Here is a 144,179-nt window from a genome sequence, read left to right as displayed (position 1 = left end):
TTCTGTCAACATACACTAAATCAGCAATATAACTAAGCATTTCTCTTTGTGCCCCTTAGACATTAATTTCCTTTTCAGATTTTCAGTTTAATCTTTAAATACTGTTATATCTGTGCAATTACGACGAATTCTCCTCATTTGCCATTTGGGGACATTTTTTAGCCATACTGGATGGTGATTGCTTCTAGTTGATAAATACAAATTACTATCAGTAGGTTTAAAATAAGATTTCGTTTTGAGGGTTCCATTTTCAATATACAAAGTTAAATCAAGGAAATTAACCTTTTCCTTACTAATATCATATATTAATACAATGTTAAAATTATTCTCATTTAACTTTTTACAGAATCCCTCAAATTCTAATTCATTCCCGTCCCAGATAAAAAAAATGTCTAAAAAACGGTACCAAATTTTAATATTTTTTAGAAAATCATTATTCGTCCATACTTAAAATCTTCCCATAAACCCATAAAAAGGTTGGCATATGATGGGGCAAATCATGTACCCATTGCGGTTCCTTTCTTTTGCTGGTAAAATTTTCCATTATACCAAAAAAAATTGTTATTCAGAATAAAATTAATACCTTCCACAATAAAAGAGATTTTCTTATCCTCTAAACAGCTCCTACTTAAATATTTTTTTACGGCCTCTATACCCTTTGAGTGTTCAATTACAGTGTACAAACTGCTGACATCAGCTGTGGCCAAGATATAAATTTTCTTTCCACTCAATCTTATTCACTTTCTGTAAAATATCCATAGTGTCTTTGATATAAGATTTAACCATTAACCACCTCAGGTTGGAGATGGTAATCGATATAGTGTGATAAATTAGCTGTTACACATCCGGTTCCAGCCACTATGGATCTTCCCGGGGGGTTTTGTTGATCCTTATGGATTTTCGGTAAGACGTAGAAGACCGGGAGGCTCGGGTCTTCTACAGTCATATATTTTTCTTCTTTCTCCAAAATTACCTCTTCCATTCTATATTTTAATAACAAATTTTTCAATTCTCTTTCTATACGTTCACTAGGATTGCTCCGTAGTGTAGTGTATATTTGTTTGTCTTCCAATTGTCGTAATACCTCTCATATTTTTCTATATCCATAATAATGACACTCCCCCTTATCCACTGGTTGATTATAATTTCATTATTTTCACTCAAACGTTTTATAGCTTCTCTCTCTTTTTTGCTACTATTCTGTATTAGGGGTAATTAGGGGTAATTTTGTCCATATCTGCAATAACTGCTTTACTGAAACTCCCCACAACATAGCCCCTGCTGAATGTGGGATTAAAAGTTGATTTGGGTTTGAAGGGATCCCTATTTAATGTGCTTTCCCCTTTCTGACTTAAAAAATATCTTTTTAGTAATAATTTTATAGTAAATGTCTAAAAATGTTTCAAACTTATTAAGTTTATTATCCGGGGTGAATTTGAGCCCTTTTCTGAGAACTGTTGATTTTAAAATGAACCTCTATATACCCCTGCCTGTACCTTCTAAAATCCTTCCTATAAACCTCTAAGGATGGCGCTAATTTGCGTATGCAGTCATACAATAAATAGAGACTCCAGACTCAGAACAAAGTATTATTCAAGTAAAAGTACAGTCAGTTACACGCTATGATCTATGTATAATAAGCGCAAATAAATACAATGAGAGACAGAGAGAGAGAGAGGCACACACAGAGAGAGAGAGACACACATGCAGAGAGAGAGAGGCACACACACAGAGAGAGAGAGGCACTCACACAGAGAGAGAGACACACACACAGAGAGAGAGGCACATGCACAGAGAGAGAGGCACACACACTGAGAGAGAGGCACATGCACAGAGAGAGAGGCACACACACAGAGAGAGGCACACGCACAGAGAGAGAGGCACACACACAGAGAGAGAGGCATACACAGAGAGAGAGAGGCACATGCACAGACCACAAAAGGAAATTATACAGACCCCAAGTACAGTATACATATGCTGCGCCTCCGGATACGGAGATAGGCATCAGTAAGAGACCTTCAGTTCATACAGCATTCAGCATGGACTAAAAAAACAGTATTCGGGCACACATATTTATCCCCCACAGACTAAAACAGGACAATGGGGAAGTTTCTTGCTGATGTCATTGGTTCCCAGAGGAGAAGCATATGTTACAGCACATTTAACAGGCTGGTTCAAATAGACTCTCCCTGCCTCTAACAGCAGGGGAATCTTTCTAGTAACGCTCTCTGTAACATTCTAACATTTAAACATTTTTGTTGCTTGTAAGTTCTGCAATCCATAACTTGAGTTTGCATGATGCGATCTCTCCACCAATAACACCGGGATGCTGTAAAAAGCGTACGCATCAGAACAAAACCAAACACAACTTGCTTATCATGTATAATACCTTAATTATCAAATACCTTTATTTCTCAGCATTTAAACTACCTAAACCAACTTAAATCATACATTTTGATGCATATTGAACCTTATGAGTGAATATGAAATGTGTGAGTATTCGGGGTTTGATATAAAGACATATTTAATGTGTGTATGAAGATGAGTGCATTTGTCTCTAACATTTTCTAGATAGTTCTACATGTCCTGTCAACAGGCCCTCCCACCTTTCCTGTGTTCAAAGGAAAGATACCTCTGTCGGTCTCTTGTGTGAAAATGCAAAATATCCCAACTACAAGAGACAGACCGAAATCATGTCATTGCAGAAAGCCTGCTTATTTATTCTAGCAAGACCACCCGTAGTGGGCAAACACTATGCAGGAAGCTTATCTACTCAAGCCAGTTGTCACCTGGCCACTTGCTTAATGCAATACTGTAAAGCCATTTCTGGAATATATCCTTTATAATACGTAAAGTAATGAAATAGGCTTTTAGTGAATCACCGTAACCTATGGTAATGGTCACAGATGCATTCACATGATGCTAATGGTATTATCGCCACATGTACTAAAATGTGAGTTTATCTAAAATGGCGCTTAGGCGGCCATTTCGCAAAATGGCGTCTTGCGGCCAGTCGCAAGATGATGTCGCTGTGATTCAATTTTAAACTAATCTTGTCTCAGCCAATAATCCAGCTTCGACAGAACTGAGCTTTCTTCATTAGTCAGTACATGTTTACTCAGATTGAAGATCTTCGTTTCTTCTATGTCTTCATTACTATTTGGCCCTTTATTCATTCCTTCCTTAATAAGTTTCTTCCTGGTACCTATTCCTCTTTTCCGCTTCTATTTATCTTCCTTTTAAAAACTAAAATCTTCTGGATCTCCTCCTGCTCCTTCCTAAAAAAATTCTCATTATTGAAGGTCTCATATCTGTTGCTCATAGTAATAGGATGTCTTTCTTCAATTTCTGAATTCATATGCCATTCATCTTTTATGAAGAATTTGTTTTTTCATAAGATCCTTTTTTGTTTGTCCCATCAATCTCTTTCTGCTTGCCCTCTATCACTGGAATGCATATGCTGGAGACACTGGAGTGCTGCCCATGCCGCCCAGATGACACAAGTGGCAGGATGCTGGAATGCATATGCTGGAGATGCTGGAGTGTGGCCCATGCCGCCTAGATGACATAAGAGGCAGGATGCTGGCATGTGTATGCTGGAGACGCTGGAGTGCGGCCCATGCCTAGTTGACACAAGTGGCAGGAGTATTCAACACAGGCAGAGGTACTAGATACACGACTGAACAGGAACTAACCACCAGAACTGGAAATTCATGGAAACGCTATCACTGGCATTTGAGCAGCCTTCGCACAAGAAATAAATAGCCACAGGAGCCAATCCAATCAGATCAGGAATGACAAATAGCTAGTAGGAGGAGTTCAGTGAACAATTACCCGGCATTTGCATCACCCAGCATTCGTGACAGTACCCCCCTTGAAGAAGGGTTAAGGAACCCCTAGACCCTGGTTTGTTAGGAAAGTTCTAAAAAAATCTTTTCTTCAAAATATGGGTGTGCAGAGATTTTTTGGAAACCCAGGAGCACTCTCCCAGTCCATACCCCTTCGAGTGGACCAAGAACTGAAGGCAACACTCATGAGAGTCTGGAATCTAGGATTTTCTCCACAACAAATGCATAACTACCCTGGATGAGAACTGGTAGAGGTTTGGTTGGATGACTAGGAGCAAATCTGGAGGAACACCAGCTTCAGGAGTGAACAATGAAATGTGTTGTTAATCCTGAGAGTACTGGGTAGTTTTAGTCAAAATTGGCAAAGCCTGAGGAAATCTGCCAAAGTTCTAGTCAAGGCTAAATGAATACAGGAAGCTGGAATGATGTTCTCCTCTGAAACAGCAGGAGAGCGAGTAATGAGAAAATGTAGTGAAAAGGCATCTGCCTTCAGATTCTTGGACCCAGGTCAAAAGGAGATGACATAGTTGAAATGGGTGAAGAACAGGGCCCATCGTACCTGCCTAGCATTCAGCCTCTTGGTAGTTTCAATATAGGACAGATTCTTATGACCTGTCAGGACTGTAGCCACATGATTAGCCCCCTCTAAACAGTGCCTCCAGTCCTCAAAAGCCCGGTTAATAGCAAAAAGCTCCCGATTTCCAACATCATAATTTCTTTCTGCAGAATCAAATTTTCGGGAAAAGAAGGCACATGGATGTTACTTGCCATCTTTAAGATCCTTCTGAGAAAGGATGGTGCCCATTCCAATCTCGAAAGCATCCACCTTGACATGAACTTAATAGAAACCTATACTACCACTAAGGAGAGGATCTATTAATAAGACTGCATTCCGAAAATTTAATGTTGAATTTTGGTTTTTGGAATACACCTTAATAGATAGGGGAATTATAATGCCAGAGCATATTCCACCTATCCAAGAACTTGCCCAGTTATATACATTTTTATACCATTGTATGTCTGTGTTAAGTCTATGTATACCGGTATTAGGTTGCATGGGGTAGACTTTAAAAGATTAGACCTCTTAACTAAGACTAAATTAAGGATTGAAGAAGAAGCAATAGAACAGAAAAAGAGGAAGTTTAAGAGATATAGAAGACTACAAATCAGATTATAGAAATTGGAATAAGAAATGAACTGACAAAGAGGAACTATTGGGAAAAACAATATAGGAAAGGACAGGAAAAATATACCCAAGATTCTAGAAGATATAGGCATGAAGATCTAATACAAAGAAAGACATTTTATCCAGACGATACACATTTTGAAAAAATTAACACTTAAAGAGATTTAAGAACAGGACCAAGGAGACCAGACCAGAGTCAACAACAATGTGAAAATATCTATGGAAGAGATAGGAAAAGAAAAACCTATACTAGATATCAAAATAGGAATAAAGAAGAAAATGGAACTAGTACGCAACAGACAGAAAAAGGAGGAAGAAGAATAAAAGATCTTAGAGAGAAAGATAAAAGAATGGAGAATACCAAAAGAATCAGTTACCCAAATGAACACACATTAATACAGTTTCAACCAAGGAAAAAAAAGACCATTAAGAAGAATTGGTCATTTCAGCACGCACTCTTATGGAAAGTCTGAACAACAACAAAAAAATAATCTATCAATCAAGATCATATCAGGAACAAGAAGAGGTGGAAGATGAAGCAGAACAATATATGGATGCTTTTTTAGAGTTGGTATACAACAACAATGAAACGACTCCACAAACAGGAGCCATCCCCAAATGAACACAGAACATACAGGAAAAAGGGAAAAGAAAAAGATGGATAGGAAGTTCCATTACAAGCAGGGGTACTACTAGGGGCACTGATGGGGCACTACTAGGGGCACTGATGGGGGCACTACTAGTGGCACTGATGGGGGCACTGCAGGAGTACTACTAGGGGCACTGATGGGGTACTACTAGGGGCACTGCGGGGGTACTACTAGGGGCACTGATGGGGCACTGCAAGGGTACTACTAGGGGCACTGATGGGGTACTGTGGGGGTACTACTAGGGTCGCTGATGGGGCACTTCGGGGGTACTACTAGGGGCACTGATGGGGTACTACTAGGGGCACTGATGGGGCACTGCAGGGGTACTACTAGGGGCACTGATGGGGTACTACTATGGGCACTGATGGGGGACTGCAGGTGTACTACTAGGGGTACTGATGAGGGTACTACTAGGGGCACTGATGGGGTATGACTAGGGGCACTGCAGGGGTACTACTAGGGGCACTGTGGGGGCACTGATGGGGGTACTACTAGGGGCACTGATGGGGTTACTACTAGGGGCACTGATGGGGGTACTACTAGGGGCAATGCTGGTGTGGACTTCTAGGAGCACTGCTGGTGGGACTACTAGGAGCACTGCTGTGGGTACTGCTAGGGGCACTGCTGGTGGTACTACTGGGTGCACTGCATAGAGGGGGATTACTGCTAGGGGTACTGTTGGGGGGACTGCTACTGGGGGCATTGCTGGGGCAGAATGCTACTAGGAGCACTGCTGGTAGGACTACTACTGGGGGCACTACATAGGGGGGGATTACTGCTGGGGGGGCTACTACTAGGGGCACTGCTACTGGAGGCACTGCACTGGTGGGACCACTACTGGGGGCACTGCATAGGGAGGGATTACTGCTGGGGGAGGGCTGCTACTGGGGGGATGAAAGGAGCAACAAAAAATTAAAAGAGGGGAGAAGAATAAAACATCAAAAGGCATATTCAACTTAAGCTCATATACCTTGTGAGGCAGAGATTACAGTTTTACAAAAAGGCCTCAAATTCTACCCTACAAATATGATAAAGAAATTTGACACTTATATAGACCTTTACAAGTTTATAAGGAAACTTACCTTGAAAAAGTTCTTCAAAAATATGAAAACAGAAAAAGTAAGTACAATTCAAGAAACAGAAGTGATAAAAGACCAGTATATACATACAGATCTACAAGAAAATCATCATTTTATCCTAAAAACTGGAAAGGTCCATTTTTGAAGACATTTCAAAAATTAGTGGAACACGATATAGAAAAAATGCCAGAAATCTCAATAAAAAGAAATGGAACATTACAAGAAAAGAATAACCTGCTCTAAAATCTCTAAAAGATAATAAAGAGATAGTAATTAAATTGGTGGATAAATGTGGAGGAATTGTCATTATGAATAGAACAGACTATGACAATGAAGCATACAAACAGCTACAAGACAAAGAGACCTACCTACCATTGAAAGTAGACCCAACAAAGTACTACATGAAACAATTCACTATCTTACTTAAGAAAGGATAAGAAAAGTTAATACTCACCAATAAAGAGCTCAAATAGTTAGAACAAAAAAATCCTATTGTTCCAGTCTACTACCACTTACCTAAAGTGCATAAAGATGTAAGGAATCCCCCTGGTAGATTGATCATGGTGGGAATTGGATCATTAACAGCAAACCTTTCAGGCTATGTGGACAAATTTCTGCAACTGATATTAGCTCAACAAAAAAGCTACATTAGAGACACAACATAGGTGCTCAATTTATTGAAAAACATACAGACGTGTTGTCATACACCTTTCCTTTTTTCTTCATTTGGCACAAGGTGCCATCATGGCTAAGATCCACTGCAACGGTTAGCAATTAGATAGATCCCAATTTTTTTTTCCTGAAAAAATATTCATATAAAGTATCAGATTAAAGTAGCAAATTTTAAGAAATATCATAAGGCGTGGATAATACACAGATTCAAAGGCATGGCAAATTTGGTGACATGGCTCGATTTTAGGAAAGGTGTATGTGGACACATCTGTAGAATGGGAAGATGATTACCTCCTAGTGACATGTGATAGTAAATCACTCTACATGTGTATCGACCACATTAAAGGATGTAGAAATGTAAAAATAAAACTGGAATTCATTTTATTTTAAACCATAATTACTTCTGGTTTGGTGAAAAGTTTTATCTACAAAGCAAAGGGATGGCCATGGGAACTAAATTTACACCCTAATATGCAAATTTATTTTTAGCGCAATGGGAAGAAGAAAACATTTGGAAAAATTCTGAATTTATTGAAAATCTAAAATTATGGGCCAGATACAACGATGATGTAATCATAGTTTGGAAAGGGACAAGAGAAAAACTGGAAACATTCATATGAACAATTAATATGAATATGGATAACCGTGGAGTTTACAAGTGATATTAGTGAAAGTACGATTAACTTTCTGGATTTGACAATCTTTGTAGAAAATAAAAAAATTAGAATAAAACATATATAAAACCCACTGATTGTAACAGCTATTTAGATGCGAAAAGCAGCCACCATAAAACATGGTTTAAGAACATACCGGAGGCCAATTTAGAAGAATACGGGGCAATTGGTCCAAAAACAATCAGAAACATTACTGAAAAGTTTTTTAACATAAGAACTACAAAACAGGGATTTTAAAACTAGAGAAAGAAAGAGTAAGTGACATCAACAGAGATTAGCTTTTTGTATACAAAGAGAAGAAGGATGAACAAAATAAAAGTAAAAAACACGATGAACGCCTCTTTATCTCGAATTTTTCTGCACATAGTAAACTGTTAGAGAATAGTTTGAAAAAACATTGGCATATCCTGCAAACAGATGTAGATCTCCAAGAATGGTTACCTAAATATCCACAGATTGTATATAGGAGAGCACCAACAATTAAATCATTACTGGTTAAACGCCACCTGAGAACAGAAAAAAAGATAAACCTATGAAAAATGGATTCTCTAGATGTGGTTTTCATACAACATGCAAAAACAACACAAATAGGAACAACACTACCAAAATAGTGGAAAGAGTTAAATAATTTTCTAATGACGGAGATTTTATTATCAAAGATAGAATAACATGCCAAACCACTGGATTCATATATTTATTATATTGTCCCTGTGGCCTACAATATGTGGGAAAGACTAAAAGGAAGTTGCACGTACGCATTCAAGAACATCTTTGTAATATAAAAAATAAAAAAGATACCCATGGTGTTCCAATACACTTTATGGAAAAACATGACAGCGATCTGAACAAATTATATTTTATAGGACTCAAATAAGTAAAAGTACCCTGGAGAGGAGGAAATATAGAAGATATTCTTACTAAGGAAGAAACAACAATTATTTTTGAATTAGGATCCCTTAATCCCAAAGGACTAAATATAGATCTAAAACTTGCTCCATTTTTAAGATGACTTTTAAGATGAATTCAGATACGATCTCCCCTATTTCTTCCCCCTCCCCTTAAAAAGCCACTGCTCCTCTCCCCATACCCCCTCTAGGAAACTTTGTAGTAATTTTTTGTGATCATTTTGGAATGATGAATTCCTGACAGAATTTATATATTTATATAATAAAAATTTTTTAACCAGTTTATATTATACTATTTCAATTAGTTTTTAAGGACATTGCAGTTATTATGGAAGTTTTTAATGGGTTAATCTATTATTATGACTACCTATAAAAACCTTATTGGTATAGGATATTTTATATCTGAAATAATCAGCGTGATCTATTTAATATATAAGATTAGATTACACTCATTATATGTAATTTGTATGGGTTGTTTATGTGTGTATAATTGGACAAAACTCAAGAAATATCCATTAGGACAGACTAAGGGGGGAAGCCAATATACTATTCAGCATCATAAGGGCAAGAGTGGAAAAAACAATGCTATAAGAAGGGAACCAGGTGAACCAATCAACCATCTGATTATCCTGAGGAAGCCACAGTAGGCGAAAACGCGCAGATCACAGATACAGCGATTGGATTCCCGTTAAAGATCATGAGATGGAATAGTCTGCCGGCAGACGCTACAGCCATTCGGAACCCCAAGCTGACAAGCGCGAGTCTATTGAGTCACTCACAGCTGTCACGTAGGATTTACATCATCCAGGTACGGACTAAGGCACATTGCACTTTACATGTACCTCGTTTATCTACTAATGCTGGACGGGAGAAGAAATAACCCAGGGAACTAAAAAACTGTTTCTTGTACAAATTGCATGGAGCACCTTGAACTTAATAGAAGCCTATACTACCACTAAGGAGAGGATCTTTTAATAAGACTGCATGCTGCAAATTTAATGTTGAACTTTGTTTTTTGGAAAACACGTTAATAGATAGGGGAACTATAACACCAGAGCGTATTCCACCTATCCAAGAACTTGTCCGGTTATATACATTTGTATATCATTGTATGTCTGTGTTACGTCTATGTATACTGGTATTAGGCTGCATGGTGTATATATATATATATATATATATATATTAGGGGTGAGCAGGTTCGGATTTCTGAAATCCGAACCCCCCCGAGCCCCCCCGATCCGAGGCCGATCCGAGTCAGGCTCGACTTTTCCTGCCTGACTCGGATCTGAAATCGAGGCAAAACGTCATCATCCCGCCTTCCGAGTCTCGCGGGTTTTGGATCCTATATAAGGTACCCGCATCGGCGCCATTTTCTCACTCGGCTGTGGACAGTGAAGAGGGAGGGTGGGAGTTAGGGCTGGCTGGGCTGTGTAGTGTAGTGTAGTGCTGTGCTGTGCTGCTGTTGTCCACTACTTCAAAGTCCATAGGGGCTGGCTGTGTTGTGCTGTGCTGCTGTTGTTAATAGGGGCTGTGTCCACTACTTCAAAGTCCATAGGGGCTGGCTGGACTGTGTTGTGCAGTCAGTTCTCCATAGGGGCTGTGTCCACTCCAAAGTCCAGTGCAGTGTCCCAGTCCTAAAGGGGTGCTGTAGTGTTGTCCAGGGGGTGCTCTGTCCATCAGGGGTGCTCCCCCCAAGTGTTAAAAAAATAATATTTTTTGTGTGTTTGTGAATTGTGTGCGCAGTAGCCGCACGTGCATCAACAAAGTAGTGCCAAGCGTGTGCCTGTGTCATAAGTAAAGGGCCGGCTGGCTTGACCGTTACAGGGTGCTGTAACCCCCAAAGTACACTCCAAACCAAAAAAAAAAATTTTTCTGTGTTTGTGAATTGTGTGTGCAGTAGCCGCACGTGCATCAACAAAGTAGTGCCAAGCGTGCGCCTGTGTCATAAGTAAAGGGCCGGCTGGCTTGACCGTTAAAGGGTGCTGTAACCCCCAAAGTACACTCCAGTCCAAACCAAAAAAAAAATATTTTCTGTGTTTGTGAATTGTGTGTGCAGTAGCCGCACGTGCATCAACAAAGTAGTGCCAAGCGTGCGCCTGTGTCATAAGTAAAGGGCCGGCTGGCTTGACCGTGAAAGGGTGCTGTAACCCCCAAAGTACACTCCAGTCCAAACCAAAAAAAAAATTATTTTCTGTGTTTGTGAATTGTGTGCGCAGTAGCCTCATGTGCATCAACAAAGTAGTGCCAAGCGTGCGCCTGTGTCATAAGTAAAGGGCCGGCTGGCTTGACCGTTAAAGGGTGCTGTAACCCCCAAAGTACACTCCAGTCCAAACCAAAAAAAAAATTATTTTCTGTGTTTGTGAATTGTGTGCGCAGTAGCCGCACGTGCATCAACAAAGTAGTGCCAAGCGTGCGCCTGTGTCATAAGTAAAGGGCCGGCTGGCTTGACCGTGAAAGGGTGCTGTAACCCCCAAAGTACACTCCAGTCCAAACCAAAAAAAAAATTATTTTCTGTGTTTGTGAATTGTGTGCGCAGTAGCCGCACGTGCATCAACAAAGTAGTGCCAAGCGTGCGCCTGTGTCATAAGTAAAGGGCCGGCTGGCTTGACCGTTAAAGGGTGCTGTAACCCCCAAAGTACACTCCAGTCCAAACCAAAAAAAAAATATTTTCTGTGTTTGTGAATTGTGTGCACTGTGGCTGCACGTGCATCAACAAAGGAGCAGCGCCAAGCGTGCGCCTGTGTCCCATAAGTAAAGAGCCGGCTGGCTCATTTCTTAAAGGGTGGTGTAACCCACAAAGTGCACTACTCTCCAGCAAAAATTAAAAATATTTTCTGTGTTTGTGTGCGCTTTAGCCGCACGTATATATCAATATAACATAAATGGAGGACCAAACTTTCTCCGATAAAAATAAAATAGGGAAAGATCAAGAACCACTTCCTCCTAGTGCTATTGCTGCTGCTGGGAGTTGTTCATCATCCCAGAGAGGAAGTAGGAACATCACTACTTTTACTAAACAATTGACCCTCCAACAGTCCCTAGCGATGAGGATGAAGTACGACAGCAGTCACCCTGAAGCAAAACGTATAACTGAGGCCTTGACTGCTATGTTGGTGTTAGACGTGCGTCCGGTATCCGCCATTAGTGCAGTGGGATTTAGACAATTGATGGAGGTAGTGTGTCCCCGGTTCCAAATCCCGTCTAGATTCCACCTGCATCCTCAAAGCAGCAGCGACAAGCGTGCGTCTGTCTGTTAAAGGGTGGTGACACCCTCAAAGTGTGCTACACAAACAATTAAAATATTGTTCTTTTTTTTCTGTCTTTGTGAAATGTGTGGGCTGTAGCTGCACCTGCATCCTTAAAGCAGCAGCGACAAGCGTGCGTCTGTCTGTTAAAGGGTGGTGACACCCTCAAAGTGTGCTACACAAACAATTAAAATATTGTTCTTTTTTTTCGGTCTTTGTGAATTGTGTGGGCTGTAGCCGCACTTGCATCCTCAAAGAAGCAGCGACAAGCGTGCGTCTGTCTGTTAAAGGGTGGTGTAACTCTCAAAGTGCTCCAAAAAATAAAAAACTATTTTTAATGTGTTTGTGACTTGTGTGCGATGTAGCTGCACTTGCATCCTCAAAGCAGCAGCGACAAGCGTGCGTCTGTCTGTTAAAGGGTGGTGACACCCTCAAAGTGTGCTACACAAACAATTAAAATATTGTTCTTTTTTTTTCGGTCTTTGTGAAATGTGTGGGCTGTAGCCGCACCTGCATGCTTAAAGCAGCAGCGACAAGCGTGCATCTGTCTCTTAAAGGGTGGTGTAACTCTCAAAGTGCTCCAAAAAATAAAAAACTATTTTTTTAATGTGTTTGTGACTTGTGTGCGATGTAGCCGCACTTGCATCCTCAAAGCAGCAGCGACAAGCGTGCGTCTGTCTGTTAAAGGGTGGTGACACCCTCAAAGTGTGCTACACAAACAATTAAAATATTGTTGTTTTTTTTTTCTGTCTTTGTGAAATGTGTGGGCTGTAGCCGCACCTGCATCCTTAAAGCAGTAGCGACAAGCGTGCGTCTGTCTGTTAAAGGGTGGTGACACCCTCAAAGTGTGCTACACAAACAATAAAAATATTCTTCTTCTTTTTTCTGTCTTTGTGAATTGTGTGGGCTGTAGCCGCACTTGCATCCTCAAAGCAGCAGCGACAAGCGTGCGTCTGTCTGTTAAAGGGTGGTGTAACCCTCAAAGTGCGCTCCACAAACAATAAAAATATTATTATTTTTTTTTCTGTCTTTGTGAATTGTGTGGGCTGTAGCCGCACTTGCATCCTCAAAGCAGCAGCGACAAGCGTGCGTCTGTCTGTTAAAGGATTACATCGGTGACAGCATCCAAGTAGGCATGTCAGACAGTCCGTACCTGTACTGGCAGGAAAAAGAAGCAATTTGGAGGTCCCTGTACAAACTGGCTCTATTTTACCTGAGTTGCCCCCCCTCCAGTGTGTACTCCGAAAGAGTATTTAGTGCAGCCGGGAACCTTGTCAGCGAAAGGCGTTGGAGGTTGCTTCCACAAAATGTGGAGAAGATGATGTTCATAAAATGAATTATCAACTCTTCCAGGGAGACCAGCCTCCAGAACGTACAGAGGGACCTGTGGTTCCAGCGGGGAATTAATACTCTGTGAGGATGAGGATGTACACACTGAAGAGGGTGAGGAATCGGTGGATGAGGAGGATGAGGATGACATTTTGCCTCCGTAGAGCCAGTTTGTGCAGGGACAGATTAATTGCCAGCTTGTTTTGTGGGGGCCCAAACGAACCAATCATTTCAGCCACAGTTGTGTGGCAGACCCTGGCGCTGAAATGATTGGTTTGTTAAAGTGTGCATGTCCTGTTTATACAACATAAGGGTGGGTTGGAGGCCCCAAGGACAATTCCATCTTGCACCTCTTTTTTTTCTTTGCATTATGTACAGTTTGGGGCCTAGTTTTTCAAACTGCCATCCTGTCTGCCACTGCAATTTCACGACTAGATGGGTCACGTGTTTGTGCCGCCCACTTGTGTCGCTTAGCATAGTCATCCAGCTACCTCGGTGCAACCTTTTGGACATAAAAACACTATTGTGAGGTGTGAGGTGTTCAGAATAGACTGGAAATGAGTGGAAATTAAGGTTATTGAGGTTAATAATAGCATAGGAGCAGAAAAACCTACAAATTCTGTGATTTTAGGTGTTTTTATGCTTTTTTAAAAAAAATACAGATCCAAAACACAAAACCCAGAACCCAAAACACGGAAGGGTGGTTTTGGCAAAACCAATCCAGATCCAAAACACGAAGAAAGATCCAGATCCAAAACCAAAACACAAAACACGAAAAGTGGCCGGTGCACACCCCTAATATATATATATATAATTTTTTTTTTTTTTTACTGAAACTATATAGTAGACACCTACCTTTTATTAATAAAATTCTTGACTTTTTCCAACATAGACTCATGTATCTCATTATTTATTATCTATGTTACAAGGTATATGCTAAAATTCCATCTTTTGATCTCAAGTTAATAATAAGAAGCTTAGTGGGGCCTCATTTATTTTTGCTGCAACTTGTAAAGTATTTCTTTCTGGATATAGCGCAGTCAGTATTCTTTATTTTATAAGATGTGGAATTCAACTTAGTTACACTTAATAACCCAATACATATGTCAACTAGGAAATTATGGTTTATCTTATGTAAAAGGTTTAATATGAATCCTTATATATCTAAACTTTTGTCCTTGTTACAAAATCCAGGTTTCCAAAATGGAGTGGCAGACTACCCCTTTACCCAGTGGCATGTAGAAAGATTTCGAAGTGTGGGGCAGCTGTTGGACATGTCCACTGGCAAACCACTTACTTTGCACAGGCTAGTTCAGTATATAGAACTATAACCACACACAACTTGGCATTTTTGCAAGCTCAACACTATGTTAGTTCTATAGCACGATGGCTAACGCTAGAGAACAGGTCCAACCCGCTGAACCAACGTTTGCAGAGGCCACTCCCTCCTCGAAAGGTTATATCTGCTCATTATAGTGTGTTACACTAATCATTAGATTATTCAAATGTATCAACGGGTGTTATGAGTGCTGGCTAATTTTCCGAATCGAAACATTATTAAGCTCCTTGACAAATTCTTCATGTGTAATTCTGGCAATAACATATACAGAAATGTTTTATAATTTATTTCATAGAACTTGTATATCTCCAAAAAGGCGTTTTGTTATCGGTCTATCTGAGGATCATAAGTGGCCGAAATGCAAGGCCCCTATGGCCGGTTTATATAATTGTCTTTGGCAATGCTCTTATAGTAAAAAAAAAATATATTAGGTGTGGCAATTTACTATTAGACATCTTGTCAGCTCTTTCCCTAGTCAGGTCCAAAGAAATTATTAGTAGCTATGTCTTCAGCAGCCCGAGAGAGTGTGTTACAAATGTAGTTAACTGATTCTCCTCCAACAATATTATTATTTAGTGCAAAACTGTTTTACATTTTTCGTATGTAAAGGGTGGAAGCATCACTACTAAAAGAAAAACAAGTGAAACATCTGTTCGATACGTGGGAGAGCTTTATTGGAATACTGGCCCCAAATATAAGAATACAAATTCGTAAATATTTTTTTTTAATGCGATGGTTTGAAACTCGGATGCTACTGAGGGAGGACCTGATAAAACTATTCAAATAAATCGTAATTGGGGTAGACATGGAGGATCCCACACACGCATGCAGTATGGGAGATCACCTGATCGGAGGCATGGAGGACATCACCGGAGGCCCGGATCATGCAGGTAAATGTAATTAAGGGAGAGGGGGCATCATGGGGAAGTGAGGGGGGTCCGCGGTCACGGGGGCGGGCTTAGCACCAGGTGCAGAGCTTAGCGCCGGGGGGTAGCAGCGGCGGCCGGTCAGCACATGCACGGGCACTTTGTCACGGTATTTTTTGCGAAAATACCGTGACTAGTGTGCGGAGGGGATTCGCAGGGACAGAGCTTTATCGCAAGCTCTGTCCCTGCAAGGGATTTGTAGTAAATCCCTGTGATATTGCCTGAATTCGCAATGCAAATTCAGTCGATAATATCACACTACAATCTGCATTCAATATGCGGATTGTAGTAAATAGAGCCCTATGTATTGAATTTAGCATATGCTTCAAATAAAGTATATTATAAAAAAAAGAAATGAAACAAATATCAAATTTTTCTGCAAAGAAATTAAATATGAATATTACATTCTGCATAGAATTTAAACAAAAAAATTTAATTTTTATGCCTAGAAATGAAACAAATATTTTTTCTGCATAGAAATTAAACATACATATTTTGTAATGTAAAAAATACCATAATTTACATATGTGATGAATCTGTTAAACAGATTCAGCACAAAGGCTTCAAGCCCCGTCTAGAATGTAACAAATTCAAAAGGGTGATTGGAAGTTTGCTGGTGAGTTTTACTATAGGGGCCTATCCATTAGACGACTTTTTGAACGATCTGACCGAAACGAATGTTCAGAAAATCATCTAATGGGTAACCAGCAAGGACCAGCGATGCACATGCACGCTGGGTCCTTGCCGACGCTGACTATCTGTGGAACATGCTCGTCAACCTACTCGTCAGGTTCCACATGTTCACAGATAGGATGTCGGTCTCCTGCACTGAATGACGTTCAGTGAACACTGTTCAGTGCGGGCACTGCACCTAGGCGACCTGAAGGACTGAACACTAGTCATTCAGTTTTTCAGGTCGCCTAATGGATAGGCCCCTTAACAAGAGAAATGTTCTTGTGAAAATTATAAAGTATTCAGAAAATGACATCATGCCCATCAGCTGTCACTAAGATCAGAAGCATAAGGCAACAAATACAAACGAGCAGCATGTGCATTATACTCACAACTTCATTACAGATTTCCTCTGTTAGTTCAAGGTGCAGGTCAAACTTTAAATAGCACTATATTTATTTTGCTTGAACATTTGTACAACACATCTAAATATATTGATAATGAGCTACTCACAAGTGGGGTTTTTGATATATATATTTTTTTTCAAAGTGCACGTTTTTAATTTAGTAGGTCATTCTGCATTGTTAAAAATATATTTCTGCTATTCAGTTATACATATATTGTTTCTTTGCCATTTTTATATATATTTTTTATACCACACACAAACAATAGTAATATGAAACTTAAAAAACTGTTTTTTTTCTTAGAACATAACATTAACAGGAACAGGAATAACAAGAAGATGATGATCAGGAACACATTCTCCTCAGGAGCACATTCGTCTGCAGGAGTATCCTGAATATACTCCTGCATATGAAACAGTGAATGCGTGTGTGCAACCTTCAGCATCGCACAAACTACAACTTCAAGATCCATACATGTCCAATATGTATCCCACCTTGGATGACTTACGAAAATGCAATTTGATTTTATATATGACCAAAAAAGAAAAATTTTCCCATCTAAACAGTTAACATAATTTTACTTACACGATTCTTTCACCTGGAGCAAACACTCAGGGCCTGATTCAGCAAGGAACGCAGTTGCTAATACGCATGCAATTGGTCGATTAATTAATGCGTATGCATCGCAGTGCGCGAACTAGCAATTGCGATGGGAACTGCATTTGCAGAGGCTACGCAGACCCAAGTGCCATTTGTGGGTGGTGACAGGGGAGGTGGTTGGGCAAACGGTGACAGAGCATTTCAATGTCGTCGCATAGGCGTGCATAAATTAGCCACTGCGATACCAGATGCCTCCTGAGGGCTCATAGCATGCACAGAAGTTAGTAATTCCTGAGTGAGGTCTAACCTGCCTTAACTGTGCCTATGGGTCCGATGTTACTCGATGTTACCGATTGTTTCGCTATGTTGCCCTAGTGTGATACCCCTGAAGAGTTTATTGTCCCACTTCTAAAATATGTAAATATATGTTATATATGTTCACTGTTTATTCATATATTTCCACGTATAGTAGGGAAGTGAACTGCCAGTATATATATATTTGTACTGCAGCTGCTAGGGAAAAACTGTCCCCATTGAACAAGCCCAGTATGTCAGTGGGCTAAAGCGGCGCATGAGGTGAGCGGGAAGGAGCCCACACGCAACCACTAGGATAAGAGGAACTCCTGAAGGTGCTGCTGGGAGTGTTGTTCCTGAGGCAGCAGAGCGGTAAGGGTCTCCCGTGTAGGTGGCTCTTACCTCAGAGATGCAGCAGAGGCTGGGATGCAGCAGAGGCAGATCGGTGGAGACTGGAACCAAGAGGAACCCAGGGTAGGAGGCAGGGCCATTTCCTGTGGCTGAGCCGGCCTTGGAGGTGGAACCTGGGTGGAAAAGAGAAGAGCCAAGCCAGCCCTTCATGGTGTTCCCTGCAGTGTCAGTCAGCGGAAAATGGAGGCGGGACTTTCCCTCCTTGAGAGGCAGGCTGTGGGCGGTGAGATCTGGCAGCTGCATCAGTAAAGAGATGTGGAGACTGGGTGGTGAACTTTCTGGAGAGGAGCTCCCATCGCCGGGTCACAGGAGAAGTCTGTAGAATACAGTGCTTGGCACAGCTCTTCATTATGAGGGTCTAACAGCTGAGGGATCAGACAATATCACCTATACTGGTCAGTGAAAGGGATTCTGCAGTGCATCTCCCTACACTTCAGTCTACATCGCACCCAGAGTAGCTGTACTCACAGAGAAAGCAAACCACAATTATTACAGGAATATTTCCCCTAGGGACAGGGAAACAGCTATAAACAGCTACTATACCTGGCCAGCTAGGAACTCCCTGCACCAAACAGATATACCTGTCAGCTCCCTGCAGGATTGAACTACATATGAGACACCAGGGATTGCTTCAATTACTGTTACAAAGTACTCACTAATTCATAATGGAAAAGTAGACTGTAATTTCTAGGATATTAGGATCACAATAGCATTTAACCCTCGCCATCTGCACATAGTAAGGACAGGCGATTAAGGCAGCCAGTGAAAGACTAATTTACTCACTATATATTGCTTTAGTGACCTGGATCAGTTAGAAGCAGCTAGGAACTACAATATTCATATTGCTGCACAAATTAATCTACGGTGTCATTTCTGGAATAAACTCATGCTAAATGAAGCAATGGTGACAAAATATTTCAAACACAGTGGCGACAGCGAGTAAACAGTGCAGCATCAAGCAGTGTATCATTGACAAGGGAATATAGAGTACAAGAGTTACAACCGTGCACCACTTGTAAAGAATTTATCTGTAAAGAATTTATCTGGCCAGCAACTGTAATAACGTAATCATTGACAAAGGAGTATAGAGTACAAGAGTTACAACCATGCACCACCTGTAAAGAATTTATCTGGCCAGCAACTGTAATAACATTACAAACGTGCACCACCTGTAAAGAATTTATCTGGCCAGCAACTGTAATAACGTAATGTCATAAACAGTTAAAGTTAGCCATTTTAGGTATGCAGATTAGATATAGTGCAAAATTGTAAAGTTTGTACAATATTCTGTTTTCTTGCCTTGTTTCTTCACCTCATTCAGTTTCGCAGATGTACAGACACGGAGACAAGAGAATTCCCGTTTAATAAAATTTACGGACCCCCAAAGTAATTTTCTGACTCAAATGTGTGTAACAAATTGTATTTGAACTGGTTAAAAGTGTATTGCTGAGCACTTCCGGTTCCGGCCCGGACATGGCTGGAAGCTAATATCAGGAGCTCCGTTACCAATTGCTGCATACCTCATTTCACAACTGTTCCCTGGCCTCTATTTACCAAGGTGCAACCCTTGAAGACTCTGCGGTCTTACCCCTGCAATTTATGAGGCGGTATCTAATGGCTCCAGCTCCAGGCAAAGCGCAAAAGGTCAGAACTGATGCCACACTTCCAACATGGCGCCAGACGCCACTGACACGGCGGGATCCTTAGATGAACAGCTCAACCTGAGAACTGATCGTTCGTCTGACAGTGAGTCTGCCCCTTCTGACATAGCTTTAATGCCCCCTGTGGGTGTGTCTCCCCCTCTCCCTGACACCCCTGTCACCTACAACGCCTTGGTGCAGGCTGTGAGGGATGCAAAGGGTCCACTACTACAAGCACAAACAGCAGACATAAAAGCACATCTCCAAAATCTGTCTCAGAGAGTGCTGACTACAGAACATAAACTAGGGGAATGTTTTACTGATGTTCACCAACTAAAAAAGGCCGCAGCTAAAATGGAGAAATCACATTACGCCATTTGGAACAAGTTAGACTACTTGGAGAACCGCTCCAGGTGGAATAACTTGCGTATTGTAGGTTTACCGGAGAATGTAAAGGGTGCAGACCTATATGATTTTATTTGCAATGTGCTCCCCTCGCTACTTCACATTCAGGATGCTTGTGGTGACCTCGTGATCGAGCGAGCACACAGAATGGGTCCACAGCGTACTCATCAGGGAGCCCATCCTAGAGTGGTAGTCTTTAAGTGCCTCAATTATGTGCATAAGGAAACACTTGGTCTGCTTCTCGAAAAATTCGGGACCTTACCTGGAACTCGAACAAGATTTGCCTATTTCAGGACTATTCAGCTGAGCTGACTAAAAGACTTCTCTCCACTTTGTTCATGTCTCATTAAGGAAGGCAAAAAATGTGCTTTACTTTACCCTGCTCGCCTCCGATTATATGATGGTACATCCTCTGTCGATTTTACTACTGTGGCAGACGCAGAATCTTATCTAAAGGAGCTGGAAGATGAACGACGTGGATCGGATAACTCTGTTAAGAAGTGATAGCTACCAGAAATGCTTGACTGCATTACCTTCTCATAAAAGGTTCACAATCATCTACATTGTTGATTAGCCTTTTCTCATTGCTGTTATTACCCTTCTCTCTGCCGTTCCCATTTACAAGTGAATATCATTGGTTAATTTTGAAGATTTACTCATGCATATTCTTGCCTGAAAGTTTTTTGGTTATATACAATTGTATGATGATATTTTTTGTTTGCTAAATCTCAACAGAAGCTATTATAAAGATAAATAACGTAATACCATACCTTATATTTAGAATCTGGAGAGTACTTGCTTCGGTTTGTTATATATAATAAAAAAAAAACTTTTTCTATTGCACAGACCCTATCACAATTGGGGTACGTAGGGTCTCTTTAACATTAAGTTAGATGTTAATCTATAAAATAAGCTGCATATTACTGTCTACCTAAATATTTCACTTATTGTGGTAGGTTGGTTAGGAGTGTCCCTGATTATTATTCAATTAATTGTTGATTACATTTGTTCCCCGGAAGATTTCCCCCCCAACACCATGATTTGTATAGATATGGATTGTCTTTGAGTAACTTTTTTTTATATCCTAGATCTGTGTATTCTTGTACTCTGACCAATGATGATAGCGGATAAGATTAGGTTAGGATCATGGAACATTGGTGGCTTTAACTCGCCACAGAAAAGGAAAAAGATACTACTGTATCTTAACAAAATGAAGATAGATATAATATGTCTACAGGAATCGCATTTAGTAGCATCTGAAATTGCTAAATTGAATACCTTAAAATGGTCAGTTTTAGCCTCAGCCCCTTTCACGTCTAAGGCGAGAGGAGTAGTTATATTGGTAAAGCAGAATCTACAGATCCAGTTGTTGTCCTCGGTGGCAGATTCTGAAGGTCGATATCTGATATGTGAAATGCTAGTGGCTGAACAGAAAATAACTTTATGCTCCGTTAATGCCCCCATTGTATACTCTAAACTATATATGCAAAAACTTAATGCCCTACTCAGTCCTTTCCAGAGCAGCCCCTTGTTTGTATGCAGAGATTTCAACCTGATATCTTCCTCTTACTTAGATAAGCAATGCTCAGATGTTAATCAACATCGTAAACCCCCTAGGTAAGGTGTTCCAGCTCTTGCTGAAAATCTTAATTTAGTAGATACATAGAGGTTTTTGCATCCTGTAGAAAAAGAGTTCACATGTTTGTCGGCTGCGCATGGGACTCTTTCCAGGATTGATTACATCCTTTCATCTATACCATTATTACCCAATATTTCTACAGTCAAGATAGAACCGATTTGTCTATCAGATCATACCATGCTGTGGCTTGATTTACATATTCCTTCCACCAAGGGACCATGTCATCTCTGGAGATTTCCTCAATATTTAGCACAGTCACTTCATTTCCATAGTCACCTTGATACAATATGTCAAGACTATTTTACTAATAATGAGGCCCATCTGGTGGATGACCCCACTCTGTTCTGGCAAGCTGCAAAAGCAGTGCTGAGGGGGGCCATCATCTCCTACTCATCTGCCCACAGGAAGAAACTTTTGGAAGATTATAAAGAGAAACAAAAACAGTTATCATGTCATTACAATTTATTTGCATCTTCTCCTAACTTAACCAACAAACAAAACTGCTTAAAGGCAAAGGCAGAATTTGACAATGTTTTCATTAGATTAGAAGAAAGGCATACCTTTGTAAAGATCATCGTTTCCATAGATTTGGAAACAAATTGAGCAAATTATTGACAAATTTATTAAGAGGAAGTCGACCACCGATGGTGGTTCACCCCCTTCGCCTCGCTGATAACTCCCTCACATCTTCAGGGGCTCAGGTACTAGAGGTTATGCCTGCTTTTTATGAAAGACTATATGACACCCTAGATGAGGTTTCCCAAGACAAAAATCTTAGTTTTTGGGACATGCTTCCGAATCCACAGGTCCAAACTGAGCAAAATACTCTGCTTGATTCCCCCATCACAGACATAGAGGTTGAAAATGTGATCAAAAGATTAAAACCTGGAAAAGCCCCAGGACCGGATGGTCTCTTGGGTGAATTTTATCGCCTCTTGTCAAAACGTATTTCCTCTATATTACCCAAGGTCTATAACCACATTTTAGAACAGGATCACATGCCATTACATTTCAATTCTGCAATATTACGTATTTTACCTAAGCCTGGTAGAGACCTTAGTGACCCTGGGTCCTATAGGCCAACTTCACTTTTAAACATAGATTACAAAATTCTAACAAAGATATTAGCGGAGAGATTGAAACAAGTTATGCCATCCATAATCCATATAGACCAAACAGGTTTTATAGCAGGTAGACACTTGGTGGTAAATATCAGATGGGTCCTGGCAGCCATCCATGCAGTATCTCAACATAAGGATGGTATAGATAGAGCCATCTTATCACTCGATGCTGAAAAGGCATTTGACTTAGTTTCTAGGACACATCTTTATATCACATTACAGAGATCTAATTTTTCTGCACAATTTATTAACATGATTCGTACTTTATACACTGAACCTTCTACACAAATTATATGTGATGGGCATATTTCAGAACCATTCTTAATCAGGCAGGGCACACAACAGGGATGCCCTCTCTCACCCCTGCTGTTCGACATAGCGTTAGAACCACTAGCGATTGCTCTTCGTCAGTCTCCTCACTTTCAAGGTATACAATTAGGAGAGGGAGTAGATGAGGACTGCCCTGTTTGCAGACGACATGCTGCTCTTCGTGTCATCACCTGCTGACTCACTACCATATATTATGAATATTATTGAAGACTTTGGAAAGCTTTCAGGATATAAAATAAACATGATAAAATCAGAACTACTTTGGTTACCCGATAATATTACCAAGATATCCTCGGTGCCCTACCTGCAGAATTTTAAAGTGGTTCAATCTCATATTAAATACCTAGGGATCAATATCCCATTGAAATTGTCTAGTTTGTATGATATTAATTTCACCCCTTTGATTCAATCAATTTTGGCTATGCTGGAGAGATGGATGCAGCTTCCACTGTCTGTATTAGGAAGAATAGCCCTGATCAAATCCATCGTTTTTCCAAAAATCTCTTACGCAATACAAATGTTGTCTATTCAAATTTCCAAATATCATAGTGGTGCGCCCATACTCTCCAGGGGCCTTATTGCATTCACCAAAAAAGATGATCCCTACTCAAATATTACATAACCCTTTATTTAAAAGCACTTATGAGGTTTGGTTGTCCATTAACAGAAAATTTGGCAGAAATCCCAGGTCTTCCAAATATATTCCGTTTTGTGGCAATCCTATGTTCACTCCACCCTTGGAGAACCATACTTATGTAAGATTACAATTTAAAGGTATCCGCATTATATCTGATGTCTTCGATCCTGGAGGGCAGTTACTGCCTTTCGCTGATTGCAAAGAAAAAATTGCGGTTCCTAATAATCATCTATATGTTTATCTTCAGATTTGACATTTTATTCAGTCTATAATGTCCTTGTCCCCTCCTACAGGTGAATCTGATCCCTTAATGTCCTTAGTTTCATTACTCTCAAGGGTACCATACTGGACACGTTATCTATATGCAGATTTAATGAGATCTGGAGACTCTGGGTTATGGATGCCTTGTTTCCAGGCTTGGCAGAAAGATCTCCCGTCTGTTTTAGAAGGACCCACTATTATTAAATATTTTGCTAGTACCATATCTATTTTACAGTCTGCAGATCTACAAGAAATTCACATTAAAACTATTAATAGGGCGCATTTTTCTCAGTCACAACAATCTCATATAATTGCAGGGGCATCTGGGGCATGCCCGAAATGCGGTGATCCATCTGCCTCTTTTGTCCATAATTTTTGGTTTTGTAAATTTATCAAAAGATTTTGGAATAGATTACTATCTTATTTAAATAGAATTTTTCATGTAAGCCTTACTCTAGACTCCTTGGCGTTATTATGTGCCAACTTCTCTAGTTGGAAGGATCTAGTAGATTTGGCTTTGTTGGCTACCATTCTAACCATAGTGGTAACAGTGGCAAAAAAATAATTCTAGCTAAATGGATACATAGCCAAAAACCCACGGTGCAAATGGTAGTTAATAAACTAGATCGTTTAATGTTTTATGACAGACAGTCATCCCTGCCGGACTTGGAAAGGGGAGTTATTCGATTCTATAAAAAATGGGGCCCGTACATAGAGTCCGTAGATTCCGCTGCCCAATCCCGTGTGTTGTTGTTGTTTGAAAAAAGTGACTGGATGCTGTATAGAAGAATTACATTACCATCTTTCTCACATCCATTATAAATCTAGGATTATGGGTTTTATTTCATTTGTAAAGTGCTTGAGATATATATGTTTTTCAACCCCCTCCCCCTTCTTCTTCCTTGTGTGTTTTCCCTCCCCAAGTCTGTCTTCAGGTTTGTCTTTAAAACCTCTCTTTATTTTTGGTTTTGATGCAAATGTATATCAAAGGATATTTATTAAAAGAAATTGATAGGATCTATGATTTCCACCGGTAACTAATCAGATTTGGTTTATTACTGATATCTAGATATTGACAGTAAGTTAATGTTATCCTGGAATGATAAATTTGTATGATAATTTTGTAAAAATTTTGTAATATCCTGTAACATCTTGTAAAATTTTGTAATATCTTGTGTTGATATGTAACTTCTTTTGGAAAAACAATAAAAAGATTTTACAAAAAAAAGTGTATTGCTAATTGTAGACATTATTATTTTACTGAACTGCAATTGTTTGAATAAATACACCCTTTTATTGCACACTATTGTCTGTATCAAAATTATCACCTTGCAGAAGATTCCAAGACTATCCAGAGCAGTGTTGCTTTGTAAGGAATCACCCAACACACCACCCTGTGAACAGTACACCCTTAGCGGGGTGTTACACTAGTATACAGATGTGAGTAAGGGGAAGTGGGCGTCCTTATGTCAGGCTGCGTTCGCAATGTGAATGCACACATTTAAATAGCACCTGTATAGATACGTGGCTACCGCGCTGAAAATGTTGAGCAGCTCAATAGGTTAATAAATAGTGAATACAATTGAAATGAGCACTATATATATAATTATTTGATGTTCTAATGTGGCACCTGTAAGGGAAAATACAATTTATATAGATTAATTGAAGCATATGTTTATAGCTCCTTTATGAAACTTGATTTTGGGTTCCAAAACACAGTCACTACTGCCCGTTTGTTGTTAATTGTGCCCTCACTGTCCCTACCTTTCCAGGCTCCATCCCTCTGATGGTGTGTCAGGCGGGGTCCAGGCTGACAGGGAAGCCGGTGTTAGCAGGAGTTGGTCTCGATTGTGCCTCCAAGTGTGTTTGTCCGCACACCGCCGATTGCGGCCGCGGGTGATTCACATGGGTGACGGCGGCAGAGTGAATGGCCGTATGGCTGGAGTGTCCAGAGTTTTGGATGGGTATGCCACCAACACGTTTTGTGCCTCCAGGCACTTCATGTTCCTTGCTTTGCGATAAATGATACAGGGATTTTGAGGAAGTATAGAATTTAGTTCTGTGTCTAACTTTAAAATATGCCAATGTTTTTTCATCAAATTTTCTATGGCAGTGTTATTGCTGTTAAATTGTGTTATAAGTGAAAGATCTATTTGTTCATCTTTATTTTTTATTTTATATGTAATTAAATCTTTTCTCTCCATTTGTTCTACTTTTTTCAATTTAATTTCCAGAGTACTTGGTTTATATCCCTTACTAATGAAATTTCTTTTAAAATTTTCACTTTGTAAATTATACATTGAATTTTCTGTAAAATTTAGTCTGATTCATCTGAACTGTCCTCCCGGTATATTATTAATCCAGTTTCTATGACGGTTGCTCGATACTGGCAGTACATTATTTCCATTTACTTCTTTTTAGTGTGTTTTAGACTCCAACTTGTTCTCTTTGACATAAATCTCCAAGTCTAGGAATATACCATTTTCAGTGCTTGTTGTTGTCGTAAATTCCAAATTGATTTCATTTTTGTTAATATAGTCAATTAATTCTTCTATGGCTTCTTTGGGTCCTTCCCATATGAAGAAGATGTCATCAATATATCCTTTCCAGCAGATTATATTCTTTATGTACTTGTTGTTGTTCCATATGCAATCATCTTCCCATTTTGAGACGAACAAATTTGCATAGCTAGGTGTGAAGGAGGTTCCCATAGCAGTTCCTTGTTTTTGAAGGTAAATCCTTCCCTCATACCAGAAATAATTTTGCATCAGAATGAATTCAATGATTTCTATAATAAAATTTCTTTGTTGATTTTTAATAGTGGTCATTGTGGAAAGAAAATGTCTACTGCACTCAAATCCTATATCATGTGCAATACAAGTCTATAGGGACTTGACGTCACTTGTAATCTATAATATAACTTTGATTCCAGGTCAAATTCTCCAATACTTGTAGTATACTTATAGTATCCTTAAGGTAGCTCTTTTGTTCGGAGACTACATTCTGTAAAAAGAAGTCAATACATTTTGACAACTTACTTGTGATTGAATTTAAGCCTGATATTATTGAGTGTTCGGGGGGGGGGGGGGTTTACATCCTTATGGATCTTGGGTAGAAAATAAAATGTTGGTATTTTTGGATTTTCTTCCCAGATTAAATCGTATTATTTTTTGTTAATGATTTCTAAAAGTAGACCATCGTTTATTATCTCTTCCAATTCTTTTGCAAATTTCAAAGTTGGATCGTTCTGTAACAATTGATACGTGTTTTCATCTGCCAGCAACCTTTCTGCTTCTTGTTGGTATTTAATCTTGTCCATAAGTACTATTCCCCCCATTTGTCAGCTGGTTTAATAATGATTGACATATCCTTTTTTAGTTCTTTTAGACTTCTTTTTTCCCCTTCTGAGAGATTGTCTTTGCTTCTATGTCTATCTGGAAGGGCAGAGATGTCTTTTTCTATCAATTTCTGAAATGTTTCAATGTGTGGGCCTTTACAATGCGTTGGATTGAATCTTGAAGAGGGTTTGAAATCTGTGTGTTTGAAGTTGTCATTTCTCATCTCTATTGGTTTCTTCACTATTTCTTTTGAAAAAAAAATTTTTTATACATAATTTCCTTATAAACTTCTGCACATCAATAAACAGGTCAAATTTATCAATAGAGGATTGAGGGGCAAATTTTAGCACTTTTTCTAATAATGATATTTCCATTGAAGTTAAAATTTTCTTGCTTAAATTAAAAATTTTAGTTTTTGATTCTCTTAAATTCTTCTTTTGTTTTTTATTCTTTCCTTCTCTTGTGTCTCTTTTTCTGATGTGGAGTTTCTTCTTACTTTTTTGTTCTGTGGATTCCAGATGTGTTCCGGCGGTTTCTTCAATCCATTAGTTATATCTAAAAAATCGTCCTCCTCTTCATACTCTTCATCTATTTCTTCATGAAGGTTCCCTTTCATTGAATATTTCCTTGGTCTGTGCGCGGTGTCTTTTTCCTGATTTTTCTAAGATATATTGTGTATTAGAGAATTGAAGTCAATTTGTTCTTCTCTTATGGCCGTTTCACGTCCTGCTCTGTATGAATCTTTTATTAATTTGTAAGGATTATTCTCAAAAGTAAAATTCCTTTTGTTGTATGGCTGGTAGTCCTGCCTTCTATTTTTAGGTATTGTTTTAATCAATGGTTCTTTCTTTCTCCAGTTATGGTCATTTTGACTTCTCAAATCAGATGATTGTTTTATACTGGATGTATATGTTCGTTGTCCTTGTGTTTTATGTCTGTCATTAAATTGGTGTTTCTGTTGTTGTGGAAAGATCGTGTATTGTTGTGATGTTTTTATTATCATTCTTTTTTCATTCCTTTTTTGCTGGTATATGACTAGTTCCTCCATATCCCTCCTAAATTGTCATTGTTTTTGTGTAATAATGGTATCCTTTATTCAAAAAGCATTTTTTTCTTCTAAAGGAATAAATCTTTTCACCAATTCTTGCTTCATGTTCCTTGCTTTGCGATAAATGATACAAGGATTTTGTGGAAGTATAGAATTTAGTTCTGTGTCTAACTTTAAAATATGCCAATGTTTTTTCATCAAATTTTCTATGGCAGTGTTATTGCTGTTAAATTGTGTTATAAATGAAAAGATCTATTTGTTCATCTTTATTTTTTATTTTATATGTGATTAAATCTTTTCTCTACATTTGTTCTACTTTTTTCAATTGAATTTCCAGAGTACTTGGTTATATCCCTTACTAATGAAATTTATTTTCAAATTTTTACCGGGAGGACAGTTCAGATGAATCAAACAAAATTGTACAGAAAATTCAATGTATCATTTACAAAGTAAAAATTTGAAAAGAAATTTCATTAGTAAGGGATATAAACCAAGTACTTCAATTGAAAAAAGTAGAACAAATGGAGAAAAAATATTTAATTAATTGATCACACAAAGTAAAGATATACAGTAAGTAATAGCTTTAGCAATCAAGGATATGAAGAAAAAGACCTAGAAATAACAAAAGAAGTCTCAATGATGAAAAGGGAAAACCTCTTGAAATCTAAAGGATCCCCTACAAAGAATAACAACAAAAATAATGAATTTGCATTCATTAATAAGACATATAGTAATAATTATTCCTTGCTCATCCTTAAAGCAATAGTGATGGCAGGCTCAATCACACACTATTCTTCAGTGCGTATGGAGTCATGCACGCTATGCAGAAATGGAGTAAAAAAACTTTATTGTGCCGGGTTATCCCAGTCCCTCTATGCCTGCATCCTGGTGATTAGTCCAGTGGCGCAGGCACAGAGCTTATTCGCAAGCACTGGACCAGACATCAGCTAAAAATGGGTCGGGGGAGCTCCATCCAGAGAGTACCTTAAGAGAGAGAGGATCTGGGGGTACTCGCTCCCCGTGCCCCCCCCCACACTTAATCTGGTCAGCTCAGTGTTGGAAATTATCAGAAAGTCAAGACCCCAATAAGAAAACGAGGTCCCTCCTACCCAGGATCAACCAGCCGTAGGCTGAGAGCTATTCGCTGCATCCTGGTGCTGGTTGTTGTAGAGGAAATTGTCTAAAATATAGAGATAAATATCGGCCATTACAGTGTGACTATATGTCCGAGCAAGCCAGCCCTGGCATGCTGGCACTTGTGGAACAACAAGTGCTACCGTGGCTGGACATTCTGGGCCCACTGGCACCTGTAGTCCCACTGTAAAGATAATATTTTAAAAAAATGCCAGCATGCTGGGGCAGGCTTTCGGGGACCTGTAGTCCCACTGTAAAGAACAATATTATTTTCTATATTTTACACAACTATCTACACACCCACTGCCTCTAGGGGTGCAGGGAAGAGCCCGGTGCTGGTTTTACATTATGGCAAGGGGACCCCATGCTGTTTGTCTTGCTGCTATAGTGTAAACCTCAGGGAAAAAAAAGTGTTTCCTACTCTACCCACACCTCTTATCTGCTCTTCCATACTCCCAATATATTGTGACCATTCCACTAGTCCAGTGGTTCTCAAGCTCGATCCTCAGGACCCCACACAGGTCACATCTTCCAGGTCACCCAGCAGGTGCACAGGTGTATTCATTACTTACTGACACATTTTAAAAGATCCACAGGTGGAGATAATTATTTCAATTGTGATCAGTGAGGAGACCTGGAAAACATGCACTGTTTGGGGTACATGAGGAACGTGTTTGAGAACCTGTGCACTAGTCCATCAGCCTAAGAATCATTTGCCCACAAGAAATTGGTTTCCTACAGGAAATCAGGCCGGTCCATTGAACAACGGAATTATGAATATGTAAGTATATGAAAAGAAATATATGTGTATAAGCTACTCCACAATGTGGCCAATGATATGTAGATATGGATTGAAACAGAAGCGGTATAGTGAGGCCCGAGGCAGTGAGAGCGTACAAACTTTTCCCATTCAAAGCCAGTGGTGTAAGTTTGAGTAGGACAAGAGATAAGAATTGAGGTGATAACCTGGGGGAATATTCCTAGGAATTTGATGGGATGTTCTTGGTGTTAATGATACTGAATTTGAACCTCTATATGCTCCAACATATACCTTCTAAAGCCTGCCTATAAACCTCTAAGATTGACACTTATTTGCGTACGCAGTCATACAGTAAATAAAAACCTTAGACCTGGAACATGTGTTTCCAAAGCTCAAAGTATTATTCAAGTAAAAAGTACAGTCAGCTACACGCTATGATCTAAGTACAATTTAGCGCAAAGAATTATACAGACCCAAGTACAGTATACATACGCTTGCGCTCTGGACCAGATCCCGGCATTCAGAAAGAAAACCTGCATCAATCAGCATTCAGTAAGAAGACTCCAGACTGGGGTCAAAACACACACATTTATACTCTCACAGAAACACAATAGAAAGGCTTGTTGCTGGTGCTATTGGTTCCCAAGGAGGATGCATCTGGTGCAGAGCATTTAACAGGTTGATTCAAATAGACACAGTCCAGCCTCGAACAACTGGTTGTCTCTGGTTTCCTGCCTCATGCAAACATTCACAAGAATACATTTTGCTGCTTTAAATCTCTTCGGTCCATAAGTTGAGAATGCATGTTGCGATCTTCACACCAATGATACCGGAATGCTGTTGAAAGAGTGCAGATCAGTATAATACCAAACATGGCTTACTTTTCATGTATTAAACCTTAGCTACCAAATAACCTTTATTTCACAGCAATTATAATAAATGAACAAACTTGAATCTTATACTTTAAAGCTTATGGAACCTTTTATGTGAGTATGTAATGTGTAGGTATTTGGGGTTTAATATAAAGACACTAGTTAACTTGGGGCAGATGCGTGCGCATGAAGCTAATAAACAGCGTTTTCATACAGGATCTAATGCATTCACTAATATGCGGCTAGTTAACAGCACAATTGTGCGTATTTATTTGTGAATGAGAAATGGTGAAAGATACAGTCACATGATGCTAATAGTAACATCGGCATATGTACTTAAGTGTGAGTTTATCTAAAATGGCGCTTGGGCGGCCATTCGCCAAAATGGCATCTTGCGATCTCATTTTCTAAAATGGCGTCTTGCGGCCAATCGCAAGATGGCGTCGTTATGATCTAATTTTAAGCTGATCTTGTCTCAGCCAATTATCCAGCTTCGACAGTGTTTATCGCAGTTACTGTACTGTGAGTATGACATTTGCTGTATGAATTAATAGGAGACACGAGAAGTGATAGGAAACAATTATGTGTGTTTCTCAGGGAGTCAGACACAGAAATAAGTTATTCTGTAGTTCTGGCCATGGCCCATAGTAGTGTGCCTCTAATAGCTTCTACTTCATAGCATACAGTGGTTAGTGTATTTACATAAGATGTGTGTTATTGGCAGAGCTACCAGGAAGCTGTGTATGATATTACACTGCAATATTCCATAGCATCTGGTTATTAATTAATATATCACAGACTTCCCTTTAGAAGAAGTGAAAGTGACCGGACCTGGAGAGCACAGGACAAAGGTTCTAGCTCTGAGCACAGAGGCAGAGACGGCAGCATCAGGCACAGACAGGAGCCATCGCCAATGGGTCTCTATAAGTGTTTCCTCCCGTGTATAGTGCTGCTGCTGGTGGTTACAGGTAACATTCACTTTCTGCTCTTGTTATGTATAATGTGTGTGTCAATGTTACATAGGGAACTGAGCAAAAATCATATCATATCGAAATTAATTACTAACCCAATATAATATGTAAGTTTCTGACAATGACATCAGACTGCTCAATAATTCAAGTGTTTGTCTTATTTCTGTGAGCACAATGATGATGATGATTATGTGATGTATTATCCCCTGCAGGTGCTGAGGCTGCTCAGGTGGTGAATGGAGCTCTAGGGGGATCTGTTACCTTTAATGTGTTTTTTACATTCCAACCATACACAATAATATGGAATACTGGCAATGCTATTGATGGCACTATCCCAGTAGCTAACCTTCCTCCTAGTGGAATTATACAATACTTTGGTCAGTATGTGGGAAGATGTGAGCTGTATAGGAATGGCAGCCTGAGACTGGATAATGTCACATACACTGATCAGGGGGTGTACACAGTGACTGCTCAAAGTGCTGACTTTTCACAGAGTGACACACAACAGCTTCAGCTCAACATCTACAGTGAGTACTAACCATGGACTGTAGTGTAATCATTCCTCATGTTATGTTTCATTTTTTATGAATATAGTACAGTTTCTGCACAGGAAACAGTGTCAGAGACGTACAATTGTATAGTCTGAATGCATCAGTAATCTCTTTTAGATATACTCTGATACTAAGTCATACTTGCCAACTCTCCCTCATTGTCAGGGAGACTCCCTGAAATAGCAGCAATCTCCCTGTATTCCTGAAGAGTCTACCAATCTCCCTCATTTCACCTTACCCCCATTGTGACACTGGTATATAAAAGAAAAAACAGAGATATATACATTCAAATGGGATCTTTACTATAATTTTCCTGCATTGGTATAAGGCACAATGGTCCCTATGGCTACATGTATTTTCTGAGAAGTATCAGTGTGTTTTCATCAACAAGTAGATCTTGTTAACTGCTTTGGGGTTCATTTACATGTGGATGTAAATCAATTTTATGACACGCCTCTCAGTTATATCAGTACACGCCCACTTTACCGCCGCGCTCATAGGTGCTGCTTTCACAATTTCTTTGAAATGCTTTTTCAAAAGTAGGCAAGTATGTACTAAGTAATACATCTATATTAAGTAGGGATGTGCAGGCTCGGATAGGTTCGAGTTTGCACGCCGAGTTCGGATTTTTCCCTCCAAAAAAAGGGAACTCAGAAAGAGGCAAAACGTCATCTTGCATGGACAAACATCATCATTCCTGGACAAAGTCCAGGAATGATGATGTTTGTCCATGCAAGATGACGTTTTGCCTCTTTCTGAGTTCCGTTTTTTTGGAGGGAAAAATCCGAACTCGGCGTGCAAACTCGAACCTATCTGAGCCTGCACATCCCTAATATTAAGGAATGAAGGTATGTTATGGTGTGAGCTATAGGCATAGAGCAGTATGATAAACAAAATGACTGTATAGGAGTGGAGAGGGTTAAACCTCCTAGGCTGGGGGCGGACCAGTGTTGGGAATCATGTGATAATTAGGGCCTATGGGTTCTTAGGATTGTAGGTTTCAGCAGGGATATTAGAGTTTGTTGGAGGCGGAGTCAGCCTCTTTTGTTCCTGCCTTCCCACCCTCCCTCCCAAAATTTTACGTTATGTGCTCTCTTTGATTTGGGTTTGGTGATTTCTTCGTTGGCTATTTTAGGCGGGAAAGAACGGCAGGTTACCTATTAGCAATGTGAATATCGGTTTACTTTTTGTTTTGCTCACCTTCGTTGACTGTTAAAGTCTGCTGGACCACCCCACCAGGGGGCAGCATCATCACCTTTCTAGGTGGGTAGTCAAGGTAGAAGGCTTGAGTGTATGTGTTGTGGTTAGAGTGTTTATAGTGTTAGGCTTGGGCTGTTGTTAGCCGTTCTTTCTTTGGCACCACAATTAAATTCATTTCATTAATGTTAGTAATTAATTAATTATCTGTTAATTAAATAAACTAGCTAACAATTCTGCCAAATACAAGTCTCTGTGTCTTTATTTCAATTGAGTATGTTTTATTGTCAATGATTCATGCACTGGTCAATCCTCAGACGATGGGAGGTTTAGTATTTGTATAGTGTCACAACTACATTTCCTAGTTTGTTCTCTGTTGGAAAGAACATGAGACAAAAAGGAATAAGGACCTTATTTTTCAAATAATATTTGCAGGCTAATCCCTGATAACACCCAGTTTGGGGGGAAATATTACGTATCCCCCGAATGTACCATTTCCGACAGCAGCGACATCCCCCATAGGTTTCTATAGGGGCTGCTGTACTGTCGGATTTACCAAGCTCCGGAATGCGAGAGGGAGTGTTACGCTATATCACTGCTTACAGCTCTTCGCCAGGATGGGCTCTTATTGGAGGATGTCTCCTGGAAAGAGGAATTTACTACATTTGCATGAAAATATTAATTTTCACATTGTGAATTTGGGAGAAAATATTTATCACATCTGCATTAAATATGTGGATTGTGATAAATATGCTTCTAATAGAGAGATATAGATTAAGTATTAATGAATACATAAATATAGGGAGGACAAAGAGAAAGAGTTACATCCAAATGGAAGTATAAGAAAATATCAGAAAGAAAAATGAAAGAACATTTAATAAACACAGATTGCTGTGGACGTGATATGTACGGAACAATATTGATTAAGGACGGAACGGCTGACTAAGTAAATTAAGAAAATGAAAAAACATAATTATTGTAGAAGGTAATAAATACAGGTTGCTAGGGTCAACATCTCCACTTCTAAAAACCTGTACTTTAGTAAATATTCCCCAAAGCTGTAGTAAGTGCGGTCTCAGACAGGTGTGGCGAATGCTAGAAATTACCGGCTACAGAAGAGCTGGCAGGGAAGCAGTCACTATACTGTATAGACATTAACAAAGTTGATAATCATAATGTCAACACCACAACGTCAGCAATTATATTGACATTGTTATAATGTGGACATTGACATGTCAAGCTCTGCAAAATGTCGACATGATCACAATATTAACATCTGATATGGTGACATGTAAAATAATTAAATTTTCAGAATGCCAACACTTAGGGCTAGTGACACAGCGTGTCAGCCACTGGCCATCACTTACCTGGTCTGGTGCCCCTGGAGACCATTCGCTGTTGACAACCATGAATTTGTCTCTCCCCTTCATCCTCCTGCAGCGGGTCCTTAACACGGGCCTCCATGGCTCCCATAGGGATGTGCGTGCTGTCTTGTGGAAAATTTAAAGGGACAAATGCATCAAACATGACTTCACATCTGGCGCGGATATTGAATCTATAGCTTATTCTGCCAGCAAGTGGAACTGCTACAGCTTCTTTTCCAACAAGTTTTCAGTTCCAGAGAGAACAAGGAGTTATTAGCAATTAAGTTGGTCTCAAAGGTGTGGTGCCACCTGCTGGAGGGGGCAAAATTTCCAGTTACAGTCCTTACCGATCATAAAATCCTTCTATATCTCAAGATGGCTTTCTGCCTAAACTACCATCAGGCCCGGTGGTTGTTGTTCTTTGAATGATTTAATCTGGTCATCACCTAATGATCAGGCTACAAAAATATTAAGGCAGATGTCCAGGGCATTCAGTACTTCTGGAGATAATTTATCTTGCAAGAACAAGCCCATTCTTGATCCAACCTGCTTCCTTGCCATGACCTTTTGCCAAAGGTTTCTGGACAATCATTCATAACTCCAGAATTTCATCTCAAATTACTCAACTGGGCTCATGTATCTCGTTTCACTGGAGACACGGAGTTCAACAAAAACTTTGGAATTGATTCTTAGATGGTACTGGCAGGGCCGGATTTACCGCCAGGCAACCTAGGCGCCCGCCTAGGGCCCAGTGCCGGATTTAGACATCATGGGGCCCTAGGTAAGGTACAGGTTTGGGCCCGCCTTCCCTCAAACAATTAATGTTCTGTTAGGCTCTGCAGAAACCTTGTGGTGCCATATAAATGAAGGATAATATATATATATATTGTATACCCCGCAATGGTGGGTGACAGGTGGAGGCAGAGGGTGATGGGGGAGGCAGAGGGAGATGGCCTCCCCCATTGATACTTTCCCTTCATGTCCCAGTGAATCCCTTTCAACCCTGACATATCATTTGCCTGTACTCTTTGCCTGTCACTGACTGCTTCTCTTTGTAACCCTCTTCCCATCACACTCTCTCTATCCCCATTTCCCACTGCCCATCATCCTCTGCCTCTCTCTGTCACCCTCTCCCCCAATCTCCGTCACCCTCTTTGTCTCCGTTACCCTCTCCTTGTCACCCTCTACTTCTCCCTGTTACCCTCTCCCTGTCACCCACTGCTTCTCAATATCACCTTCTGCTTGTCACCCTTTCCCTTTCACCCTCTGCCTCTCTGTTACCCTCTCCCCATCCCCCTCTCCCTCTCCCCATCACCCACTGCCTCCCCCGTCATCCTCTGCCTCCACCTGTCACCCACCGCTGTGGGGTATATTGTGAAATATACAGTATATATATATATATGTTATCCTTCATTTATATGGCACCACAAGGTTTCTGCAGAGCCTAACAAAGTAAATGAATTGTTTGAGGGAAGGTGGACGCCAAACCTGTACCTTGCCTAGGGCCCCATGATATCTAAATCCGGCACTGAGTACTGGTGGCCACTGCTAGGAGGGTTGTAAAAGATTTCATAGCAGCCTATTACATCTGTGCTCAACTTAAAATCCAGCCTCAAGTTCCTTGTGGACCTTTACACCCCCTATCCATGCCAAGCTGATCATGGAACCATATTTCTATGGACTTTTTCTACAGAATTACCCTCATGTCATGGATTCAATCCTGAGTGGTGCAGTTTACATCTAATCTTTGTCTGCATTAACTTTTCTTCAGCATATCTACCGTAGAGAAATGGACAGATGGAACATGTAAATTAGGTTCTTGGGAAATTCATCAGTGTCTACTAATCAGGACGACTGGGTCTCTATGTTACCATGGGCGGAATTCGCACATAATAATATTTTTCATGAAGTGTCTGGGTTTTCTCCCTTTTTCATACAGAATGGGTTCCATCCTATTTTGCTGGAGCTACCCTTTTGCCAGTCAGTTCCCCTTCCAGTAGTTTGTGCTACCACTAGGTGGTTTGTCAAAATTTGGAGTGAAGTAAGGAATTTATGCAAAGCCTCTTTGTGATACAATTTTTTTGCTGACAGGAAGAGGAGGGGATTTCCTTTACTGAGACCTGGTGTGGCTGTCGAAAAAACACTTGTGATTGAAGTTTCCCACTATGAAGTTCATCCCCAGATTCATTGATCCCTTTCAGATCCTCTAGGTGATCAATGCAGTGATTTTTCATCTGAAGCTTCCAGGCACACTCAAAATACCTAATGTGTTTCATGTCTCCCTTCTCAAACTCTGGTGATTAAGCAGTTTTCCGCATCCTGCAGCCATCCCTCTGCAATTCCAGTGAATTATCAGGAGGAATAGGAGATGAAGCAGATCTTGGATATATAGAGGTTCTGTTCCAATTCTGGTAAATTGGAAGGGTTATGGTCCTGAGGAGTGCTTTTGGGTTAAGGCTTTATGTTCATGCTCCCTGGCCTCTTCAGAATATCCTGACAAACAATTTCTGGGGTGTTGTGTAACCAGCCCTAGAAGGGGAGGGTAATGTTGTAGCACGCTGGACATGACTGTAACTCACAATGTCCAGCGCCGCTGGGGACATGGCCAAAGACAACTTTGGTCCTGGCTCTCCCCTTCTGCTTTGGCAGTGGGCCCAGAACATGGACGACTGCAGCTCCCATAGGGATGCGCACGCCGTCCTGTGTAAAATTTAAAGGGGCAGTGACGTCATGTTTGCTGTGGATTTTGGATATCCAGTCTATATAAAGGGGCCTCTGAAAGCAAACCAGAGCCAGAGTATAGGCTCATACCTTACTCCCATGTCTTTGATCTTTGTCTCTTGTCTGTTAACTGTTTCTGTACTCAGCTATTCTCCTTGAACTGATTTTGCCTCATCCCTGGTACTGCACAGCTCGGCTGCTTCTGACCCAGTGTGTCGACCTCTCTTGTACGTCTTCATACTGATGAGCTATTTCCACATACCAGTGTATACCAGCACCTGTAAGAGGAACTAGGATAGAGGGCCCCCGACCTGTGTGTCGGGCGCAGCTAAGTTCATATCTCCTTACAGGGGTCCCTGGTGAAAACCACCGGCATGTTAGACTCCATGGGGTAAATTTACTAACAATCGAGATAGGTCAAGATAACCATCTCAGGTGATTTATTGATTTTTTTTCCCTGCTTGCAAATTTACTAAAGGCAAAAGTCGGGTGAGTTAGAGAGAGATTTCTCTCATCTCACTCGTAAAACTCGGGTGAGATAGCAATCTCGAATCAAATCAACATCAGGCCAAATCGGAAGTACTTTTCACCTAAAACCTATATCTCTCAAATTTACCAAAAATCGGGATGACAAGCTCGGGTGAGATAGGAGCAAACTCTTTGTCAAAATCACTTTTCCAACACTCAACCCCCTGAGCTGCGAGATGGTCAGAAACATACACAAATCATTGTGATTTGTGTATGTTTCTTTCTGTAACTGTAAAAAATAGGGATAAATTGAGAAAAAACGTGACGTGAGGTCCCCCCCCAAAACACTAACCGGCCTCGGGCTTGCCAGCCTGTCCAGGTTCTTAACATTACAGGGAAAAAAATGTGTAGGGATCCCCTGTAATGGAAGAACCAGCACAAGGCTGCAGGGACAGACCTGGTTTTAAATATACGGCAAAAAAAATGACGTGGGTTCAACCGTATATTTAAAACCAGCCCTGGACCCTTTCTAATGGGGGGCTGATGCCACAGCCAGGGGTGCCCTTTCACCGTGCCCCCCAGCCGCAGCATCAGCCCTGACCATTAGTCAGCCCAGGCCAGGGATCCCTGGGGAGTTGGTGGCCCCCCAATAAAGGAGTCACCCTCTCCAGGGCTCCCCTGGCCTAGGCTGATAGCCCAGGGCTATCCCCGCCACCCCTGGATGGTGGGTGGCGGGTTGATTGTGTTAGGTGAAGTGTAAAATTAAGATTTTTCATCATTGTCTTCACAGTGGAACTACAGGTCCCAGCAAGCCTCCCCTGCATGCTGGTACTTGGAGAACCACAAGTACCAGCATGCGGGGCATTAAGCGCCCACTGGTACCTGTACTTCACCTGTAAAGAAATGGTTAAAAAAACACACCACACACCTGTAAAATAAAGCTGATGCTGCTGCTGGGGGGCCCAGTGAAAGGGCACCCCTGGCTGTGGCATCAGTCCCCCGTTAGAAAGGGTCCAGGGCTGGTTTTAAATATACGGTTGAACCCATGTCATTTTTTTTTCGGCGTATACTTAAAACCAGATTTGTCCCTGCAGCGTTGTGCTGCTTCTTACATTACAGGGGAACCCTACACATTTTTTTTCCCTGTAATGTTAAGAACCTGGACAGGCTGGCAAGCCCGGGGCTGGTTAGTGTTTTGGGAGGGGGGGGACCTCACGTAATTTTTTTTAAAAACATTTTTCACATTTTTACAAGGGTTAACACACAAGCAGCAAGCACATATCTCACTGATATGTGCTGGCTGCTAGCTCGGGAGAGATTTGCAGAGAGAAAACACTGCAATCTGGGGTGATTAATCTCCTGCAAAACGAGTTAAGCGGGAGAGATATCTCGTTCTACTTCACCATCGGCAAACTCATTTAGCTTCAAATCGTCTGTTTGTAAATTTAGTAAATCACCTGAATTTTGGCAAATTCCAGCGAGATAAATCACTTTGAAAATCGGGACCATCTCGAATTTTAGCAAATTTACCCCCATGCCTCTGTAGTGGGTCTCTGCCAATGCCAAGCATGGGCAAGCACCACTGTTCTCCCGAGAATTGTGACATCTAGGCTGTGGATGGGATGGTTATGCACTAGGGCAAGGGTTAGGGGTTACCTCTTGGATGGAGTAGGCTCCTGTGCTGGCTCTCTCCAGCACCTTGTTAGTTACACTGAGATGGCGTCACTAGGACCCAGCAGAGCTCAGTTAGAAGGAGTCCGACCTCTGACATGCACTACCGCGCTTGTGTGGTGTCTCTGCGCATCTTTACTCCATTGTTTCCATTAGGAAAGGATGGAATCTGAGATTCTCACCACAGCTGGAGCAATTTAAGCACTCAAACATAACTGCAAGTACTCTTTACCACAACCAATATACAGTAGGTTACCAGGGCTACCATCTGCCGGTGCATTTGCCCAGCTCACGCTCAGTGCACTACAATGCCCAGCATTACCCTATGCTCAAGGCTACTATATTCCACACAGATTGTCTATCGCTGTTACAGCTGTGATATCCTGTGTCATTTGTTACTACCAGATTACAATAAATCTAAGAACAGGTTAAGATGTTACACACACTGGGCCTGATTCAGAGCCGGATGCTCTTTGAGAGCGCTCGCTCTGAATCATGGCGTCCCTTTTTTTTTTTTTTAAAGACGGCCTCCTGGCCGCTCGCATAGCTGTGGGTAACCACCCACAGCTTATACGAGCAGCCAAGTGATGGTCGCGATGGTCAAGACCTTCGCGACCATCGGGCTTGCGACAAGACCCTTGTGGTAGGGTCTCGTGGCCACAAGACCCAGTGGACATTCTGCTCTAATAGAGCAGGAAATCCATCTACTGACATCACGAGTGATGTCAGTAGGGCCGCCCACAAACGGCAGGCATTCCTGCAGGAACGCCTCCGTTTGCCTAGCCACCCCCGCTGCCCGCCTCCAAAACGGGGCAAGCTGTCTTTCACCATCGACAGCTGCCCCGCTTTGGTGCGATACCCGTAGCAATGAAGCGCCTGTCGCTGGCCGGGTCTCGTGCATGCGCAGTGGGGAACCATCGACCCGCTTGCAAGCGCTGTGCATTCGCGAGCGTGTCTGAATCAGGCCCACAGTACCATCGACAGGGCCGGATTAAGGAGGGTGATAGGGGTGGTCGTCCCAGGGCCCCCACACACAGAGGGGCCCCTACCACTAGAGCACGGCACCCTGACAGTGACAGAACAATTTCCCCTTCTAGCGTGGCTGATGTGGGGGCGGAGCCAATACGTCAAGCCCCGCCCCCATATGACCCACATATTGCAGGATTTCGGCACGAGGGGGCAGAGGCTAATGAAGGGAACAGCAACTGTATAAAATTTAAGTGTATGTGCACTGTTTTATTGTTTATATATGTGTGTGTATGTATGTATATACAGTATGTGTATGTTTATATATGTGTTTGTGTATATATGTGTGTGTGTTATTGTATATACAGTATGTGTTTGTGTGTGTGTACAGTATGTGTGTTATTGTATATACAGTATGTGTTTGTGTGTGTATACTGTGTATGTATGTGTGTGTGTTATTGTATTTACAGTATGTGTTTGTGTGTGTATACTGTGTGTGTATAAATATGTGTGTGTATGTGTTATTGTATATACAGTATGTATTTGTGTGTGTATACTGTGTATGTGTGTATATATGTGTATGTAAGTGTTTGTATGTATATAATATGTGTATGTGTTATTGAATATACAGTATGTGTTAGTGTGTGTATACTGTGATTTGTTAGTGTGTATGTATGTGTTAATGTATATATGTGCTAGTGTGTGTATACTGTGTATGTATTAGGGGTGAGCGGGTTCGGATTTCAGAAATCCGAACCCCCCGAGCCCCCCCGATCTGAGGCCGATCTGAGTCAGGCTCGACTTTTTCCGCCTGACTCGGATCTGAAATCGAGGCAAAACGTCATCATCCCGCCTTCCGGGTCTCGCGGGTTTTGGATTCTATATAAGGTACCCGCGTCGGCGCCATTTTCTCACTTGGCTGTGGACAGTGAAGAGGGAGGGTGGGAGTTAGGGCTGGCTGGGCTGTGTAGTGTAGTGTAGTGTTGTGCTGTGCTGTGCTGCGCTGTGCTGCTGTTGTCCATAGGGGCTGTGTCCACTCCTCCAAAGTCCATAGGGGCTGGCTGTGTTGTGCTGTGCTGCTGAAGTCCATAGGCGCTGTGTCCACTCCTCCAAAGTCCAAAGGGGCTGGCTGGACTGTGTTGTGCAGTCAGTTGTCCATAGGGGCTGTGTCCACTCCTCCAAAGTCCATAGGGGCTGGCTGTGTTGTGCTGTGCTGCTGTTTTCCATAGGGGCTGTGTCCACTCCTCCAAAGTCCATAGGGGCTGGCTGTGTTGTGCTGTGCTGCTGTTGTCCATAGGGGCTGTGTCCACTCCTCCAAAGTCCATAGGGGCTGGCTGGACTGTGATGTGCAGTCAGTTGTCCATAGGGGCTGTGTCCACTCCAAAGTCCTGTGTAGTGTCCCAGTCCTAAAGGGGTGCTGTAGTGTTGTCCAGTGGGTGTTCTGTCCATCAGGGGTGCTCCCCCCAAGTGCAAAAAAAATAAATATTTTTTCTGTGTTTGTGAATTGTGTACGCAGTAGCCGCACGTGCATCAACAAAGTAGTGCCAAGCGTGCGCCTGTGTCATAAGTAAAGGGCTGGCTGGCTTGACCATTAAAGGGTGCTGTAACCCCCCAAAGTGCACTCCAAACAAAATTTAAAAAAAAATTCTGTGTTTGTGAATTGTGTGCACTGTGGCAGCACGTGCATCAGCAAAGGAGCAGCGCCAAGCGTGCGCCTGTGTCCCATAAGTAAAGGGCCGGCTGGCTTGTCCATTAAAGGGTGCTGTAACCCCCAAAGGTCAATCCAAACAAAATAAAAAAAATATTTTTTTTGTGTTTGTGAATTGTGTGCACAGTAGCCGCACGTGCATCAACAAAGTAGCGCCAAGCGTGCGCCTGTGTCATAGGTTATGGGCCGGCTGGCTTGATCGTTAAAGGGTGCTGTAAACCCCAAAGTGCACTTCAAACAAAATAAAAAAATATTTTCTGTCTTTGTGAAATGTGTGGGCTGTAGCCGCACCTGCATCCTCAAAGCAGCAGCGACAAGCGTGTGTCTGTCTGTTAAAGGGTGGTGTAACCCTCAAAGTGTGCTCCACAAACAATAAAAAAATTCTTTTTTTTTCTGTCTTTGTGAATTGTGTGCGATGTAGCTGCACGTGCATCAACAGAGGAGCAGCGCCAAGCATGTGCCTGTGTCCCATAAGTCTGCTAAAGGGTGGAGTAACCCCCAAAAGTGCTCCAAAAAATAAAAACTATTTTTTTTTCTGTGTTTGTGACTTGTGTGCGATGTAGCCGCACATGCATCAACACAGTAGCAGCGCCAAGCGTGCGCCTGTGTCATAAGTCAAGGGTCGGTTTGGACAACTGAAGGACGTGCCATCAATTTCTGACAAGTCTACTGTCACTGCATATGATACTGTCCTCAAAGCAGCAGCGCCAAGCGTGCGTCTGTCTGTTAAAGGGTGGTGTAACCCCCAAAGTGCGCTCCACAAAGAATAAAAATATTCTTCTTTTTTTTCTGTCTGTGTGAATTGTGTGGGCTGTAGCTGCATGTACATCAACAAAGGAGCAGCGCCAAGCGTGTGCCTGTGTCCCATAAGTAAAGAGCCGGCTGGCTCATTTCTTAAAGGGTGGTGTAACCCACAAAGTGCACTAGTCTCCAACAAAAATAAAAAATTATTTTCTGTGTTTGTGTGCGCCTTAGCCGCATGTATGTATCAATATAACATAAATGGAGGACCAAACTTTCTCCGATAAAAATAAAGTAAAGGGCCAGCTGGCTTGTCTGTTAAAGGGTGCTGTAACCCCCAAAGGGCACTCCAAACAAAATAAAAAAATATTTTCTGTGTTTGTGAATTGTGTGCACTGTGGCTGCACGTTCATCAACAAAGGAGCAGCGCCAAGCGTGCGCCTGTGTCCCATGAGTAAAGGGCGGCTGGTTTGTCTGTTAAAGGGTGCTGGAACCCCCAAAGGGCACTCCAAACAAAATTATAAAATCTATTTTTTTGTTTTTGTGAATTGTGTGCACAGCAGCCGCACGTGCATCAACAAAGTAGCGCCAAGCGTGCGCCTGTGTCATAGGTAAAGGGCCGGCTGGCTTGACCGTTAAAGGGTGCTGTAACCCCCAAAGTGCACTCCAAACAAAGTAAAAAAATATTTTCTGTGTTTGTGAATTGTGTGCAGTGTGGCAGAACGTGCATCAACAAAGGAGTAGTGCCAAGCGTGCGCCTGTGTCCCATAAGTAAAGGGCCAGCTGGCTTGTCTGTTAAAGGGTGCTGTAACCCCCAAAAGGCACTCCAAACAAAATAAAAAAATATATTTTTTTGTGTTTGTGAATTGTTTGCGCAGTAGCCGAACGTGCATCAACAAAGTAGCACCAAGCGTGCGCCTGTGTCATAGGTAAAGGGCCAGCTGGCTTGACCGTTAAAGGGTGCTGTAACCCCCACAGTGCACTCCAAACAAAATAAAAAATATTTTCAGTGTTTGTGAATTGTGTGCACTGTGGCTGCTAGTGCATCAACAAAGGAGCAGCGCCAAGCGTGCGCCTGTGTCCCATAAGTAAAGGGCCAGCTGGCTTGTCTGATAAAGGGTGCTGTAACCCCCAAAGGGCACTCCAAACAAAATAAAAAAATATTTTCTGTGTTTGTGAATTGTGTGCACTGTGGCTGCACGTTCATCAACAAAGGAGCAGCGCCAAGCATGCGCCTGTGCCCCATAAGTAAAGGGCGGCTGGTTTGTCCGTTAAAGGGTGCTGTAACCCCCAAAAGGGCAATCCAAACAAAATAAAAAAATATATTTTTTTGTGTTTGTGAATTGTGTGCGCAGTAGCCGCACGTGCATCAACAAAGTAGCGCCAAGCGTGCACCGGTGTCATAGGTAAAGGGCCAGCTGGCTTGTCTGTTAAAGGGTGCTGTAACCCCCAAAGGGCACTCCAAACAAAATAAAAAAATATATTTTTTTGTGTTTGTGAATTGTTTGCGCAGTAGCCGCACGTGCATCAACAAAGTAGCGCCAAGCGTGCGCCTGTGTCATAGGTAAAGGGCCAGCTGGCTTGACCATTAAAGGGTGCTGTAACCCCCAAAGTGCACTCCAAACAAAATAAAAAAATATTTTCAGTGTTTGTGAATTGTGTGCACTGTGGCTGCACGTGCATCAACAAAGGAGCAGCGCCAAGCGTGCGCCTGTGTCCCATAAGTAAAGGGCCAGCTGGCTTGTCTGATAAAGGGTGCTCTAACCCCCAAAGGGCACTCCAAACAAAATAAAAAAATATTTTCTGTTTTTGTGAATTGTGTGCACTGTGGCTGCACGTTCATCAACAAGGGAGCAGCGCCAAGCATGCGCCTGTGTCTCATAAGTAAAGGGCGGCTGGTTTGTCTGTTAAAGGGTGCTGGAACCCCCCAAAGGGCACTCCAAACAAAATTATAAAATCTATTTTTTTGTGTTTGTGAATTGTGTGCACAGCAGCCGCACATGCATCAACAAAGTAGCGCCAAGCGTGCGCCTGTGTCATAGGTAAAGGGCCGGCTGGCTTGACCGTTAAAGGGTGCTGTAACCCCCAAAGTGCACTCCAAACACAATAAATAAATATTTTCTGTGTTTGTGAATTGTGTGCACTGTGGCTGCACGTGCATCAACAAAGGAGCAGCGCCAAGCGTGCGCCTGTGTCCCTTAAGTAAAGGGCCAGCTGGCTTGTCTGTTAAAGGGTGCTGTAACCCCCAAAGGGCACTCCAAACAAAATAAAAAAATATATTTTTTTGTGTTTTGAACTGTTTGCGCAGTAGCCGCACGTGCATCAACAAAGTAGCGCCAAGCGTGCGCCTGTGTCATAGGTAAAGGGCCAGCTGGCTTGACCATTAAAGGGTGCTGTAACCCCCAAAGTGCACTCCAAACAAAATAAAAAAATATTTTCTGTGTTTGTGAATTGTGTGCACTGTGGCAGAACGTGCATCAACAAAGGAGTAGCGCCATGCGTGCACCTGTGCCCCATAAGTAAAGGGCCAGCTGGCTTGTCTGTTAAAGGGTGCTCTAACCCCCAAAGGGCACTCCAAACAAAATAAAAAAATATTTTCTGTGTTTGTGAATTGTGTGCACTGTGGCTGCATGTTCAACAACAATGGAGCAGAGCCAAGCGTGCGCCTGTGTCCCATAAGTAAAGGCTGGTTTGTCCGTTAAAGGGTGCTGTAACCCCCCAAAGGGCACTCCAAACAAAATTATAAAATCTATTTTTTTGTGTTTGTGAATTGTGTGCACAGTAGCCGCACGTGCATCAACAAAGTAGCGCCAAGCGTGCGCCTGTGTCATAGGTAAAGGGCCGGCTGGCTTGACCGTTAAAGGGTGCTGTAACCAACAAAGTGCACTCCAAACAAAATAAAAAAATATTTTCTGTGTTTGTGAATTGTGTGCACTGTGGCTGCACGTGCATCAACAAAGGAGCAGCGCCAAGCGTGCGCCTGTGTCCCTTAAGTAAAGGGCCAGCTGGCTTGTCTGTTAAAGGGTGCTGTAACCCCCAAAGGGCACTCCAAACAAAATAAAAAAATATATTTTTTTGTGTTTTGAACTGTTTGCGCAGTAGCCGCACGTGCATCAACAAAGTAGCGCCAAGCGTGCGCCTGTGTCATAGGTAAAGGGCCAGCTGGCTTGACCATTAAAGGGTGCTGTAACCCCCAAAGTGCACTCCAAACAAAATAAAAAAATATTTTCTGTGTTTGTGAATTGTGTGCACTGTGGCAGAACGTGCATCAACAAAGGAGTAGCGCCATGCGTGCACCTGTGCCCCATAAGTAAAGGGCCAGCTGGCTTGTCTGTTAAAGGGTGCTCTAACCCCCAAAGGGCACTCCAAACAAAATAAAAAAATATTTTCTGTGTTTGTGAATTGTGTGCACTGTGGCTGCATGTTCAACAACAATGGAGCAGAGCCAAGCGTGCGCCTGTGTCCCATAAGTAAAGGCTGGTTTGTCCGTTAAAGGGTGCTGTAACCCCCCAAAGGGCACTCCAAACAAAATTATAAAATCTATTTTTTTGTGTTTGTGAATTGTGTGCACAGTAGCCGCACGTGCATCAACAAAGTAGCGCCAAGCGTGCGCCTGTGTCATAGGTAAAGGGCCGGCTGGCTTGACCGTTAAAGGGTGCTGTAACCAACAAAGTGCACTCCAAACAAAATAAAAAAATATTTTCTGTGTTTGTGAATTGTGTGCACTGTGGCTGCACGTGCATCAACAAAGGAGCAGCAGCAAGCGTGCGCCTGTGTCCCATAAGTAAAGGGCCAGCTGGCTTGTCCATTAAAGGGTGCTGTAACCCCCAAAAGGGTAATCCAAACAAAATAAAAAAATATTTTTTTTGTGTTTGTGAATTGTGTGCGCAGTAGCCGAACGTGCATCAACAAATTAGTGCCAAGCGTGCGCCTGTGTCATTAGTAAAGGGCCAGCTGGCTTGACCATTAAAGGGTGCTGTAACCCCCAAAGTGCACTCCAAACAAAATTAAAAAAAATATATTTTTTTGTGTTTGTGAATTGTGTGCGCAGTAGCCGCACGTGCATCAACAAAGTAGTGCCAAGCGTGCGCCTGTGTCATAAGTAAAGGGCCAGCTGGCTTGACCATTAAAGGGTGCTGTAACCCCCAAAGTGCACTCCAAACAAAATAAAAAAATATTTTCTGTGTTTGTGAATTGTGTGCACTGTGGCTGAACGTGCAACAAGAAAGGAGCAGCGCCATGCATGCGCCTGTGTCCCATAAGTAAAGGTCCGGCTGGCTTGTCTGTTAAAGGGTGCTGTAACCCCCAAAGGGCACTCAAAACAAAATAAAAAAATATATTTTTTTGTGTTTTGAATTGTGTGCACAGTAGCCGCACGTGCATCAACAAAGTAGCGCCAAGCGTGCGCCTGTGTCATAGGTAAAGGGCCGGCTGGCTAGACCGTTAAAGGGTGCTGTAACCCCCAAAGTGCACTCCAAACAAAATAAAAAAATATTTTCTGTGTTTGTGAATTGTGTGCACTGTGGCTGCACGTGCATCAACAAAGGAGCAGCGCCAAGCGTGCGTCTGTCTGTTAAAGGAAGGTGTAACCCCCAAAGTGCACTCCAACAAAAATAAAATATTTTCTTCTGTGTTTGTGAATTGTCTGCACTGTACGTGCATCCTCAAAGCAGCAGAAGAGAAACGTAAACTTGCTACTATGCCATTTACGACACGGAGTGGCAAGGAACGGCTAAGGTCTTTCCCTATGTTCATGACTAGTGGTTCAGCTTCACATGACGATGGAAACCCTCCGCCCGCTAAAAAAATCAAACGCGTTAAGCTGGCAAAAGCACAGCAAAGAACTATGCGTTCTAAGAAGATATCACAAATCCCCAAGGAGAGTCCAAGTGTGGTGGCGGTTGCGATGCCTGACCTTCCCAGCACTGGACGGGAAGAGGTGGCTCTTTCCACCATTTGCATGCCCCCTGCAAGTGCTGAAAGGAGCACACACAGTCCACTTGCTGATATGCAAATTGAAGATGTCACTGTTGAAGTACAACAGGATGAGGATACTGGTGTAGCTGGCGCTGAGGAGGAAGTTGGCGAGGAGGATTCTGATGGTGATGTGGTTTGTTTAAATCAGGCTCCGGGGTAGACAGTTGTTGTCTGTGGGATGAAAAAGCCCATAACGGTCATGCCTGGGCAGAAGACCAAACATTCCACCTCTTTGGTTTGGCAATATTTCTATCCAAATCCGGACAACAACTGTCTTGCCATATGTACCATATGTAAAGGTGAAATAAGTAGGGGTAGGGACGTTAACCACCTAGGAACATCCTCCCTTATACGGCACCTGCAGCACGTTCATAAAAAGTTACTGTCAAGTTCAGAAACTTTGGCTAAGACCGTAAGCAGTCCAGGGACACCTAAATCCCATTGTCCTGTTGTATCCAAGCGCCTGCAAACCACACCGTCAACTCCCTCCTCATCAATTTCCTCCTTAGTCAGGATCGGAAGTAGTCCTGCAGGCCATGTCACTGGCATGACTGACTCTCCTATCCGGGATTCCTCCGGAGGATCCTGCATTGCTATGCCTCATCCTGCCGCTACTGCTGTTGCTGCTGCTGGGAGTCGTTCATCATCCCAGAGAGGAAGTAGGAACACCACTACTTTTACTAAACAATTGACCCTTCAACAGTCCTTAGCAAGGAGGATGAAGTACGACAGCAGTCATCCTGAAGCAAAACGTATAACTGAGGCCTTGACTGCTGTGTTGGTGTTAGACGTGCGTCCGGTATTCACCATTAGTGCAGTGGGATTTAGACAATTGATGGAGGTAGTGTGTCCCCGGTTCCAAATCCCATCTAGATTCCACTTCACTAGGCAGGCGATACCGAGACAGTACAGAAACGTCAGAAAAAGTGTCCTCAGTGTCCTGAAAAATGCGGTTGAACCCAATGTCCACTTAACCACGGACATGTGGACAAGTGGAACAGGGCAGACTAAGGACTATATGACTGTGACAGCCCACTGGGTAGATGTATCACCTTACGCAGCAACAACAGCAGCGTCACCAGTAGCAACATCTCAGAAATGCCAGCTCGTTCCAAGGCAGGCTACGCTGTGTATCACCAGTTTCAGTAAGAGGCACACCGCCGACAACCTCTTAGAGAAACTGAGGGAAATCATCGCCCAGTGGCTTACCCCACTTAGACTCTCCTGGGGATTTGTGAAATCTGACAACGCCATCAATATTGTGCGGGCATTACATCCAGGGACACCTAAATCCCTTTGTCCTGTTGTATCCAAGTGCCTGCAAACCACACTGTCAACTCCCTCCTCGTCAATTTCCTCCTCAGTCAGGATCAGAAGTAGTCCTGCAGGTCATGTCTCTGGCATAACTGACTCCTCTCGTATCCGGGATTCCTCCGGAGGATCCTGCATTGCTACGCCTACTGCCGCTGCTGCTGTTGCTGCTGGGAGTCATTCATCATCACAGAGAGGAAGTAGAAACACCCCTACTTCTTTTACTAAGAAATTGAACCTCCAAAAAGTCCTTAGCGAGGAGGATAAATTACGACTGCAGTCATCCTGTTGCAAAGCGGATAACTGAGGCCTTGACTGCAATGTTGGTGTTAGACGTGCATCCGGTATCCGCCATTAGTGCAGTGGGATTTAGACAATTGATGGAGGTAGTGTGTCCCCGTTACCAATCCAGTCTAGATTCCACTTCACTAGGCAGCCGAGAATGTACAGAGACATCAGAAAAAGTGTCCTCAGTGTCCTAAAAAATGCGGTTGTACCCAATGTCCACTTAACCACGGACATGTGGACAAGTGGAACATGTCAAACTAATGACTATATGACTGTGACAGCCCACTGGGTAGATGTATCGCCTTACACAGCAACAACAGGAGCGTCACCAGTAGCAGCAGCTCAGAAACGCCAGCTCGTTCCAAGGCAGGCTACGCTGTGTATCACCAGTTTCAGTAAGAGGCACACCGCCGACAACCTCTTAGAGAAACTGAGGGAAATCATCGCCCAGTGGCTTACCCCACTTAGACTCTCCTGGGGATTTGTGAAATCTGACAACGCCATCAATATTGTGCGGGCATTACATCTGGGCAAATTCCAGCACGTCCCATGTTTTGCTCACACAATAAACTTGGTGGTGCAGAATTTTCTGAAAAGCGACAGGGGCGTGCAGGAGACGGTTTGGGGGGCCCGAAAAATTTCTGGCCACTTTTGCCATTCAGCGACTGCGTGCCGAAGACTGGAGCGCCAGCAAACACTCTTGAACCTGCCCCGCCATCACCTGAAGCAAGAGGTTGTGACATGGTGGAACTCAACCCTCTATATGCTTCAGAGGATGGAGGAGCAGCAAAAGGCCATTCAAGCCTATACATCCACCTATGACATAGGCAAAGGAGGGGGTATGCACCTGACTCAAGCGCAGTGGAGAATGATTTCCATGTTGTGCAAGGTTCTCCAGCCCTTCGAACTTGCCACACGTGAAGTCAGTTCAGACACTGCCAGCTTGAGTCAGGTCATTCCCCTCATCAGGCTTTTGCAGAAGCAGCTGGAGAAAGTGAAGGAGGAGCTAAGACGGAGCGATTCCGCTCGGCATGTGGGACTTGTGGATGAAGCCCTTCATTTGCTTTGCCAGGATTCCACGGTGGTCAATCTGTTGAAATCAGACCACTACATTTTGGCCACCGTGCTCGATCCTAGGTTTAAAGCCTATGTGGTGTCTCTCCTTCCGGCCTACACAAGCCTGCAGAGGTGCAAAGACCTGCTGGTGAAAACAGTGTCAGCTGAAGCGGAACGTGACACGTCAACAGTTCCTTCTTCATTTTCTCCCGCAACTAGGGCTGCCAGAAAAAAACTTAGGTATCCTAAGCAACCCGTTGGCGGTGATGCAGGGCAGGCAGGACCAAGTTTGGACATCTGGTCCGGACTGAAGGACCATGCAACAATTTCTGACATGTCTACTGTCACTGCATATGATACTGTCACCATTGACAGAAAGGTGTAGGATTACATCGGTGACAGCATCCAAGTAGGCATGTCAGACAGTCCATACCTGTACTGGCAGGAAAAAGAGGCAATTTGGAGGCCCCTGTACAAACTGGCTCTATTTTACCTGAGTTGCCCCCCCCCTCCAGTGTGTACTCCGAAAGAGTGTTTAGTGCAGCTGTGAACCTTGTCAGCGAAAGGCGTAGGAGGTCGCTTCCACAGAATGTGGAGAAGTTGATGTTCATAAAATTAATTATCAACTCTTCCAGGGAGACCAGCCTCCAGAACGTACAGAGGGACCTGTGGTGGTGGATTCCAGCGGGGACGAGTTAATACTCTGTGAGGATGAGGATGTACACAACACTGAAGAGAGTGAGGAATCGGTGGATGAGGAGGATGAGGACGACATCTTGCCTCTGCAGAGCCAGTTTGTGCAGGGACAGATTAATTGCCAGCTTGTTTTGTTGGGGCCCAAACGAACCAATCATTTCAGCCGCAGTCATGCGGCAGACCCTGGCGCTGAAATGATTGGTTTGTTAAAGTGTGCATGTCCTGTTTATACAACATAAGGGTGGGTGGAAGGGCCCAAGGACAATTCCATCTTGCACCTCTTTTTCTTTGCATTATGTATTGTTGGGCCTAGTTTTTCAAACTGCCATCCTGTCTGCCACTGCAGTGTCACTCCTAGATGGGCCACGTGTTTGTGCCGCCCACTCGTATCTCTTAGCATAGTCATCCAGCTACCTCGGTGCAACCTTTTGGACATAAAAACACTATCGTGAGGTGTGAGGTGTTCAGAATAGACTGGAAATGAGTGGAAATTAAGGTTATTGAGGTTAATAATAGCAAAGGAGCAGAAAAACCCACACATTCTGTGATTTTAGCTGTTTTTATGCTTTTTTTAAAAAAAAATACAGATCCAAAACACAAAACCCAGAACCCAAAACACGGAAGGGTGGTTTTGGCAAAACCAATCCAGATCCAAAACACGAAGAAAGATCCAGATCCAAAACCAAAACACAAAACACGAAAAATGGCCGGTGCACACCCCTAGTATGTATATGTGTTAGTGTGTATGAGTTTATGTGTGTGTATACTGTATATGTGTGTGTTAGTGTGTAAGTTATATAAAATATATGTTTGCTACATATATATTATATGTGTGTGTGCGTGTTTAATGTGTGGCACGGGAGGGGGGTAGGCTCCATGTGGCTAGGTGGGGGGCCCCAAAACTTAGTTGCCCCAGGGCCCCCACAAGCCTTAATCCGGCCCTGACCATCAATATATTTCACTACACATACTGTATCTGTGACAGCCTTACTCTGCTACTGCTATCTGCTGTCACCAAACCACGTGCTAACAAAACTCACAGCCTAAACTGCCGCAGAATCACTGGGAAGTCACAATAACAGTTTTGCTTTAATCACTAAGCAAATTTAGAGGGGTATTCAATATGAAAGGTTAACTTCCCTGGAGAAGTTAACGTTTCTTATCGGAGTTTTTTTCTGCGTAAAGGTATGGTGCGCGCTCCCGCTTATCCCCGTATTCAATATCAAATTAACGAAAGCGGGAAACTCCGAAGTTGGATTTGCGTAAAGTTACAAATTTTTCCTTAAAATAATTGTAAGACCCCCCTAAACTTGTAAAAACATGGGGGAACACTATGGGTACCCCCGTTTTAGCCTTTAATTGAAAGTCGGGGCTTTAAATAGCCGCAGCAGGTGTTTTTCTCCCGACATTGAAGAAGTGATGCAGAAGAGCACTTAGGTTATTTTTTTCGTTTTTTTAAGTAGTCCCATCAAATTTGGCATACATGAAAATGGGTACTAGCATATTTTGGTGTCCCTAAAGTAATTTTTTAAAAATTCTGCATTTGTGCACCTGCCGATATAATTCTATTCTGGAAAACATCTGCCGCATACTTGCAGAATAGCCCTTAACCTATTTCCCTATTGTTTAACAATTTTTTCCCATTTTTTTTTTTTGCACCCCATTTTTTAAATTAATTTTTTGGGGTGTCCCTATTTTTTTTTTACACTTTTTTTGACACAGTTCTTTTTTAAATGTCAATCTCAGGGGTGCAGGCTATTTTTTTTAAGCCTGCACCCCTAAACCCCAATTCTGCACTTTTTTTCGACACCTATTCAATGATGAAAAGTTATCACCGTTTTTTATCAAAGACTTCTCAAAACTGCGATGTCTTTGAAATTGAATAGGGTGTAAAAGTAAAACGAGTGATATTAATGCAAAAACGTTAAAAAGTGCGATATTAACGCAAAAAACACCCATATTGAATACCCCTCTTAATGTCATGTGGGTGAACCAGGATATGTGTGTACACCAAAAGAACAGAGCAGACACATCATCAACTTCCACTAATTTTATGTTGTGTTTTGTTTCAGCTCCCCTCACTGATCCAGTTCTCAGGGTCAATGCATCAGATGGTCTTATTGCCGGCAGGAATGTGACCCTCCATTGTGACGCTGGCAATCAGACTGTAACTGACTACACTTTCTATCAGGGCCAGAAGGACATCTGCTCTGTGCCCCATGTGACCTGCAGGGGATCATTCCTGTACTTCCAGCCAATCACAGGGAGTGACACCGGTACCTACACCTGCACCATAAAGAACCCCGTCAGCACCAGAACCAGTAACCCTGTGTATATGTTTATAATAGGTAAGAGTCTGATGAATGAGGGACATATTGTTTTAAAGAGAATGGAATAAATTAGAAATCTTTAACAAAGGGAACTAAAGTAAGTAGCAGAAAGTGAAAGGATAAAACAAGACCCAACTACAGTAAATAAAATAAATGTTTTTACTGTTTTTTGCGTAGCCTTACTTAACCGGAGAGGGTTCTTTTTTGTTAAAGAGATATAAATGCAGTTCATGTTATCCTATACTGGGGGAGATGTATGAAGCCCAGAAGCGGTAACAGTGCACGTTATGTGCGCTGATACCGCTTCTCCCCAATGTATGATCGGGGGTCTGGGTGCGCCCCTGTCATTATTGGCGCTGCTATCTACAAGATGGCAGTGCCGAGCAGCAGGGCCATGTACGAATGGTCATACCGCATGACCGTTCAGCTGGCTGTAGCTGTCGTTATCGATAGCTACAGCCTGGGGCTAGCCTATCCCCACAGCAGGGACAGCGCTGTCCCTGCTGCAGCGGCTGCTGGCTCCAGGCTGCACGCGGGATCTCGCGATACTTGCGAGATTCCGCGCATGCTCAATGGAGCCGGCCAGGCCTGACACACATCGCATCAGCACTAGGCTGATGCGATGTGGTCTGTAGCGGGTAGCGCCGAAGGGGGGAGTTAACGCTCCCCCTCTCCGGCCAATGAGATGTTCACACATCTCGCCGGTAGTGCTTCCTGCTATGCCTCGGTAAAGAGGCGAAGCAGGAAGCATTATAGCGGCACTTAACGTGCCGCTATCATACATCTACCCCACTGTATGTTAATTTATGTAATATTATATCTTACTAAATTTTAACATAATGTTTATAATTTCATATACTCTATTAGACATTGGGGCTTATGTAATAGGGTGCGACTTGCAGCCACTGTGGGAACTGCTCCAAGTCTTCCCATATTTTAAAGCAGCAATAAAAGCTGGTTTTACCTTTAAAATTATTGCTGCTTTAAAAATATGGGAAGACTACCTCCAGTGCCATGGAATGAATTTGCAAAATGTTCAGGTAGACATTAAAGGGAGAATTCAATTGCACACGATAATTTTTTGCCTAGTAAAAATGGGACTTTACTGTGATTTTTTTTTCCAGGTAATTCAATATTCCCCCGCTCTCCTCTGTTTTTACCACAAGAAAAAAATTTAATTTTTCGTATGATAACATATTAGATCCGGGATAAGTTTCTGGATTCATGTATTTTCACGATCGTGGCTGCAAACAAACAGCACTTCGGGCAGGTGAAATAAAATTCTTGATAGTGCCAGCTATTGGGCTCAATTGAATAACCCCCAGGGGATCAATTAGTGATAATTGATGACAGCTTTAATTGAATTCCCCCCTAAGGGGCTCATTTACAGGTGAACATACAGGGCTGGATTGGGATGCAAAACTAGCCCGGGAAATGTATGAAGCAGCCCTAAATGGGGATTGGGAGTCTGTAGAGGGGGTGGGATCCGGTGAGTTCAGCCATTCTCCTCTGCTGACCCCCCCCCCACCGCCCACATTGTATACAGCGCTCCTCTCCGCAACTTCCTTTCATGTTGTCAGCGGCCAGCCCAGTCAAACCCCCCCCTTCCCCCGCAGCCTCCGCTGCTGTAACAGCCAGCCCCTGCAATCACAGTACAAGTTGCCTGCCATCTCCATTGTAGTCATCCCAAGTCCCTACGTCACTGTTTTCCTGGATCTCTTTGGTCCGTTCTCCATGGCTAGCGGCATCCATCTTGGTATTCCAAATGGTATCTCCACCCGCAGCCATCTTACAACTCCCAGACATTCCTTTTCCACCGCCATCTTTCTACTCCTATTCACCTAGTAACTTCTTGGGTTCTCGAAGTAGCAATTTAGTTATTGTTTCCTATGTAACACAATGGGAACATTGTTAGTATAAACATAGATTACCTGCCATGTACTAGGTATATGTGAAATTGATTGTTTAGAAATCATAATTATTCTTAGGACCAGATCCCCACTTAAAGTTAAAAATAAAAATAAAAACATCTCTGCATGTAAATATGGCATACATATTGGTGGGTAAATAGCAGTGCTGATAGGAGAATATTTCCATCTATGAAATTCTGGAGATGTGATTGGTTCTAAATGTGAATAAAAAGGCGAGCGTCCCGGCGGTCGGGTTGCTCCTATGATTAAGCTCAGTGCGAAACGAACGTCAGGGTAGCAGCACGCGCCTGACAGCGTGTCTGATTTTAACAGTTCAAATCTATATGACGATGCTTTCTTAAATATGTGATGTTACAATACGCTACAACATATGTTTAGTAGCCATACTGGGTGCTGTTAAGGTTACTTTTCAATGCCACAAGGGTTTTATATTTAGAACTACTACTGTGAATGTCCGTATTTCGGATACAGATATTGGGGAGAGACGCTAACTACTCCACGTGGTTTCTCTAATTGTGTGTGTGGACCCTACAGAGGGTTAATTAAATCCCCATAAGTGGTGCATGAATTTAAATAGGTTTAACTTGCACACTTAAAAGATAAGGAGGTTTCTTATGTGAACAGTGGTAACACTGACACACTGCTTTATTGTTGCTATATTACAACAAGAAGTGGTTACAACTAACTCTCCTCTAATATAATAAACTGATAATAGTGTAATCCTACACGATCTGTGAATAACAGCTGTCACAATTTGATTACAAACATTAGGGAGAGATGTGAACTACCTCATGCGATAATTATTTTTTTATCTATGTGCATAAACTGAATATACTGTAAAAGTTTTCTATTAATGAAATTCGAATAAAATAAATATGATCATGAACACTTAAGTATCATTTTACATCTAGAGATATTAAAGATACCTCTGTATATGAATAAGCAGTAACATTATTACATTGCTTATGATTATTATATGACAATTAGATAAGTGGCTATATTTAATCCTATTTAAACATGGGACTAACTAACAGGGGTGTAGCTAAAATCATTATAATATAACAATTTAAGTGGCTACATCTAATCCCGCTCTGAGGTATTATATAGTCTGTGAAGTTCATTATAAGTATTACTCCGATCTGTGTACAATTGGAGTCTTTTTATATCAGCATCTCATGTGTCTCTGGGGGATATGCCACACTATATGAAGAGTACAATAGTACTATTATAATGTAATAACAATTGAGATATACTTCTGGAACTGGTAATTCTATGATACACTGATTCCAGTAGAGATTGCCGTGACTCCCTAACATATTTCTTCTATTGAGATTATAGACAACTGAGTCTCTACGGAGGATATATGTGTGTCATATATATTTCTGGCCGTGATAGCCACATTGTGACCATTTGTTAAATATGGACCCATGTTACCAATGATTACATTAGGGTAGTCCAGTCACAAATATATTGAGATCTGTGATTTTCACAGGACCAATTAGATCTTAGAATTTTTTATCTTTGAAACCAATTATTACATATTTGTATCTGTGGATTTTCATAGAACCTATTCAAATTTCAGTACCCAGTATAATATATGATCTTCAACAGAGATCTTACATATTAACATATTGTAGATAAGACAATCTATCGCCAATTTTGATCTTTTCAATTTTTAATATTTTGCTTGCTTTTTTATTTTTAAAAATATGGAATAAAAGTTATATTTTATGTTACTTGGGCAGTAGTCTTTATTCTTATATCCCAGATGGTGAACGAATTACATTAATATAGAATATAATCTTATGAGTGCCTCAAATAGGAATACATTTTTCTTTGCTTTTTCTTGAGTCTATTTTATTCCTGGGTGCCCCCCTTCCTTGATAAAGATGTATATATATATATATATCTACTACAGAATAGGAAGGAAATATCATATCTAATTTTGAAAATATCAGTCTGTGCGGATACAATTTTGTTTGTTGTCTCACTACCTATTGTGTAAGTGTTTTTTTTTTATTCACTGTTCCCTCACCTTCTCCCGTCTCCCACTGTTCTTCCCCCTTTTCTTCTGTCTCACCATGTTCTTCCCATTTTTCTCCCATCTCGCCTTATTCGTCCCCCTTTCCTCCCGTATCGCCTATCACCCTGTGTGTGTATATGTACTAGGGGTGTGCACCGGCCACTTTTCGGGTTTTGTGTTTTGGTTTTGGATCTGGATATTTCTTCGTGTTTTGGATTTGGATTGGTTTTGCCAAAACCACCCTTCCGTGTTTTGGGTTCTGGGTTTTGTGTTTTGGATCTGTATTTTTTTTAAAAAAAGCATAAAAACAACTAAAATCACAGAATTTGTGTGTTTTTCTGCTCCTATGCTATTATTAACCTCAATAACCATAATTTCCACTCATTTCCAGTCTATTCTGAACACCTCACACCTCACAATAGTGTTTTTATATCCAAAAGGTTGCACCGAGGTAGCTGGATGACTATGCTAAGAGATACGAGTGGGCGGCACAAACACGTGGTCCATCTAGGAGTGACACTGCAGTGGCAGACAGGATGGCAGTTTGAAAAACTAGGCCCCAAAAAGTACATAATTCAAAGAAAAAAAAGAGGTGCAAGATGGAATTGTCCTTGGGCCCTCCCACCCAACCTTATGTTGTATAAACAGGACATGCACACTTTAACAAACCAAACATTTCAGCGCCAGGGTCTGCCACACGACTGTGGCTGAAATGATTGGTTCGTTTGGGCCCCCACAAAACAAGCTGGCAATTAACCTGTCCCTGCACAAACTGGCTCTACGGAGGCAAGATGTCGTCCTCATCCTCCTCATCCACCGATTCCTCACCCTCTTCAGTGTTGTGTACATCCACATCCTCACAGAGTATTAATTCGTCCCCGCTGGAATCCACCACCACAGGTCCCTCTGTACGTTCTGGAGGCTGGTCTCCCTGGAAGAGTTGATAATTAATTTTATGAACATCATCTTCTCCACATTTTGTGGAAGCAACCTCCTACGCCTTTCGCTGACAAGGTTCCCGGCTGCACTAAACACTCTTTCGGAGTACACACTGGAGGGGGGCAACTCCGGTAAAATAGAGCCAGTTTGTACAGGGACCTCCAAATTGCTTCTTTTTCCTGCCAGTACAGGTACGGACTGTCTGACATGCCTACTTGGATGCTGTCACCGATGTAATCCTTTAACAGACAGACGCACGCTTGTCGCTGCTGCTTTAAGGATGCAGGTGCGGCTACAGCCCACACATTTCACAAAGACAGAAAAAAAAGAATTTTTTTATTGTTTGTGGAGCGCACTTTGAGGGTTACATCACCCTTTAACAGAGAGACGCACGCTTGTCGCTGCTGCTTTAAGGATGCAGATGCGGCTACAGCCCACACATTTCACAAAGACAGAAAAAAAAAGTCGAATTTTTTTATTGTTTGTGGAGCGCTCTTTGAGGGTTACAACACCCTTTAACAGACAGACGCACGCTTGTCGCTGCTGCTTTGAGGACAGTATCATATGCAGTGACAGTAGACTTGTCAGAAATTGTTGGCACGTCCTTCAGTCCGGACCAGATGTCCAAACCGGCCCTTGACTTATGACACAGGCGCACGCTTGGCGCTGCTACTGTGTTGATGCACGTGTGGCTACATCGCACACAAGTCACAAACACATAAAAAAAAATAGTTTTTTATTTTTTAGAGCACTTTGAGGGTTACACCACCCTTTAACAGACAGACGCACGCTTGTCGCTGCTGCTTTGAGGATGCAAGTGCGGCTACAGCCCACACAATTCACAAAGACAGAAAAAAAAAGAAGAGTTTTTTTATTGTTTGTGGAGCGCACTTTGAGGGTTACACCACCCTTTAACAGACAGATGCATGCTTGTCGCTGCTGCTTTGAGGATGCAGGTGCGGCTACAGCCCACACATTTCACAAAGACAGAAAAAGAAGAAGAATTTTTTTATTGTTTGTGGAGCGCACTTTGAGGGTTACACCACCCTTTAACAGACAGACGCACGCTTGTCGCTGCAGGTTTAAGGATGCAGGTGCGGCTACAGCCCACACATTTCACAAAGACAGGAAGATTATTTTTATTGTTTGTGGAGCACACTTTGAGGGTGTCACCACAAATTAACAGACAGACGAAAGTTTGTCGCTGCTGCTTTAAGGATGCAGGTGAGGCTACAGCCCACACATTTCACAAAGACAGAAAAAAAAAGAAGAATTTTTTTATTGTTTGTGGAGCGCACTTTGAGGGTTACACCACCCTTTAACAGACAGACGCACGCTTGTCGCTGCTGCTTTAAGGATGCAGATGCGGCTACAGCCCACACATTTCACAAAGAGAAAAAAAAAGAAGAATTTTTCTATTGTTTGTGGAGCGCACTTTGAGAGTTACACCACCCTTTAACAGACAGACGCACGCTTGTCGCTGCTGCTTTGAGGATGCAGGTGGAATCTAGACAGGATTTGGAACCGGGGACACACTACCTCCATCAATTGTCTAAATCCCACTGCACTAATGGCGGATACCGGACGCACGTCTAACACCAACATAGCAGTCAAGGCCTCAGTTATACGTTTTGTTTGAGGATGACTGCTGTTGTACTTCATCCTCATCGCTAGGGACTGTTGGAGGGTCAATTGTTTAGTAAAGTAGTGGTGTTCCTACTTCCTCTCTGGGATGATGAACAACTCCCAGCAGCAGCAACAGCACTGTGAGGAAGTGATTCTTGATCTTCTCTATTTTATTTTTATCGGAGAAAGTTTGGTCCTCCATTTATGTTATATTGATATATACGTGCGGCTAAGGCGCACACAAACACAGAAAATATTTTTTTATTTTTGCTGGAGAGTAGTGCACTTTGTGGGTTACACCACCCTTTAAGAAATTAGCCAGCCGGCTCTTTACTTATGGGACACAGGCGCACGCTTGGCAGTGCTCCTTTGTTGATGCACGTGCAGCCACAGTGCACACAATTCACAAACACAGAAAATATTTTTTTATTTTGTTTGGAGTGTACTTTGGGGGTTACAGCACCCTTTAACGGTCAAGCCAGCAGGCCCTTTACTTAGGACACAGGCGCACGCTTGGCACTACTTTGTTGATGCACGTGCGGCTACTGCGCACACAATTCACAAACACAGAAAATATTTTTTTATTTTGTTTGGAGTGTACTTTGGGGGTTACAGCACCCTTTAACGGTCAAGCCAGCCGGCCCTTTACTTATGACACATGCGCATGCTTGGCACTACTTTGTTGATGCACGTGCGGCTACTGCGCACACAATTCACAAACACAGAAAATATGTTTTATTTGGTTTGGAGTGTACTTTGGGGGTTACAGCACCCTTTAACGGTCAAGCCAGCCGGCCCTTACTTATGACACAGGCGCACGCTTGGCACTACTTTGTTGATGCACGTGCGGCTACTGCGCACGCAATTCACAAACACAGAAAATATTTTTTTATTTGGTTTGGAGTGTTCTTTGGGGGTTACAGCACCCTTTAAAGGTCAAGCCAGCCGGCCCTTTACTTATGACACAGGCGCACGCTTGGCACTACTTTGTTGATGCACGTGCAGCTACTGCGCATACAATTCACAAACACAGAAAAAATATTTTTTTTTTTAGCACTTGGGGAGAGCACCCCTGATGGACAGAGCACCCCCTGGACAACACTACAGCACCCCTTTAGGACTGGGACACTGCACAGGACTTTGGAGTGGACACAGCCCCTATGGACAACTGACTGCACAACACAGTCCAGCCAGCCCCTATAGACTTTGAAGTAGTGGACACAGCCCCTATGGACAACAGCAGCACAGCACAGCCAGCCCCTATGGACTTTGAAGTTGTGGACACAGCCCCTATGGGCAACAGCAGCACAGCGCAGCACAGCACAGCACAGCACAACACTTCTCTGCACTACACTACACAGCCCAGCCAGCCCTAACTCCCACCCTCCCTCTTCACTGTCCACAGCCGAGTGAGAAAATGGCGCCGACGCGGGTACCTTATATAGGATCCAAAACCCGCGAGACCCGGAAGGCGGGATGATGACGTTTTGCCTCGATTTCAGATCCGAGTCAGGCGGGAAAAGTCGAGCCTGACTCGGATCGGCCTCGGATCGGGGGGTTCGGGGGGGTTCGGATTTCAGAAATCCGAACCCGCTCACCCCTAATATGTATATATGAATATATACAAATACACACTCCTTTCATACTTATATGTGTGTAAACACAGTTGGCTAGCTATATATATATATATATATATATATATGTATATATATAGTATTTTTTGTACAGGATGATAAATATATATATATATATACATATATACATATATATAATGTGATCTAGTAACACTGTGCATCTAGTAACTGCATATATTACAGTAGGTGTCACTAGAGCAAAATACACTATATATATATATATATATATTTATATTAGGGTTGAGCGGGTTCGGTTTTCTGAAATCCAAACCCCTCCGAGCCCCCCCGATCCGAGTTGTATCCTAGTCAAGCTTGACTTTTCCCGCCTGACTCGGATCTGAAATCGAGGCAAAACATCATCATTCCGCCTTCCGGGTCTCGCAGGTTTTGGATTCTATAAAAAGTCCCCGTGTCGGCGCCATTTCTCACTCTGGCTGTGGACAGTGAAGAGGGAGAGTGGGAGCTAGGGCTGGCTGGGCTGTGTTGTGCTGCTGTTGTCCATAGGGGCTGGCTGGGCTGTGTTGTGCTGCTGTCATAGGGTTGGCTGGGCTGTGTTGTGCAGTCAGTTGTCCATAGGGGCTGTTTCCACTCCAAAGTCTATAGGGGCTGGCTGGACTGTGTTGTGCAGTGTCCCATAAAGGCTGTAGTCCTAGAGGGGTGCTGTAGTGTTGTCCAGGGGGTGAACTGTGCATCAGGGGTGCTCCCCCAAAGTGCACTCCAATAAAAAATTATTATTTTTTTGTTCTGTGTTTGTGAATTGTGTGCGCAGTAGCCACACATGCATCAGCAAAGGAGCAGCGCCAAGCGTGCGCCTGTGTCATAAGTAAAGGGCCGGCTGGCTTGTCCTTTAAAGGGTGTTGTAACCCCCAAAGTGCACTCCAAACAAAATAAAAAAATATTTTCTGTGTTTGTGAATTGTGTACAATATGGCCGCACGTGCATCAACAAAGTAGAGCCAAGCGTGCGCCTGTGTCATAAGTAAAGGGCCGGCTTTCTTGACCGTTAAAGGGTGCTGTAACCCCCAAAGTGCACTCCAAGCAAAATAAAATATTATTTTCTGTGATTGTGAATTGTGTGCATTGTGGCTGCACGTGCATCAACAAAGTAGCACCAACCGTGCGCCTCTGTCCCATAAGTCTGTTAAAGGGTGGTGTAACCCCCAAAGTGCGCTCCACAAAAAATAAGCAATTCTTTTTTTTCTGTTTGTGTGCGAAATGTTTGCGCAGTAGCCGCACGTGCATTAACAAAGGAGCAGCGCCAAGCGTGCGCCTGTGTTCCATAGGTCTGTTAAAGGGTGGTGTGACCCCCAAAGTGCTCTCCACAAAAAATAAACAATTCTTTTTTTTCTGTGTTTGTGTGCGAAATGTATGCGCAGTAGCCGCATGTGCATCAACAAAGGAGCAGTGCCAAGTGTGCGCCTGTGTCCCATAAGTCTGTTAAAGGGTGGTGTAACCCCCAAAGTGCGTTCCAACAAAAATAAAAAATTCTTCTTTTCTTTGTTGTGAATTGTGTGCGCTGTAGCCGCACATGCATCAACTAAGTAGCAGCACCAAGCATGCGCCTGTGTCATAAATCAAGGGCCAGCTGGCTCGTCTGTTGAAGGGTGGTGTAACCCCAAAGTGCTCCAAAAAATAAAAAAAAAATGTTTTCTGTGTTCGTGACTTGTGTGCGCTGTGTCATAAGTCTAGGGCCGTTTTGGACATCTGGTCCGGACTGAAGGACGTGCCAACAATTTCTGACATGTCTACTGTCACTGCACATGATACTGTCACCACTGACAGAATGGTGGAGGATTACATTGGTGACAGCATCCAAGTAGGGATGTCAGACAGTCCGTACCTGTACTGGCAGGAAAAAGAGGCAATTTGGAGGCCCCTGTACAAACTAGCTCTATTTTACCTGAGTTGCCCCCCCTCCAGTGTGTACTCCGAAAGAGTGTTTAGTGCAGCCGGGAACCTTGTCAGCGAAAGGCGTATGAGGTTGCTGATGATGTTCATAAAAATGAATTATCAACTCTTCCAGGGAGACCAGCCTCCAGAACGTACAGAGGGACCCGTGGTGGTGGATTCCAGCGGGGACAAATTAATACTCTGTGAGGATGAGGATGTACACAACACTGAAGAGGGTGAGGAATCGGTGGATGAGGAGGATGAGGACGACATCTTGCCTCCGTAGAGCCAGTTTGTGCAGGGACAGATTAATTGCCAGCTTGTTTTGTGGGGGCCCAAACGAAGCAATCATTTCAGCCACAGTCGTGTGGCAGACCCTGGCACTGAAATTATTGGTTTGTTAAAGTGTGCATGTCCTGTTTATAAAACATAAGGGTGGGTGGGAGGGCCCAAGGACAATTCCATCTTGCGCCTCTTTTTTTTCTTTGCATTATGTACTGTTTGAGGCCTAGTTTTTTAGCTGTTTTTATGCTTTTTTTTCAAAAAAATAAAGATCCAAAACACAAAACCCAGAACCCAAAACACGGAAGGGTGGTTTTGGCAAAACCAATCCAGATCCAAAACACGAAGAAAGATCCAGATTCGAAATCAAAACACAAAACACGAAAAGTGGCCGGTGCACACCACTAATATATATATATATATTTATATATATATATATATATATATATATTGATGCATGTATACAATATGATGTGTATCTTGCTCCAGGGACAGCTACTATAATATATGCACAGGATTGTTTGAGGGAAGGGGGCCCCAAACCAGTATCTTGCCTAGGGCCCCATGAGGTCTAAATCCGGCTCTGCCAGCACCCTCCCACGAGATTAATATGATAATGAGTGCAATGTAACAGTACAAAAAGAAACGTTTTATGAAGTGTTGGAGCATTTACTGCGCTTTTACAGAAACATCTGAAACTTATGTCTACACGCACAACAGCTTCATGGATGTATCATGAATTGCCTGTCACATAAACACCACCCAGCAGACTGTCTCTTTTTTCCCATTAGAGGGAAGTCCGTACTCATTAAAGGAAGTCCTCACTCATTAAAGGGAAGTCCTCAGTTATTAAAGGAAGTCCTCAGTTATTAAAAGTTTAATTGCACAGTTTATTTATATAATTAATAAAATTATAATAAGGAGCAGATTGGATGATGTGCTTGGTTGTGTCTGGTCTATACTTTCCTTTTCTTGAACATAGTTGTGTTTAATTTACATTTACATACTGAGGATTATTGACTGGTTGCTTGCTATGGTTTTAGTGCCGTTATGCACCATTCAGCAGTGAGTTACTCTTAGGCAGGGCCGTAGCTAGGGTAGTGTGGGCGGTGCCATCGCACAGGGCACCACAGGTCAGGGGGCGCTGTTTGGGCCTGTCAAATTTCTGTTTTATTATCATTCTTGCTTGTAGCTTCCTCTTATTTTATCCCCAGCATCAACTGGCCTCTCCTATATCTTCCCTGGCCCTTCCCCATGAAGCCATGGCCCTTTTTTGGGTGAATTATGTCCCTTTGAAATATGAGGGGGGCGCCAATGCTCTTTCTGGCACAGGGCACCAAAAAATCTAGTTACGGCTCTGCTCTCAGGGAACATTTAAAGTCACTTAATTCAAAGTTTTGTATTCCAAATTTACACATTTAGATAACTTTAAATGATTGGCCCATACCTGCCCTCCTGCAGCTTTTACTAATTACAGTGCATTCTCCATCTAATTACCGAACCACCTTTTCTTTTCATATACAGAGTGTATTGCCATTAACCTGGGATACAACATAGGTCACCTGTTTTCCCTTCACCAGATATAATTTTATCCAAATAACAGCAACGCATTCTAAATAAATCCCATGTCTACAAAAATATCTCAGGAGGGCACTAGATATACCAATCAATGCACACAGTGAGGCTGAAAGGTTTCACTGGATCCCCAGCAGGTTAAATAACTGACTTATGCACATTTCACTTTAACATCTTGCCTGCAGCATTAGGCTACTTGTGAATAGGAAATCTCACCAAAGTGTGGGGTGTTTTCACCAGACGCATATCCTATAATTTACAGATCACTACACTGCTATCCTAAGTTTTTAAAATATTCATAGCAAATGTTATAATATTGTTGTGCTACCGAAAATTAAGGCTCAATTACCAGAATATATATAAATATATGAAATTTAATAATAACAATAATAAAACAAAATAATAATAATATGCACTTAATTTATTATATGGGTAATAGCAAAAACTATTTTGTATATGTACCAACTGTAGATAGTTAATGCTCAATGCTCTAACACTAATAATGTGCTTATAAATGGACACAATATAAAATGTGCAGGCATTCCAACACAATTAGTTCCTGTGTTAAAAAACAACAATATTATAACATTTACTATGAATATTTTGGAAATTAGGATACCAGCGCAGTGATTTGTATATTATAGGCAGAGCCGTAGCTAGACATTTTGGTGCCCTGTGCGAGAAAGCGCAATGGTGCCCCCCATCCCATAGATAGCCATGCACTGACTTGTGTGCCCAGTTTTTTACGGAGTGCAGCCAGTAGGACAATATATATATCACCTGGCAAGTCCTGTCATCCAGAGTCCAACTCCCCACACAGCGCCGCACTCTCCCTGCCAGCATGGCCCACCTGACCGCACAGCAGCATGCAGCTCCTCCATGAACTCTGGGAGCCTTGGGCGGGGAGACGTCACGTAATGATGTCTCTCCAGTCCCAATAGGTTCCTGGGACTCGGGAGGCGGAGACTCGGGTGAGTCACGCTTTGTCAAAAGGAGGGGGGAGGTTTCGGCTCTCTGTAATCAAACAGTGTTGGGTGCCGCGGCCGTGCAGCAGTGGCTGTCCAGCACTAACAGATAGAGGAGGTGGTGGGCGGTCGGTGTTCCGCCCTCAGCGCTGTTCCGCTCTGTGCGGTGGCACCGACCGCACCACCCTAGCTACGGCCCTGATTATAGGATATTCGTATGGTTAGGTAGTTGCAACACTGCTTTTATCACTTGCTGCGGATACCTGATGACAAATTATTGGTTAACTTTTTCAGCATTTGTATTGATTAGCGCCTGAGTGGTAATATTGGAGTTATTCGACTATTGCATATTTTACTGTAGAGGTTTTCACCAGGGCTCCCAGAACCCCTGCATAATATATAGTAACATTAGAGCATTCCCTATATAGTTGTCAGATGCCAACTAAATTTGTAGTTAATAAATCTAAAAAGTGTACACGTGATGCCTAATTAAAAATATATATATTGTAATAAGCTGGGGTAAATTAGCTTGGTAGAGGGGTCATTGGTGCAGTATCTAGGTGCATAATAAGGGTCCACATGCAGCTTTCAGGTTAAATTAATAAATGGTGCTTTACTGTCAGCATACAGGAGCAAAATAACAAAAGCCAATACATGTGTCTGCCTCAGTCCTCCATGGACTAACTTCACTCGGCAGCCATTAGGTGTGGTCACACCTCCTTTTTCTTCCATGTGTGGGCAGATCCCACCAGTCCTTCACAGAATCCATGGCTCACTATCACCACCTAGCTTGATCTTGCCACATATCCCACCCTGCCCTGGGCTGAATGATTTGGGGGGAGGCATTTTTATGGAGAAATCCCTCTTCACTCTTCTCCTGATGGCCATCCACCACATCCAAGACCATCATCCAGGTACTTCTGATATTGTGTGGTCTCATCTTCCAGGCTGTGGTTTTTCCTTTTTTTCTAATCTTATGGAAACTTAAATACTTCCGTAAATTGCCCAGCAGTTGTGCAAATATATTTTCAACTTCACAAAAATGTTCTCTATTTTAACACATTTAAAATAAAGACTTTTAAGCTTATTTCACCATTCCAATACTTTTCTTTGAGCACTTAGCCTGATATTCGCTATGGCAGCTTTTATCTCTTTTTGGCTGTATTTAATAATCTCACAAATTTTCCTTACATCAGACAGTAGGAAGCCAGGACCTTCATCCTGTACACGTCTGTTGTCAGAAGCACACTTTTCCTTAGACCCTTTTGGTTCAGATAAAGAACAGCTTTTCTTGGTTTCTTCTTAACAAAATCAAGGCTTCTCATTCTTAAACCTCTTGCTGGCACACCCATTGGCCCACTTCTGCTTGATACCTCTCTAACCTTCAACCTTGAAGAACTGTATTGACCACTGGCATGCTTCACTGCTAACTGAATTTCTTTAAAAAAGCCACCAACATCATAATCTTCAGACCTTGGCTTTATGTCATCAGTTGATGTACTGGCATTCCCACTCTCAGATTCTAGACTCTCTTGTCCATGTAACATTCTCAAATGTTTATTCCATTGACCCACAAACTTCATCTCATGGGTTTGATGGCTATTGCCTACTTCAATAATTTTCCTATCTCTTGAATCTTTGTGGGTATCTGCTTGTTTGGCATTGAAAATATGATGAACAACTACAACATTATATCAGCACAGATTCAGATTCAACCCCCACAGAGGTATTTAACTTCAGCTTCTGTTTAGCGTTTACCTGCTTCACACCTTGTTGTGTGGGACAGATTCATTTCCTTACAAACAAATTTAGCTGTATTGCAATTTCCATCCAGGTTGGATAAATGCACTGTTTCATGTAGAGTACTACCCTTCACAAGTCCACCAACATTAATTTCCTGTAAGGTTTTGCTTTTCACTGCAAAGTGTGACCTGAACAAACTTGTATCATTCCGATCACATGGCACCAGATCCTCATCCTGGGAAGCCATTAATATCTTCCCTGTAGGCTTCTGTACAGTATGTCTTGTACCTTTGCCTTATGAAACAAATGTTCACGATTTATATTTGTCAGCTCTATATTACCAACTTTAGTCATAGATTTATTATCTGAAACTGCAACCCTCTGAGAAGAATGCACACCTTCAGACATATTAGGAAGCTGAATGTCCATGTAAGGTATCTCATCCACTTTTGCAACACAGTCTTTTAGGGAGTTACCCAACTTTGATACTTCGGTTCCATCTTGCACACTTGTACATTTAATGAGGGCATCTCCATTGTCCAATTGCTGCTGACAGCTATTATCCTTCGGGAACATCTTAATTTGTTCAAGCAATTCACTGTTTTTCTGCTGTTCATTATACAAGTCACATAGCATCTCTAGTATATCACTCTTCATCACAGCCTTTTCATGATCAACCTGCATTAACTGCTGCTTGAGTTTTTGTATTTCCGTTCCTTTAGGTTCAATGAAGACATAATATGCCAAATTTAGAGTGTTATCCAACTTCTTTTCCTCCTCTGCTTTTTCTCCTTCCACATGTCACTTTTTCTGAGTTGCAGAGGACTGATCTTCTAGCTGTGTAAAATTTCCCATGGTGCTTTCCAAATTGTTCTTTGAATGTGAAGATATGGAGAGCAATCTTCTACAGTCTATCAACCTCAACATTAGTAAAGTTATGCTGCTTTCATTTTACACTGAACCTCCTGTTCTCTGGCATTTATTTTTACTTGGAGATCATACAACTGTTTCTGTGCACTTAATATACACCTCTCAAGGTTCACATTCTGTCCTTGCAACTTTTCAATCAAAGCAAGTGTATGGTAAAGTTATTTTTCCAAAACATCACTTTTTTTTTGCTGTTTCATGTAGAGTTTTCTCCAAACTTGCTTGAAGACGGACAACTTACAAGTTCTGTCCTTTTAACACCACAGTCAAATCCACCATTTTTTTTTTCAAATCTGTGTTTATTAAAGTAAAAAAAAACAATAGTTCATACAATCAATCATATGGCCAAAGATGGCCTAAACAAGAGACATTTATACGAAGAGAGAAAAATAAGAAAAACAAAGGACAAAATTTTTTACAAATAACATTTAAATTATGTGAAAACATAAATAAATAAATCGTGGAATTGTAAACAGTCCCAAAATTATAATGTGGAAAATAGTGGGTAGAGAAATTCAAATATAAACCAGAACAAGAGAAAAGAAAAAGATTAAAAGGAAACCGCAGACAAGAAAACAGAAAGAAATGAAAAATAAATAGTTAAATAAAAATATTAAAATAATGAGTAGCTTGTGTTCACTAAGAAATTATAGAGGAAGGAGGGGGTGGAGTTTTGTATTATAAGCAGCATAATCTAAAGTGTCTTTAAAGCTTAACCAAGGATGCCAGGTGGTAGTAAAGTCAGAGGAGGGCAATTTTGAAGAGGATGTTAAGTCCTCCATAAGCATATAGTGATCTATTCTCTGGAACCACAGAGAGATAGGGGGTGAACTGAGGATCTCCGAAAGCATGGTATGGTTGCTCTCGCGGCATTCATCAAGTGCCAAAGTAGGGACCTTTTAAACTGTGATATGGGTATATCCATAAAGTTTAGAAGCCAAAATTCAGGCGTGTTTTGTAACGGGAGATCAGTGATAGTTATAGATAACCTTCGTACTGTTTTCCAAAAGTCAGTCAACTCTGAACACTGCCACCAGATGTGGAGCAGGGAGCCCTGTGTTTTATTACATTACCAACATAGGTCTGATAGACTTGGAAACATCTGATGGATGTGCACTGGGCACCGATACCACCTAGAGAGGATTTTATATTGAGTCTCTAAAACTTGCAAAGAGGAAGAGCTAGCAAATGTAAAACAAAATATCTATGACCAGTGCTCATCAGTCAACTCCCATGTCAGTTCTACCTGCCAGCCATGTACATAAGAAGTTAAGCCTACAGTTGGGGTTGCAAGACACATCTGATATAGTAAAGATATAAGGTGTCTAGGCGGGGTCTCAGCCAGGCACAGAGATTCAAATTTGGTTAGAGTCCATCTGGGGCTATCAGTATTGAATGAGACTATATAATGCCGAAGCTGGAGATAAGCCCAGAACGAACGTGATGGGAGTCGGAGTGTCTGTTGGAGATCAGTAAAGGATCGTTAACCACTCTCAGTAATTAAATGAACTATACAGGAGATACCTGCCTCGGACCAACTAGATATGGATTATCTAGAAAGGGTGTAGGCAGCGACACCCCAGGGCTAAATAAAGGGGTATTCTGAAACCTCTTCCAGCAATTAAGGGTAGGATCTAGTGTGGGGTGTAAGAGGCGGGGGCATTTAGTGATCCAGGGGAGAACATGTGATGGGATATTTGTTGTGTGGCTCACAATACTTGGCCATTGTTTATTGACAGACAGTCTAGACATATCGACAATCCTGGCTAGGTGCACGAAGTAGTAATAACTAAGGAAATGAGGGAGTTGAAGTCCTCCTCTAGTACGGTTTTGAGTTAAAATGGCCTGTGAAAAAGAAAGGGTCTGCTGGATCCCCAAACATATCGTCCAACTAAACTTTGGAGTGATCTAAAAAAGGAAGTCAGAATCACAATTGGTAACACTTGTAGGAGGTAGAGGACTTTGGGTAAAATATTCATTTTCACAGTATTAATCCTCCCCAACCAGGAAAGATTTAACGTGGACCATTTATCAAAATCAGCCTTGAATTTTTGAAGAAGTGGGAGGAAGTTGAGTTGGAATAAATCATCATTGGTTGGAGATAATAGGACCCCTAGATATCTGAGCTGGGAAGGATGTCAAAGAAACTGGAAGGAATCCTTTAGGCCCGCCACTACACTAGCCAGAGTTGAAATATTAAGGGCAACTGATTTAGTATAGTTGATCTTGAAATTAGACACAAAGCTGAACCTTTGAAACTCCTGCATAAGTGCTGGAAGAGATGCCACCGGTTCAGAAATATTAGCTAGGAGATCGTCTGCAAACAATGCCAGTTTATATTCATGATCACCAACCTATATACCCTTAATATCTTTATTAGCCCAGATTGCTCTTGCCAATGCCTCCATACACAGCACAAAAATAAGGGGGGAGAGTGGGCACCCCTGACGTGTGCCAATTCGAATCATTAAGGGATCTGAAAGAGCTCCGTTAACCCTTACCCTAGCAGAAGGGGAGCAGTAAAGAGCGAGTATTCAATGAAGGCAGTAAGGGCCCAATCCCATGTGTCTTAGAAGACCTTCCATAAACTGCCAGTCAATCCTATCGAAGGCCTTCTCAGCAGCTGTGTACAAGAGGATTACCTGCCTTCCACCACCCTTAACATGTTGTATTAGATCTATGATTTTAGAGGTGTTATTCTTGGCTTCTCTTCCCCTAACAAAACCCACCTGATCTTCATGAATCAAGTCAGGGAGCAAAGAACCCAAACAACTGGCAAGCATTTTGGCAAATAGCTTTATATCATTGTTCAGTAAGGAAATAGGCCTATAGCTGGAGCATTGGGTGGTATCTATTCCCTCTTTGGGGATTATCGTGATATGAGCTTCGAGAGTCTGAGGGAGGAACACTGTAGTGTCTTAACTGCATTGCAAGCCTTCAAGAAGAGTGGCATGAGAGAAGAGTTAAATGTCTTGTAATAACTTACTGGGAATCCATCAGGGCCCGGACTCTTCCCAATCGGTGTAGCTGCAAGGGCATTAGCTAGTTCCTCCAGAGCAAGCGGTTGCTCAAGGGACGACACATACTCTCCTGCAAGCTTCAGGAAATTAACAGAAGAGAAATATTCCCTAAGTGCCTCCTGAAATACAGAAGAGGCAGTGGGAGAGTGACCCCCCCTTAAGTCATATAATTTCAAATAGTAGCTTTGGAAGGCTGCAGCAGTTTGAGAAAATGTGTGAGCATTATGCCCCTCAGAGTCCCGAATACTGTGACATATGATTGCAATCTCTGAGCTCTGGCAAACATGGAGCCAGGTTTGTTGCTCCAAAGGTGATATTTGTGTCAACACTTCCTCATTTTTAGTTTAGTCCTATCCTGCAAAATGCTTATTAAGGGCCAGCCTAGCATCTGTGAGGTAACGGAGGGCGTCCAAATCTAATGGGGATTTATGTGCCGTTTCTAGAGTTTTATTGCGGGCCAAGAGTTGCTGTCGTTGAGCCAATCTCTCTTTTTTCAGTTGGGATCCTAGTTGTATACATTTCCCCCTAAGCACACATGTATGTGCCTCCCTAATCTACCATTTTTACTTGTGTGTGCTCTGATGTTCTTTAACACATTCTTTTAACTCTTTCATATTCTGCTGAAGTAAAAAAAACACATTTGGCACTACTCAACAATTTCTTGCTCTTTCTTGCAAAAAGCACCTCATTTTTTTTAAAACATATTTTATTGTAAGACTGCAATGAAAAATACAACATATTGGTCAAAAAGTAACAAGACATCAATAGGTATACAGCAGTAAGTTATAACATGATCCATGAAGAACTTAGAATTGCAGGACCTAAAATGGGGTCTACCTGAGGACGAGGTTTCTTCATTATACTAGGCTGTAAGTTGGACTGCAGCACGAAGCATATCTTTGACCTGAGGCGTTAATGTGTGAATGTACGGGGGCCAAATGTCAAGGAATTTCTCTGCACCTTTATCTTAATTAAGGGATAGTTCTAGCCAATCCATATTAAATAGATACGATATTCTAGGCTGTAGGAGATTGAGTGTTATAGTATCAGCAGAAATCCATTGGGATAAGATGGTTTTCTTTGCAGCTGCTGCAATCTTTGCTAATAGTAGACGGGCACCTCTAGGGGGACAGGATGACCCGGATGCTGGTATAATATCCCACATGGAACACTCAGGTGTTAATTCAAAACTAATTCCCAACGTGGTGGATATATATGTGTGTACTAGGGACCAGAATCTCTGCACCTCTGCACAGTGCCACATACAAATGCATTAGATCTGCATCAGGTTATCTACAGTTAAAACAATTTGAGTCTGTAGAAGCGCCTGTAATGAATCTTAGCTTGGGGGTGAAATAGGCGCGATGCAGTAATTTATTTTGCATTTCAGCGTAGGATGCCGAGATTAATTGCTTGTTAAGTCTAACAAAAGATTTGAAAATGGTGGATAAGGGTATGTTAGGGAATGTAGAGCGCCATTTGGTGACTCCAACTGTCTCCACCTCCAAATTTATTTCCCGGCGTATATGTGTATAATATGGAAGTGGAAAATGACATAGAAGGGCAGCGAGACAACACATCTTCCAAACCGCTTTTCCCAGATACAATGGGAATTCTAGGGAGTAAAGCAGTGATACAGCTGCATACTTGAAGGTAAACGAATAATGGGACTTGAAGACAAGGGAATCTTTCCTGTAATTGGTTGTGGGAATAAATAGTCATGGTGGAAAGATCTAATAATTGATATATGTAACGGAGTCGATGTGCACTCCAAGTAATAAAAATCTGTGTTAAAAAACCAGCAGCAAACCCCGGGTTATGACCAATGGGAAGGAATAAGGAGAGGTTAGGAGGGACCTTCATTTGAGCTCTGGTACATCGCCATGCCATGCACATAGTATGAAGTAGTAGATTTTGTATTACATGAGGTGGGAAAGACGAGGGATGTGTGTGTAATAGACTAATTAATGGGACATCAACGTTAAAAGATTGCTCTACCAGTGTCAGCAAATCCATTTGTTCCTTTGATCCAATCAATTGCGTAGCGATAATTTGACGCTATGGCATAGGATCCATAGGCAAGGGAGATTTGTCCTCCTAAAGTTTGAATAATGAAATCCTGGGTTTTTGTCCGCCCAAATGAACTTGCTGATCGCTCTGTTAATCAATTGTAGGTCAGATTCCAAAGGAAGCAGAGGAAGCATCTGAAAGAAATATAAAATCCTGGGAAAGGATATAATTTTGATTAACTGACATCTACCGAGATATGAGAGTGGGAGGTGTTTCCTTTTTTTTAAATCTAAAAGTGTGCGTTGTATTATAGCAGGGAAATTGGCTGAGTACAGGGTTGAGGGATGTGCCGGAAAGTTAAGAGTAGACCCAAATATTTCAAAGTTGTCCTAGACCATTTAAAGGGAAAGGAGTAATTCCAATCTTTAGTGGCATCTGAGTGTAAGGCCAAGGCCTCCGTTTTGTTGTAATTTATCAGAAAACCGGAGATTACATGAAAATCCTTCAAGATATGTAGAAGTTTAGGTATGGCAGAATGAACATTCTTAAAATACAACAATAAGTCTTTCAAGGTGTTATTTCCGATGGTTACTCCCTGCCACTGTTGACATAACAAAAAGTTGCGAATAAGAGGGTCCAAATGAAATAATAAAGAGGATAGGGGACATCCCTAACGGGTGCCCCTATGTAGACTAAGGGATGGAGTATTCAGGCCATTTATTGTTAGGAACGCTATAGCGCCTCATTTTTTAATGCTCTTTTTCCAACAACACTTCATTCTTTGGAAGAAGCACATCATTTTCATACTGTAATCACATCTTTAATGCATCAGTCTCCTCAAGGTGTTCAGACATAACCACTAATTTGTCTAGCTCCTTTTCTCTTCCTCTTGTTTATATGACATTTTTAAAGAGGAAAATTCACTCCGTAACTTCTTTTCAGCTTGCTCATGCAAATTTCTCTCATCAGCAAACTGTTCCATTAAGTCATCTATCTGCCCAGCATAATACGTATTACTTTCATTGAAACATTATGCACATGGACATAATTTTCCATGCTGATATAGGGCCTGATTCAGCACGGATCTCAATTGTGACTGCGTACACAGATTGACTGATTCTTGTCTACTGCGCATGCACATAGGAATCCATAGCAGAGTGAGTGACAGCCCGTGAGCGTTTGGGGGTGGTGACGGGGGAGTGGTCAGAGAAACAGGCATGCCTGTCCGTTTGAACACTGTTGCATGGGCGTGCATAAATTAGCCACTGTTATTGTATATGCAGCTTGAGTACTCACTGCGTGCAATGAGACTTGCAATTTCTGGGACGGGTCAGACCTGCTGTAATTGTGCGTGATGGACCGATATGCTTCGATGTTACCGATGTATATGCAGGCCTGCGTGGTATTACGGATCTGAGAAAGCAGCATTGGGCGCCTCTATGCTGGCTTAGCTGTGGCAGGCATTAGCATATTTTTGCAGCTACATTGTGTGTGATTACGCAGCTGCGATCGCAATTGCGCTCCATGCTGAATCAGGCCCATAAACCTCTCCTTTTGGACCTTGCACCATATACTGACCACACCCACTGTTATATTTACTTTGGCATTTTAAATGTCTCTTTTGAATATCTTATTGCAATACCTACCTGTACTGTAGTTGCCACAGAGGATTTCAAACAACTTTAAAATCACCTCCTTGCAACACACTTTCTTCCAGACTGTAGACTCCACTCCCGGATTTGCAATTCTCCAGCTTGCAGTCTTCAGGCTCCTGCTGGAAGTATATTTCTTTTTATTTCCCATTTTTATCAACACACAGCATAAACACAGGACCAGCTTTGGTTTTCATTGTATCACACTTTGCTTTCAAAAGTATTTTAAGCAGAGCAAAACACTGCAGCTGCAATTGTCCCTTTACCAGCCTTTTCCAGAGGTAGGGTCTTGGCTGCAGCTATCTCCCCTGCTTGGAGCTGACTGCGGGTTGCTGTTTCCTCCAGGAGCCCGGTTGATCATAACCCAGGCATAGATGCTCCCGGTCTATCTGAGCTCTGATGCTGATTTCCCCTCACTACCTCTTTATTAACTACCAGTTAGGGGATGGAGGGATGCATTCAGGATCAGCAGACAATCGGCATATGCTGAGTCCTTTTACTAATATATATATATACTGTGTGTATATTTATATATATATATATATATATATATATACACAAATATATACTACAGTTAAACAGGATATATATATATATATATATATATATACTGAATATATATATACTACAGTTAAACAGGATATACAGTATACTGATGCAATACCATGCAACTCTATTCCATATATATACACTATAGGTAAACAGGATATATATTGATGCAATACCCTGCAGCTCGATTCCATAGCGTGTACCACCCACAACAACTTGACTGCTCATTCAAAACTCAAGCCCAAACCCTAACTGACCCAGTGGACAACAATACCGCAGGCTGAGTGTAGTGACTCCCTTAGCATACTACTCCTAGACTTCCCCAGCAATGCATTCACACAATAATGCAGAATGAAACAATGAAACATGTACAGTTCCAGATCCCAATACACAAGCAGGTACCTTACCACCAGCCTACCTCTTAATGAGGGCCTGACTGCTTAATAACTGTCCAATTAGTACCTTCCTATAGGGCCTACTGTCCTTTGTGACTCAGACTATTGCTGGCTACCATGGGGCCCACCAATACCTGTAGGGCCTAATTCCCTTCTTGCACCCTCGGTCCTACTCCCCAACTAAGAGCAAGCTGAAGGAAAGGGGGAGAGGCCCTAATGCCCCTTATGTGCCCTAGGTATAGAGCCCTTATGCTGCCTAGGCCTACTGCCTGCCTATCCAGGGAACAGAGTTCCTTTCTCTGGGCCTAATTCCCCTTGTATTCTCATGTCTACTGCCCACCTAATTAGGGCTTTCACCAATGGTATGGGGCCTAGTGCCCCCTTGTGCCCTTTTGGGTCTACTGCACATTTAACATGTTGCAGGTCTAATGTGATGGTGCCTATGGGCCTTGTGCCTGATTCCCGGAGGCACAGTTGGTTATGGAACTCCTAGACTTACCTGCCACGTAGTCTTCAGCAAACCAGGCCTGGTTCAGCCACTGGGTCATGCTCCATGTGCTTCACCAGCAGTCTTCATATGGGGAGTAGTGGCCGGTGTCAGCTCTTTTGCATTGCACACTGCCCCCTCAGGACTTCCGATATCTTCACTGACTCTACTTCTGGCAGGCATCAGCTCTTTGGTCTTTACTCGGTGGGAAGCAGCCTGTTTAAAATCTCTTGTAATGGCCACTGCCCTTCAGGGCATCTGGTGTCTTCTCCCTGCTTCTTTCTTCAGGAGCTATTCTCTGCTCCTTTGTAGCCATCAGACTGCCTTCCAAAACCATGCATTTTGCTAATATAAGACAGTTTAAGGAGGCGGGGTGATAATGTGGCTCGTCAGCAATAACTTGATGCGGCCATCTTGGATTGGTGATGTAGCAAGCTGTGATTGGCTCGAACATGGCACCATTTTGCAAATGGGCTGCTGTGATTGCCGAGGCCAGAATCCTTACAGATTAAAGCACTCTGTCATGCTCCACATCCGATGGTGTCGCCATGAGATGGACTCGCCACCACTGCTCCTTCACCCGCTGCCAATCTCTGCAGTGGGGGCAAATGGGAGCTGGATCCTCCAAAATTCAGATCCACCATCTGGCTAAAAGTTGCTACCGGGACCTGCTGCCTCAACAGTCAGGATCCATGTGGATCCTAGTTTTCTGCTGCGCTCTGTGCCTCTTCCTAACCCTGCTACACACCCATAGGTAGGCGGTGTGCACCCAGGTTATCTCAGAACTTGCTAACATACCCACAGCCCATATGCACTCTCTAATGGAAAAAGTGCACTGACATTTTTACATGCTGTGGTTTTTAAGTATACAGACATTTGTTAGCCACTGATCAAACCAATGAGATTTGCACTGATGCTCACCCTCATTACTACTGTCTCAATTAAGTGTTGGTTGGCTTGTTACTGCTATTAATCACATCTATGATTTTGTAAAATACCAAGCAGATGTAACAGCTGTTGAATATTTCTATACTAGCTGAAGTACCTGGTGTTGCCCGGATTTAATACTTCAAGTTATTAAGTTTTATTATGTGATGTCATCCAAATACATCCAGTGGAAGGCCCTTGGGTCAAAGTTCTTCCCAGCGCACTCCACAGTGAGGTCCAATCGAAATCCCAACCACTCCGTTAGGCATCCCAGAAGAATTGCCATCCCTCTGTGAAGTTTTCATCCAAATCCATCCAGTGGAAGGCCCAGAACAGGCTCCCCAGGTCAAAATTCTGCCCAGCATACACCACAGGAGGTCCGACCAGGATCTCAATCCCCTAGTATGTCTTCTGATATCCAATGTTACCACTCTGTGAAGTTTTCGTCCAAATCCATCCAGTAGAAGGCTCAGGATACACTCCCCGGGTCAAAGTTCTGCCCAGCGTCCACTAACTCGAGGTCCAATCTGGACCCTAACACGCCTAAAACCTGGCCAGGATCCAACTGAACCTCCTTGCATTGGTTTCATCCCAATCGGTGCAGGGGTGTCCAAATGCATAACTGGACAGACAAACAAACAAACAAATAGACCAATTAATATTATATAGAAGATTTGTCACTCTGTCACATTGTCGCTATGTGGTCTAAGAGCTTTTTGATACAAAGTAGCTATGTAAGATTTGGCAGGAAAATTTTTGGGTTCCTTGCGCACTGGAGAAGTTGTGGCGGGGTGTGCAGCACGTGGATAAGAGGTGCCTAGGGCCTCTGATAAATACAACAAGAAAAGAAAGTTACTGCGCTCACCCCTATGTGTGTAGTATGTAGATTGGGAAGGGGTACCACTATCTAGTTGGAAAATGTTACTCTGATTCCCAAGATGTTGCCCTATTGTGCAATACCCACCCTAATGGAGAAGTTGTTGTGGAGCTTAAATGTCGCCAATGATGGCTAGGCATGATGGCTAAGTGTCACAGAATTATTGGTCACAACACAAAGTAAACTATATCATAAATATAATACATAATGCAACAACAAAGCTATAGACAGTGATGAAATAATTGAGGTATCACATGCATCAAGTAAACATATGAGGGAAATGGCTAAGAAAATGTGTTAAAAAAAGAGTCTCTATAAAACATATGCTGCTGTGATGGATGTAGATGGACCTAGGTGGTACTAGGAGTCTATAGTATAGAGTGGCATCCCACTCTACTACTCAGGAGTCCCCAGTTACAGACAGGTATGTAGAGAATAGGCAGAGAGCATTCTTAGTTGCTTTCAGAGTGTACCTTAGTTGTAGTATCGGTCACATTCATGCAGTGGTGTTTGCTGAGTAAAAGTCAGTTCTCATACAGGGGATGCAGCATGCGGTGCACTTTTTATGGTGGTCTGCTGGGCATTGACCTCTGTTGGGAGTCTGTTAGGGGCTAACTGCGGAGGTCCTGTTCCTTCCTCTCCTGTTGTTCGATACACTGCCACACTTGCCGCTGGTGAAACCACTGCGGTCTTATGCTCACTTCCGGGTGGTGCAGTCACATGACACAGCTTGGGGAGGTACAGCTAGGTCTGTGGGTGCTGTCCTGCATGTTGTGTTCTGTATAGTTAGTGGGCCCAACGCGTTACTTTCAGCCTTCAGGACTTCCTCTGGGGGTTGTGGGTATGCTGCACATACTGATTAGCTGTTTAAATCATTTGCTGGGTGCATGTTACTTTTTTGATTGGACTTCCTGTCCAGTGTTGCCAACTCTGAAATGGAAAACAAGTAACCTATAAGTAAAAAACAAGCCCAAACCAATCCTAAAAAGCCCACTTTATGGGGGTGTCTCTTTGTCCTCACTCTCTATCTGAATAAATTCCTTTATTCCCCCTCTTCTCTAACCTAAATATTTTAGTGTGTGCACAGCCTTATCTGCCTATATTGCTTTTCTCCCTCTACACCAACCTCCATATTTTTACCTCATCCTCCTTTTCATGCCTCATTCCCTCGCCAGTCTTCAGCTGGGTACACACTTGCCGATGTGTGTATCCAGCGATGCGACGCCCGACCATGCAATATACTGTATATCGGGTGGTCGATACATACTGCACGATGTGGTGACCAAAAGTTTGATATGTCGGACACCGGCTCCACCCACTATACCAGTGTCGGCATCTGGGTCGTTCCATCGGCCCTACATGCTGGTCGATGGAACGACCCCAATGGACAACCCGCAGGAGTGCGCAGGGTCACGCATAGTGGGTACACAGTACACACTGGCTGATGTGGACGATATGTCAGCCCAATCGGCAGGATCAGGCGACATATCGTCTAGTGTGTACCCACCATTCCTTTACCTGACTCTTCTCCGCATTTCTCTCACCCCTCTTCTTTACCTCCTTCATTCCTGTCACCTGTCTAATTCCATTATCCCCTCTTTTTAACAGCCTCAGTCATTTTAACTCACCCCAATGTACCTGCCTCATTTCTATAATCTATTTTACCTCTCCTTCTTGCCTGCCCCCTCCAACTTCACCCTGTCCTCCAGCTATTGTCCTCTATTCCCCAGACACAACCTTCCCTCCTTCCTCAGTGCAAAAAACACACAGACACACACATTTACTTACCTCCAGGGGTGCCTCGGCAATGCACACAAAGAAAACAAGCAACCTTAAAAAAAAAAACAAGTAACTTGCAAAAAAAACAAGCCCAATTCTGCTTGTTATATGTGGACTTGGCAACTATGTTCCTGTCCATGGAGCTTGATTTGATTGGTGTACACACCTGTCACTCAAAGTCTAGTAGTTGGATTGAAGATTGGTGGCCATTTGGTTGAAGGTCTGTTTCAATGTATTCATTCAGTCAATCAGGGAAGGGGTTAATCTGTCATCTTTGAGAGGCCCATCAGATATTCATATTGTCCTCTGCATAATGTACTGTAGTGTAATGGTTAAACAGTGTTATTTTGTCCATCAGGGAAGGGATTAATCTGCCATCTTTTAGACGTCCACTGAGTATAGACATTGGCCCTCATTCAGAGCCGTTCGCTATTTGCGGTCGTTCGTTCAAAAACAAGGGGTGGCTATTCAAATGATCCGTTCACACATTGCAGTCTGTTCACACCTCTAAGTCTGAATGAGCGAGCAAAACATACGCTCGTTTATTTGATAAAAACGCCCCCTGGCCGCTCGCACCATACGTCATGTCCACTATTTATTAGATTAATCAAGTACATCGTACAGCGTATGAACTGCTCGCTATTCTTGTGGTTGGTTTTTTCAACCGTTATTTTGCGAGCAGTTCTGAGTTAAAAAAAACCAAGTGACGTGGTTAATGACGCTGCTGTATTAATTATGCACTCCCTTAAAACGCCCGTTTTGACCTTTAAGCACGCCTGCGTTCGAATTCCACTCCCCCATTTTCAAGCACCTTCCCCTGTTACCACCCACATACGCCTCATTCTGTCACTCAAAATAGCAGGCACTCGCTATATAGCGTACAAACGATTTTCGGCCGCACTGACTGGTTCGCGCATGCGTACTAAAAACCGTACGCATGCGCAGATGTGCGAACATCACTCGGAACGAGCATACTGCCGCTAGCGAGCAGCTCTGAATGAGGGCCATTGTTCATAGTAAAGTCTTTGGCGGCTCTGTGTTTGTAAACGGTGTAGGGCAGACCGCTATCACTGCGGTCTGCCCAACACTTGTGGGGACGGGGGACGTGTTCACCCCTTGGCTACTGGTGGCACTGCCGGACGGCGCCCCCCCCTTTGGTCGGCACCCCTGGCGAGTGCCATCCTGGCCACTGGGTAGATACGCCCCTGTATACAGGTATAGGGCACAAGATACTTAATTATATGAAGTCACTAACATCTCTGTGATCATATACAAGCATTAAGCCGCAAGCAGAGTATTTTTATTTGGTTTCCAAAATTATGAGCATTACATATTTCCTGTGTGATGTAAGAATTCTGAATATGGTATTCTGTGTATAATAATGTGATCTTTGTGTTGTCATTACCAGTGCCAGTCTCTGAGGTGACCCTGACCAGTAACACATCACATAACACATCAATGGTCTGGCCAGGAATTGATTCAGTTTCTCTGCACTGCTCATCACGTGGTACAAATGTCAGTTTCTCCTGGAGCCTAAAGGGGGCAGCACTGCATCAGGACCCCCGATACCATCTCACCGAGAATAACTCCACCCTCATTATCAGCCCTGTTTCTGCTAATGATAATGGGACCTTCACCTGCACAGCTTCCAACTCAATAAGTAATGGTACCAGCAATGGTGTAACGCTCAACCTGGCCTGTAAGTAATACAACATTTTACTAAATAGAGCCATTACATTAATTCATGGTTTCTTTCTACTTTGTTACTACAGTGTTTGTTGTTGTGTAATTACATCTATGAACACGCTTCTCTATGCAATTATGCATGAATTTTTAGAAGTGGAGATGTTGCCCATAGCAACTAATCAGATTCTGCTTAATATTTATATAGCACCTTCTAGAAAATAATAGCTAGAATCTGATTAGTTGCTATGAGCAACATCTCCACTTTTAAAAACTCTGATTTTAGTAAATATACCCCTTACTATCCTATGCTTAGATAGCTGGAATAATGGAGAGAAAGGGCAGGCAAGTGTAGTATGGCAGTTTCACATTATAACATGTAGAGGTGGATGCAGCCACAGGCAACTATCAGGAGGTGCATCTTTTGTGGGTGGCTGACCCATGGGACCATATGTTTGCTGATGATCATCAGCATGAACCTTTCAAGTGTGTTAAAATAAATATGTTAAACAACATACCCTTTCCACCATCCGGGTATCAGCAACGTTTGAGGGACTAACAATACAAGGAGCCATAATGTCAACTAACCCAAGCCTGTTACAGGGCTTAATTATCCCCTAGCTAAATGCAACCTCAGACTGAAAGCATTACGGCCCCTCCTACGCCCCTGTTTGGTGGATGTGGGTTATTGTAATGAGTAAACAATAGTTAAACATTTTTTTGAGGGGGAACTACAGGTCCATTCAATACCTGTCATGCTTAAAGTGTTTGGGTATGCTGGTAGAACTACAAATGCCAGCATACCTATTGCTGTCAGATCATGATGGCACTTATAGAACTGCAAACACCAGTATTCCCTGTCATCCAGCATTGGCAAACGCAGGGGGGGTTTCCATCTGCCTGGAAACCCCCCTCCCCAGCCCACACCATGACCACAATAGAAATAGTAATATAATAGATTATTACTAGTGCTGCACGTTCTTCTCAGTATCACAAATGAAATAATTAGCACCACCTGTGGATCTTTTAATATGCATCAGTCAGTAATAAATAACCTGTGCACCAACTAGAAGATCTGGAAAACATGCACTTTTAGAGATGCACTGCTATAGAGCCCAATATGTACATATATGTCCAGGGTAGTGCTAGGTTCTTCTGCTGCTCCTCCAGGCTACCAGACTTGCTCCAATAGTCTGGAATGGTGCCCACATCTAAAATAAATACATTCAGCTCAGACAGGATGGACCTACTGCCGCATCTAATGGCTTACTGTGATCACAGGTCCTGTATATGCTGGAATTATTACACACAATACACATTGTATGACGCTTAATAAAGCTGGTTAAGTACTAATTCTGCTCTCTTCATTGACAGGCCACACTCACTCTAAAATTAAGCATTTGGAAGCCCTCTGGAAACCCTTTGTTTGCCACTGTCCAGGGCCTTCCGCCACTGTCTTCTCCACTTTATTAAGCACCTAGACCCATTGGGGACCCACTTTTTGCTTGCAGGCTAGTAATCCAAAGGGTATAAATAAAAAAATAAATAAATACACATGTGAACACTGAAAGGACTACTTCTATGAGAGCCCACAACAGAAATGACATCTAGAGCCAGTCATTCTAACCTAACAAAGTAGCTTCACTCTGATTTGTCAAAGGTTGGGAAAAGCAGCTCTGATTGGTTAGATGAACAAGGCGATTAGTCTGAATGATGTTCACTAATATAATATAACACTATATTCAAATATTGAATTTTCTCTGCCTTATGAAAAAGTATATAATATATATTTATTGTTTGCCTATTCTATTATTATTATAGTTTCCAACTTTTACCACCTTATTCTGTCTGTGTATTTGCAGCACCAGTCTCTGCGGTGACGCTGAGCAGTGATAACACATCAGGATTGCTCTGGGTGGGAGAGGATTCTGTGTCTCTGTATTGCTCAGCTCAAGGTTCAGCCGTCAACTTCTCCTGGAGCTTGAATGGAGAACTATTATCCCAGCATCCTCCATATTATATTACACAGGAGAGCTCTCCTCCTACCTCCAACCTCACCATCAGCCCTGTCTCCAGGAACGACAATGGACCTTTCACTTGTACAGGATCTAACTTGGCAAACAGTGAGAGCAGTGATGTGTTGAGCTTAGACTTGGCTTGTGAGTATTACTGTATGCAGGGGTGTATCATGGGGTCTGAGTACCCATTGCAAATTAAGGGACTGACACCCCCTTAATAAATACAGTGGTGGCTGTACGGGCAATGATCGCCCAAGCCCCTCCCCTCCCCTCCCTCATTGTCCAGTGCTGATGCTTCTGACTGATATATCAGCAGCAGCACAGACCATTGACAGACAGAACTGGCTGCAGGCGCCCCTGGCGAGTGCCATCCTGGCCAATGGGAAGAAATGGCCCTGACTCTATGCTATAAGAAGTGCATTTTACTTAGGCCATCAATGCTTGTCATATTTGATAGAAGTGGTAATTTAGGTGATATTATTGAATTTTGGGGTATTTGGAATAGTAACCATGAGCTTTGAGTTCAAATTCTGAATTTTGTTGTTGAGGCTCTATAGAGACTTGAGAGCCTGATACCAGACATCCTAATAACAGTAGCTAATATTCAGAGGGAGATGGTGGAATGCCACTATAACAGTGATTAGTGATAGGGACACCTACAGTATATATATAGCATCATAATGTTATGTTGGTGTAATGTCACTTCAGATGTGGTGGAGTTTCACTATAATAGTGATTTGTGATAGAAAGACCTATATATAGAATCATTCTTGTCAGGATGTGGCCTGGGATCGGCCGCTACTCACCTCCGCACTGGCGCCCTTGGGCTTAGGTGTTCAGCCGCTGGGAGTGGAGGTGAGTGGTGTCTGAGTATTCTCCCTGGGGTCTGCTAGGGCTTTCGTGCGTGCATCCTGGTTTCTGGGGTGCCGGGCATAGGTGCAGCCATGTTGGTCCAAATCACCTAACTAGTCTCTCCCAATGGTAGTCCTGCGGTCACTCAGCTGATCCTCTGATCCAATGACCAGCTACCCAGTGATATTAAATCTGACTCCAGGAACAGGAAACTGCTGTTCAACTGCACTGTTCCAGTGACTGTGACTCTCACCAGTGTTGCTCTGTGCTTCAGCCTATTCACAGTTTTCCAAGGTTACCTGTATTAGCTTCCATGCTAATTCTTAGTCTGAGACTTTAATTCTCTCTCAGAACTCCAGTGTTTTATGTTATTTTTCCTGTGTGTCTTGTAGTGTGCTGCTAGCACTACTGCAGCTTCCAGGTGTTATTGAGGTATCAGGTTTCCTGCTAATTTCTAGTTAGCTCTCAGCTGGATCTATAGGAATCCCCAGTACATGCCTGTGTCCACTTCTCTCTATGTCTCTCTGTGCAAATCAGCACCTGAATCTTTTGCAGTTCCCAGTACATTTCCCTGTGTTCTCAAGCAAGCCTGTGACTAGGATCTCTACATTCTCAAGTTAATTTCCAATGTTCAAGTATTCAGATCATCACCAGTGTTCAAGTATTCCATTCATCACCAGTGTTCAAGTATTTCATTCATCACCAGTGTTCAGTATTCTGTTCATCACCAGTGTTCAAGTATTTAGTTCATATCCAGTGTTCAAGTGTTCAGTGCATCTCCAGTCTTCAATTATTCTGTGCATCTCCAGTGTTCAAGTATTTAGTTCATCTCCAATATTCAAGTATCCAGCTCATCTTCAGTATTCCAGTATTAGTTTATATACTATTCATTTAATCTAGTTACGGTCTTCTGCCATACCCAGGTACCTGCCCAGAGGGCCGCTACCTGCCCACTTGGTACAGCGAAACCAAAATCCCCACTGGAGGGCTCACTGGTGAAGACCACCAAGTGGGTTAGACTCCGCGTCTCTGGGCAGGTCTAGCCAAACCTGGGTTTGGCCACAATAGGGAGTCCTAGCTGTCACTCACCTTCTTGTTCCCTAGTCACCCTACTACCTGGCTTCTTCTCTATGGTTTGTGACAATAATGTTTTGTTGGTGTAGTATCACTGGAGATGGTGAAGTGTCACTAAAACAGTGATTAGTTATTAGTGTTGGTATGTACCCGATAAGTGTGATGCATAGTACATCCCACCCTGAAAGAGAAAATATATTTTACCTTGAACATGGAATTTCTAATCTCCAATGTATAATTATAAGTGACAAAATGGGCAGTGAAAGCTGTATAATATTGTGGTATTGTGCATTTGATCTCCCTCTATGCTAGTGTTTAAATCTCAGAATACTGGTTTATTATTCTGACTCCTCTCACCTCAAAGGGCACCCAGAAGGAAACATTCGCTGTCTTCCACACACTTATGACCAGACTCTCCAGCTTACCTGCTCCTGGCCAGGAGGACAACCTGCAGCCAATGTGACCATGATATTAGATAACAAAACAGAGACCAATCATAACCAAGTGAGCAGGAATTTAACTTCAGAAAATAATGTCCAAGGATCCAATCTGAGCTGCCACGGAGATCAGCAGGGAAGAACCTCAAGCTGTATATTGCCATTAGGTGAGATAAGCTCTAAATTTGGATACTGTAAAAAGGTTACAAAAAAAAAACAAGTGACTATGTTACTGCTCTTTTTATATAACTGTTTCATAGACAAAGGCTGCGATATAATTGGTAGCTCAATATGAGAGAGAAAGTAAAAATGTCATCTACTGTTCACTTTATTACTAAACTTAAAGGGGAGGATATACAAAGCCTTCCCGACGGGTTGCAGGTACATATTTAAAACAACACCTGGAGTTAGTGCATAGTGCTGCATGCTTTACACTGATTCCGGGTGCCTTTATAAAAAGGGAGCTTCAAGCTGCTGCTTCGTAAATCCTCCCCATTGTTATCTGAATTCTAATGCACCACTAAACCCCTACAATTGTAGGACATTTTTAGGTAAAGAACATTATACATATATAACATGACTTTTCACTGTAATACTGTAGTGTAGTGTGGGGGTATTACAGTTCACTGTAGACAGCAGAAACTCCTCCCACGTGTTTAGGGCAAGATGGAGCTACAGGTTGAACCGATCAGTAATAGTCAGGATGAGGGAATAATATGAGGTGACTTAAACTCTGTGATTTTATTCCATCAGAGCCTCCACAGTCCTCGGGACATGACAATAGTACAATCACTACAGTGACAGTCGGGCAAACTGCGGTTATGACAGTGTATCTGATAGCTGGACTACATTACAGAGCTAATGCTCCCACACCCACGGTCCTCCCTGCTAAGTTCTCCTGGTTGTTTCCAAATGGCAGTCTTATCTCAAACGGAAATAAATTCACAGTGATCTCTACTGACTACACATCCAGTCTCCATATCTCCGATGTGACTAATGAAGAAGGTGGAAGATATAGATGCACAGCTGTCAATTTTATTGGAAACGCCACCTTCAACTTTACTCTCGATGTGACAGCAAGTAAGTGACCTTATGTTTGAAGAAACATTATCGTGTAGATAGAAGTCCACCAGCACCAGCTATTTCATTTAAATAGTATCTCAACTTTGATCTATACAGTAAATCAATATTTTTATTATTTCCATATGAAAACCATAATCGGCGTCTAATTCTACAAGGTAATTTCCCAGGGAAAGAGTAAAATATTAAAATCAAAGCAACATGGTAAAAGATTGGAAAAAATGTGAATAACAAATCTTAATGATTGTGCATTCCTAATATACTCATAATCCTGTGTCCACCATCCCATTTAGTATCCTGGGTAGATGGATAATCTTATCTAATAACTGCCAAACTTCTACACTATTACACTATGTTGACCTTTTAATAAGGGTGAGCGGGTTCGGATTTCTGAAATCCGAACCCCCCCAAGCCCTCCCGATCCGAGGCCGATCTGAGTCAGGCTCGACTTTTCCCCCCTGACTCGGATCTGAAATCGAGGCAAAACTTCATCATCCCGCCTTCCGGGTCTCGCGGGTTTTGGATTCTATATAAGGTAACCGCGTCGGCGCCATTTTCACACTCGGCTGTGGACAGTGAAGAGGGAGGGTGGGAGTTAGGGCTGGCTGGGCTGTGTAGTGTAGTGTAGTGCAGAGTAGTGTTGTGCTGTGCTGTGCTGTGCTGCGCTGTGCTGCTGTTGTCCATAGGGGCTGTGTCCACTACTTCAAAGTCCATAGGGGCTGGCTGTGTTGTGCTGTGCTGCTGTTGTCCATAGGGGCTGTGTCCACTACTTCAAAGACCATAGGGGCTGGCTGGACTGTGTTGTGCAGTCAGTTGTCCATAGGGGCTGTGTCCACTCCAAAGTCCTGTGCAGTGTCCCAGTCCTAAAGGGGTGCTGTAGTGTTGTCCAGGGGGTGCTCTGTCCATCAGGGGTGCTCCCCCCAAGTGCTAAAATAATATATATTTTTTCTGTGTTTGTGAATTGTGTGCGCAGTAGCCGCACGTGCATCAACAAAGTAGTGCCAAGCGTGCGCCTGTGTCATAAGTAAAGGGCCGGCTGGCTTGACCATTAAAGGGTGCTGTAACCCCAAAGTACACTCCAAAACAAATAACAAAATATTTTCTGTGTTTGTGAATTGTGTGCGCAGTAGCCGCACGTGCATCAACAAAGTAGTGCCAAGCGTGCGCCTGTGTCATAAGTAAAGGGCCGGCTGGCTTGACCGTTAAAGGGTGCTGTAACCCCCAAAGTACACTCCAAAACAAATAAAAAAATATTTTCTGTGTTTGTGAATTGTGTGCGCAGTAGCCGCACGTGCATCAACAAAGTAGTGCCAAGCGTGCGCCTGTGTCATAAGTAAAGGGCCGGCTGGCTTGACCGTTAAAGGGTGCTGTAACCCCCAAAGTACACTCCAAACAAAATAAAAAAATATTTTCTGTGTTTGTGAATTGTGTGCGCAGTAGCCGCACGTGCATCAACAAAGTAGTGCCAAGCGTGCGCCTGTGTCATAAGTAAAGGGCCGGCTGGCTTGACCATTAAAGGGTGCTGTAACCCCCAAAGTACACTCCAAACCAAATAAAAAAATATTTTCTGTGTTTGTGAATTGTGTGCGCAGTAGCCGCACGTGCATCAACAAAGTAGTGCCAAGCGTGCGCCTGTGTCATAAGTAAAGGGCCGGCTGGCTTGACCGTTAAAGGGTGCTGTAACCCCCAAAGTACACTCCAAACCAAATAAAAAAATATTTTCTGTGTTTGTGAATTGTGTGCGCAGTAGCCGCACGTGCATCAACAAAGTAGTGCCAAGCGTGCGCCTGTGTCATAAGTAAAGGGCCGGCTGGCTTGACCGTTAAAGGGTGCTGTAACCCCCAAAGTACACTCCAAACCAAATAAAAAAATATTTTCTGTGTTTGTAAATTGTGTGCACTGTGGCTGCACGTGCATCAACAAAGGAGCAGCGCCAAGCGTGTGCCTGTGTCCCATAAGTAAAGAGCCGGCTGGCTCATTTCTTAAAGGGTGGTGTAACCCACAAAGTGCACTACTCTCCAGCAAAAATAAAAAAATATTTTCTGTGTTTGTGTGCGCCTTAGCCGCATGTATATATCAATATAAAATAAATGGAGGACCAAACTTTCTCTGATAAAAATAAAATAGGGAAAGATCAAGAACCACTTCCTCCTAGTGCTGTTGCTGCTGCTGGGAGTTGTTCATCATCCCAGAGAGGAAGTAGGAACACCACTACTTTTACTAAACAATTGACCCTCCAACAGTCCCTAGCGATGAGGATGAAGTACGACAGCAGTCATCCTGAAGCAAAACGTATAACTAAGGCCTTGACTGCTATGTTGGTGTTAGACGTGCGTCCGGTATCCGCCATTAGTGCAGTGGGATTTAGACAATTGATGGAGGTAGTGTGTCCCCGGTTCCAAATCCCGTCTAGATTCCACCTGCATCCTCAAAGCAGCAGCGACAAGCGTGCGTCTGTCTGTTAAAGGGTGGTGTAACCCTCAAAGTGTGCTCCACAAGCAATAAAAAAATTCTTATTTTTTTTTCTGTCTTTGTGAATTGTGTGGGCTGTAGCCGCACTTGCATCCTCAAAGCAGCAGCGACAAGCGTGCATCTGTCTGTTAAAGGGTGGTGTAACCCTCAAAGTGCTCCAGAAAATAAAAAACTATTTTTTTTATGTGTTTGTGACTTGCGTGCGATGTAGCCGCACATGCATCAACACAGTAGCAGCGTCAAGCGTGCGCCTGTGTCATAAGTCAAGGGCCAGTTTGGACATCTGGTCCGGACTGAAGGACGTGCCAACAATTTCTGACAAGTCTACTGTCACTGCATATGATACTGTCCTTAAAGCAGCATCGACAAGCGTGCGTCTGTCTGTTAAAGGGTGGTGTAACCCTCCAAGTGTGCTCCACAAACAATAAAAATATTCTTCTTTTTTTTTCTGTCTTTGTGAAATGTGTGGGCTGTAGCCGCACCTGCATCCTTAAAGCAGCAGCAACAAGCGTGCGTCTGTCTGTTAAAGGGTGGTGACACCCTCAAAGTGTGCTCCACAAACAATAAAAATATTCTTCTTTTTTTTTCTGTCTTTGAGAAATGTGTGGGCTGTAGCCGCACCTGCATCCTTAAAGCAGCAGCGACAAGCGTGCGTCTGTCTGTTAAAGGATTACATCGGTGACAACATCCAAGTAGGCATGTCAGACAGTCCGTACCTGTACTGGCAGGAAAAAGAAGCAATTTGGAGGTCCCTGTACAAACTGGCTCTATTTTACCTGAGTTGCGCCCCCTCCAGTGTGTACTCCGAAAGAGTGTTTAGTGCAGCCGGGAACCTTGTCAGTGAAAGGCATAGGAGGTTGCTTCCACAAAATGTGGAGAAGATGATGTTCATAAAATGAATTATCAACTCTTCCAGGGTATATGGCCACACCAAGCGAATTTTAGCAGACTGTAATCTTTTTATATCTGTGCGTCTCTCAGTATGCTTGTTTGTCAGATGGATCTCAGACATTGCTCAGTAAAATTGGCATTTCTGGGTGTTAACTGCATGGCAAATGGGCGCATGCACGAAAGAAACCCATCTCATGGGAGTGCTGTGGGCATGCAACCAGTGTTGCATCCTATTCTGAGTCATGATTACGCTGAGAGGATGCTAATTTCACACAGTTTTGTTGCACTCAGCATGGGGCAGATGTAAGTGCTAATACCAGTGATGACAGCTGTGCTAGCGGACAGAAATAGTGGGGTGATGCGGCTGCCAATGTGATACCCTGACTGGTGTATATTGTATTGGTTATAGTGTTGTGCGGGATGGTATCCCCCAATCTTACCAAACCTGAATTAGTCTCTTGGTTCTCTTTCTTGGTTCAGAGTAGAGATATGCGGGTCTGGTTCTCAGAGAACCGACAGCAACCAAATTCATGGGTTCCGAGTTGAACCAAGTCCGAGTTCGGACACACTTTTGGGAACCGAGTCCCAGTTCGGATCTTCCTGTGGTTCAGAACCCGGATGTAACTAATAACTGAAGTCGGGTTTTGGATTGCATGCTAACAGGTCAAAATGACGTCATTTTAGCTGAAGATGAATCTGGATCCAAAACTAAAACATGGGGGTCGGTGCACATCTCTAGTTCATAGAGGTAAGAAGGGGGTACAGGCTTAGATGGGCCCCAGTTTGCTTTCAAATAAGAATCGCAATTTATTAAAAATATAATTTCACACAATGGGTAACAATCAGCAAATGGAAAGTACAATATTCTTTCAATACATCTACTAGCAAATCACACTTTAAACTAAATGAAGATTGTATTATGCGGGAACACTGGAAAGGCCGAATATTCTTTGCATCGGAGAAAACAGTAAACTTGTGGGATTCAGCTGGGTTAGTGCAACAAGCATATACAGGTACCAAAATGTCATATGATTGTTCACAGTCAAGACGTTTGAGAACAGCAAAGATAATGCTTTCTTTACAGGTGGTGCAATTTCTGTTAGTTATTTTAAATTGAGAAAACTGTTCCACTAAGTTAGCAGCTAAGAATACAATCTGTGTCACAATTAGGTCTCCTGAAGTACTGCAAAATATCTCAATGAACTCTGCCTAGTTAACCTGCAAACTACAGGTAATTGAGGAGTCCCAGTCAAAACTGTAATTTAAGAGAATTGAAATAATTTTCCTTGCGGTAGCAAATTACTATGTTCCGATAGATTATTATGTAATTTCACTCCTCTGACATCATCTAGCTGGGAGCTGTTAAATGACTTAAGGAATTTAGCAGCTGGGGAAGGCTCCACCTTCCCCAGCTGCTGACCTAGGAAAATTTTGAATCCCACAGGGGGACAGTTCCTATACTGACGCTGGTCACTCAGTGCTGACAGCTGTCTATCAGCTCCAGGTGATGGTAATTGTCTGCAGCTCAGGTCTGCTCCATTAGATGGCTCCCTCAGAACTCCCTTACTGTCCTCCAAAGCTACCTGCAGCTCTGAGTCATGTGTCCCGCTGCTGACTCTCCACATACTACCTGCACCAGTATGTATATATATATATATATATATATATATATATATATATATATATGAATAACTTTCCAGATTCTGGTGGGGCATCAAGTTAACAGTCAATGTATACACTTTTATAGGACCTAACATGAGTGAGTACACCCATTCCTGGGTTACCACACCTTTACTGTGTTTGGCTTAGAATACCAGCGTATAGTCACATTAGCATACCGAATGCACCCAATTGCATTCCAAATACGGCCACATGCAGACCTGATGCAACTCCAAAGCAGGCACAGGGATTTAGAGAACATACAGATTGCACTGATGTGAGGTACATTCAATAACAAAATAAATCACATGGCACAAAAATATCTGAAAATAGAATATTGAATGGGGAAGTAAAGAGAATGATAATCATGTAAAGGCACCTTGGAGTTATCATTTCAGAAGATATGAAGGTAAGCAAACATTGATATGAATGTAAGCAAACATTGCTATGACGTTAAGCAAACATTCAAGTCACATGTTTGCAAAAGCCATTAGAACCTAATGTTACATATGTAGAAAGACTTAATCCTAGCAGGGGAAGATTATGTTGCTTATTTATAGATTACCGGTAAGGCCTCAAACTTGAGTTCTGTGTGCAGTTCTGGAGATCCTGTCTACAAAATATATTCTTAAATTAGAAAGCACATCAAGGAAGGAATACTAAAATATTGTATGGGATTCACAATAAAATGTATCTGAAAGACTTCTAGTTCTGGATATGTACAAATTAGAAGAGCAATGTGACAGTGTGGATGCGATAGAAACATTTAAATATATAAAAAGGTACAGTGTTTAGAATTCAAGAAGACAGTATTAAAAAAATTACATTTCAAGTTGACACTTTGAAATTGGAGGAATAGTGATTAAAAGGCAACACAAGTAAGAACTTATTTACAGAAAGGCTGATAGTTCCATGGAACATTCTCTAAGCAGTTGTGAAAGGGAATGAGACTATAAATAAGTTAAGAAAGTATGAGAAAAACTTGTAGTTATTGTTAAGACCTAGATCTAAAACAAAAGAAAGAAAAATAAGGACAGACTAGATGGACTTCTAACTCATACTCCATAATTGTATCAGTAAAGTTATACTAGATCATTTCATAATGGCATTACAGTGGTTATGAATAGTGATCTAAATGCCTAGATTAAGGAGGTTATTTTTCTAAAAGCTGGTTTTGGATTTTTGGGTGACTTTGCAAACCATCCAACACCAGACATTTATTAAAGAAAAATTACCAAAAATCCGACTTTAGAACACTTTAGAATATTGGACACACACACCGAATGATTTAATCTTTATTGAAACATTGTTCTATAGATTGTAAACTTGCGAGCAGGACCTTCCTACCCATATATCTGTCTGTTATTACCCAGTTTTGTACTATTAATGTTCCAATTGTAAAACGCAACGGAATATGCTGCGCTATATAAGAAACTGGTAATAAATAGTAAATAAATAAATTCATACTTACTAACTCCTTGGATGTAGTATTGAGAGGATTAGGGGAAGGGGAGCCCTGCACAGGGCATACCCATCTAAAGTTAATTATGTAGTGAGTACTTCTTGCCAGCAATAAAAAGGATTACTGTGAGTATCCAATACTTTAATAATAAAGGTTGGTGGTGCTCCTCATAGTTTAGTATACAATTTACACAGAAAATATCGATTTTTTAATTTAGGGCAAAAAAAGTAAAGACAAAACTTGCGGCACACTTGTAGAACTTAATGTCAGGCAATATGTAGATTATAGTATGTAAATTCTATGTATTCCATCTAGTCGCTATAAAATAAATAAATTTCCAATCGCATTAGTGTGGTTCCAAAGCACAAAGTGATTTAATAATAAAAGGTAACAGATTATCAATAAATGCAATAAGTACAATGTATATAATAAGCACACAATACACAATAAGTACACAATAAGTACTATATATATATATATATATATTATATATATATATATATATATATATATATATACACACAATAAGTACAACCGATACATACGCATGCACTCTAGATCCAGTAAACAGCCATTCAATCCTGTAAGCTGTGGTCATCACAAAAGATTACCCCTTTCTACTCCCTGAACTCAATAATATATACAGATCAGGTTATTTAGAGTACAAAGGAGACGATCTGGCATGTGTCCATTGGTCCAAGCTTCAGGTCATTCTGGTGTGATACAGGACATTGGTCAATTCAAAGGGTGCCCACAAATGGTGGGCGTCAGAACTCCAACTGCTGCAGACATTCGTTCCCTCCGAAAACTGGTCTATTTACATTATACAAACAATAGTTTTCTGATCTTTAATTCCCTATCATCCATAACCTGCATACGCAAAGTGGGATCTCTTTGCCGATAAAAAACGGATGTCTGCGAATAAATAGGGAATTAGAATGATATAAAACATGATATGTCCCCTGTATCCTGAACCTTAGATCTCTTAAAGGTGTATCTTCGCATGTGATATGCAAATACACGCTAGCACCCTAGTCGCATATTTGCACACAGATGATAGCATCGATAAATAATAATTGCAAACGACTATTTGACTTTAACAATTCCTTAGTAGTTTATTTAATTTCTTTAAATATACAGTAGATGGGAATGATATTCCTAAAAGTGAAAGAACCAGAGATGTTCCTCACTTGGATACACAGAAGTATAAACAGAGATAACATATATTAGTGTAGAAAAAGATAAACAATTGTATAATAAAAAGTGCTAAAAAACAGTAGCTAGCACAGATCCATATTTAAGTATACAGTATATTGTTGTATATGACTGATTAATATTGAGGCAGAAATATTGTATTAATAATGTATGGAATCCTTAATTCATAAATCCAAAATGGAAATTATGTCAGCCATCTCAAAGCTTGCACATATTCGGGGAAAACAAAGTATCCTATTTTACAGTAAATCCATAGAATATTTTGCAGTATGTTAAATTCACATTTCAGGATTTGCCATGAGAAGGAAATTGCCTGAAAGGCACTGAATGAAAATATCAAAAGTAAAAGAGACCTAAACGTATCTTCTTCTATATGGGGTTTCTACATGGGTTAAGGCTCAAAAGGCTCCCATACATCAGCAATCTGAAAACCACAATTGAACAATTTGAAGATTTATTGCCCGATGTTAGGATTTCCCAATCTAGCAATCTGCGCCTATACATTACAGATCTTTTTCAGTGATTTGCAGATCGATTGTAGCAAACACAGATCTGCCAGTCTTGAAAGGCCCATCATTTTACTAGTAACGATCTGCAAATCTGCTGATCATCTCCATACACTAGCAATTTACAGCCCCAATCCATCTGGGAAATCCAACATATTGGACAATCTTATTTAACAATTCCAATAACTTTTTGTTTGCAATCTGCGATCTATGAAGCCCATACATTGCAGATTTTTTTATACAAACGATTGCAAATTGCAGATTTGCCACAATCGATTGCTGATGTATGGGGGTCTTTAGACTAGTAACTGAAGTGACAATAACTCATTACCATCACTGGAGCACAGAGGCTCAATTAGTATGCATGGTGTGAAACACAGCAGACTAGTGCTGCTCTAATTAGTCATCATAATCACTTGTTGAAAGATATATTGTGATGTCAATCAGTTTTAAAACAGTATACATTCATATTCAAGACAAAAATGATTCAGTATAATACTTGATTATATAATCACAAGTCTTGCTAACAGAAAATAGGGCAAGTCCTCAGGTGTAACTTAGCAACTGTATCTGCATAGAAATAGGAATTTGGGTGGAAATAGAACTATGTGAGAAATCACAGAGGGACTGCTGTCATGCCATTTGCAGATGCAGTGAATGGCTGATGAGTGTTCCTCATGGTAACCACACAGTTGAAATAAAAAAAGAGACACTTCTGCTCTTTGCTATTCATCCAGATTAAACCCTGTTGCTTTGTGTGTTGAACTGGTGCAAATAAGAGTATGTCTTAGGGTTGGAAAATAACCCCTAGGGATGCAAAGTGTCCTATGGAGAATAATTGTTACTATAAAGCCCTAGAATTTCATATGAGTCGGCTGCTTTCACACTGCTTTAGATCTCTGGACAAGGCATTTTCCCTATACATGTTGCCTAGTTACAGTAGCTGAGGCTTGGCCGCATTTTGACCTGTAATTGCTCCATGCCAGGTAATATAAATTATTCTGGTTGTCCAATCAGGCTGCTTCCTCTGTTGAATGACAGGCAGTTTAGCAAATTTCAGAGGAGATATTTCTGGGAAAGTAACACAGGTGTCGCTGGATATGTTACTTAGATGCTCTAGTATGTTGATTGGGTTGTAATCAATCAAAAAGTGATTTCATTAGAGGTTTTTATGTTTGTGAATAAAACATAATTTTCATTAAAAGAGAACTTATTAAGCATATGATTCTTAAAAATTATTAAGATATACACTTAGGGGTATATTTACTAAAGATCAATTTTAATTGATTTAGAATCGATCAACATCGATGTTTGGTTTCTGGGGCTATAGCACACATTTAATAATACTTAAAAAAAAAATGTCTGTTAGTAAATGTGTGATTTAGCCCCAGAAACACAACATCGATTTTAATCCATTTTGTTTGATTTTAAATCTCTTAAAACTGACCTTTAGTAAACTTATCCCTTATAGTATGGACCTAAATCTTTCTGGGAAGTAGAGGGTATATACTGTATTAAATAGCATCTTCCTATTTTTAAAAAAGAAAAGAAATGGTAATTGATGTAATATTTCTTGATTATTATATTAATGGCATATGGTAATATATGTGTTTGCATAGTTAGTATCTTAATCAGTTAGAATGGATGTTTATCATGTGAATAAGTGACACAAAACCCACGTGTACAAGAGTTATATTGAAAACTAATAATATACATTATATTAATTGATTTATTGTGCAGTATTGACATTGCAGAAGAAAGTGTCATTAAATTATATGTAATAGTGAATATTGGTAACACCTCAAAGTCAGGATATGTAGAGCGCTTTTGTGGAGAATGTACTGTATATAACTGTGGTGGGGAGGATAGAGAAATAAGATGCAAAGGAATGTGTTAAAATGAATATGTTGGCTTAGTTATGTAATTGAACTAGGATTAAAGTGAAAATAAGCAGAAAATAAAAGTTGAAATAATTAGAATAGTAGATAAATAAAGATATATATAAAATAATTGGAATAATAAATATAAATGTCAAACAAAAATGAAAATAAAATAAAAATAAAATTAAATAGAAAATAGAAAATAATTAACTACATAAAAAAGATAAAATCAGTATATATTTTAGCTGAGAACACCAATGTTTATGCTGGGATTGAGATGTTTGCATGTAGAGTCCGTGCACTATGATAAGGACACAGCAGGTATCCTAACTATCCCTATCCTACCTTTAGTCCTTTGGCAGCGGTTTTCTCTGTTGCAGCCGAATCTTCTGTTCCCGCAGTGAGCTGGTCTTCTTCCCCGCGAGATGTTGCCGCCGAACCGGAAGTCTCAAAGCGGCACTTCCAGGTGGCGTGGTATTGCGGCTCCCAGGTATTTTATATATATATATTTTATTTATCTACTATTCTAATTATTTAAAATTTTCTTTTCTGCTTATTTTCACTTTAATCCTAGTTCAATTACATAACTAACCCACCATACTTATTAATTTTAACACATTCCTGTGCATCTTCTTTCTCCATCCCCCCACCTCAGTCGTATACTGTACATTCTCCACAAAAGCGCTCTACATATCCTGAGATTAATGTTATTTTCATAACTATTAGAGCTGCTACACAGGTAAGCGCAATTCAAATAATCCATACTTAGCAATACCTCAAAGTGATAACAAAAAGAGAAGGATGGTAAAAAAGCAAGAGGTGGCTATGTCCTGGATCATATGCATGTGATCGATCCTTCAATAATGGTTGTTAAAGATGGAATGTTCTAAAGGGTCAGCCACTTTTATTGCTAGTCAGTTATGTGACTGTGAAATAGTGGTAGTATATAGTGTATGAAAGAGAAAATGGCAAAGGCAAATTATTGTGCTGTGTAGACTACACTGATCTGTAATAATGAGTGGGAAATTAGTGATGGTTATATTATTTGCTACACTCTGATTAGAGAAACAGTAGTGACTAGTGAAGTGAGATTGAAAACAAATATACTAAAAATATATAAAACAGGGTGAAGGGAGCATATTTTTTGCCAAAAATGTGTCTAAGGTTGCACCAGGAGAGAGTACTGATGACTTTGATATGCGACACTTGTATATCTGTGTATGACTGAGGCTCTGTATACAAAGTGCTATGATGCACCGGCCGTGGCTTTTTTTTACACAAGTTCCGTTAACAGACTCAGTTGCACACAGATATACAAGTGTCACATATTAAATTAATCACTACAGACTCCTGGTGCATTCTAGAGCATTGCATTGCAACTTTGGGCCTGAGTCAGCACGGATCGCAACTGCATCAGCATACGCAGATGGACGATTGTTGCATACACCGCATGCATATGCACCACAGTGTCGATCACACAGACTACAGAAAGCCATTGCTGAGTGAGTGACAGATAGTCAGAGTTTGGGGGTGGTGATGGGGGGGTGGTTGAAGAAATTCAGGCATGCCAGTCCTTTGGAACTCCGTTGCATGGGCGTGCATAAATTAGCCACTGCGACGGCATACACAGCTTGTGTACTCACTGCATGCAACGAGATTAGCAGCTTCTGATTAAGGTCTGACCTGTAGTACAGTTGTAATTGTGTGTGAGGAGCCGATGTTACTCGATGTTCCTGATGTATACGCAGGATTGTAAGGTATTACGGATGTGAGATAGCGGTAGTGGGCGTCTCTATGCTGGCTGTGCGACGGCTTTGCGATTGCACTCATTAGCATATTTTTGCAGCAGAACTGTGTGCGTAATCGCAGCCGCGATCACACTAGCGATCCATGCTGCATCAGGCCCTTAGACACAATTTCAGCAAAAAAAAGACACCAAACACTAACAGAGTTGCATGGGACCTGGCGGCTCACTCACACCAGGCATCATAAATTGATTCATTGATTTCTTCCATAACCATCTTCTTCCCAGTTTTTCATCACAATATGTGGGCAGATTTTGCAGGATTCACAGGGATATGTTTCCGTCAATAGTGTTTTTTCTGGGGTATCCGTGTAAAATGACTTTTCATAATTGACCTCTCGAGTTAGTTGATCTCCTCCAATTCATGGAGACTTTGTTGTTTAACTTCAATAATAAATCAGAGTCCGACAGGGGAATAGGCCAATGCTTTGCATTATGTTTTTAATTTGCTTCCACTCCCTGCAGTAGTCCCCGACAAAACATATTGTGTTACCTTTCTGTTTTTTGGTGGATTCTTTGAAGATGAGTGTTTCTCTTGATATTACCTTAGTTTGATTCGTTACTTTTTTGATTGATCTAGTGCTGTAGATCTCTTTTAGTCTTAATGAGAGTTCGTTTTTCAAAAAAAAATTTTATTCTGCTGAGCAGTTCCTTCTTAGATGTAGAAATTCACCTTTAGAGGTGCTAGTAATTATGGGCAGTAAATGTGAGCTAGATAGATGAAGTAGACTGTTTATTGCTGTCTTTTTTGCCAAGTTGTTACAGTTGTCCATGTAGTTTAGGAGGTGCAAACATTATTATATTTTTTTTGTCAACTTCGTAGGTAAATATAAAATTGAACATGTATTTACTTAATGTTTCCATGAAGGAGACTAATGTTATGTATCCAGCCCAAATGAATAAACCTCATCAATGTACTGTAGTTCAAATTGGATGAATAGCAAACAGCAGAAGTGTCTGTTTTCTCCTTTCAACTGTGTGGTTACCATGGGGAACACTTTTTAGCCATTCACTGCATCTGCAAATGGCCTGACTGCAGTCACCCTGCCATTTCTCACATAGTTCTACCTCTAAAAAAGCATGTCCCTATTTGGGCTGTTCATGTGAAAGCCTTCATATGTGTTTTCCTCGTATTAATATCATATTCTGAAAGCAAAGAATCTATTTTTATCATATAGTATATGATTAGTTATCATAATTGATAACTAATATACCTTTTGATAACTTACTTGCAAGGTTATACACAGGAAATATACCTTTAAGTCATAAGGATAATTCTATTCAAGAAATATTGTACACAAAATGTAGAAAAGTATATTTTAACAATCTGTTTCTTCAAAGATACACATTGACTTAGGGGTATATTTACTAAAGTGCGGGTTTTTAGAAGTGGAGATGTTGCCCATAGCAACCAATCAGATTCTAGCTATTATCTTCTAGAAGATGCTATATTACTGTTACTATAGAATCTGTTTGGTTGTTATGGGCAACATCTCCACTTCTAAAAACCCACACTTTTTAAAATATACCCCTTACAGTCAAACGCAAATGTACAACTATATGCAAACTTATACAACCTGGTTTACTTAATTACCTATTCATTTAACTTATATAATGAATAAACTTGCTTGGTCAATTTATACAACTTTGGGTGTTGGTATCTAGCTTTCATTCTATGTGACAAATATAGTATATCTACAAATGGTAAAAGACAAATATTCGGTAAGTTTCTACCGATATTTCTAGTTTTATTCAGAGACGTCTGATAGGGCATGGCCTCAGGTGTACAGTAACCTATAGGGGTCTATTTACTAAGCAGTGTTAGGAGACAGAGTGAAAAGTGATAAGAAAGTTATAAGGTGCCAGCCAATCAGCTCCCAAACGTCATTTTTCAAACACAGCCTTTGAGATGACAGTTGGGAGCTGATTGGCTTGCACCTTATCACTTTTCACTCTGTCTCCTAACACTGCTTAGTAAATAGACCCCATATTCTGTTAGCAAGCCTTGCAATTATATAATCAAGTTTTACTCTGTATAAAGTTTGTCTTGCTTGAAGAATGCTTCATTTGAATGTGAATATATACTATTTTAAAACTGATTGAAATCTCAATATATCTTTCAACAAGTGTTATTGATGACCAATTAGAACAACACTAAGCTGCTGTGTTTCACACTATTCATACATACTAGTTGAGCCTCCGTGCTAAAAAGATAGTAATGAGGTTTGATACATGAACTATGAGCTTATTGGATATGTATGTAAATTGCTGCCCTTAATGGTGATTGATACACCAGGGGAATAAACAGGAACCTCATGGCAGTGCTCCTTATCTCTCTGCTACAGGCCACTATTGCTTCTGATACATTTAGCTGTAAAGGTGCGTACACACTAGATGATGCATTGGACCACCCTGACTTGTGGGAGTGTCATGGACGTGAGACAAAAGCTCCACGTGATTCAGAGTTGTGCCTACGAGGAAGGGAAGCCTTTCTCAGACAGATCTCTTCCACTTAGTACGTGGCTGGTGCAATTGCAGTTACTAGTGATGACAGTAGTGGCTGCGTAAAATCTGTGGGCCGCACTCGTTTTCTTATCATGGTAATTTTGAACCTGCTCTCAACCCACAAATGATGCAGCTGTCCAAGGCGTCTCTGTGCCGGTATGCAACTGTTACCAACTGCGTGGACATGTCTCTACTGTACCCTACTTCAGAATGCCACCTCCTTCCCCCATTTGTTCCCTAAAGACACAGCCGGGAATAATTGCCGTACTCACACAGTTCTGCATAGAGATTTTATGTGTTTTGCATACGGGCATAGGTCTCATTTTGAGTGGTCCCCAAAGTGGCAAAAATAAAACATGGTGAGATTAAGAGTCCTCAATAAAAACTGAAAAACAGAGATAAAGCCATCATTCATGAAACTATTTTTTCCTAATCTATATTACTCCACAAGATCGCATGAATAAGGATGGCAGATTTTATTTTTAGAATCGTTGCTCCTTTCAGCAGCATAATTTTGACGTAATTATGAAATGCCGTCTTTGAAATATTGTTTTCTGTTTTAATTTAAAACCAAATCAAAAGTAATTTCCTGACTGACTGTTCTCATATTTATTTTATCATAGCTGCTACTGGTGGACTGAATGGTGGTGAGATAGCCGGTATCGTGATAGGAGTCCTCGCTGGGGTGGCCATCATTGGAATTATTGTGTTCTTCATAGTAAAGAAATGTATGTATCTGTGGCTTGTTTATAATATACCCCTGTGTCTTCATGCTTACATGTGTGTTTGTGTATATACACATGTAAGCACAATGTATTGTGATAGGATCACTGGTAAAGTGGTCTGTGGCAGGTACATTTGTCCCAGATTCCTGTCTTATGTGTTTTAAACCCCCAGGAGAAAGTCTGCAGTGTAGCAGGCTTGAGTTTCGGCTTTTTGAAAAGCCGGTTTGGGACCTGGGGGTTGTGGGTGAGAGGAGGAGGGAGGAGAGGGAGTGTCCACCCACGGCCACTCCAGGTTTTGGTTCTCGCAGCCTGGTAACAGGCTTGTTAGGGTTTCCACCTGAGAGTGGCCAATATAAGCCTAGGGTGTTTAGGGCTGAGTGTCTCACCTGGGAGAGCAGACAGGGAGTTTGCTCAGAGACACTGGAAAACCTAACTGTGAGTGTTGTGCTGTGCCTTTGTTGCTGGTGAGGGCATTAGGCCCTGCCAGGTTCTGGTAGTGAGGGAACCACCTGTAAAGTTAGAGCCCGGCCAGGGCTAGGTTTTATGTTTATGGTTTCTTTTGTTGTTTCTGTTTTGCACAATAAAGACTGGCGCCGACCAGCTTGTACTCGCATCCAGACTGGTGTGCTGCTTCCCTGCTGCTGTGTGTGTGTGTGTAAGGAAGGAGTCCCCTACCCAGGAGAGGGACCTCCTAATCTGACTGTGTCACAGTATATACATAGATATATTGTGACGTTCTAAGGTATTTTTCTCAGTAGAACAATCAGTGGTACAGTATCTAGGGGCTCAAAATAAGGGTCACCAAATGAAGGTGGGGGCAAAATAATGAAAACATAATAAAGGAATGAAAAACACTGGAAGGGTATAAACAAGGTATTAGGTATTAAGCAAGATAACTGGGGAATTCTGATAGCCAGAATAATTGCGTAGGAGAGCATGAGATGCAGAACTACACAAAGCATGAGAAGCTATGCTATTCATTGAGTTCAGAAAGGCTCAGAGAATGCAGCTTAAAGATCCATCTGGCTTAAGGTGCGTTCACACGGGACAATTTGCTCCATGAACAAAATTGTCCCGTGTGTCTCCGGCAGGGTTGTGCTCAGTGTCGTTAACGACACTGAGCAGAAACACTGAACGAAATCAAGAACAATTTAATTCAGTGCCGGCCATACTCCCTCATCCCCGAACATGTTCAACCTGACAATATCGTCAGGTTGGATGGGAGGTTCGGGCGATGAACGTAAACTACCAGCTACAAATCGGAGCACGCATTGGTAGTTTTCGTTCATCGTTTTGGCCCTGAAACTGGACGATTTTTTTTTGGATGACTGAACGATAACGTTATAGTTATCGTTCAGTCGTCAAAAAAATTGCTATGTGTGTCGCACCTTTAGAGTCTAGGGAGTAAATTAGAGTGATTTCCACTATGAGCAGAGATGTGATCTATCATCATGTGCTTAATTAGAATATACAGGATGTTTGAGTTTGGCATAATGGTCAGCCATAGGTTGGCTGCTGTCCTCTGTGGGTAATGCTTTTAGACTCAATCTATGTAGGGTTATGCACTCCCTAAAGGTTGTTCCCACATATTACAAGTTAAAATGACAAACTGACACATATATAATAAAAGTGCTCAAAGAAACAGAGGGCCTGATTCAGAGCCGTTCGCTATTTGTGGTCGTTCGTTCAAAAACAAGGGGTGGCTATTCAAATGATCCGTTCGCAAATTGCAGTCTGTTCCCACCTCTAAGTCTGAACGAGCGAGCAAAACATACGCTCATGTCCGCTATTTATTAGATTAATCGAGTACATCGTACAGCGTATGAACTGCTCGCTATTCTTGTGGTTGGTGTTTTCAACCGCTATTTTGCGAGCAGTTCTGAGTTAAAAAAAACCAAGTGACGTGGTCAATGACGCTGCTGTATTAATTATGCACTCCCTTAAAACGCCCCTTTTGACCTTTAAGCACGCCTGCGTTCGGATCTCCACTCCCCGTTTTCAAGCACCTTCCCCTGTTACCACCAACATACGCCTCATTCTGTCACTCAAAATAGCAGGCCCTCGCTATATTGCGTACCAACGATTTTCGGCCGCACTGACTGGTTCGCGCATGCGTACTAAAAACCGTACGCATGCGCAGATGTGCGAACATCGCTCGGAACGAGCGTACTGCCGCTAGCGAGTGGCTCTGAATGAGGGCCAGAGTACGTAATGTCACATGGTTTAGGGCAATTAGAAGGAAACAACTTGTCACCGGTAATCATGTTTTTGCAAATACATAACTTGGAAGTGAGAGTTAAGAAAGTCATATCACATACTGGACGAATGAGGTGTGATTTACATTTTTTAGCCCTTTTGCAACTAATCAGGGGCATCAAGTTGTTGATAGCAGGTAACAATTTGTCAGATGTCAATAAGGGCCAATAATGCCTCAGTGCTGTAGATAAGGAACTGGGTTTGGTATTGAATTATGTTAGCATAGGAAAAAGGTCTCTGGATGTTTTGTTTATGGTGTGCATTATAACAATGAGTCATGAGAAACACACAAGACATCTTTTTGATCAGGTGTCTATTATAACCCCTGGCTATGAAGTTGTCACCCATCTTGGTCATGTTTTTGCATGCTGTGTCAGAATTGGACGTAATATGATGTCATGTAGCCGCCATTATCGTTGCCATGATGCGAGCGCATCGCGGCATAGGATGGCGTGACTAGTGCGCCTGCATCTATGGCATGCATATGCATGTGCACTCCATAGACTGCAATAGGTGAGAACGCCAGCCACGCCTAGTTGCAGCCCGCCGAGAGTGTGATGCTGTGCGTGTGCATTGCGGCAATGATGATGGTGGCTACATCTGTAACTGATCCTGAGAATCCTTTCTTCAGACTGCAGAGATAAACACTGTTACCTAACAGTACATTTTTCACATCAGTCTCCCTTTTAAAGATAGAAGTTTGTATTCCTCTATTTGAAATAGTAACTTGCACATCGAAGAAGTGAATCATCTGGTCTCTGCATGTCATGGTTAATTTGACAGGACACTCTGATTGGTTGATGTCATCAACTATTTCTGACAAGAGAAGTTGATGTCTAGTCCAAATCAAATAAATGTCATCAATATAGGGGTGGTAGCAAAGTATTTGCTCATTGTATTCAGTGGAAAAAATGGAGATTGTTAAAAATTACTACATAGAAGCACATATAAATGTGCTACAGCAGGGCCCATAGCAGTCCCTTTAATTTGAAGATAATACTGGCCTACAATAATAGTAGTTCTTGGTTAGAATGCTATTAAGTAACTCAAAAATGAAAGCAATCTTCAGACCCGAGAATGCAAGATTGGTAATACGTAAAGTAAGGACAGCCCTAACATCTTCTTCTGCGATTCAATGTTCTCGTCAAATGGGGAGAATTTCATAGCCTGGACAAAAGGTAATCCTTGTTTGAAGTATCTGATGTTCAGTAGTGTTTAAAGTATAGCAGGACATGTTATAGAGCATGTTTAACCCAGCCAGAGAAACTCTAATGCTTGTAAATGGAAAGCATAGTCCAAACTGAGTAATTTTATATTATGGCTGTGATAAATGAAATGTTGTATATAGTTGAATAAGTAGAGTGAATTCATTACAGAACTTGCTATGATGCAATCCTACAGATATATAGTTGTTGTAAAGGAGTATATTGATGTCATTGGTAAGCATTTAAGTCTTGTTAAAACCAAAGAATGAATCATAAAAATGTTTTTAGGTACAAAATGGTTTTATTCTTATCCAAATTGTCAATATATGCCCATAGCCTTTCTATAGCCTATTGGTTCTCTTACCTGTACGGTGAATTTAGCTTGTCTGCACAATTGCAATTTCTAATGTCCCAAATGTGAGGTGTACGCAGTGATTGTTTTACTTTATTAATATCGTATCAGAGACTCTATTGTGTGTCTACATTGTTCCTAATTAAAGTAGACACTTTTTTAATTCTTCTGAGATATACAGTACAGTATTACTATTATCATTTGCAATCAAATATACTCATATCATGATATAAAATTATATTGCTCATAATTAGAGAAGATTTATCTTTGATACTTAATGACTTTAAATAACATAGATAAAACTGTTGTTGCTCTGTCCATGTCTTAGCTTGATGAGAAGTTATCATTCCTTTTTTTTATTGTCAATTACAGCTATCACTAGATAATACAAAAATGCACAGGTACTGCTTGTATTTATCACCACTTAACATATTACCCCTTATGGATGATTATATATGATTTTTGTAAATTCAATACAAATATTTTTTTATTATTATTAATATTTTGTGAGTGTTTACCATGCACTCTATCTTTGGGTCTAATATTGCATTTCAATCAAGGTTACAATTATTAAACCCTGTTGGGTTCCAGAAGCGCATAGGAAAGAGATCTCTGGTTAGCATTATGGTAGTAATTCAAAAGCCTGATAGATCGTTGCCATTCTGCAAGGAATTCTGTATATTCAATCAAGTCTTTAAATTTGATGCCTACAGACGAACTGATCTATATATATAGAATTACATCTTTAAAATTATAAAGTTATAAAGAATATGACTCAGGTTTTTTTTTTTTTTTATTATTATTATTCTTTGCTTTTTTAACAGATGTCCCCCAGAAACCTGTTAATGAGAATACAGATAACCCATCTGGACACTTTTATGAAAATATTTTAAAAGCACCAAAGGTACAATGTATGCAGAGCTGATGCAACATAAAGACAATAATTTCTATTATGTTATATATCTATATGGAAGCAGCCACCCAACACTATGATATACCCAAATAACTCGCACATTACATCCCACTCACTATATTATATTTTACATCTGTTCTGAGACTTTACCTTAGAACGTCTGAAACAGCTTGAAGTTTAAGGTGGTTTCCCGACACCTGAACCAAATTCCCCTTAAATGTTCTGTGACTGTCTCAATGCTTAGTACAGTACCATTTGGCCCCTCTTGTTTCCCCAGTGTAGAGACACCAGGGTCCATATATTGAATATAATGCATGCTCTTGTGGTACTACAAGTGTCAGCATGCATTGGATCACCAGTGTATACTTGCACTTGTAAAATATCATACACTACAAGTGTAGTCCTTCAGTAAACACAAAATAAAAAGTACTCCCTATAAAGACTAAATAGTATTTCCCCATGTATTGATAAGAAATAATGTGCGTGCCCCTCATCAAAAATGAATCATGACCTGTTTATTGAACTGTGTAATACTTTCCCCTGTATTACAAACATATCATTAATAGTATATAAGCATGGGCCAAGTACAGTAAGAATATTTTTATGTAAACTCACATTAGATCTTGAAACATAAGCTCCTGTGAGGATCAAATCTCTTGCAAAATATGAGCTGGTAATTATGATGATGAATGGCAGCCTCTTCTGATTGGCTGATTGTGTCTGTACCCACCCACCGGTAATATTAATCTGGTGACATTCACTCTTTCTGGTCAATCACTCGATTATTATTCTCTTTATTGTTTCTGTAGCAGAGTTTTTAAATTTTCATTTAATTTATTATGTTGTACCTACTTAAACTTTAATTAATTTATTATTTAATATGCCTTACACAGACGGAGAGAACAATTTCTACAAATCAAAATCCACATTATGAGGTAAGTAATAGAGCTCTACTATGATGATGATAATGATAATGATAATATACTGTAAATGCAGAATGCTACCTTTATCTTTTAAGCTACATGTACTGTAGGTTGTATGTTACTCTAATACGTGTATTAAGTGATTGTCCATAAATATATATATATAGTGGTCGAAGTGGAAATTTTGGCCCGGCAGTATGGACATGTCAGGTAGGCTTTAATTAGGTACCTCACAGCACACCACACCACAACACAGCACCCATCCCACCACACCTCACCTTACAGCACTGCGCCCTACTCCGGTGACTGACAGTTCCATTCCCCTCATTCCTCGGTGGCATATTGAATTTGGCGCCAGTTGAGAGACAATTATGTCAGTTAGGGAAATGGCAGCCAATTAGGGCCAGCGACCCCTGATTGGCTGCCACTCTGTGAGTCTTGATTGGCTTGCAGCAGGCGCTAAATTCAATATGCCGCCTGTCGCTACTGATTGAACGCTGGTCCACAAGCCATGATTGGCTTGTGGCTGGAGCCATATTTAAACAGGCAGCCTCTTCATACCTGCACACTTATCATACATGCTCTGCAATCACCTAATTACACTACGAATTGTATTTCATTTAAATTTAGGGAATGTTTTTTTCCAATATATTGCAATAATCCGTGAAGCCGGCCAGCGCCATCAAAGTCTTGCCTTCTGGCCAGTCCTTACACTGACCTAGACACAGATTTCATGCACAAACCTTTATCATGGGTTTAGGTCTGCTAGTTCATGGACTTAAAGAGAGAGAACCTCCACCCAGGCATATCAATTAATGGGCACCCGGGAAATTAGCTGACAAGAAGTGACTTGCATATGGAAAAATGGGTGCAAAAGAAAATGTAATCACAAAATGTTATTGTAAATGAAAGGCATTAATCCACAGCACTCAGCCATTGGGGTGATACCTGGTGGCAAAGGTATTTGGAAGTCAGTGTAGAGGGAATTTAATGGAGTTGGCCGGCTTCACAAATTATTGCTATTTTGGAACAAACATTCCCTGAATTTGGAGTGTAATTAGTTGAGTGCAGAGCATATATATGTATGTGTTACATTCTACTATCAGCATCAATTATCTCCAATATAATACAATTTGATAACAATGTCAGTGGCTGTAAAACATTTTGAAAGAAAGATTATTGTGTTTTTATATTTAACCCAAGCATCACCAGATATGGCAATATGTAGGTTACATATATAGCAAAAGTGTTACATACTGTATGCAACTAAAGTTTGAGCATGCATGGCAATATTGTGTATTTTAAGGCCTCACATCTCACACTGTCTAAGTTTCAATAAAACAGTACTGAACACTTTAGTAACCTGATAGCAATATTTTAATTAGTAATATACAATGCTAAAACTGTACTGTCAATTTTTGCATTAAATATTTAATGACAAATGCTGTACATGTCAGTCAAATATATCTCACTACTGTTTAAGAGCTGTATGTGTGTTAGTATCTAATTACTGTTCCTATTTAATCTACAGACTGTAATACCCACAGATGGAAACACATACAGCAACGTGATCAATGTTCCCTCAAAGCAAAAATGACAGCAGTATGTATCCAACATATTTCTCTTGTTAATCTTGTTGCTCTCTGGTAACCTTAATACCTCACATCATTACTCCTGGCAGGTCTTGTTTTGAAGACTTTTAGTATATTCTCCTTGGGTAAAGATGCAACTTTAAAAAAAAAATTGTAATAAAGTTAGTTACAGTACTGACAACTTTTAAAAAATACTGAGCTTCAGGCACTGGACATACTGTACTGTAATGGGTGACCACAGCTAGACAGGGCCAATTTATGGTGTAGGTAGTGTACTTTACTTTTTTCCCCTAGATCTGGAGCTCAGCTAGTTTTGGGCCAGTGTTGTTTCTTAGAACACTCAGAATTTTTTAGATCATTAGGGTCTGTTTTAGATGTTCAATCTAAATGATGGTTTGTTGAGTATAATAGCATATAACGATCTGTTGCTTTACAGACAAAGTGGTAGCTATTTTTTTATATTTGCAAAAGATTGTTTTACCAAGAAAACCCACTACAGGTATTTGACTAATAGTATTGTAGAAGTAAATCTTACTGGACTTGGTAATTAATTAAGATTCAGAATCATTTGGATAAAGCTCTCCTCTGGGTAACATATTCAAAAGATATCATCTATGTAGCATGTAACTAAAAAATGCCAGGACTATACTTGGGGAATATATTTGATTGTTCATAATAGTGCATACACATACTTTATACGTGAGTGCAACATTTGACCAAATGGTCCTACCAGATAATTAGACATAGAAAGTATCTTATGTTTAAAGTCATTACAATTCTAAAACAAACATAATAAGTCCCAGCAAAAATTCTGTTTTGAACATTAGTTACTTATAAATTGCCTAAAGGGCACATGTAGTTACTTCTATAACATCATCATGAGGGATAATAGTACAGAATAAACAGGCATCAGTGACAACCATGAAGAAAGTTTGAGGTCCAAAATAGTTAGGTTTACTCATAAAATCATTAGTGTCACCTGTGGGTCAAAGACCTGTAGGAAGCCATCCAGAAAGTGTTGTAATAATGATTGTTAACCTATTCTACCCCCTAACCCTAACCCTCCTTTAGGGGTGCCTAACCCTAACCTCCCCCCCAAGTGCCTAACCCTAACCCCCCCTTCCCCTAGCCTAACCCTAACCTCCCGGGGGGGTGCCTAACACTAAGTCCCCCCCGGGAGACCTAACCTAACCCTCCACCCCACGGCTGTTTGCGCCCATCGCCTTACCTTCGATTGATATGCCGGGCGTCGGGCTCCCGGCATAGGTCATTAGAACCCTGCCGGGATTAGACAATCGGGAAGCCGGCGGTCGGGATTAGGTCCGTCGGCGTCCCGACTGCTACCCGCTGAAATGATTGGTCTACCCAGTAGCCAATAAAGTTTTATGTATTATATGAACAGTGTAAATACTGTATGATTGAGACATTTAACTAGAATTTGTTTAATCCATCCATTGATTGTTCCTTGGTAAAATATCTGGACAGGATTTAATTTAATTTCATGCATCAAGATGTGATATATTTTTGATAGACCATCGCCTCTGACAGGTGAGCATATTTCTCCCCATCATAGTGATAAATATCCTATAACACAAATTACTGTAGCAACAAATTTTTATCACCCCTCAATGCCCTGAGGTCTTGCCTCTCAGCATTATTAAAATCATCATAATAAAAAAATTCTGTCCAGACCATGGAGATCAGTTGCTGAGGAAGACAAATGTTGCTGGGCATGGCGCCATTCTTGTTGGAAGGGCCCAGTAGGGTTCTTGGCACAGCTTTAGAAGGGAAAACATTTTCTCCCTTGCAGCACTGCTGAGTGGACAAATGTCCTGCTTTGCAGTATGCTGCACTGCACACAGTATTTTTTTATTTATATTTTAGGAAGGGGCATAGCCATACTTTCCAGATATGGCCATGCCTCCCCAACTATGTACCCAGGCACCTGTCGGCTCTTGATGCCCCTAACTGTCTGGTATTTTCTGAATGCCCATGACAGAATCTATTTTGAAATCTATCTGCTCTTATTCCTGTGACTGATGCAGATCACTTGACTGACTTGGACCATGTTTGTTAGCTGTGCCCCCTGATTTTTTGCCTATAATGTAGTTAATGGTGTTATGATTTTGTACCTTTATACCATCTGTCGTATGTCCAACCTATTGGCCAAAGGCGAGTGGGGGTATTCCACACAGGAATGGAAACGAACCTACAAAAATTCAATCATTATTACTATTATTATTATTATTAGCAGTGGCGGCTCCAGAGGTTGGGCTGTAGCGCAGTCCAAAATTCAAATAGGGGAGCCACACCAACTGCCACCCCAAATGATGCCACACAATGCCGGCCGGGACTCACTGGCAGTTGATGTGGCTCCCCTATTTGAATTTTGGACTGTGCTGTGGCACCATTTCAGGAGCCACCACTGAGTAAGTTATTTATATAGTGCACACATAGGACCTCATTCAGAGTCGGTCTTAAGCGGCCGCTCAGTCGTACGCCTAACAACCCAGAAACTGAAAAAGGAAGCAATCGGTCGCACCCAAAGTGACGCCCATACGTGAACAATGCACCTCCTCTAGCTAGCGAGTGATAGCAGCTAGTGATCGTCAATCGTTGTCACTCGTTGTCAGTCACTGTATGTTAATTTTCTTCTGATGGTTGCGGCCGCTTGTGTTGTATTGTTCAAATGTCATTTAGTTCATGCTGATGTTTTACTGGTAGTGCGTTTGTAAATAAAAAAGATTTTAAACCCGGATTTTGGAATAATAATGTTGTGTTGTTGTTAAATGCATGTTAAAATTAACAAAAAAAACGCATAGAATAAGCCATCCCCATGAAATTTATTTATTCTTATTATTCGCTAATGCTAACACAGCTGAATAAATTACAAGCTAATTAGCAGTGTTATTAGCTTCAACAAACGATTATTAGCTGCTTGCATTGTGTGGCTCAAAATAGAAACGTCAATCCTAACATCAATAACATTCGATAGTATTGATTGTACTCTGGGGTTTGCGAGAGCACGTACCCAACCTCAAGCTGTACGATCAGCCAGGCCTCTAACCTGCTCGCAGAGTGACGTTTTACTACTTACGGCCTTCTATGTCGGTCGTAGCAAGTAAATTATGTACGCCCCTAAAACGCCCTCAAAACGCTGAGGCACGCCTGCGTTTTCAGACCACCACCCCCGTTAACACCCACAAACGCCCTTTCGTGTCAATCAACTCTCGGAAGTAAATTCCTGCTCGTAAGCCGTTCGATCTACAGCATTTTGGATCGCAAAGCCTCGTACGCACATGCGCACAACTAACCGTTCGCATGCGTGGTTTGGAAATATCGGATGCGTACGACCGAGCGGCCGCTTACGACCGACTCTGAATGAGGTCCATAGTCCTTAGCGCTTTACAGAGAATATTTCTCATATTGTTTTAACGGGAACCATTTTACACTTTCCAGTTGCACTTCAGCAGTGAAACGCATTTCTAGGTGAACTTCACTGAATAATGAAAGCATGAAAAAGAACATATGTAATAAAGTCAGTGCTGGTATCCCCTCACTCACAATTTAAGACATACACATGGCTAAACTTAGCACAAAGGGTCTCATTCGGACCCGGTCGCAAGTGCTGAGCGCTCGCAACCTGGTCGATGTTAAGGCCCTGCGCATGCGCAGCGGCTGCACTGCACGTGCGCAAGCCCCGGAGCGAGAGTGAAACACTCTCGCTCCGGAGCTCACTACAAAAGGGCCGGCTGTCGATGTCGATCGACAGCTCGGCCCGTTTTGTAGGCGGGGCGGGGGGGTGGCTACACTAACAGAGGTGTTCCTGATGGAACGCTTGCAATTTTGTGGGTGGCCGCACTGACATCAGCAGTGATGTCAGTGGGGAGCTTCCTGCTCGATCAGAGCAGGAAGATCCCTGGGGCTTGCGGTTGCCGAGACCCAACCTTAAGGTCTCGTCGCAAGCCCCGATGGTCGCGATGGTCTTGACCATTGCGACCATCACCCTGGTCGGTCACTAAGCTGTGGGTGGTAACCCACAGCTTAGCTAGCGACCAGGAGGCCGCACTAAAAAAAAAAAGCGCCCGCCCTCATTCAGAGAGAGCGATCGCTTCTTGCGACCGTCTCTGAATGAGGGCCAAAGTCCTAAGGTCACCCCTAGGTCCAAAATTGCAAGATGCTCAGAAAATGGCTATGGCTTGGCCTGAGATCTGCTTGCTTGGAGGTAACTTGGTTTCAGAGGTCCTTTAACATTTCAAACACATTCACCTATTTTATTGCAGTTTGAATTTTTCAATATATGTGTAGAACACATGTGAGATGATCTAGATTTAAAATCTCCCAGTTGTCAGCACATTACGGAAATAATTACATCCCCATGAAGAGGGATTTTTCTGAAAAATACATAAAGGTAATTTTCTGTGATTTTGTTCCCTGGAACTTTTCATACTTTGGAGAGAATTTAATTAGCCACGGAACTTTAGCACCAGCTAATTGATTCCCCAGGCTAATTCAATTAGCTCCAAAAACTCAGGACAGCTGACAGGAAGGCAGATGAAACAAAACCCAGAATAGGTGGCTTTTTTTGCGGCCGCAATCATGAAAACCCATCGATCCAGGAACTTATCTCGGATCCGCTGTGTTTTTGCCCAAAACTGGAATTTTTCAGTAAAAAGAGGGGTTAATTGAATTGCCCGGGGAAAAAAATCATAGTAAAGTCCCATTTTTACAGCACGAAAAAATTATCATGGGCAATTCAATTCCCCCCTTTATGTGTTACTTTATATAACTATAACAGTAATTACTTATTGTTGCAAGATATGTATAAAAGTGGATACAATGATTATATTGTATATTCTACACATGCTTATACCTGTTCCTTTTCTATGCTGAGTCATTGTATTTTTGGATCCTTTGGATAAAAGTATAAAAACAAAATGACACCAAAGCACTTCTTGTTATGTAGATAAATGGACTCAGCAGAACATTTTCATTTGACTCATGAAGAGAATGCTGGACCTCATAACTCTTCTTAGTGCTAGTCTACTGATACAGTGTCTAGAGAATTAATTATATTTTAAGAGACATTTATCCTCCCACAAATCAGGACAATATTATTGTGGGTCTGAGCCATGGGATACTTGCAATTCATGGGTTACTCTCCCAGCCACCTTACTGTTTGCAAGTAGCTCTACAGTGTGTTGAGAAACCTGATTGGATGAACAGATATTTGTATCTGTACCCAACAAATAGGGGTAGTCACAAATGTGAGTCTCTTGAATTTGCTACTCGATGGGATGGAACTTTGCTTTTAAAATAATATTATTCTTTGATTTTTCTTCTGACAAAGAGTACTGTATAAATTACCTCTGTTACTCTCACCTATTGTACATTCCGCTTGAAGAACTATTGTAGCGCTACTGAACTTTGAAACTTGTATACTTAAGAAAATATGACCAAATATACAATAATTGTAACTGTGAAAAGAAATGTTTGTCAACTAATCTTGTAAGTTTTACACAAGAAAAAATATTTTATCTGTGCATGTGTCAGACAATTTCCTAACATTTTTGTTAAAGTTCAGTATATTTGGATGACATGTTTTTAGAAAAAAAGATGCCATCAAGTGACCCTTCTACAAATACCCCAAACTCTCTATTGTATTTTAGTGGTGGCAGGGTGGTGTTATGCTCATGTGACCTGAACAATGTGCCAAGTGGTAGGTGCTCAGTCTTTCATTATTCTAAAATTGTTGTGCCCCATCTGTATTGTGGTGTCCACACACTATAGCCAATAAGAAAGTATAGTAACATGTACTTATTTGTTAGATCAACATTAATTTGTATGTAGGGAACAACGTTTCTAAGCTTCTTGGGAGGTTTATAACCCTTATTGCTTCTATTTTACCAGTTTAAAGAAGACTGAAGACAATCAACTACTTCAAACTCCACGTTGATATTCAAAGATCCTTCTGAGGCAACAAATACATTGAATTTCAAAGTAAACTGTTTATATAGCAATATATTGTTTAGGGGTTTTATTTATTATTATTATTATTTGTGTCAGTGTTAGAGAAGCCATTATGAACACATGTTTCATAATTCTATTGATGGTGGATATTTCCATTATTTATTCATGAGAAGTTAAACACTGTATCACTATCGATTCCTTTTTTTAAATTTGCCATCTTTTTTTTACAACTGTTTAAACAGTTTAAAATCAAACAGTAGCAAAATGTATATAGCTCATAAAATACAAAGGAATAAAACAGTGCGGAGTCAGTCATCTGAACAAGTGCAAATGATGTGACTAAGATGCAAGATTTAAAGTTAAAAAAAGATGGTACGCTACTGGACACCTTACCTCATATGGCATGGGGAAGCTCAGAGTATGAGGACACAACTGTAATTTTTTTTATTTAACAGATGTACAGTAGTTGTTCTGGCTTTTTAAAATAGATTACAAAATCAATATTATAATCTGTATTCTGCTTTTAATGAATAAAGGAAAAGTAGACAAAACCAACAATGTCATGATGTTGAGTTTCACTTTCACTGTCTTTATTCAAGTTATCAAGATTTAATTAATTAACCAATTGTTATTGGAAACTGTAATCATACTGACCAATCAGGATTCAAAAATGTAATGTATTCATGACATGTATGTTTTTGTACTAACCCTTTTCCCTCCTTTTTTGTATGACATTTGATGCCTAAATAAAATACTTTTCTGGATTGTTGGAACCCAAAATCAGTTCTGATCTCCCTTTGCATTGAATGACTAGAACAATGTTCTGATAAATCTGTTCCAGCTTACTTTGCAAGAAAATAAATGTTGCAATATCTTGGCACAGTACACAGTACATCATTATTACTGGTAAGAACAGACAGAGAGGACCTGAACTACGTCATTATTTATTCTTACATAGTTAAAGGACAAATGGATAACTGTTCTTGAATGTATCCCTGGTTTATTGGATTATGCTGCTTATTGATGATCATTTTGAGAAAGGTCAGGTTGGACCGAACAGTAGATGGTGATTGGTCATTTGACTCTGCGATCTGAATAAATAATCAAGTTGTTTAAATCTGGTGAGTGCCTTCTCTAGCTGCTCTTATACATTCTGTACTATGTTATATGACCACTAAGTAGAATGTCCTGCATGCAGGTGTCTCACACAAATTTTACACAAGTTCCTGTAACCACTCACAGCACAAAAATCTTTCATTAGAAGTTCAACCACCTAAAGATGTATCAAATGCAAAAAAAACTAAACAGAGTACAGTGTAGTCCTGTATAAGATACCCTTAAAGAAGCTACCTGGCCAGATCACATGACCCCCCCCTCCCCGCCTTGGCTTAATATACCTGGTCCAATGGGCTTCTCAGCTCTTCATTAAATCCCTCTCCTCTTTCTAAAGATCTAACTTCCTTGCCTACTTCACCAAATACACCTCTTTTATGACATAGCTGAACTCTCTCACTTAACATAGTTATCTTAGGTGGAAACCTTTTCCCACCACCACCCTTCCCACTCCTTCCCCAACCTATCCACCCACCACCATTCCGAATCCTCCCCCAACCTATCCACCCACCACCCTTCCCACTCCTCCCTCAACATATCCACCCGCCACACTTCCCACTCCTCCTCCAACCTATCTCCCCCACCACCCTTCCCACTCCTCCCCAACCGATCCACCCACCATCCTTCCCACTCCTTCCTCAACCCATCCACCCACCACCCTTCCCACTCCTCCCCCAAACTATCCACCCAGTATCCTTCCCACTCCTCCCTCAACCTTTTTGGAAAATATAACAACAGTAGATAAAAAGACAACCTGGTTATATAATGACTTCTCTAAGAAGGGGAACTATAGGTGTAGAAAGTTAGGTGGTATCACTTGTCATTTTATGTGGGACAAGAGTACATCTATAAAATCCTATTCCAATGGTCAAAGCTTTGAGATTCATGAAAGTATCAACTGTAGGACTACATATGTTATTTATGTTATTTCATATATTTGTGGAGTCCAATATGTAGGGAGGATGACTCGTTTGCTCCATTTCATGGAACATCGAAGAAATGTCCTTAAAGGTTTGAAATCACAGTCTGTTCTCACATGTTAAGAACAAACATGGAGGGGATGTAAAAGTTCTTAGGATACAGGGGATAGAACATGTTAAATCGACAGACAGAGGTGGTGAACATTTTAATCTAATGCAAAAGAGAGGCTTTCTGGATTTTTTCCTTGGGGACTTTATACCCAGAGGGGCTGAACAATAGTATTGAGCTCAACAATATAGGAGATTAATGGCCAATAATTAAATTTTTGTTATAGATAAGATTTGACATATTAGTTTTATAGTTTTATAGTTATATCATCCTAAAACTATATATATGACTCCTTGAGCTGAATCTCTATTAATATGAGGAATATTGATTCAAACATCTTTTGCTGTTTAAGATTAACATTATTTATTTAATTGCATTAGAACAATAGTTTATTATATATAATGTTTGTATTTTTGAGCCTCCGGATAAAGAAACAATTGATTCCATCTATCTACTTTGAAAGTATGAAGAATGTATATGCTTTACACTAGTGATGGATATAAGTTGTTAGTCCACCTATTAAAGAGTTTGAAGAGTCTGGATAATTAATAAAGCAAATCTGTGAGCTTGGGATTCGACCATGGTTTTTTCTGGTTGCTTGGCAATGTGCCTGGCTTATTAGGCTAAACTGATTTTGAAGTACGGCACGTTGATTTGCCTACAGTAAGACTAACTGGGATTTGATAGGGCTATTAGGCTGTGATGTTCTCTAAATATCCTATAGACATATAAATGATTCAGTGAATCTTAAGATTACTTATATCACTTGGGGTGAACCTATGCAATATCTTTAATAATTACTTAAATATTTTTTAATTTTAATAAATGTTTGCCCTGTGGAAGGTTTCTTTGGATATATAAATCAATGATTTGTTGTTAACTTGGAAATCAGGTATCTACATATATTTTCATAGTTATAAAAAAAAATAATGTTGTGAGCCTGGGATTCGATCACAGGTCCTTGTGGTTACCTGCTTCTGAGACTATACCACTAGACTATTTAATCTGTTGTCAAAGCATGGTGTGATACCTTGCTGCCAGCAAAGACAATTGTTTCTGATGAGGACAATTGTTTATTAATTTATTGATATATATATATATATATATATATCCAGTTATAAAAGTAATAATAAAGATTAATTGTACTGCATATCAAGATGTGAGATATACACCTTTTGTTCATCCATGATGCCATCATTTTAAGCTACTGTTATATTGTTATTTAGTAAATTTTGTATTTGTTTCTATTGATTAATGTGAAACAGCTGTTTTATATGTATTAATGAATTGATTCATGTGTTACTAAGTAACCTTTCTAAATTATGGCCATTGGTGATTGGTTAGTTACCATATAAATATCCAGCCCTGATACAGCATGGATTACTTTCTGTTGAAACTGTTTAAATTGATAAAAATGGAGAAATGCGTTAAGGATTTGGAGCTATCTATACCAGCTATTTGTTATACAACATTTGATCGATAAACCTGTTGATTGATGCATCTAAATGGGAGACATTGAGTTCTGGGCAATACAGAAACCACGACACAAGTGGAGTCGGGACTACCAGCTAAGCAGTCAGTTTTGGATGTGTGACCCCGTTCACTGTAGCCGGGCTGATACTATGAGTAAGCCAGTGAAAAATTGGCGACGAGTGGAACTCCGTACTATTTACCAGCAGACTCCTCTGATGTGCTGTTACCATCACTAGCACTGGGCTGATTTCTGTGAGTAAGCCGGTGATTAAGTGGTGATGAGTGGAACTCCTTATTACTCTCCAGCGGTCTCCTCTTGTGTGTTGTTGCCGTCATTAGCACCGGGCTGTTTTTTCGAGTAAGCCGGTGATTAATAATTAATGCAAGGAAACTTTATTTATGGACTACCGGACTCCCATTGTGCGTCTTCCTTCTTTGGATTTATGGCATACGGGAGTATATAACCAGTGGTGATGAAAAGATTGGAATATATACATGCTTATTGAAGCGTATTGCTGATTAACCTGGATTATTAAATTTTATTGACTATTTTTCAAGCTGGTATATGGTATTTTTTAATACTTTTTAGTATGCTCTATTGGCCATTTCCATTGTGACCTAAGTTGCTATGCGATTGATTAATATTAAAACTGTTATTTTATGTTTTATTAAATAATCTACTTTTTCAATTTATTATTGCTCTCTATTTCTATTTTTATTTTATCCACCCACCACCCTTCCCACTCTGCCCCCAACCTATCCACCCACCACCCTTCTCACTCCTCCCCCAACCTATCCCCCGACCACCCTTTCCACTGCTCACTCAACCTATCCCCCCACCACCCTTCCCACACCTCCCCCAACCTATCCAACTGCCACCCTTCCCAATCCTCCCCCAACCTATCCACCCACCATCCTTCCCACTCCTCCCTCAACCTATCCACCCACCACCCTTCCCACTCTGCCCCAACCTATCCACCCACCACCTTTCCCACTCCTCCCCCAACCTATCCCCCACCACCCTTTCCACTGCTCACTCAACCTATCCCCCCACCATCCTTCTCACACCTCCCCAACCTATCCAACTGCCACCCTTTCCAATCCTCCCCAAACTATCCCCCCAACATCCTTCCCACTCTTCTCCCAACACCCTTCCCACTCCTCCCCCAACCTATCCCCCCACCACTCATCACCACTCCTCCCTGATATATTTCCAAGTTTTTGACATCACTTATTTACTGTTATTATTGAAATTTGGAATTCCTACATTCTTTTTTTAAATGCATCCATGTTCTGTATCTGACTGTTTTTCTTTTTTGCTAAATAAAAAAATAAAAAAATAGCATAATACATGGAAATCACCTCACGAGGAAAAACATATCCCTTCATTTATAGTGTCCAAAATAGATTAAAACAGATACACAGATCTTCCCTTTAGTAGATTGATTGGAATGAAGCCAAGAAACAACCAATAATTAACAATTTTCATTGTTATTATTATTGGTCTATTTTAGCAAAGGAGAGTGTACCCTCACTATACAGACCATAGTCTGCCTTGCATTTTGCGAAATTCCCTAATGAAACCAAATAATTGCAAGCAATACAGTAAAAGGAGTATGATGTTTACCAAGGCTAGATGAGTCCTTCTTGTGTCTTGTCATGAATTAAAACAAAACACTGTTAATATGCTGTCATAAGATTAAATTACTACTGTTAATTACATTTCCTTTCCACCATTACATTTGGGATAACTACAGTACTTAAACAGCTGAGTAGAGACCAAGAAACACTCCTGGAATGTAGATAGTGTGACTCCTCCTTCTCTGAATTCTTGTCTACTCTCCGGGAAAAACTGGCAAACAACTTATGAGTTGGTCATCCCCATGGATTTTGACCACTTCCAAGTGAAATAGGTTGGATGGGAAATCATGATGACGGTTCATCTTGGCAACACCCCTGCCTCACAGAAGAGGGGAGGGGGTCTAATGACAAAAGGCTTCCAGCTATCTCCCCTCCAATTCTTCAAGCTCAGCAAGTATGCCATGATGTATTTCAAGAAAATGATAGTAACCCTAATAATATGACTATTTCCCTTTGAATTGCTTGGCATCCATAATTTATGGGATATACCCAAGCAATGTATAAAAGCAGAGAGTGGGATAATTATAATCAACAGTAAAAGTACAAATACAATACAACAAAATATTTTTATTAAATAACTGTTTACACTAAAGTTCTTACAAACTGAGCATCAGCAGACTTGATATCCAGAATATATTGTCTAGTAAAGGTATAAAGAGATGACCACCCTGCATATTCTGAGACAGAGGAGAGGAGGACCGAATCTCTAGCCCCACATTTGCACTTGGTAGTAGCAATTTATGTCTCCTGCTGAGGTGAGCGTAGGGACAAACACTACAATAACACTACACACACTCACCTCACATAAATGAGTGACAGGAAAGAGACATCAAAGAGGAGGAGTCACACTTTGTACATTTAGGTGACGTTTATGTTTCTTGTCTCTACTCAGCTGACTAAGGAGTTATCTCATATGTTATGGCTGCCAATGAGTTGAAAAAGTAAATGAAATACATTTTACAGAAAGATACTAAGAAAAAAACATTCTGTGGCAATCGGATAAAATGGAATTATAACATTTCAATGAGTCATTAAAGGGCAGAGGGCCTGATTCTGACCCGCTCGCGAGCGCTGTACGCTCGCAAGTGGGTCGATGGTGCAGAAGTGCGCTTGCGCACGACGGAGGGAGCTCCGTCGTGTGCATGCGCAAGACTCTGCGAGCGACGTGGTAGCCGTCGCTGGGGTCTCGCACCAAACGGGGCGTGCTGTCGATGGTGAGTGACAGCACGCCCCCTTTGGTGGGCATGCCGGGGGCGTGGCTGCCAGACGGCGGCGTTCCCATGGACCCACAGCTCGCTATAGCTGTGGGTGGTAACCCACAGCTATGCGAGCTGCCATGAGGCCGCTCCAAGTAGAGGTAGGAGGGTCCTGATTCAGAGCGAGTGCTCTGGTCAGAGCGTTTGGCTCTGAATCAGGCACAGAGAACCTATGGAATTAAGGACATTTGTTGGAATTTCCTTCCATTCACATCACTTTTATCTCCTGACACTCCTAACAAACCAGGATAAAAGAATCCATTCCAAAACCTAAACAGGCCACATAGCTTATCTGCTTAACCACACTTTGCTGTGTTCATGCCACCAAGCGATAAGGTTATGCCGCATTTGTGCACAGAATATTGGAGACCTACTTGAAATCAGGATGATTCTATGAACAAAGCAACTATTGGGGTATATGTGCTCAAATAAATCAACATTTAAAAATAATGATACTAGACTAAATCATAATAAAATGTCATATAACGTTTGTTACTTTTTAACTGCAGACCATTATTACATGCTCAATACATGTGTGTCCCTCCAAAGACACTGATTAAACACATTGGACTGTGGAGTAAAACTATCTGCTTGTTTGCAGAACATTCAGACATATGCATCTGCTTGTTTTTTTACACTTGACAGATGTTATTTGGTCCTCTTTTGTGTATTATATGAGATTTTATTATCATTTATTTTGGCACCAGTTTTCTTTATTTTTTATATGTTGATTTGTGTGTACAGTATATACTTATTTGTACTTCATATATTATGAAATAATTAATATAGCTCAACTATATGTGATTTATACTTCTTTTGTGTTCTATACTGCGCTGCTATACATTTTTAGAAAAGTGATAGCGCCAATAGTCTATCCCGGAGCAAAAAGATACACAATCCAAATCTAATACAATAATACATTTATTTGTAGTAAGAAAGAAGACAAATGTCTTAATAAGCAATTATCTCAAAAGGACTATAATTATCCTGTATTTATAACATATATAGTGTGCAATAACATTATTAAAAAAGATCCAATATTCAATACTATTATATTCAATAGTTCCAGTAATATATTGTAGGTAACTGCAGTCACTTATTCTGCATGTGGAATAATGAACAGATGAATTCAATAAATAAATAAAATACACATGAATGCAACAAGAAAAAAATAAAGATAAAAACCAGATCTTAGGCCTTCTTCCACATGTTTGATGTATGTGCAATATTCATTATATAATCCACAAATGGTAAGAGAAAAAGTCTCTAATTAACTTTCTATGTGCAGTAAGAGATACCAAGTAGCAGAGATATATCAGTACTGCTTTCCAATCACACAAAGTAACCACTCGGGGTTAATCCCTATTGCTCTTATGAGAAGTTACAGTGTTATTCTCTTGGCCCTTAACGGGCAGCTGCTCCAATGCCAATTTCCATATTATATGATGACCAAGCTGTAGGGAACTCCGCAATCCTCTAGTTGTAAACTACTTCGTGATTGCCGTGAAAGCCGACTAACAGTGACCGTGGCCAGAGAGCCGTTGTATGTGTATATGTCCGCTCACCTGATGGAGGTATTATAGCGGATGCTGGGCTTCGTTGTAACCCCCTCAGTCAGTCGACTTCTGTGACTTAGGGGTCTATTTACTAAGCAGTGTTAGGAGACAGAGTGAAAAGTGATAAGGTGCCAGCCAATCAGCTCCTAACTGCCATCTCACAGGCTGTGTTTGAAAAATGACAGCTGGGAGCTGATTGGCTGGCACCTTATCACTTTTCACTCTGTCTCCTAACACTGCTTAGTGAATAGACCCCTTAAAGTCCGCTGGTCACCAGCTCACCAAAGGGGTCCGCCTTTCGTCCAGTAAGATGCGGCCAGCAGCATGTTACCAGCTGACCGCTCCACAATCCCGGACTCTGAGTGGTATCCGGAAGGAGGGTAATGGCAAGGCAGAGAGATGGAAAGCTGAGTCCACGAGCTGGTATCTGTAAGTAGGATGTCAGAATAAGTTTGTGATAGCAGCATGGGGAGCTTCCTTACAGCATCAGAGGTGTAGGCTGGAAAAAGGGACACCCTTAACCTTAATGCATATCTTTTTCTGTGAGAATTTCTTCAGAAGGATGGGATGTCCCTGTTTCCAGCCTACACCTCTGATGGATTAAATTGATGATGTAATTGAAATATTTGTCCAGTGCTATTGCCGCAAACGACTGCTTGAAACAAAGGGCCCAATTCAGACCCGGATGTAACGCAGCGATCGCATGCTGCCGACAGGGGCCGGGTATGCAAATTCTGCGATCGCACGGCCTGACTTAAGGACGCCCTCTATGTCTTAGCGTGCACCAGCAAAGCAAGCTGGTCTAATGTCGCCCCCCTTTCCCTTGGCAGCACATGTCATCTCCAGTAGGTGTATGATAATCGATAACATCGAGAACCATCGGAGGCACACGCAGTGCTTGAGGTAGACCCTACCCTATCGCAAGCACTGCGAGTGCTGCAGTCAAAAAAAGAGCCAGGTGACGTGTACAATGACGCTCCACTGTAATTATGGACGCCCTTTAAACACCGTTTTGACGGTCAGACACGCCTGCATTCCCAGCACCACTCCCCCGTTCACAAGCACCTTCCCCTGTTACCACCCACAAACGGCACTTTCTGTCACTCAAACTAGCAGGTCGTCTGTGTGTCCTGGGCAATTGCTTCCTGATCGCAATGACTGGCTTGTGCACACGCACTGCGAAGCATCCGCAGAATGCAAAAATCGTAAGCCAGCGTGCGATCGCTGCGTTACGTCCTAGTCTGAATTGAGCCCTAAGAACAATGTCATGGTTTTGGATAGGTTTGATTTACTTAAGAAAAGAATTGATTCAACCAAGAGAAAAGTTGTTCCATGGATCAATCAGTTTAATGTTTTGTTACCGGCTAATAAAAAAGTAGCTAAAAAGCAATGGCCGATTATTACATCTGATGACTCTATGGCCTCATCAGACACCGATATCATGCCCTGTTACTCCAGAGGGAGAAATTTATGGGATATTCTTGTTAAATCAGATATTACTAATCAGGGTGTCATTTTTTGTCTTATAGAAAAACGGGCTGTTTTAGGCGTCCTGTGTTACATGCAGGTACTTAATATCAGCTAATACTATTAACCATTCTCACTCCGGGAGGAAATTCCAGATTCTTTGTCACCTACCGTGCAATAGCACATATGTTGTATACCAGATTGTGTGCCCTTGCGGGTTACCTTACATCAGTAAGACTCAATGCAAATTCAAGGTACGCATGGCAATGCATCGCTCAAGTATTAGGATGGCATTGCTGTGTGGTACCAGTGATAAGCCTGTAGCATGCCATTTGGCAGAATTCAATCACAGCGCTACTGGATGATTGATCACATTTCCCAGCCTGTCAGTGGTGGTAATAGAGATAGTCTTTTGATGCAGTGTGAGGCCAGGTGGATCCACCGCTTATGCTGCATACCCCCGTAAAGATTATATGTCCAACCATCCGACTAGTTGATTGGTTAGAATGAAAATCTGGTAACGTATGGGAGTAACTGATGATCAGCAATTTGCTCCTAAATGCCAGAAAACAGATGAAAATGGCCGTCAGACAAGTTTGTTAAATGTTTGATCTAAACAATTTGTTCTAACAATGGTTTTTGGCCATTTTCCGGTATTTGGGAGCAAATTGCTGATTGTCATTTGCTTTCATACATTACCAGATTTTCATTACAACCAATCAACTAGTTGGATGGTTGGACAGAAAATATTTACGTGTGTATGCAGCTTAAAATGTGATCTCATCCCGTGGCCTAAATGAATCTGTATCCTTGTCTTTTTTTTTATGTCTATATACTTACTGATGTTTTTTTGCTAATTGACATGAGGTGCTTATTTAAACTAGGCACTTACTATTAGGTGTGCCACCCCAGTGTTTTGGTTTTGTTTCCGGTTTTGGATCTGTATCTCCTTCGTGTTTTGGATCTGGATCTGGCTTTGCAAAACCACCCTTGCGTGTTTTGGTTTTGGATCTGGATCTTTTTTTAAAAAAATTATAAAAACAGGTAAAACCACATAATTTGGGCCTGTTTTTGTTCCTACAGTATTATTAACCTTAATAACATTTATTCCCAGTCATTTGCAGTCAATTTTGACCACCTCACAGCTCACAATATTGTTTTTTTCATCTAGGTTATGCCTAGGGCCAAAATGTTTAATCCATGTAGCTGGCTGACTAAACTAAGCGACATCAGTGGGCGGCACTAACATGTGGCTATTTTTAAAAAATGAAAGGGGCATACAGGAGATGCTGAGTATGGCCATTACAATTTCTGGACATTCATGAACAATAACTGTGGCTAACGCACACGCACACATATAAAAAAAATACACTTTTTATTATATAGATTTTTTATTTTTGCCCACAACTTGGACCCTGGAGCACCCCTGACCGAGGCAGCAGCGATTGACGACACAGGCAGCACTAGGTTGCTGTCTGAATAAGTGCAGCTAACGCACACACACACACGAAAAAAAAATACACTTTTTATTATATAGATTTTTTATTTTTTTTGCCCACAACTTGGGGCCCGGAGCACCCCTGACCGAGGCAGCAGCGATTGACGACACAGGCATCACGCTACAAGCCTAGATGGACACAGCACAGCAGCCCAGATGGACACAGCAGACAGCACCAAGCCAGATGGACACAGCAGACAGCACCAGCCCAGATGGACACAGCAGACAGCACCAGCCCAGATGGACACAGCAGACACCACCAGCCCAGATGGACACAGCAGACAGCACCAAGCCAGATGGACACAGCAGACAGCACCAGCCCAGATGGACACAGCAGACACCACCAGCCCAGATGGACACAGCAGACAGCACCAGCCCAGATGGACACAGCAGACAGAACCAGCCCAGATGGTCACAGCAGACAGCACCAGCCCAGATGAACACAGCAGACAGCACCAGCCCAGATGTACACAGCAGACATCACCAACCATACACTACCCACCTTCCCTGTTCACTCTCCACAGCTGGAGTGAAATGGCGCCAAAGCGGACTCCTCCTTATAAAGCAGAGACGAAAGCTCGCAAGCCGTGAGATTTTGTCTCTGAGGTTTTGCCTCGGTTTGAGATCCAGGGCAGGCAGGGGAAACGAACGCACGTTTGGTTCTCGCCCCGGATCTCTAAGTTTGTGTGGGTTCGGATCTCTGAGATCCGAACCCACTCATCTCTACTTACTATGTCATTATACCTATACTTGTGCTTAATTGAATTTAAATTTATCTCCAGTGCCGTCCTCTGTTTGTTTACTGGTAACCTTGGTGATGGGCACGATGCTCTGACACTCACGCTCGGTGCAATGACGTCCTCACTTACTGACACTGACACCGGCCGGGTGCACACTCTCGCTGTCAGCGCGATTTTCACATGGGGTGCAGTGTGTACTTAAAGTAAGTGTATTTATCTATTTTGTAATCCTGAAGATAGTACATAAAGTATTGAAATGTTGATTATTACAGTTGGTGTTTTTGGATTTCTTATGGACAGTGCCGCACTTCTGGACATTTATATCTTTACTACTGTGAGGGCACCTCTGAAAGTTATATTTGTTGTTGGGAGTGCCGGACCCTTTGAGATATATATATATATATATATATATATAACGGGCCGCAATACACTGTTGCAAAACAACAGTCATCATCCTCCTCCACTCAAACGGGGCCTTTCATATTCCCAGGTGCTCCGCATAGCGAAAATAGCCAGCAATCCTAACCAATTACCAGAAGAACTGGACAAACTAATTACTAAATTCAGAGAAAGAGGATATAGAAATGAAGACCTGGTCGCCACGAAAAGAAAAGTATTAACTACGGACAGAGCAACATTGTTTGTTCCATGTATCCAGCATGATTCACACACTAAGGACCTCATTCAGAGGCGGTCGATAGTTGCAAGCAGTCGCACTGAATCAGGGCGGCCGCTTGCATCCTGAACGGCCGCCGCCTTGTCGATCGTTAAGCTGTGGGTTACCACCCACAGCTTAACGACCGACCAGGTTGATGGTCGCGATGGTGATCACCATCATGACCATCGGGGCTTACGACCAGACCCTAAAGTTGGGTCTGGGCACTCGTAAGCCCCAGGGAGCTTTCTGCTCTGATGGAACAGGAAGCTCCCCACTGACATTACTGATGATGTCAGTGCGGCCGCCCAAAAAAAGGTAGGCGTTCGTAAAGGAACGCCTCCGTTTTGAAAACCACGCCCCCGGCCCGCCTACCAAACGGGGGCGATCAACATCGACAGCCACCCCTTAGTAGTGAGCCACGGAGCGACAGAGTTTCTCTGTCGCTCCGGGGCTTGCGCACCCGCAGTGCGGCCGCTGCGCGTGCCATCGAGTTGGTTACGAGCGCATCGGCGCTTGCAACCGACTCTGAATAAGGTCCTAAGACCGTTCCTTGGACCACTACCTTTGACACCAGAAGTTCGGTAATTTCCAAGCAGGGCACTGTGGCCCATTATAACAAGTAACAAAGATTTTCCGGGTTCTGCACAAAACCAGACCCATGGCTTGCTATACCAGAGGACGCAAATTAAGAGACCTTTTAGTCCGGACCGATATTACCAACCACAGTCTACAAAATACCACAGTGGTAACGGGTAGGAAGCCTGGTTGTTATCTCAGTCCATCATGTGTAACATATAGTTACTTGCAGACAGGTCCTACATTTCAACTAGGGGTGTGCACCGGCCACTTTTCGTGTTTTGTGTTTTGGTTTTGGATCTGGATCTTTCTTCGTGTTTTGGATCTGGATTGGTTTTGCCAAAACCACCCTTCCGTGTTTTGGGTTCTGGGTTTTGTGTTTTGGATATGTATTTTTTTGGAAAAAAGCATAAAACAGCTTAAATCTAAGAATTTGTGGGTTTTTCTGCTCCTATGCTATTATTAACCTCAATAACCTTAATTTCCACTCATTTCCAGTCTATTCTGAACACCTCACACCTCACAATATTGTTATTAGTCCAAAAGGTTGCACCGAGGTAGCTGGATGACTATGCTAAGCGACACGAGTGGGTGGCACAAATACGTGGCCCATCTAGGAGTGACACTGCAGTGGCAGACAGGATGGCAGTTTGAAAAACTAGGCCCCAAATAGTACATAATGCAAAGAAAAAAAAGATTTGCAAGATGGAATTGTCCTTGGGCCCCCCCACGCACCCTTATGTTGTATAAACAGGACATGCACACTTTAACAAACCAATCATTTCAGCGCCAGGGTCTGCCACACGACTGTGACTGAAATGATTGGTTCGTTTGGGCCCCCACAAAACAAGCTGGCAATTAATCTATCCCTGCACAAACTGGCTCGACACAGGCAAGATGTCGTCCTCATCCTCCTCATCCACCGACTCCTCACCCTCTTCAGTGTTGTGTACATCCTCATCCTCACAGAGTATTAATTCATCCCCGCTGGAATCCACCACCACAGGTCCCTCTGTACTTTCTAGACGCTGGTCTTCCTAGAAGAATTGATAATTAATTTTGATGAACATCATCTTCTCCACATTTTGTGGAAGCAACCTCCTACGCCTTTCGCTGACAAGGTTCCCGGGTGCACTAAAAACTCTTTCAGAGTACACACTGGAGGGGGGGGGCAACTTGGGTAAAATAGAGCCAGTTTGTACAGGGGCCTCCAAATTGCCTCTTTTTTCTGCCAGTGACATGCCTACTTGGATGCTGTCACCGATGTAATCCTCCACCATTCTGTCAATGGTGACAGTATCATATGCAGTGACAGTAGACATGTCAGAAATTGTTGCCAGGTCCTTCAGTCCGGACCAAATTTCCAAACTTGTTCCTGTCTGCCCTGCATCACCGCCAGCGGGTTGGTTAGGATACCTAAGTTGTTTCCTGGCAGCCCCAGTTGCGGGAGAAAATGAAGAAGGAGCTGTTGACGTGTCATGTTCCGCTTCAGCTGACAGTGTTTTTTTACCAGCAGGTCTTTGCACCCCTGCAGGCTTGTGTCCGCTGGAAAGAGAGACACCACGTAGGCTTTAAACCTAGGATCGAGCACGGTGGCCAAAATGTAGTGGTCTGATTTCAACAGATTGACCACCCTCGAATCCTGGCAAAGTGAATGAAGGCCTTCATCCACAAGTCCCAAATGCTGAGCGGAATCGCTCCGTCTTAGCTCCTCCTTCACTTTCTCCATTTTCTTCTGCAAAAGCCTGATGAGGGGAATGACCTGACTCAAGCTGGCAGTGCCTGAACTGACTTCACATGTGGCAAGTTCAAAGGGCTGGAGAACCTTGCACAACACGGAAATCATTCTCCACTGCGCTTGAGAAAGATATTTTTCCCAATCGCCAGTGATGGTGTGTGATTAACTCCCCTCCTTGTGTACAATGGCAGCACACTCACTGGAAGTATTGCCAAACTTCCAACAAAAACAGAGATTAAAAACAAGAATAGTAGGCAGCGCCCATGAACACAATTCAAGGATTGTAATATAAAATAATCTTTAATATAAACTCATATACCAGAGTTTAAAATAAACATGCAAAAACATGAATAAAACTCCCGGGAGTATAGAATTCTGTACACAGTATCTCTTAGGATCAAATATTATAATGTAAAAATAATAAACTCATACAATAAAATTATTAATTCTCCAGTATTTCTCAGCTTGTAGATATAGATCTCAGTTCCAATGCATCCACATGAACAAATGTTGAGCCTGGTATTGAAAATGCCCAATTAGCAACAGTATGTCTGAAAGCTGGGAGAAAGCTACTATTGCAGCATTAGATGATTTGAATGAACGGCCCAGATAACTAAATGGCTGGTAGTGTTCCACAACGTGTTTTAGTATATGATTCAGATACAGAGCTGTGTTAAGTTGCACTGTGAGGAACATGCACTGCTCCACTGTACTCACTCCCCTTGTGTCCATCCCGCTGCTCCAGCGGCATTCAATTGCTGATATGGGCAGCTCCGGCAAGGTGAGCCTGATGATTGTGTTCTGCAAGGCTGTCCCCCCGATGGGGGCCCCGTTCGTAGCCCTCCTAGCGTGTCGCTGTCCAGGGGGCTGCGTGGGTCACATGGGGCATCAGCTACTGTGAACATACAAGTCGGAGGAATATTCGGCAGTCTGTGGCAGTATGTCCAAGGGGTTTAAGAGGTCAGCGGCTGGGCTCAGCTCACAAAAAAAGTCAGTTTCCTCTGGACAAACTACCACAGCCTGCCGCAAGATTCCTCCGGCAGAGATACAGGGCCTGATTCAGAGCCGCTCGCTCTGACAGAGCGCTCGCTCTGAATCAGGGCTGGGCTTTTTTTTTTGGATCGGCCTCTTGGCCGCTCACATAGCTGTGGGTGACCACCCACAGCTATAGCGAGCGGGCATGATTCGGGCTTGCGACGAGACCCTTGTGGTAGGGTCTCGTTCATCGCAAGCCCCAGAGAGCTTTCGGCTCTAACAGAGCCGGAAGCTCTCCACTGACATCACTCGTGATGTCAGTGGGGCCGCCCCCAAGCGGCAAGCGTTCCCTTGGAAATGCCTCCGTTTGGACAGGCACCCCCCCTGGTCCGCCCACCAAAGGGGGCGAGCTGTCACTCAACATCGACAGCTCGCCCCCTTTGGTGCGAGACCCGGAGCGACGGATTGCCCGTCGCTAGCTGGGTCTCGCGCATGCGCTGTGGGCCACCATCGACCCGGTTGCAAGCACTCAGCGCTTGTGACCGGGTCTGAATCAGGCCCACTGTGTATAGAATTCTATACTCCCGGGAATTTTATTCATGTTTTTGCTTGTTTATTTTAAACTCTGGTATATGAGCTTATATTAAAGATTCATTTATATTACAATCCTTGAATTGTGTTCATGGGCGCCGCCTACTATCCACTGTGCTTGAGCCACAAATTTTTCGGGTCACCCAAAAATTCTCCTGCATGTCCTTGTTGTGTTTCCGAAAATTCTGCACCACCAAATTTATTGTGTGAGCAAAACATGGGACGTGCTAGAATTTGCCCAGATGTAATGCCCGCACAATATTGGTGGCATTGTCAGATATCACAAATCCCCAGGAGAGTCTAAGTGGGGTAAGCCACTGGGCGATGATTTCCCTCAGTTTCTCTAAGAGGTTGTCGGCGGTGTGCCTCTTACTGAAACTGGTGATACACAGCGTAGCCTGCCTTGGAACGAGCTGGCGTTTCTGAGCTGCTGCTACTGGTGACGCTCCTGTTGTTGCTGTGTAAGGCGATACATCTACCCAGTGGGCTGTCACAGTCATATAGTCATTAGTTTGACATGTTCCACTTGTCCACATGTCCGTGGTTAAGTGGACATTGGGTACAACCGCATTTTTTAGGACACTGAGGACACTTTTTCTGATGTCTCTGTACATTCTCGGCTGCCTAGTGAAGTGGAATCTAGACTGGATTGGTAACGGGGACACACTACCTCCATCAATTGTCTAAATCCCACTGCACTAATGGCGGATACCGGATGCACGTCTAACACCAACATTGCAGTCAAGGCCTCAGTTATCCGCTTTGCAACAGGATGACTGCAGTCGTAATTTATCCTCCTCGCTAAGGACTTTTTGGAGGTTCAATTTCTTAGTAAAAGAAGTAGGGGTGTTTCTACTTCCTCTCTGTGATGATGAATGACTCCCAGCAGCAACAGCAGCAGCGGCAGTAGGCGTAGCAATGCAGGATCCTCCGGAGGAATCCCGGATACGAGAGGAGTCAGTTATGCCAGAGACATGACCTGCAGGACTACTTCTGATCCTGACTGAGGAGGAAATTGACGAGGAGGGAGTTGACAGTGTGGTTTGCAGGCACTTGGATACAACAGGACAAAGGGATTTAGGTGTCCCTGGACTGCTAACGGTCTTAGCCACAGTTTCTGCACTTGACAGTAACTTTTTTTGAACGTGCTGCAGGTGACTTATAAGGGAAGATGTTCCTAGGTGGTTAACGTCCCTACCCCTACTTATTCCACCTTTACATAAGCTACATATGGCAAACAACTAAAGGGGAAGTACATCTGCACACATTTGTATCTATCTATAAGAGAACCCCATATTTGTAGATTAATATTCCAGTTGGGGGTGCTGCCATCAGATAAATATGATACTGAATTTAAAGAAGAAAGGAAAAAGTGTTTGTCTAATTATATGGCGCACATAGAACATTGAATAAACATAAAAGATAAATCTTTATTAGGTATACATTAAAAGTTGGTGCATATAGCACCAGGATCAGCGAAATATCAATAAAAAGGAAGTGATGTGTCATGACAATTGTGAAAAGTGTCTGTGAAAATATTAAAAATAATAAAAATTACCTCGCCATGTGTTTCCTTTTATTATTGTATTATACACTGATATTCCAGTCTTGTGATCACAATATTGTTGCTTAAGACTTTAGAGTGACAACCAGAGAAAAAGAGGGGGGGAAGAGAAAATGATGACGGAGACTGTATCAATATACAACAGAGGATAAATTCCTATATCAATGCAAGGACCTTATTGGATGATGGGGGTACCCTTCTATTCAATAATATCACCCATATTAACAGGGTTCCACTGTACAGTCTCCCAAGGATTGTATTAAATTATATTGACCTTAAATGGTCAAGTTCCCCTTGATATAATGCACCCGATCTATTATGTGAGTAGTCTAATAACACATAATTTGTGTGGATCACGCCAAACAGTATGTTAATAATCCATTACTGATTTAATACACTCTCTCTTTATAGTAGCAGTAATTCATCATATTAGATGGTGTTATTTAATAAATAAATAAAGTTTCGATCCTTTGCAAAAATTGATTGGGGAATTCGTATTCGATGTTGATGATCCCCTATTGGTTAGTTGCCCATACTCATGATCATGATTAGTATTTAAATTGAGTGGTAGAAATCATCAGTATATTACCAATTGTATGTCCGCCTCTCTATTGGTGGCAGAACGGCTATCTATTATTATTAAGTTCTGTTATTTATTAAGTTAGTTCCCCATTCATGTGATATGTATTATAATAAATAAATCATTCACATATATTGTCTATTCCATCCCCCAAACATCTTATGAGGTGGTTACTATAGATAGTAACACATAATGGGAAAACTTGTTATATTGTAACAGATGTGGCACTGGTTCAATTGATGGCAGTGCACACAGCAACACTTGGTGAGGTAACTAAACTGCCTCCTACATTCACGCCCTGTCACAGTGCAGGTTCATATATTACATCTTCTAAATAGTTGTGCACTCATACAGAGGTTGAAACAACGCTGTTTGTGAAATTATCGATGAGATTGCTTGACTGTCTCACACAAGGCAACTTGCCTTGATAAAGCATCCAGCGAAACGCGCGTCGGCACACCCGCCATGTGTGCTCCTTAATTTAACCAGTTAATATATGTAATATGATAGACTTATCGTGAACCCAGAGAAAATTGCACTGTGACAGAACTTGTATGTGTGAGACAGTCAAGCAATCTCATCGATAATTTCACAAACAGCATTGTTTCAACCTCTGTATGAGTGCACAACTATTTAGAAGATGTAATATATGAACCTGCTCTGTGACAGGGCGTGAATGTAGGAGGCAGTTATATTACATCTTAATATTACACTTATAATACGTATCACATGAATGGGGAACTAACATAATAAATAACAGAACTTAATAATAATAGATAGTCGTTCTGCCACCAATAGACAGGCAGACATACAATTGGTAATATACTGATGATTTATACCACTCAATTTAAATACTAATCATGATCATGAGTATGGGCAACTAACCAATAGGGAATCATCAACATCGAATACAAATTCCCCAATCAATTTTTGCAAAGGATCGATACTTTATTTATTTATGAAATAACACCATCTAATATGATGAATTACTGCTACTATAAAGAGAGAGTGTATTAAATCAGTAATGGATTATTAACATACTGTTTGGCGTGATCCACACAAATTATGTGTTATTAGACTACTCACATAATAGATCGGGTGCATTATATCAAGGAGAACTAGACCATTTAAGGTCAATATAATTAAATACAATCCTTGGGAGACTGTACAGTGGAACCCTGTTAATATGGGTGATATTATTGGATAGAAGGGTACCCCCATCATCCAATAAGGTCCTTGCATTGATATAGGAATTTATCCTCTGTTGTATAGTGATACAGTCTCCGTCATCATTTTCTCTCCCCCCCCCTCTTTTTCTCTGGTTGTCACTCTAAAGTCTTAAGCAACAATATTGTGATCACAAGACTGGAATATCAGTGTATATTACGTTAATAGGTATAATACAATAATAAAAGGAGACACATGGCGAGGTAATTTTTATTATTTTTAATATTTTTACAGACACTTTTCACAATTGTCACGATACATCACTACCTTTTTATTGATATTTCGCTGATCCTGATGCTATATGCACCAACTTTTAATGTATACCTAATAAAGATTTATCTTTTATGTTTATTCAATGTTCTATGTGCGCCATATAATTAGACAAACACTTTTTCCTTTCTTCTTTAATTTCATAAGCTACATATGGCAAGACAGTAGTTGTCTGGATTTGGACTGAAATATTTCCAGACCAAAGAGGTGGAATGTTTGGTCTTCTGCCCAGGTTTGACCGTTATGGGCTTTTTCATCCCACGGACAACAACTGTCTCCTCCTGTGCCTGATTTAAACAAACCACATCACCATCAGAATCCTCCTCGTCAACTTCCTCCTCAGCGCCAGTTACACCAGTATCCTCATCCTGTTGTACTTCAACAGTGACATCTTCAATTTGCATATCAGCAACTGGACTGTGGGTGCTCCTTCCAGCACTTGCAGAGGGCTTGCAAATGGTGGAAAGAGCCACCTCTTCCCGTCCAGTGCTGGGAAGGTCAGGCATCGCAACCGCCGCCACACTTGGACTCTCCTTGGGTATTTGTGATATCTTCTTAGAACGCACAGTTCTTTGCTGTGCTTTTGCCCAGCTTAACTCGTTTCATTTTTCTAGTGGGAGCAGGGCTTCCATCGTCACGCGAAGCTGAACCACTAGTCATGAATATAGGGAAAGACCTTAGCCGTTCCTTGCCACTCCATGTCATAAATGGCATATTGGCAAGTTTACATTTCTCCTCAGATGATTTAAATTTATTATTTAAGGTCATTTTCCTGAACTTTGTCATTTGAGATTTTATATGCCCTCTACTATGACATTGGGCATCAGCCTCGGCAGACAACGTTGATGGCATTTTATTATTATGTATATCATGACTAGTGGCAGCAGCTTCAGCTCTAGGAGGAAGTGGTTCTTGATCTTTCCCTATTTTATTTTTATCGGACAAATTTTTGTCCTCCATTTTTGTGATATTGATATATATATATACGTGCAGCTAAGGCGCACACAAACACAGAAAAAGATTTTTTTTTTATTTTTTGGAGCACTTTGGGGGTTACAGCACCCTTCAACAGATGAGCCAGCTGGCCCTTTACTTATGACACAGGCACTCGCTTGGTGCTACTTTGTTGATGCACGTGCGGCTACAGCACACACAAGTCACAAACACAGAAAAAGAATTATTTTTTTTTTGGATGGAGCGCATTTTGGTCGCTACAGCACCCTTCAACAGATGAACCAGTCGCCCCTTTACTTATGACAAAGGTGCACACTTGGCACTACTTTGTTGATGCACGTACGGCTACAGCGCACACAAGTCATGAACACAGAAAAAGATTTTTTTTTTGTTTTTCAGGCACTTTGGGGGTTACAGCACCCTTCAACAGACGAGCCAGTCGGCCCTTTATTTATGACACAGGCGCACACTTGGTGCTACTTTGTTGATGCATGTGCGGCTACAGCACACACAAGTCACAAACACAGAAAAAGTTTTTTGAATTTTTTTTTGGATGGAGCGCACTTCGGGGGTTACAGCACCCTTCAACAGACGAGCCAGTCAGCCCTTTACTTATGACACAGGCACACACTTTGCGCTACTTTGTTGATGAACATGCGGCTACAGCGCACACAAGTCACAAACACAGAAAAAGAAAAAGAAATATTTTTTTTCAGGCACTTTGGGGGTTACAGCACCCATCAACAAACGAGCCAGCCGGCCCTTTATTTATGACACAGTCGCACGCTTGGCGCTACTTTGTTGATGCACATACGGCTACAGCGCACACAAGTCACAAACACAGAAAAACATAAAATTTTTTTTTTTTTGGATGGAGCGCACTTAGGGGGTTACAGTATCCGTCAACAGTTGAGCCAGCCGGCCCTTTACTTATGACACAGGTGCGCGCTTGGCGCTACTTTGTTGATGCACGTGCGGCTACAGCGCACGCAAGTCACAAACACAGAAAAAGATTGTTTTATTTTTTTTGGATGGAGCGCACTTTGGGGGTTACAGCACCCTTCAACAGATGAGCCAGCCAGCCCTTTACTTATGGCACCAGCACACGCTTGGCGCAACTTTGTTGATGCACGTGCAGCTACAGCGCACACAAGTCACAAACACAGAAAAATATATTTTTTTTTGGGATGGAGCGCACTTTGGGGGTTACAGCACCCTTCAACAGATGAGCCAGTTGGCCCTTTACTTATGACAAAGGCGCACACTTGGTGCTACTTTGTTGATGCACGTGCGGCTACAGCGCACACAAGTCACAAACACAGAAAAACATTTATTTAATTTTTTTTTGGATGGAGTGCACTTTGGGGGTTACAGCACCCTTCAACAGATGAGCCAGCCGACCCTTTACTTATGACACAGGCGCACGCTTGTCGGTACTTTGTTGATGCACATGCAGCTACAGCACACACAAACAGAATTGTTTTTTTTTGCACTTGGGGAGAGCACCCCTGATGGACAGAGCACCCCCTGGACAACACTACAGCACCCCTTTAGGACTACAGCCTTTTTTGGACACTGCACAACACAGCCCAGCCAGCCCCTATAGACTTTGGAGTGGACACAGCCCCTATGGACTACAGACTGCACAACACAGCCCAGCCAGCCCCTATGGACTTTGGAGTGGACACAGCCCCTATCGACGACAACAGCAGCACAACCCCCACCCTCCCTTTTCACTGTCCACAGCCGGAGTGAAAAATGGCGCCAATGCGGGGACCTTTTATATAATCCAAAACCCACGAGAATCCGACAGTGGGATGATAACGTTTTGCCTCGATTTCAGATGCTAGTCAGGCGGTAAAACTCGAGCCTGACTCAGATCGAGGGGGGTCGGGGGGTTCGAATTTCAGAAATCCGAACCCGCTCATCCCTAATTTCAACATCCGCACTCAGGCAAAACCTTTTATATTAAGCATGTACTAACATGTAATTCTACATTCATGCTATAGATTATCATCTGCCCGTGCAGGCTCTATTATGTCGGTATGACATCCTGTAAATTTAAAGAACGATTGGCCCTCCATAGGTCGGCCATTAAGGCAGCATTGAATGTCAAACCGATGGAGCAGCCGGTGGCAGTGCATTTAAAGAATAAGCAACACCAATTAGCCTTGTTGAGTACAAGATAATTGACCATGTTGCAGCAAATATCTGAGGTGGAGATCGGATGAAAGCACCAACTAAATTGGAAGCTTCTTGGATTTTCACGTTAAACACGGTGGCACCCCATAGGTTGAATGAACGCATTACATGGAACATTCGTTGCTCCTGATATCTTGCTTATAGCATGCATGTCAGCCATTTACAGTATTCATGTCAGCCCCTGACAGTTATACTATTGCTGCTTTACCTTACTAATTTATCCATGTTGTTATCATGTATTGTACTATATCTCGTACACACCCTATTCTCATCACTCGGATTTTCATTAAAACACATTCCATGGCATCTTCTCATTTAGACCATGTGGCATGATGGTATTAAGTTGGTAGATCCATCTGGTTTCCAGTTTGGACAATTTATTAGCTCTATTACCTCCCCAATTGGAGGGCGCAACATGGTCAATAATTTTATGATTTAGCATGGACAGCATATGTCCTGCTTCCCGGAAGTGTCTAACTACAGGCTGTTCCATATCTTTTCCTTCTAATGCTGCTCTTATAGCAGAACGATGTAGGGCTATTCTTTCCCTAAACGTTCTGGTAATTTGTCCGATGTTGTAAAGGTTACAGAGACAGGTGATTATGTAAATCACGTAGGACGAAGTGCAAGACAAAGTATGTTTAATTTTATATTCACGTCCCGTATGTGAATTTTTAAAGGTCGATCCGGTATCCATATATCTGCAAGTGAGACAATTGGGACATGTGTAACACCCTGGGGGTTTAATATATGTACCTCTGGTATCTGGTTTGGTAAGGCTTGAGATGTGTGTCAGCACTACAATGTCACTGATGTTTCTGCCCCTAGTGAAACAGACTAGAGGTTTTTTATGTTTCAAACCTGTCAGGTATTTATCTGTTGCCACTATGGACCAGAGTGCCTTTGTTGCCCTATTGATACGGGACTAACAGTTGAATATTCACTTTTCCAGGGGATAATTTTTTGTTCTTCTCTGGGTTTAGTCATCAATAACTGTTCCCTGGGAACGCACATGATCTACTTCTTGTGTTCCATGAGTTGTTTAAAGTTATACCCTCTCTGCCTGAATTTTTGAATAACTTTGTCCAATTCTTCGTTCAATTTATTTCTATCGCTAGTAATACGTGATATCCTCATCATCTGTGACCTGGTCAATCCTTTTTTCAGAGCTTTCGGATGGTGACTGGTGGCACGAAGCATGGTATTTCTGTCCGTAGGTTTAGAGAAAACCTGTGTCTGGATCTTGCCATCGCAGATATTGATGTGTACATCTAGATAATTAATATCTGTCAAGCTGTATTGATAAGTTAATTTAATTTCAGTATCATACTTGTTGATGTCTTCCATCACTTCAACAAACTTGACTGCGCCCCCGGTCCATAGTATCAACAAATCAGCTATGTATCGTTTATACATGAGGATATGCTTTTTAATGTTGGGATTACTCAGGAACAGTTGTTGTTCTTTCTTAAACATGTGCACATTCGCATATGACGGGGCCATATTGCACCCCACTGCTGCTATTCTACAGAAAATAATTTTTCTTTAATGTTAAATTGAGCAACTACAGGAACAACTGATGTTCCATCTCTGTTATTTCATTTACACTGAGGAATTCTACCATGCTTATCATACCACTTTCGTGGGGAATAGAGGTGTAGAGGCTGCATACATCAACAACACATAACAGTGTTCCATCCGGGATATCTGTTATCTCATTCAATAATGTCAACAAATGTGTTGCATCTTTTAAATAAGTAGATTGTTGTTGGATGTAGGTTTGGAGGATGATATCCAGTAATTGCGAGACTGGCTGCAACAGTGACCCCTAGCAGATATAATTGGTCTGCCCGAGGGATCAATGAGGCTTTGTGAATCTTAGGGACTGTGTAGATCACCGGTACCACCAGGAAGTCCGTTATCAAACCATTATATATGTTGCCACAGATAAGCTTGTTTTCTTTTGCTTGTGTAAGTATGCCATCTCATTCCTTTTTAAAGGATATGTTAGGGTCACAGTATAGCTTTTGTGTTTGAGTCTCCAAGTTGACTCTCTACTTCTTTCATGTAATTGGTGAGATTTTGTACCACTATACCTTCCCACTTATCCGTCGGGCGGATTACAATATCCTTGTAGAGGCTCTTATCTTGCAATGCTTTTCTTTCTATCCTTGTTAAATTGAGGTGTGTCACATGCGGGGTAGCCGAATACCGAATTACAGTATCATCTAGTAGTCTTGTGAAAGTTTTTAGTGAGGGATTGGTGGAAACGGGATCAAATTTAGAACGACTGGTTAAACTGAGAAATTTAGTATATGGGTTTTCTTCCTGAACTTGCGTATTGTGTTGAAAATATTCCTGCAGGCGAAGTTTTCTTGAAAATTTACGTAAACTGATTTTCCATTTAAAATCATTGTGTAAGTTAGTAGGAATGAAGTTTAAACCTTTATTTAATACTTGCACCTCCATATTAGTCAGTACCCTATCCGATAGATTATATATTAGATCTTCCTTTTGTTTGTGCCCCTTCTGGAGCCTCTTATTTTGCCCCCCCCCCCTGCAGGAGGGCGTTCGACTACTATTTGTTGTGCTTCGCCTTCTGTTACCCCCAAGGGCACCCTGTGTTCTTAGGGTGTCATCTGAATCTGGCAGGGCAAATTCACTATCACTATTGGATGATTGTACTTCCCTCTTTTGATTTTCACGTCGTTGTCTCCAACCTTGTCTGGAGGCAGCCACCGATACACCTTATTGTCCTCATAGTCTGCTTTAATAATTTGATGTTTGGATTTTTTTAACCTAATTAGTTCCTTCCTGTAATTGTCACATTGCACTTGTATCTTCTTATACCAATTTTGTGTTGTATCTTGATCAAAGTTACTTTATGCAATTGTTCAAAAGTTGCAATTTTTGCCTAGTTGCTGACAATTCCTTGCCAGCTTCCTCAACCACTAGGAGCATTAAATCTAGACAACATTTATTCAGTATGGCCACCCACTTGCGTCAGAAATCCGGGTTATATCGGCCGATAGTTGGGATATTTCTAATTCTGAATCCCCTTCGGATCAGTTTTTCCCTATAGTAGTCCGACAATGATATGCCGTGTAACAGAAAGTCTATTTCACGTTTCCTCATTTTAAGAAGTTGGTGATATAAATCATCTGTCCTTGTATTGTTTTCTGCAGTGGATAGCTGCTCCTTAAAAAGTATTTGTTCTGCCTCATCTTCCGTGAAACTAAAAGTCTCCCTTTGTGGCGTATTTATGCCTCTGCATCCAGCTGGTTCTCTAGTAAGCGGGTTGCTGGCTTCCATAGTTCCTTGAGATGATATTTGAGGGGTTAAACTTGAGGGTGCCTTGTCACCAGTAAACAGTGGATCCCATATAATGTGATACGGGGCCTCTGTTAATGTAAATAGAAATCCACTAGAACCGGCACTCAATCTCAAACAAATTACAGCTGCTCAGGTGCCTTCCTCTGTAGTTGTAATAGTCATATGAAAGAAAAATGGGCGGCACTCAGAGACTTATCAAGAAGTTAATTTGTATTAGAACATGTCACAAGAATTTTCCAACGTTTCAGAGCACCACCGTACTCTTATATCAAGGTAACATATAAATTTATTACACAACCAATCTTACCTTATATCTACCCTCACCATCTCCACGCTGTGCCCCTTCCGGACTTGAGCGCTCACATACAGTGCCTCGGTGTCCGGCGGGGATGACGTCATGGATCCCACAATACCTTGCTGGTTACCACGGTGACAGGTAGCAGCGTCTTAGAGAGAAACAATTGTGAGAGATAAAGAACCAACCAATCAGTTCATAACTGTAATTTTTCAAACACAGCCTTTAAAATGTAAGTTAAAAGTTGATTGGTTGATACTTTATCTCTCACAGCTTGTCCCAATGTAGTTTGGTACTGTAGTTT

At 41.6% G+C, this 144,179-nt stretch overlaps 1 protein-coding gene across 1 annotated transcript; it reads left to right on the top strand.

The window, feature by feature from the left end:
• Positions 1-32,332: 32,332 nt before the first annotated feature.
• On the top strand, positions 32,333-117,141 carry LOC148507790 (cell adhesion molecule CEACAM5-like). Its single transcript, XM_088445606.1, has 13 exons — positions 32,333-32,387; positions 32,603-32,917; positions 54,178-54,453; positions 83,074-83,364; positions 85,211-85,507; positions 87,657-87,896; positions 88,483-88,809; positions 98,514-98,516; positions 103,827-103,931; positions 108,566-108,645; positions 109,548-109,589; positions 111,109-111,179; positions 117,080-117,141. The coding sequence occupies exons 1-12, from the start codon at positions 32,333-32,335 to the stop codon at positions 111,172-111,174; spliced, it is 2,097 nt and encodes a 698-aa protein (XP_088301732.1). The 3' UTR covers positions 111,175-111,179; positions 117,080-117,141.
• Positions 117,142-144,179: the final 27,038 nt, after the last annotated feature.

This window comes from Taudactylus pleione, unplaced genomic scaffold (genome assembly GCF_031769625.1).
Source record: "Taudactylus pleione unplaced genomic scaffold, aTauple2 ptg000384l, whole genome shotgun sequence".
Taxonomy (NCBI): domain Eukaryota; kingdom Metazoa; phylum Chordata; class Amphibia; order Anura; family Myobatrachidae; genus Taudactylus; species Taudactylus pleione.
This window is presented reverse-complemented; position numbering and strand designations above follow the sequence as displayed.

Excerpts from the sequence above, each read along its gene's own strand:
- LOC148507790 (XM_088445606.1), top strand. The coding sequence starts at position 32,333 with ATGGGTCTCTATAAGTGTTTCCTCCCGTGTATAGTGCTGCTGCTGGTG. Across the intron at positions 32,388-32,602 it reads GCTGCTGCTGGTGGTTACAG|GTGCTGAGGCTGCTCAGGTG; the intron begins GTAACATTCACT and ends TATCCCCTGCAG. Across the intron at positions 103,932-108,565 it reads GTTCTTCATAGTAAAGAAAT|ATGTCCCCCAGAAACCTGTT; the intron begins GTATGTATCTGT and ends CTTTTTTAACAG.